General features: G+C 42.7%; 1 protein-coding gene across 1 annotated transcript; it reads left to right on the top strand.

Moving 5' to 3' along the window:
- The first annotated feature begins 48,396 nt into the window (after positions 1–48,396).
- VOPP1 (VOPP1 WW domain binding protein) lies at positions 48,397–134,672 on the top strand. The gene is made up of 5 exons (XM_077810975.1): positions 48,397–48,844; positions 104,978–105,036; positions 121,161–121,238; positions 122,303–122,439; positions 130,054–134,672. Exons 1-5 carry the CDS (start codon positions 48,794–48,796, stop codon positions 130,233–130,235), a joined length of 507 nt encoding a protein of 168 aa, XP_077667101.1. The 5' UTR covers positions 48,397–48,793; the 3' UTR covers positions 130,236–134,672.
- The last annotated feature ends 9,507 nt before the right edge of the window (positions 134,673–144,179 follow it).

The raw sequence follows: 144,179 nt of genomic DNA, 5'->3' as shown, positions 1-144,179 counted from the left end.
TTCAGGGCTCTTGGGTTCCATCTCTCCCACTGATCGCTTGTCTGGTTCTGCAGCCATTCCCTGCATGAAACTCCCATTGAAATCAATGGGAATTCTTGGCACAGCAGGGTTGCAGGACTGGATTGTATATGAACTCGGGCAAATTACTGATTAACCTCTCTCTGCTTTCATTGACCTATTTGTAACATGGATGTGCCAGACTACAATCATCCTGCATATGATTTACTCCCTTAGAGATATGTGAAATTGTCTTCTCATTTAAGACAACTACTTCTCCTCCAAACAAATGTAGTGTTCTAGAATCCAGTTTGTCAGCAGCAATTTTATACCATCTGCCAGCAGCTGGAAACATTTTCATCCTCTGTAACTGAAACATAGCAATACACCACCATCGTGATTCTAGGAGCAGCTCTTAACAGAATTTAACTTAACAAAAAAATGTACTGTGGATTACTTGAAGTTGTCAAAGAGGAAATTCTTCACTTCGCAGGTGAGGCTGATAAATGTTCCCCAAGGAATTTCCCCCCAGCTGTGGATTCCCTCCCATACTAGCTAGTTAACATACTACTACGCACCATGTTTTGGTGAGGTGTCTATCCCAAAGTAATTTCTGTGTCCCCCTGGGTACAGCAGAAGTTATACGGCAGTTCCTTATTTGTCCACCCATTTTGTAATTGAAAAATGTTGCACGAGCAATAAGGATCTAATGCATGAGCAATAAAATCAATTTTCGGCATCACTTATTGCTACTGAAAGAACCTGGCCATATGCCAAAAATGGCTGAGTGCAAATGTGTGTAACCTTTCCAATTTATGTGGCAAGCTCACCATATTTTCAAAGGTTTCAGAGTAACAGCCTTGTTAGTCTGTATTTGCAAAAAGAGAAGGAGTACTTGTGGCACCTTAGAGACTAACCAATTTATTTGAGCATAAGCTTTCGTGAGCTACAGCTCACTTCATCGGATGCATACAAATTCAAAGGATTTCACTGTATTCCATCTCACTGCTCAACCTAATGTTGTCACCCTCACTCCCATGTGTACACCCAAATGAAGACAGCTGCATGATGTAATTATATAACTCTGAATATTCTTGATATCCATATAAATATACAATCCCTTTTTATATTTTGGTAAGTTCTTGGTCTTAATAACTTCCTGCGGTTGGCGTTTCAGAGTTTAATTGCATGTTGTGCGGAAAAATATTTCTTTTATTGATTTTGAATTCTCCATCTCTTAATTTTACAGTATAGGGAGAACAGAAGTTCCTGATCTGCCTTCTTTATACCATTCAGTATTTTATATACTTTTATCACGTCCCCTCTTGTTCATCTCCTTTCTAAGGTAAATGATTACACTCTTTTCACTTTCTGTTCATATAAGAGATTTTTCATGCCCTTGATCATTCTTGTTTGTCTTCACTGAACCTCCTCTAGGTCTACAATATCTTTTTTGAAATGGGGTGACCAGTAGAATACATGTTTCAGAGTAGCAGCCGTGTTGGTCTGTATCCGCAAAAAGAAAAGGTGATTTAGTCTCTAAGGTGCCACAAGTCCTCCTTTTCTTTTTTCAGTAAAATATACATTCTTCCAGATGGGGCCCAAATTCAGCAAATAATTTTTGCACATGCTTAACTTTAAGCATGACTATTCCCATTAGGCAATGGGACACCTTGCATGCTGATATATTCTGCTGGATGGAGGTTTAATAAATTTTGATTACCCAGTTTGCTTATGCTATATTCTCCAAGTGTTTGTCTCCGCACTTCTTTTCAGTTTGTTTTATTATCCACGCTAAAATAGACATAGAGGAGACTCATTATATCAATGACTCAATAGAAGATGATGTTTCAATGGAGTATTTGGCTTACTTTGTGTGAAAGTACCTCTTGTTCTTTTCTCCTCAAAATGGTTTCTTTTCCCCTAGAGGAATCTTTGTCTTGTGAACTAATTCTCTTTCCTCTAGGCAATTCTGAAAGAGAGGATATTTGAGGAGATGAGTGTGGAGGGGGAATTTATCCACTTTATCTATGGAGAACCTAATAATGCAAATATTGTAAGGGATTTTGAAAGGGCTGATACTGTCTCTGCAGCAGCAGGGTGAGCTGCTACAACATTAGGACTCATCAGAGACTAATGAATTGATGGATAGCTCTGTGTCCCTTCCACTTTGTCAAACAGATCACACTGGGGATAGAATGAGAGATAGGAAGACAGACAGGCCCATGAAGCAGCTTCTCTGCTGAGGAAGCTCCTGGGATCTGCCCCTAAGAATGAAAGGCCTGAGAGAGACAGAATCGGCCTAGGTTTGAAGGGAGAGGAGGCAGCTCTGGGGATCCAGGCAAAGGAAGGTGAGGCCTGAGTTAGTCCTGTGTGTAGAACCATTCTTAAAGGGACCAGGAAAAGCAGCCTGAAAAGGGAGCTCTGTGAGGATGTATGTGGGAAACTCAGTCAACAAGCTGAGTTAATCAGGGGGCTGGGTTAGGGCTCATCCAGGATCATTGGCCCAAGGATTAGAAAGCTCTCCCTCAGGACTGTTGCAGGTACAGGTCTAAGTTCCAGCCTGAGGAGAAGAGAGTCTGGGGTCTCTAATTATCATGAGCATTCAAAATTGGGTTCTAGGCTAATAATGGTATCTGCTGTTCTGTACAAGTCCTTTAATTGAACTACCCTGCATTCCCTCTAACCTGTGGCTGATCTTCTCTCTGACAGACTGTGAGTAAAGCTCTCTCTGCTTGTCTGGGTACATTTAATTCCTGCATGAACCTACCTAGTGTTAGCTGCCCAGAACATAACATAAGAACATAAGAATGGCCATACTGGGTCAGACCAAAGGTCCATCCAGTCCAGTATCCTGTCTACCGACAGTGGCCAATGCCAGGTGCCCCAGAGGGAATGAACCTAACAGGTAATGATCAAGTGATCTCTCTCCTGCCATCCAGCTCCACCCTCTGACAAACAGAGGCTAGAGACACCATTCCTTACCCATCCTGGCTAATAGCCGTTAATGGACTTAACCTCCATGAATTTATCCAGTTCTCTTTTAAACCCTTTTATAGTCCTAGCCTTCACAACCTCCTCAGGCAATGAGTTCCACAGGTTGACTGTGCGCTGAGTGAAGAAGAACTTCCTTTTATTTGTTTTAAACCTGCTACTCATTAATTTCATTTGGTGGACCCTAGTTCTTATATTATGGGAACAAGTAAATAACTTTTCCTTATTCACTTTCTCCACCGCACTCATGATTTTATATACCTCTATCATATCCCCCCTTAGTCTCCTCTTTTCCAAGCTGAAAAGTCCTAGCCTCTTTAATCTTTCCTCATATGGGACCCGTTCCAAACCCCTAATCATTTTAGTTGCCCTTTTCTAATGCCAGTATATCTTTTTTGAGATGAGGGGACCACATCTGTACGCCGTATTCAAGATGTGGGTGTACCATGGATTTATATAAGGGCAATAAGATATTCTCCGTCTTATTCTCTATCTCTTTTTAATAATTCCTAACATCCCGTTTGCTTTTTTGACTGCCCCTGCACACTGCGTGGACATCTTCAGAGAACTATCCACGATGACTCCAAGATCTTTCTCCTGATTAGTTGTAGCCAAATTAGCCTCCATCATATTATATGTATAACTGGGGTTATTTTTTCCAATTACTTTACATTTATCCACCTTAAATTTCATTTGCCATTTTGTTGCCCAATCACATAGTTTTGTGAGATCTTTTTGAAGTTCTTCACAGTCTGCTTTGGTCTTGACTATCTTGAGCAGTTTAGTATCGTCTGCAAACTTTCCCACCTCACGGTTTACCCCTTTCTCCAGATCATTTATGAATAGGTTGAATAGGATTGGTCCTAGGACTGACCCTTGGGGAACACCACTAGTCACCCCTCTCCATTCTGAAAATTTACCAATTATTCCTATCCTTTGTTCCCTGTCTTCTAACCAGTTCTCAATCCATGAAAGGATCTTCCCTCTTATCCCTGACAACTTAATTTATGTAAGAGCCTTTGGTGAGGGACCTTGTCAAAGGCTTTCTGGAAATCTAAGTAGACTATGTCCACTGGATCCTCCTTGTCCACACGTTTGTTGAGCCCCTCAAAGAATCTAACAGATTAGTAAAACATGATCTCCCTTTACAGAAACCATGTTGACTTTTGCACAACAATTTATGTTCTTCTATGTGTCTGACAATTTTATTCTTTACTATTGTTTCAACTAATTTGCCCGGTACTGATGTTAGACTTACCAGTCTGTAATTGCCAGGATCACCCTAGACCCCTTCTTAAATATTGGTGTTACATTAGCTATCTTACAGTCATTGGGTACAGTAGCTGATTTAGGACAGGTTACAAACCATAGTTAATAGTTCCGCAATTTCACATTTGAGTTCTTTCAGAACTCTTGGGTGAATGTCATCTGGTCCCGGTGACTTGTTCCTGTTAAGTTTCTCAATTAATTCCAAAACCTCCTCTAGTGTCACTTCAATCTGTGACAATTCCTCAGATTTGTCACCTACAAAAGACGTCTCAGGTTTGGGAATCTCCCTAATATCCTCAGCCATGAAGACTAAAGCAAAGAATTCATTTAGTTTCTCCGTGATGACTTTATTGTCTTTAAGTGCTCCTTGTATCTCGATTGTCCAGGGGCCCCACTGGTTGTTTAGCAGGCTTCCTGCTTCTGATGTACTTAAATAACATTTTGTTATTACCTTTTGAGTTTTTGGCTAGCTGTTCTTCAAACTCCTTTTTGTCTTTTCTTATTACATTTTTACATTTAATTTGGCAGTATTTATGCTCCTTTCTATTTACCTCACTAGGATTTGACTTCCACTTTTTAAAAGATGCTTTTTTATTTCTCACTGCTTCTTTTACATGGTTGTTAAGCCACAGTGGCTCTTTTTTTAGTTCTTTTACTGTGTTTTTTTAATTTGGGGTATACATTTAAGTTGAGCCTTTATTATGGTGTCTTTGAAAAGTCTCCATGCAGCTTGCAAGGATTTCACTCTAGTCACTGTACCTTTTAATTTCTGTTTAACTAACCTCCTCATTTTTGCATAGTTCCTCTTTCTGAAATTAAATGCCACAGTGTTGGGCTATTGAGGTGTTCTTCCCACCACAGGAATGTTAAATGTTATTATATTATGGTCACTATTTCCAAGCGGTCCTGTTATAGTTACCTCTTGGACCAGACCCTGTGCTCCACTCAGGACTAGATCAAGAGTTGCCTCTCCCCTTGTGGGTTCCTGTACCAGCTGCTCCAAGAAGCAGTCATTTAAAGTATCGAGAAATTTTGCCTCTGCATTTCATCCTGAGGTGACATGTACCCAGTCAATAGAAATCCCCCACTATTATTGAGTTTTTTATTTTGATAGCCTCTCTAATCTCCCTTAGCATTTCATCATCACTATCACTGTCCTGGTCAGGTGGTCGATAATAGATCCCTACTATTATATTCTTATTAGAGCATGGAATTACTATCCATAGAGATTATATGGAACATGTGGATTCATTTAAAAATTGTATTTCATTTGATTCTACATTTTGTTTCACATATAGTGCCATTCCCCCCTGACCTGTTCTGTCCTTCCAATATATTTTGTACCCTGAATGATTGTGTCCCATTGATTGCTCTCACTCCACCAGGTTTCTGTGATGCCTGTTATATCAATATCCTCCTTTAACACGAGGCACTCTAGTTCACCCATATTATTTAGACTTCTAGCATTTGTGTACAAGCACTTTAAAAACTTGTCACTGTTTGTCTGCCCTTTTCTGATCTGTCAGATTCTTTATGTGAATGTTTCTCGTCTGATCTGGCCCATACTTTGTCCTCTTCCATCCCCTCCTCCTGCCTAAAACCTAGAGAATCTCTATCAATAGACTGTCCTCAATCCACGTGCGCCTCTGCAGCAATCGGCTTCCCCCCCATCTTTTAGTTTAAAAACTGCTCTGCAGTCTTTTTAATGTTAAATGCCAGCAGTCTGGATCCACTTTGGTTTAGGTGGAGCCCATCCTTCCTGTATAGGCTCCCCCTATCCCAAAAGTTTCCCCAGTTCCTAATAAATCTAAACCCCTCCTCTCTACACCATCGTCTCATCCATACATGGAGACTCTGAAGCTCTGCCTGCTTACCTGGCCCTGCGCGTGGAACTGGAAGCATTTCTGAGAATGCCACCATAGAGGTCCTGGATTTCTGTCTCTTTCCTAGCAGCCTAAATTTGGCATCCAGCACGTCTGTCCTACCCTTCCCTACGTCATTGGTACCTACATGTACCATGACCACTGGCTGTTCCCCAGCACTACACATAAGTCTATCTAGATGCCTGGAGAGATCCGCAACCTTCGCACCAGGCAGGCAAGTCACCATACAGTTCTCCCGGTCATCACAAACCCAGCTATCTATGTTTCTAATGATTGAAACTCCCATTACTAACACCTGCATTTTCCTAATGACTGGAGTTCCCTCCCCTGGAGAGGTAACCTCAGTGCAAGAGGATACACCAACATCATCTGGAAGGAGGGTCCCAACTATGGGAAGGTTTCCCTCTGTTCCCATTGACTGCTCTCCTTCTCTGGGCCTTTCATCCCCCTTAACAGTGCAGGGGCTGTCTGTCCGGAGGTGGGACAAATCTACAGTGTCCCGGAAGGCCTCATCAACATACCTCTCTGCCTCCTTTAGCTCCTCCAGTTCCGCCACCCTGGCCTCCAAAGCCCATACACAGTCTCTGAGGGCCAGGAGCTCCTTGCACGGAATGCACACATAAGCCACCCGCCCACAGGCAGGTGATCATACATGCTACACTGAGTGCAATAAACAGGTTAGCCCACACTCTGCTGCCTGCATTTTCTCCTCCCGTTACCTCGGTTACTAGCTAGCTTGAATAGTTGGAGAGCCTACGGAACTTGCCTCTAGGGACTGTGTTGCATTGTCCCAGCGACTGAGGCTGTGTCTACACTACAACCTATGTGGGCATAACTTTTATGTCACTCGGGGGTGTGAATAAACCGCCCCCTTGAGCAATATAAGTTACACCAACATAAGCACTCACATGCACAGTGCTGTGTCGATGGGAGAGCTTCTCCCACCGACGTAGCTTCTGCCGCTCGTGGAGATATGGGGGGGGTGGGGGGAGGTTATGCCAACAGGAGAGCTCTCTCCCATCAGCATAGGGCAGCTTCACCAGAAACACTGCAGCATTGGTGCAGCTGCAGCTCTGTACGTATAGACGCGGCCTGACTCTATCCAGTTTCTGCGCACCGCTGCTCACATCAGTGCAAGTCTAGGCCTATGAGGGACAAGGGGTTTGTTACAATTTTTCCAAATGATTGCTCTTTAACATAATGTAGCATTGACCTGAACTTCTTTATATGACAAAAATATAGGGAAGTAATTTAGAGAAGCAATGGAAAGGTGTACAGTTTGCCCTTATAGTGTAGGCAGCGTGGTACATGTACTTGTCAAGGTGGCTGGAGTATCTGGGCAATAGAGAGTGCATAAGAAGAGAGTTAGGATCTCTTAGTACATGTGTTGGGAGAGACACACAGGGACTTAGCAGCTGAGGGAGCTGAGAAGATGACAGCTCACTGGACATGCCTCCTTTTAGAGCGAGGCTATGTCTACACTACATCATTTACAGTGGTGCAGCTGCACCGATGCCGTGCTTCTGGTGAAGATGCTCTAAGCCAACAGGAGAAAGCTTTCCCTGCAGCTTAATAACTCCTGCCTCTGTGAGAGGTGATAGCTATGTTGGCGGGAAAAGCTCTCCCACCAACATAACACTGTCTAACACCGGCACCTAGGTCTGTATACCTTAGGGTGGATTATTCATACCCCAGAGCGACATAAATTATACCAAAGTAACGTGTAATGTAGATATAGCCCAAGCCTTCACCTTCACAGGGAAAATCTTAAATCAATTCAGACACTCTGAACTGTTTGTGCTCCAGTCTGTGCAAAAACATCTAATGAAACTAATCAAAGACAAGGCTTTGTTCCCAAAGATGGGCTGGATGATGGAAATTAAATGGAGTACCAGATTTAATCACTACCCTGTGTAACTACACTGTATATGAGTTAAGGAGGGATCGACAACCTTTGGCATGCGGCCTGTCAGGGAAATCTGCTGGCTTGCCGGGACAGTTTGTTTACCTGCAGCACCCGCAGGTTCGGCCGATCAGAGCTCCCACTGGCCGCTGTTTGCCATTTCACAACAATATTTGTGTCCAGGTTCAGTAAAGACACTCCCAGACAACTAGTCAAGGTTTGGACTTGGTGGAGGACTTTATCTCTGCATGTGGAAGAGGCAGACATGGTGGTGCCTTTCATAAGGCATCCTATCAAAGTCCAGAAGTCGACACTCGTCCATAATGATGGAGTGGAAATTGACTGATTCTTCCTCTAAGCCTGAGGAGAAAAGGGTTAAGATAAAGCTGTGTTGTGTGTGGTTTGATATTAGAAGTGGCCTGTTGAATTTATATGTCCTGGTTACTTAAATCATGATTCTGGGGGGCAAAGTATTGCTCGGTGTTGGGTTTGGTTAATTCCAGGGCTTTTCATTTGTACGATGATTCAAGTAGCACTAGGGATTAGTCTATGAAGCTGGTTATAAACTGGTCGTGGAACTGTGAGAGATAAGATCTGACTAAGGTTGTGTGAAGTTATAGGAAAAATAAAGGAGGTCGATAAAGAACTTTACACATGCTGTCCATCTTATCAAGAAATAGTCTGTCAAAGTAATGAGCCAAAAGTCTTCTCACAAAGCGGTAAATGTATTCCTACCCTAATATACAGGGGAGGTCTTTCTTTATATCGGCTTGTTCAAATGTTATGTAATGTTAGACAGGAATCTTTACAGAGGGTGTCTGTGGCTATTTTAAACGTGTGAATTCCTTCTCTGGCTGTGACTCTCACTCATGAGACACTCCTATGGGGTCAGTATAAAATTGCAGTCTGTTACTGAATATGTAGGGTTTTTCCTAGAAGAATGGGTCTATTCTTTCAGTGCGGAGCCAAAGTTGCCCTTTGCATATATATTTAAGTCTGGATTGTTGATGACTTGTTTTTTTGCAGCAATTTGATAGACGATGAACTTACTAATTCTTTGAGGTGTGAGCTGCTACAGTATTGGAGACTAATGAATTGATGGATAGCTGAATCCCTTCCCCTTAGCCAATCAGATCACGTTGGGAGTAGAATTAGAGATGGCAGAGAATTTGGGGGACTGGTGCATGAGGCAGCTTCTCTGATTCTCAAGGGAAAAGGAGAAACTCCTGAAGATCTGGTCCAAGAAATTAAAGGCTCAAGTAATCAGACAATCACCTAGAAGAATCAGTCCTCTGGGCTTGGAGACAGAAAGCAGTATGGGGATCCAGCCTGGGGAAGTTGAGGCCTGAATTGGTCCTGTGTGTAGAGCCATGAAAAAAGTATCCTGAAAAGGGAGCTCTGCAAGGAAGTCTCTGGGAAACCCAATTAACCAGCAGAGCTAACTAGGCAGCTAAGTTAGGGTGCAAGGCACATTAGCCCGAGGGGAGGGAGTAGGAACAACAGCCATAAGACTATAGTAGGTGTTGGCTCAGAGTTCCAGTTTGCAAAGGAGAGAGCCTGGGATCTGTAATTATCATTATCACCCACACCTGTGTTCTACTCTAATAATGGAATCTATTAGATAAGCTTTCTTAGTGCTTAACAGTGATCAGCACATGGCTGAACACCAGCTGGCCACAGCTGAACCCAGACAAAACTGAGACAATGCTGGTGGGAAGAGGGAATCCCCTGTAAACATCTGCAAAGTCATTTCATTGTTCTGTCAAATCCCTCCTTAAAACTCTCCTTTGCAGTGATGCCTACAAAATATCTTAACAGTTAGGGTAGTCTCAGCACACCAGCAGCCTATCATGCTGACCATTATCATCTGATTGTTTCCTTGTACTCCCTTGTCTGTCTCTGACCTTCTACTTAGATTGTAACCTCTTGGCGCTGGGACAGTCCTTTTGTTCTGTGTTAGGTGCTGTATAAAATATAATGGGGTCCTTGTCCAGTGACTAGGGCTCCTGGGTGCTACGCCAATACAAGTGATAATAACCTATAACAACCACAGCCATCAAAATCATTTGATCCCCAGATAGTTGAATTGGTCTGCAGCTTGGCATCCCCCAGGACTACCACTGCACTCAGATACCCAAATAGGCACAGTGACACAAATTGTGTCTGGTCTGAAGAGTATGCCTGATTCTATGAGACTCAGAGCTAGCCATTAAGACCCAAACTCTTGTTATATCCAGACTGGGCTATTGCAATTTTCTCTCTAGCCTAAGAGGCTAATGGAACCAACAATGGATAAACTAATCTCTCTCCAATCTACTCCTTTCTCCTTATTCTTTGATACCCTCCTTGTTACCCATCTCTCTCACTTCTGCCCCTGTTCGTGTCACTTCATTCTTTTCCCTTGTCTCTCTGTCATTATGAATCCCATTTTTCCTCTTCCCATTTCCCGCACCCTTATTTTTTATTCTTGTTTTGTTCACTAAATAAACATCATATGCATGTACTGATCACCCTCCTTCTCCTCCCACTCCACCCACAAAAAAGCAGGAAGAGAAGCATCCCCAGAAGAAGCTCAGAATTCACCTTCTATTTCTCTCTTGCCATATTGGCGTGCTTCCTCTGAAGATCATTAACTGACATATTCTTCAGATAGCCAGAGTCCAATCTCTCTGTTGAGTTTTCAGGGTGGGAGGAGGAAAGGATAGTGGTATTGTGACATCAAGGCTAACCTAATCAATTAGTGTTCTACCACTCTATTTCATTTGCATACTGCAATTCTACTGGCTGAAATGACCCAATCAACAGTACTATAGATGGCTCAGTGAAACATAAGCACAGCAAAGTGGTTTCGGATATATCTATAGCCTCCAATGAAGCTGCTGGTCTGATTCTTGACCTTTTTATAATATAGTTCTATACTGGGTGAAACCTTGCTGAAGCTGGTGTGCCTAGCAGCCCCCCTTCATTCAGGATAAATGTAAGATGCAATTAAGCTCCTTTATGAAATAATATAGTTGAAACAATAGGAGCCACTGACCCAAGTGTAACCCACACGCCTCCTGGGCACCGAGATCCCTTAGAGATTAATGAGTCTGCTACAGCCTTAGCTAAGAGCCACATGGCTTTTAGTTCATGCAGTAGAGGCTCATACATTTAGCTCTCAAGGTCCCTGGTTTGATCCTGCCCACTGTGGTCTGTTGGCATTACACAAGCCCCAGGTCACAAACGAAGAGCTCAGCTATGTGGACAGAGTGCAAATGCAGGGGGCTGGAGGGTGTTGAGAAAAGGGAATAACGTGAAGGAGGGAGTGTGTGTGCCAGAAACTCTAAAGAGGAAGACAAAAAAGGCAGCAAAGAGGTACCAGAGAGTTAGAGAAGCACTTAGAGCATGATCCTGAGAGAACTTGTAAGCAGAGTGCTGGCTTTAATAGGGCTTGGAACTGTGAGCAAAGAAACTGTCTCCTGTTGTCTGATTCCTACTCTGTTCAGGGAAACAGGACTTTATATACAGTCTTTGTCAATAAACAGGATTGCATCAAAGAAATACCTGACTCTACCATCAATTTTCTGTATCTAGTGGAAACAGCCCGCAAGATCCCGAGTGTTGGTTAATCCTTTTGACCTGAGCTGTTAACCAATTGCCCATATACATTTCTCAGGGTTCCTTGGCTAAAGAACAGAATATTAGCAGTTATTTTCAGTTTTATTACTAAAATAGATTAAAAAGTTAAAATTGAAAACAGAAAATAATAAAGATGGTTATATGATGGTGTACTAGGTTAAGAGAATAAAACAAGATTAAAACTTATAAAAATAATCAAGGTTTCAGAGTAACAGCCGTGTTAGTCTGTATTCGCAAAAAGAAAAGGAGTACTTGTGGCACCTTAGAGACTAACCAATTTATTTGAGCATGAGCTTTCGTGAGCTACAGCTCACTTCATCAGATGCATACCGTGGAAACTGCAGCAGACTTTATATATACACAGAGAATATGAAACAATACCTCCTCCCACCCCACTGTCCTGCTGGTAATAGCTTATCTAAAGTAATCTTCAGGTTAGGCCATTTCCAGCACAAATACAGGTTTTCTCACCCTCCACCACCCCACACAAATTCACTCTCCTGCTGGTGATAGCCCATCCAAAGTGACAACTCTTTACACAATGTGCATGATAATGAAGTTAGGCCATTTCCTGCACTAATCAAATCATTGTAAATCACTAAGTTGCTCCTTTGGACTAAAGAAGGACCTATTAGCCTGCAGTCCTCCCTCCACCTTGAATGGTACCAGGCATAGAAGAGCTGGTTCCCCAGATATAGCCTCACAGCTCCTCTGGGAAGTTGGTAATGCACAGGATGTGGGTTCTCATACAGTGGTATGCTACATTATCATTTGGACTATGTCATGACAGCATCCCAGCAGCGCATTATTCTGTTCAATGAGCCCTCTGTCTTGCTCTGTGTCACTTATGCAAAATGAGATTTCTGACCCTTTTCAACAGAGTAATGTTTTTGCTGTAAACTTCAACAGTTAAGTGAAATAATCATGGTTCTGCTGGAGGTAAAGACTAAATGTCACTGTGGAGGCTAATAATCACAGAGGAAAAGAACAATAACTTACATGCTATTCTTTTCTGCCTGGGTCTGACTGTAGTTGCTGGTGACACATTACTTGCTAGGCAATTAATGATAATGCTTCATTATCACATATGTTTGCAGCATCCTGAAACCTAAGGATGCTGATGGCAATTAGCACTCATGTAGAACTAACTGACTCTCCAAAGAGGAAACAATCTTTGTCTTTGCAAAGCAGCCCAGATCTTGTGTGAAAATCTGGCACTCCTCCACCTTTAGCAGGCAGTAAATCTTTTGCAAAAACTTTCACCTCTCTGGGATAGGAATATAAGTAACATTTTTGAGTTCCAGTAATGGTGCAGCCCAACTTCAGTTTTTTTCTTTGTGGCATCCAGATAGAGTGAATGGAGACTCTGCAAGCAAATTCATGGTATAAGTATGTCTGCTAAAGCTCATGCCAGGTGGAACATTGCACTTGATTGATTGCATCTGACTTTCTCCTGATTATATGTTGACAAGAGTGACAGAACAGTGTCTTGTGGTTAGGTGAGCAGCACTTAATAGGACAAGTTTGGGAACACTATGCATGAAACTAGACTCAGCTGGTAGCAACCACACAAACTGATAGTGATCCTTTAACAGTAAGAAACTAGTAAACTGGATTTTTGTCATTTTGTTGTTATGGAAATAACTAATACTATTGACTGCTGTTAAGTTATTTTTGTTGTACCTACAAAAGCCTGAGCACTCAAGCCAATGCCTATTGAAGTCAGAAGCAGGGCCTATATTAAGTAAGTGTGGTGAGGGATTATTTCAGAAGCAGGTGGCCTAGCTAAAACAGATGGATTTCAGCAACAATTTGAGCTAAAAAAAAAATAAAGCCTCAGTGCACAAAACTCCAACATTGAGTCATTATCTCTCTTCAATACAAAAATAGCAACAGTCTGGGAAGTATTTCATTCCCATAAGAGTGAGGATGGCATGCTCATTAACTCAGATATTTGATTATTAGGACGTAGCATTTATGTGCAACATTAAAGCTCTTGTTATTTTTAGCAGATATGAATTACAACATTAAATCACACTTTTAAATTATTTTAAACACATGAGCAGTATGTTACTTTAGAAATACACCAACTGGGCTGGAAATAATAAAACAGAGATAAAACAAACCCACTTATTTGTTTTATAATCTTTTTTTAGTGGAGGAATTCTTTTTAAAAATAAAATTGTGACACACAGTACCCCTATGTTCATCCTTTTTACAAAACCATGATACATTTTGTACAAAGTATGACTTGTGAGGTATCATTTGAAAACTCATAATCTGCTGAACATTATTGTCCTGATAAATGTGTGGCAACATTGTAATATAAATTTATAAGATTCTCCTGTATTACATTGCTGTGACATGTTCCAAACTTAGATAAGCAGCCCAAACCAGTTCCTCAGACAAAAAGCTAGGTAGCACCTCAGCCAGGTGTCAGCATAATCTATTGGACTATCATCTATTTAAATGGCCATTCTTCAGCAGGAAGAAGATTGTAAGCAAGAACTTTACATATTGGAAATAGAACTGGGGGTTCCCATGTAAACAGACTGGTTGTCAGATGAACCGCAAATGGAGATAATCCTCAAAGAGGGGAGAATGGTACAAGAATAGAGAACACACACACACCACAAATGACCTCTCTCTTCCACTGTTCTCTACTCACAGCAGCAGCAATGCCTGAAGAAACACTGAACAGGGGGAGGGTTCCTTGTCTGGAGGCTTCCAGCCAGTAAAGACTAAAGAGCATATAGTGAAAAAAACCTTTGCTTTGAATCCATTTAGCTTGCTAAGTTAAACATCAGTCTGCATTTTATCTTTTATTTTCTTTGTAACCAACTCTAATTTTTATGCCTTATTACTTGTAATCACTTAACATATATCTTTCTGTAGTTAATAAACTTGCTTTACCTAACCCAGTGTATTTGGATTGAAGTGTTTGGGAACCTCCACTTGAGATAACAAGGCTTGTGCATATAATTTTCCATTGATGGAATTTTGGTGAGCTTGTATTGTCCAGGAGGGTGCTGGGCAGTACAAGATGCACATTTCTTGGGGGAGGTCTGGGACTAGGAATTTGCTGTATGGCACCCTGCATGAGTGGCTGGCCAGATCGTTCATGCAATTCAGCTGTGAGTGATTTTTTTGCATGCTGGAGGCTGTGTGAGAACTGGCCAGGAGTGATTGTTCTCAAAGCAAAGCAGTGTAAATGGCACCCTAGACTGAAGAATTGAGTGGACACAGCTGTTCAACAGTCCATATTGTACACTGGGGGAATACACAACAGTCTCTCCTGTTGAAGCTGCTGCACTCTGGATCAATAACAAAAGGGATATCGGAATAAGGGGGGATAGGACCATGGCTCTCCACTTCCCAGGCGAGTGCTCTAATCACCAGACTGAAGAGTCATTCTCATGCTTGGGCCCCTTTGTCTCAAGAGTCATTTGGGCCAGTCCCCCTGTGCCAATTGCTTTAAAGATATTCTGAGGATAGCATGGATAAATTCTGCGATTTCAGGTCACAATTTAGGGACCATTTCAGGCTTTCAAAATGTTCTGAAATCTGCTGGTCCTTTTGATGTCCTTGAAGAGAAATGATGCTCTTTTCAATCTCATTCATTGTGTGTTTTAATCAAAATTTAGAGAGAGATTTTCAGACATCCTTTTTTCTCTGCTGTATGAAAGATAAAGCGCTTAATCTGAACTCAGCTCGCCTTACTAGAAGTCATAAATATGATTTTTAATTTGAGGTTTTTTAGTCAATTATTTTAGCATTATTCGTTTCTGTCCTTCATTTAAACATCATGTAAAAACGTTTGGTATGGAAAATGTCTCGGAGTGCACAGAGTCTGACTTGGATAATTTACTGAAGTCACCATAGCCGGTAACTTGAATTTTCTCTTTGTCTCTGCTTAAACCACTCATATAGTCAAGGCAACAATGGAAGAAGCACCAATGATCTGCAGCCTTGGACTAAACTGCACACAGGTTCTGATTCTGTGTCTGGATTGGCATGGAGTGCTTCCATGAACTTCAGTGTGAGTTATATGTACAGAATGGTTATAGGATTGGGTCTTTGTTTGGATACTTTTTACCCATTTTACTTGCATTCTGCCCGCTAACTTAACTTCATCACATCTACTTTTAACACTGCAACTCCAACAGCAGTTTTCCACCATAAGCCAGTTTTCCCCTCAAAAAATAATGTATTCCAAATATTTACCCTGTTCTCCGAAATGCAACAGGCTGAGCTCCTTCTGAAGAGCTAACACAAATGGGAGAGAGGGACCTAGATTCTGTTTCTGCCTGTGCCTCAAGAGATTGTGCACTACATCTCAGTCATTTACACCTGTGAAAACACAATGGCAGCAATTGTATTCCATCAATGTCATTAAGGACCTGATATATCTTAGAGATTTTTTGTTACTGGTGGTGATGAGTGAGAGGGAAAGACCCCAGTATGCCTCTGAGCCCAGTTTAAGTTTTTAGGGCCGACAGTTAGAAAAGACAGCTTCCAGCTTGTGAACTGAGCACCTTTGATACAGCACTCACTGGGAGACAGTAAACATGAGAAGTCAAAGTACCATTTGTACAGTCACTTTTTAGACTGGAACTGTGCTTTAATCAGGTACTTAATGGGAATGTATTTATAGTAAGTGTTTCTTCCTCTATATTTTGCCCTCCATTTCTTTCCCCTCCTATGTCTCTTTCCTATTCCTCTGCCTTCTCCCCTCTTTTGACCTTTTCCCACAAAATTCTGGTTCCCTCCTTTTCCAGCTGTTCACTGTGTCATATATCCTAATCTCCAGTAGAGGTTTCACCAAAGCTCTGCTCCTGGGTCTCTCTTTTTAATTATCTAAAAAAAAATTAATCACTCATCTTAATGCTCCTGGTTTAGACTTTTAATAAAAAGAAAAAGTGACAATCTACCCAAGCCAGAGGGAAAGCAATGTTCAAAGCCTCTGACTGATGTATGATCTTTAAAGTGCAGCTGTACTCGAGATGTTTATGCAATTGGAGATTTATTTTATGCTATGTACCATTCTGACTTGTTTTTTATTATACTCATTTCAACTTCTTCATTACTGATGTCAATACTACAAAATAGCATGAAAATCTATTTGTTAAGAAGTTATTAAGCTCATCCAAAGATTATAAATAAAGATGTGTGCAAGCCCCAAAGTTTTCATCCAGATCTGAACTGCCCCAATGTTTCCCCCCGCCCCACCAGCTGATTATACAGAAAAAGGCAGTATGGGGATATGTAGACAGCTGAAGTCCCTATAGAATTTAACACAATTCCTCCTATAGAATTTTTAAGCCAATTCTGATGCTGTTGCAGTTAAAACTCCCACTGATTCCAACGGAAGCAGAAACCATCCATTGCTGAGTACTTTTGAAAATCCTGTCCTGCATCACACATTGACATAAGCACTGTGGACAGCTCCAGCTCTAGGCTTTTTCTGCACCAGGCAGATCTTAAAAAATACAAACATATATATCTAACCACAACCCGTCCCCTCCCCCAGCTACCTGCACTATAAGTAGTACTTTAATTTCTCTTCCCCTGCCCCATAGGGCTCAGTCCTGCTACCACTGAAGTTGTTGAAGGTGAGATCTGTTCCAGTAGTGCAGGATGAGGCACTTAACGTTCAACTTTCATTCAGAGCATTTCTTTCCACTTGAATGTTTTTTACTTTGAATATTACTTTACCTGATTTTATTCTCTCTGCCACCATGCAATGGACAGTTTGTATGCAGTTTATCAATACATTCTTAGGCTCTGACTCGCACCATCTTTGACCCTCCAATAGCCCCTGACTTTCCTATCTTTGTGGCCTCTGGTTCCTGTCTTCTGACCCTGTGATGACCTCCAATTCCTCATCTTTTCCCCACAGCTCTGCAGTATCCCCCTGGCTGCCTTTCTCCTCAGAAGCCTCTAGTACACTCTTATTTCTTAACTACTTCCTCCCTCCTACAGCTGATATTGGGATGAAAATCTCTCAGTGAAACTGGAAACTCAGAAAAGGAGCCCAGGTGCATTTGAAATCATAACATTTGTCAGAAAATTCATGACAAAAACAAGTTCTTGCTACTCGGACGTGAAAATAAATCACTTCACAGTAATTTCACCAAAAAATGAATTGGTTGGGTTCTGAAAATGCCTGGATTAATGACTGATGGGGTGTTCGCCCCATACTGGAAAGGGGTTAAAAGCAGCCTAGGGAGGCTGCACAGGGAGTAGCCAATCAGGGTCGAGTAGGCTCACATGAAAGGGAGCTGCATGGCTAGAGACAGTCAGTGCTGCAGGAAGCTCCAGGAGAGAGGACTCTGTTCCTAGCAGGCTGCAGGAAGCTAATACCTTGGACAGAGCAGTTGCTCAAGAGGACTGGGGGAGCAATAAGGAGCTCCTGGTTGGCCGCTAGGACTTGCAGGCTGGAGGCTCTGAGAATAGGGTGAAGAAAATGCTGGGGCCATTGGCAAGTGGTCCAGGGAATTGAAGCAGTATTGGCAAAGAAGTGAAGGAGAGGCAGCAGGAGGCTGATATCTACAGGGTCCCTGAACCAGGACCTGGAGTCATGGTGGGTCCATGTCTCTCTCTTCTCCCCCGGCCCATTCACCACTGGAAAAGTGGCTGGACTATAGAACTGGGAGATTCCTAGTCCCCCTGGAAGGGGGAAAACATGGGTGTTGACACAGCTGGAGGGCTGAGTCATGAAAAGGAAGCTGTAGTTCATGGGTGGAGATGGGTCTGCGGGTGGAGAAGGTGGCAAGAGAAGCCCTACCAGCAGAGGGTGCACCAGCTGAGAGAGCTAATCCCCAAGTCAGCCAGCAGGAGGCGCTGCTCTGGTGAGTGAATTCCATGACAAAAATATTGGTGTGAAATTTCAGGAAAAAACACTTGCTTTTGGACATCTCCTACCTTCAATGCTCCAATAACCCTCCAGTTTTTCTTCTAGTCCTGTGACATGGATTATTGCCCCTTTATTCTTTCTGTTCCTGCACCCTTCCAGTTGGCTCTAAGCACTACATTCTGTCCTTGCAACACTCCAATGACCATCTAGCTATTGTAAAGTTATGCAGTGGTACCTATCCTACCTTAGAGTATCTCATTCTACAGTCCAGTAAGCCTGGCCACAGCCATTATTGAATTTAAAATATTGGTCCACATTCACTAACCTGCCAAGATATGCTTGGCACAGGAAGGGAAAGGTTGATTTCAGTGAATTGATTATGCCTCCCTTATTCACTGGCTGCCCTGGCCTTGGCTAGTTAGATAATTATGGGACCCATTCTAGCTGAGGAGATAATTGGCTAACTCCCAGATCCACAACTACAAAGGCAGAGCAGATAATAGAGAGTGGTGTACCAGATCTACTCATCAACCATGCTAACCTTTGCTGGGATCTCAGTGGAGTTCATGACCTCTGTGGCCAGCCAAAAGCTTCATGCACCTGTAGCAGTCTCCATCCAGACAGACTTAACGAGGTCCACAGAGATCAGTTGTGTGATTGTAACAGCCCATCCCATATCCCATCCAGTTAACTGTATTACATAGGCCCAACCATTCGACATGTGCATCTGCTGAAGAGTGATGATGAAACACATGGGACGTGATCTAAGATGACCATAGTGGGGTGTGCATTCTTTCCAATGCAAGGCAGCCTTAATGGTCTCATTATAGCCTTTGCTGCCATGTGCTGTTGTGTGGGGAGCATATACTACAGTGGTTAGGCCTCTAGCTAAATCTCCTTTCAAGCTACTCTGTACTCCTGGAGCACTGCTGCTAGACAGGTAAGTGCCCATGTCAATGACAATATCTGTGCTCTTGCTTGTCCACTGTGTAGCATAAGGTCCAACAGCTCAGCATCTAACTGATCACCATATTTGGGGTCAGGAAGGAATTTTCCCCCAGGTCAGATTTGTAGCCAGTGTGCCAGGTTATCTCTATTATATTCACTGCTTTGCATTACATTCTGCTTTATTATATTCAGCAGTAATGCAAGGAACCTATAGGCTTGTATCCTGTAAGACATTGGCTTCAGCAGTTAGCATGAGGCTTGAGGCCTATGAACTTTGCCATAGATAAACTTAGGTAACTCATAAGTTTTGGGGAACTGGAAGTAGAGTGTAGGGGGAATTTTGTCCATAATGACATCAGCAAACCATAGAACATGAACTGACACCAGCTTCTGGAACATCCAACCGCAAGAGTGCCATGGCAACGAATTGATGTATATGATAATGGGGTGAATCATAAACACACTAACCTATAGAAGGACACCTTAACATTGGTAAGGGGAGGAAATACAAATAAGGAAGAGGGGACAAACCCCTACTGAATATGTATTAGACATGGTAACATCAGCGTAACATATTATAAAAGTGGCATCCCACTGCAGTAGGAGAGAGAGATGTAGTCTGTGGGAGGGGACAAAATGATGGCCACTGGTGAAGATGAGGAAGGTGACGGTGATGAGGAAGATAATGGCTAACATTTCAGGTTGTTCTGCAAGGGATGGTGTGAGTATGGATGTTCAGATGTACTTTCTGTATTATCTCTACCTACCTTACTGAGTCAGAGTGTGTGTGACTTTGCTAAATGTATTAATAAATTATTTATTTGTAAATATAAGAGTTCCTATAATGTGAGTGTTGAACTTGTGCACATCGGGGTTCCCAACTATATAATAATTTTAATAATACCAGGCCTGATCTTGGGACAAGAACCCGTCAACCCTCAGTGATAATTGGGAATTTATATTCAGTCTATAGATCGGGCTACAGATTGGCAGAGACTCTGGGCAGCAGGCGAGGTTGCTTTCCTCTGCAGCACGGGACACAAATCACTTTCTGGTTTGCACTAGAGTAAACAGAGGATTTTGTATCACTTTAAGTCTTTAAATCAAGATTTGAAGACTTTTAACTCAGCCAGACGTTATGGGTCTATTACAGGCGTGGGTGGGTGAGGTTCTGTGACCTGTGACGTGCAGGAGCTCAGACTTAGATGATCATAATGGTCCCTTCTGGTTTTAAAGTCTATGAGCTGGAATCTGAAGCTGGACAAATCCAGATTAGAAATAAGATGGAAATTTCCAACCATGAAGGTCTAACCATTGGAACAACTTACCCAAGGACATCCTGAATTCTCCATCAATTGAAGTCTGTGAATAAAGATTGAGGTAGAGAATGTCTCTTTAAAATATATATATCCCAACAGAAATTATGGGTTTGAGACATAATTTCTGCATTGCAGGCCAAAGAACCTCATCCAGTAAAGTCAGGCTAGATGATCATAATGGCCCTTAGTGGCCTTAAAATCTATGCATCTATGGCTAGCTGCCAAGGGAAGAATGGGTCCAAAAATTGTTCAGATGGAAAAGTGAAAGGAAATAGGAGATAAAAAGGAGAGAGAGTTTGTAGTATTCTTATAATGAATAATAAGAATGTCCAGTTATTGTTTTATTACAATAGCGCCTATGGGTGTCAACTGAGGTCAGGGTCCCTTTGTGCTAGGTGCTGGACAAAAAATATAGTAACAGATTGCAAACTCATCAACTTACTATCTAAACAACCAGGACAGAAACATGCTGGGATTGGTTTTATTCCCATTGTAAAATGTCAAACTGAGCCACATCTGGGTTCAATTTGCAGTTCTTTTGGGTCCCAATCCAGTGCCCTTCCTCTTTTCTTTCCTTAGTTGTTTTCTTTTGTCTTGTGAGAATACTGGATTTGGAGTCTCTCTCATAATTCCAATGAGCTCTGCCCTCATTATCTCCTGGCATCAGTTAAATAACAGCTAAACTAAAGGAAAAGAGCTAAGTGGGACTAAGAACCCTGGCTGAATATGGTATGTAACTGTCCTTGCTGTCAGATTTTCACAAACCAACCATGAATTTATAAACAGGGCCTTGGCATTAGCAGAGGAAGATGAGAGCAATAGCTGAAAGATGTACTTTGCCCTAGTTCTGCCTGAAGAGCTGTACAGGTTATGTAATTAAGCCAAATTGTCCAGCTCAGTTACTATTTCCTTTCCTGCTCAAAAGGCAGAAGGCTACATTTCTGTCAGGGTATGGTTGTCAATGAGAATTAACTAGAGGGTGGCACATTTAACATAGCCTCTCCTGCAGAGTATGACCATAAAAGAAGTGACAATAGGTCATATCAGTGGGAAAAACAAATCAAAAATATCATTTATTTTGATTTTATATTGGTATTTATATAGTTCCTCTTGAGAACTTTAGCAGGGGATCGGAGCAATTATAAATAAAGTATTTAATTATTTATTATAAGTTGGGCTTTAGCACTGGCTATTAGGAAGTGTCAGGCAACCTTATTATATGTCTGTTTTTGAGGCTGTTTGGGCAGAAATTTTCCATGACAGATTTCTGGAATACTTCAGCCAAAATGACTCAACTGTTTCTGAGAAGAAGGTTTGAGGAAATAGATTGTTTTGTCCATATTAAAACGTTCTGGTGACTTTTCCTTTGAAAAGCTTTGGTGCCCCCATGCTTTGTAATAGGGCCTTGAAATCCGGCAGGTGCTGTCCTTTGTACAAGGGGTGTGATTTTTTTATTATTATTAATTTTTTTTTTTGCTATTGTCATGAAAAATCCACCCAAGTACAAGTTGACTGGGTGGGAGAGAACACTGAGATCAGATGAGGAGCTGGGAGCAAGAGAGACTGGAACTGGCTGGACAAAGAGACTCTGACCAGGAGCCAGGAAGGGAGGTGACAGGATATGGAGCGGGAAACTAATATTAGGTTAGGACCCCAGGGAGGGAGACTGGGATTGGGAGCTAGTTGGGATGCAGGAGAGAGACAGATCAGCTGAGGAGCTGAGCAGGGAAAACTTGAACTGGCTGGGCAAGGAAACTAGGAGTCAGCCAGAGAGTCTGGAGGGGTGATTAGGGTTTGCTGGGCAAGGAGATTGGGACTGATATGAGAAGTTTGAGGAGTGAAGGAGACCAGGGCTGGATAGGTGAGCAGAATGGGACTGGGAAGAGAAACCAGGGGAAGGGAAGAGACTGGATTACGACAAGGACAGGTTGGAGGGGACTGGACAGAAGGGGTCACACTTGAGAATGATCAGAAGAGTCTGTACCCACTAGAGACCATTCCCCTCTGGGATCTGGAATGGAACTGAGTATTCCTGAGCCTCACCATTCCTCTGCTATCAGCAAATATCTGTGAAACCCACTGGCAAAATGTCCCATGCCCTTCTTTTGGCTGGTCTACATAGAGAATAACTGACTACTGCTATCAGTTACTCTGATAACAAAGGTTTCAACCCTGCTGATGAACCATGTGGATGTGAGTATGGTGCCACATGATAGAATTTTGGGATTTTTTCAGGTTGCTCTCTTGAAAACCTAGAAAAGTGTGTGTACATGAGAGAGAGAAACACAGACACTTTGTTAAAACATTATTAAAGTTGAAAAGAGAAGCATTCAAAGTTAGGAAATGCCAGAATTAAGGTTGCCTGTGTAACTTGGCCTGTGTGTGTGTGCACGTGCATTATGATACAATTTCTAATTTATTTATCACATACTAAGTTTTCCACAGGAGCCATGCCTCATTCCGTGCGCAGGCTGGACCTACTTTGGAATGAATCAGGGTTGTGTAGTAACGGAGGTTGTCATCTGCAGAACCTTTGCTTCATTTTTTGCAGACTTTAGAAGGTATGTAAGGAATGAGGCAGGGATTGTGGGAAGAGAAAGGATGGTTTCATGGTTAAGGCAATTGAATGCTGCCCTGGAGAATTGGATTCTCTCCCTGCCTCTGCCACAGAGTTCCTATATGATGCTAGGCAAATTGCTTAAACAAAACTTTTTCACAGCTGGTCAGTAATTGCACGTTCCTCATTTTCCGGGTGCTTGACTTGATACCCTGGGATCTGATTTGAAGAAGTGCCGATTTCAGTCCCAGCTGTAACTGAAGTCAGTGGGAGCTGTGCTATGAACATGTAAAGTACTACATAATGCTAAGTATGCTGAAAAATCAGGTCTTAGGTGTCTCGGATTGAGCACCCAAAATTAGTTGATACTTTTGATATTAATCTTGCTGTGCCTCAGGTTCCTATCTGTAAAATGGGGATAATACTACCGCCTAACATCCTAGGGATGTTCTGAATATATATATTGAATTCAAGTTTGTGAAGTACTTGGATACTATAGTGATGAGCACCATAGAAAAGGCCATAAAGAAACTAATAATTCTGTATTTGGGGCAGGGTTCAAGTAATATGCTGTATATAGGGGTCACTGAGGATAAAAACAAATAGTGAATAGCTGCTCAGTCAGTGCACACTGTCCATTCTGTGTACTGAAAAAGATGGGTCCTGTGGGGAAAAAATGTGATCATGTAATTAAAGGCTGTATCATAATGCATACACACAAGGGGGCTGAATTAAGGATAAACCGGTAACCTTAATTCTGACACTTCCTAACTTTGGAGTGCTTAACTTTGCAACCTACATGTTCTCTTTGTTGTTTTGTGTGTGTAATTATTCTTTAGGTGCCTGGCTGTCACAGTAATATAATCATAAAAGTTAATGATAGAAGAGTCTCATCAAATCATATAATTCTTTGTCCCCCAAATGACAGGGCTTCCACCACTCCCTGGAGAGGCCATTCCATAGCCTAATACATATGACAGGTTTTTATTCTGACATTTCATCCTAAAACTTTCCTTTCCTAATTTCTCTTAGTTATACCTCTGTGCACCATTAAATAATTCCTGTCCATGAGCCAGATCACTCGTATAATATGTCACCAGGCTGTGCTTCTCGCCAGCTCCAAAGTATGCACTGCCATGCCCAGTCTTTTCAAGAAGGTGTCTTTCTTTCACAGAGGTTACCATACAAAACTCTTTTTAACTGAGTTGTTGGCCCCAGGCTTCAGGGCCACCACTCCCACAGGTCTCTGGCACTCGCCTCAGCACAAATTAAACACTGCCCAGAGGTGCCAGGGCTAAGCCCTGGCACAAACTAAGCACTGCTGGCATGCCAGTTCCTGACAGCTTTCCAGCCTCACTCCCTTCCTGGAGCAACAGCCCCAGGACTGCTTCTCTGGCCACGTGCTCCAGGATCCCACCACAGGAGCTAGCTCTGTTCCAGTGTGGCTTTCCCTTCCCACCGCTCAGCCTGTCTTAGCCTTTCTGCCTCCAGCTATCTACCAGCAGCCTTTCATAGGCCCTGGTGTAGCCCAGACCTCTTTAATTAGCTGGATTTGACCTCGTCCAGGGACACTGGGCTTAGTCTATCCACAAGGACTAGCTACCTTGTGACATGGTCTTTCATATGGAGGTGAGGGGGTTGGGGGAGGGGGGAGAAGCTTCGGGGCTGGATGGCCTAAAGATACCTGTGCTTAGGCATAAGGTACAGGATGGGGCTAACTTCTTCATCCTCCAGCAGGCTCTGGGGATATAAATTAGTCAGATACTTTCGTTCCTGCATAACATCACCTGCTGATGTTTTGTTTGCATTGATATTCAGCAAAGACCCTGGTAATCTTACACATTTTGGTTGGTTTGGATCAATTATCCTAGTAATGCTCATAGTCTGTTTTATTTAAATGCCTGTTGAATCCCTATGGAAAAATATTGTCAGTAGTGTTTAATTTTCTTCTACCTTTCCTTTCCCCTTATTCCCATGGTTACTGTTTGATTAAGCTTTCATCAGAGAACATTCAGAAGAGATGATATTGCTAGTCAAATTGACTATTGCTAGTCAAATGGATGACTGCATTTAACCCAATTTTGGGTGGACCCTATTGATGAGGTCAGTTCATACTGACTTTTAGGCCTAATCCTTCAGTCCTCATTCAGGTACAACTCCAAATTGAAGTAGATTTTTAGAAGCATAAAGTAAAGTTTTGGGGTATTAGGATTGCAAGATCTGTCACTTTATTTTCTTGCAAATGTCTTTGGTGTAGGCATATGATACCTTGGTAACCACTGATGGAAAAATTTTGTTACGCAAAAAAAAAGTAAAGAACTTTTAAACTTTGCTAATGATATTAGATTATTAAAATTTAGTTACAAAAAATCAATATAATATCCTTTTAATTTGTGATGTTCAGTTTTTGCATTTTGCACAGCGTAGAAAATGAAAATACAGTAACTGGTTAAAAGATAGGAAACAAATGGTAGGAATAAATGGTCAGTTTTCAGAATGGAGAGAGGTAAATAGTGGTGTCCCACAGGGGTCTGTATTGGGACCATTCATTTTTGCATTGTTCAACATATTCATAAATGATTTGTAAAAAAGGGGTAAACAGTGAGGTGACAAAATTTGCAGGTGATACAAACTACTCAAGATAGTTGCGTCCAAAGCAGACTGCGAAGAGTTAAAGGGATCTCACAAAACTGAATGACTGGGCAGCAAAATGGCAGATTAAATTCAATGTTGATAAATACAAAGTAATGCACATTGGAAAAACATAATCCCAACTATACATACAAAATGATGGGGTCTAAATTAGCTGTTACTAGGAAAATAGATCTTGGAGTCACTGTGGATCGGTCTCTGAAAACGATCCACTCAATATGCAGCGGCAGTCAAAAAAGCTAACAGAATGTTGGGAATCATTAGGAAAGGGATAGATAAAACAGAACATGTCATATTACCTCAATATTAATCCATAGTACGCTCACAGGTTGAATACTGCATGCAGATCTGGTCATCCCATCTCAAAAAGATATATTGGCATTAGAAAAGGGCAACAAAATGATTAAGAGCATGGAACAGCTTCCATATGAGGAAAGATTAATAAGACTGGGATTTTTCAGTTTGGAAAAGAGACAACTAAGGGGGGACATTATAGAGGTCTATAAAATCATGACTGGTTTGAAGAAAGTAAATAAGGAAGTGTCATTTACTCCTTCTCATAACGCAAGAACTAGAAGTCACCCAATGAAATTAATAGGCAGGAAGTTTAAAACAAACAAAATGAAATATTTCTTCACACAATGCACAGTCAACCTGTGGAACTCTTTGCCAGAGGATATTCTGAAGGCTGAGAGTATAAATGGGTTCAAAAAATAACTAGATAAGTTCATGGAGAATAGGTTCATCAACGACTATTAGCCAGGACGGTGTTCCTGGCCTCTGTTTGCCAGAAGCTGGGAATGGGTGATACGGGATGGATCACTTGATTGACTGTTCTGTTCATTCCCTCTGAAGCACCTGGTATTGGCCTCTGTTGGAAGACAGGATACTGGGCTAGATGGACCATTTGTCTGACCCAGTATGGCTGTTCTTATGTTCTTAGTTGCTTTCACTTGTTTCTTAGCACTTTTGCTTTTAGCAAAAAAGCAGGGGGAAAGAAGAGACTTCATGTGAAGTGGCAGAGGATCTAAGGAGACTTGATATCTGGCATATCCAGATACCAACAATATATTTCAGGATAAATTAGTAATAGCTCAATTTATAGATGCTCAGTTGGAGTTGGATTTGCAGATCAAGATCAGTGAAAGGTGGCCAATGTTGTTGGTTGAAACTCAAAAAAGTAGTTGTTTCAAAAAGACGTAACCTTTCTCAGCACAAGGTAAGCTGAGAGGAAGGGGACTTCTACTGACAAAAAAAGAGGCAATGCAAAAATGACCAACTGTCCAGATTGTCTCAGATGTGCAAAGTTTTAGAGGGCTCCACTCCTACTACAGAAGGTTTGCTTGTAGATTTACCAATATTGTGAAACCATTGTATAGGTTGGGTGATGCAAGAAAACTGTTTCAGTCGTCAATAGAGTGGGATTTAGTATTTTCAGAATCGTAACTGTTCCTACTTAGCCTACCCATGTTTCAAAACCTCTTTCATTATTAGACACAGATTAGGGGAAATATTGTGTTTACAGATTGTGGGAATTGTTGATACAAGAACATCTGAGATGGTACCAGAATTTCAACTTGGCTGCCCCCAGAAACAGAATGTAGCTGCCGAAGCTGAGGCTGGAAGATTTTGTGACAATAACAGAATCCCCATTGGAACACAATTGGTGAAGTCTATCCCAACGGGCAGACTCCACAGAAACAATAGATAAGTGGATACACTGACGGAGTCCATTTGAAATCGTCCCTTCCCAGTTGGCTGCAAGTATAACAGACAGGGAGGGAAAAGTTCCAAGGAGATTTGGATGGGAGCAAAATTGATTTGGGATGGTGACATTGTCCTGAAAAATACTATGTAAATAAGAAATTTAAAAATATACAAGCTTAATTCTTTTTTTTCCTGGGACATAAGTAATTGAGGATGTCATTATCTGAAGCTTCACTGAGGATGATGTGCTGTGTTAAGATGGGGGAGGTTGTTATGCTGAAAGGTGCTAATGGTTGCCATGGAGCTTGGTCTTTGGATCAATCTCAGACTTCTTAAAGCCAATGTGTGCTGAGCACCCTTCTTTTGGGCTCAGCAGAAGGAGCAATCAAGCCCATTTACAATCAAACCCATAACAGGTGGAGAAGGGGGACTGCATGGCAGACCAGAGTTGTCATATGAACAAAGGGTATGTCTTCGCTGCAAAAAAACACAACCAACCCAAAAACACAACCCATGGCAGCAAATCTCAGAGCTCATGTCAAATGACTCAGGTTATGGTACTAACACTCTGGGGCTAAAAACAGCAGTGTAGATGCTCCTGATTGGGTTGTATTTAGCCTTGTACTGCAAGCCTAAGACAGTTGATCTAGACTCTGAGACTCACTGCCACGTGTTCGTTTTGTTTGGTTTTTTTGCAGTGTAGATGTACCCTGACGGGCTAGGGGATTATTTTGCAGTCACAAACCTGGAGAAGGAGCTGTAAGTGTGACCTAGAGAGGAAAGTGAGACAGGGATTCTTTGGCTCAGCGCTCACTAGAGAGGCAGACACGTGGATTTCTGAGCAAGGAACTGCCTGCTGTTGCTTCTTTCTATTGTTCGGGGAAAGAACACTTTGTGTACATTTTTTGTAAATGAACAAGATTATACCAAGAATACATATCTAACTTGAATAATCTTTCTCATCCTAATGGAAACCACCCTGCAGGGCCCTGTGTTTTGGCTAGCTGCTTGGGCCAAAAGGGGCAACAGTATTTTTCATTTGTATCTGTCTGTTTCTAAAGGTGGCTTTGTACATTCATAGATTCCAAGGCCAGAAGGGACTATTGTGATCATCTAGTCTGACTTCTTGTATAATGTAGGCTATAGAACTGCCCTAAAATAATTCCTAGAGCATTTCTCTTTAGAAAAACCTTCAATCTTGATTTAAAAATTGCTGTGATGGAGAATTCAACATGACCCTGGCAAATTGTTCCAGTGGTTAACTATCACTGTTAGAAATGTATGCCTTATTTCCAGTCTGTATTTGTCTAGCTTCAACTTCCAGCCATTGGATTGTATTATACCTTTTTCTGCTGGATTCAAGATCATTTATCCCAGATTAAGATTAAAAGAGGTAGAAACTTCAGGGCATAAAATGTTTAGCAGCTGGGTCAGGAAGGAATTTTCCATATGGTATAATATTCCACCCATGGGGTTTTTACACCTTCCCATGAAGCATCTGGCATTCAGTGACAAGATTAGCACTCCTTATATTTTCATGAAGCCCTGCATAATGGGAAATTAAAACAGTTTGAGGGTGAGCTAGATGCCCCAAACTCAATTCCATTTACTCCAGGGAATGCACAGTAATCAAGCCCACCTCCCCACCTTGCTATCCTGTGCCCATTTCCCGTAAATAGATATTCGTCCTAATCCTTTCTTCGTGTCCACAGCCCGTTTTATTTTTGTGGTTTGTCCGCTTCTCCTGCTGTAACTGAAAAAAGTAATCAAACTCTTCTGGGTTACACAGTGTTCTCGGGCACATATCCATTGCTGCTCAGCGAGGGCGGATTTACCAGGAAACACACAGTGCCCGGGCGTGGGGCCCCCAAGGCCTGGCGCTCAGGCGGCTCAGCACCGGTGCACCCCCGGCGGGGGACTGCTCCGCGGGAGGGGGGCTGTGGGGAGCAGGGAGGGAGGCGCACCCACCCACAGCCTCAGGGGAGCGGGCCAGAGGGCTCAGGAGGCGCACTGGGCAGCCGGCCGGAGTAGAAGCGGGGCTTCTAGAAGCTTCTCTCCGGCTGCGCGGCTGCCCCTGCTCCTCCTGAGGCCTCCAGCCCGTGCTCGCAGGGCTGGAGTTAGAAAGGGGCCGGGGCTTGAAGGGCTGCAGCCCAGGGCTAAGTGGGCCCCGACAGCCCCTAAAGCCCTTGCGTTCTGGCCCTGCCTGATGCGGGGGAGGTGGCTCGGGGAATCACGCCCAATGGGAGCTGTGGGGGGCGGCGCCTGAAGCAGGGGGCCACGCGGGGCCACCTGAAGTCCCCGCACCTGCACCCCCGCACCAAATGGGAGCTGCCCCTGGTAAGTGCTCCTCACCCCAATCCCCTCCCAGTCCCGGCACCCAACCCCTGACCCCCCTCTGCACCCTAACTCCCTCCCAGTCCCGGCACCCCACCCCTGACCCCCCTCCTGCACCCTAACTCCCTCCCAGGCCCTCCACCCCTAACCTCCCTCCTGCACCCTAACTCCCTCCCAGTCCCGGCACCCCACCCCTGACCCCCCTCCTGCACCCTAACTCCCTCCCAGGCCCTCCCCACCCAGCCCCCTCCCAGTCCCGGCACCCCACCCCTGACCCCCCTCCTGCACCCTAACTCCCTCCCAGTCCCGGCACCCCACCCCTGACCCCCCTCCTGCACCCTAACTCCCTCCCAGGCCCTCCACCCCTAACCCCCCTCCTGCACCCTAACTCCCTCCCAGGCCCTCCACACCCAGCCCCCTCCCGCACCCTAATTCCCTCCCAGTCCCGGCACCCCAACCCTGACCCCCCTCCTGCACCCTAACTCCCTCCCAGGCCCTGCTGCACCCCAATCCTGAGCCCCAGGAAGAAAATGCAGAAAAAAATGCCCCCCCCCCAGGGTGGGGGTGGTAAAAATGAAGCTGAGCACAGGGCCCCACTAAATCCATCACTCCGCAGCAGTGCTAATCCACTCCTGACAGGGATTCTATCTTGGCTTCCTCAGCCAGAATTAAGAGTGTGTGGGGAAGAGGGGAAGGAAATGTTGTAATACAGATTACTGGCTGTGTGTCCTTTATTTAAAAATGGAGGAACTTCCTTTCTATTATCACCACAAATGGAAAATGATTCTGGACAAAATTTTGTTAGAATCTAGTACAATTTATGTAAATTTACATTAAATAATTATTTCACTAAAGTGAAGGGTCAATTTACAACTTCACTAAAACAGAAATTATAGAAATGAACATAATTCAATTGATATTTGATTTCATTTTAAAATCAAGATTTTAGGAACATTACAAAGTGTAATAAGTTTCTCAGTTACCTGAAGGCCATATGCCCCCAATGTTCTGTAATTTGTTACATAATGTTCTTCAGATAACTGTATGGCGGTGAACCTTTGTGAAAAATCTTAGCATCCTGGTCAGCTAAGCAAATAATAAAAGATCAGTTACAATAACTCAGTTTGCTGGAATAAAATTATTTGAACTAGTAGGGGATGGAGTGGCACTGAGTGAACAAGCATGATTCTCTGAAGTCAGTCTTGGGAGAATCAAAGAGTAAAAACCATGTCCTGAACTGTAAGGAATAATGGGCTTCATCTAAAACCCACTGAAATAAACAGACCCATCAACTTCAATGGGTTTTGGATCAGACCCAATGTGAGTAAAGTACTTCTCCCATCCCCAAAGTGATTTCTCTCCTTCCTAATGCAATCTTATACAATCTTTTCCATTGAGACGGCTGTCCTTTTGTACAACAGAGTTTTTCATATATCTGCACTCCTGTAGTACCAAATGCTTTATTATCTTGACTTGTCAGGATGGCTTTGTGTGTGGTTTCATAAAGTAAATTGACCTTATTAAACATAAACGTCACCACCTTAAATTAGATCCACATTGTCTAAGTTATCTGAACATTCACTGTAGCATGCTGTGTATTTGTTTGATTCTATGTGTAAGGATGTTTGGGTGAATGAGCAGTTCTTAGAGCAACTCAGTTTACTCCCTTATAATTATGGGTCTGAGAGTTCCCTATTATCCAATCCTTTAGTCAGTTCAGGACCAAAAAAAGTCTAAATGACCAGTTATTTCAATAAGAGGTGTGATAACTCCATTTTTTAATTTATTGGATACCAAATAAAAGGCCTTAAATACTATTGAATACAGATCCAGGTATTAAGGAAGCAACACCATTTGTTGACAATAAGCATCTGATTTGTATGTCTACACTACGAAATTAGGTCGAATTTATAGAAGTCGGTTTTGTAGAAAGCGTTTTTATACAGTCGATTGTGTGTGTCCCCACACAAATGATCTAAGTGCATGTAGTCGGCGGAGTGTGTCCACAGTACCGAGGCAACCGTCGACTTGCGGAGCATTGCACTGTGGGTAGCTATCCCACAGTTCCCACAGTCTCTGCTGCCCATTTGAGTTCTGGAAATGCCTGATGGGGCCTGATGGGAATGCCTGATGGGGCTAGAACATTGTCGCGGGTGGTTCTGGGTACATATCGTCAGGCCCCCATTCCCTCCCTCCTTCCATGAAAGCATTTTGCGCCTTTTTTCTTGTGTTACCTGTGCAGACTCCATACCATGGCAAGCATGGAGCCTGCTCAGCTAACCGTCACTGTATGTCTCCTGTGTGTTGGCGGTACTGCATTGCTACACAGCAGCAGTTTATTGCCTTTTGGCAGCAGACAGTGCAGTATGACTGGTAGCCATTGTCGACGTAGTCCTGGGTGCTCTTTTAACCGACCTTGATGAGGTCAGGGGCACCTCGGCAAACATGGGAGTGACTCAGCCTGGTCATTTCCCTTTTAAGTTTCGTCTCATGGCAATTGAGTCCTACCCGCAGTACACTGTCTTTTAATCAGCAGCCAGCAGAAGATGATAGCCAGCAGTCATACTGCACCGTCTTCTGCCGAGCACCCAGGAGATGACGATGGCTAGCGGTCATACTGCACAGTCTGCTGCCAGCAAGATGTATAAAGATAGATGAAGTGGCTCAAAACAAGAAATAGACCAGATTTGTTTTGTATTCATTTTCTCCTCCCTCCCTCCGTGAAATCAACGGCCTGCTAAACCCAGTTTTGAGTTCTATCCTTGAGGTTTTGAGTTCTATCCTTGAGGGGGCCATTCTTTTTCTCGCAAAGCCACCCCCTTTGTTGATTTAATTCCCTGTAAGCCATGTCGTCAGTCGCCCCTCCCTCAATCAGGGCAACGGCAGACAATCGTTCTGCACCTTTTTTCTGTGCAGACGCCATACCACAGCAAGCATGGAGCCTGCTCAGATCACTTTGGCAATTAGGAGCACGTTAAACACCACACGCATTATCCAGCAGTATATGCAGTACCAGAACCTGGCAAAGCGAAACCGGGTGAGTAGGCGACGTCAGCATGGTGACGAGAGTGATGAGGACGTTGACACAGACTTCTCTCAAAGCACGGGCCCTGGCAATGTGGGCATCATGGTGCTAATGGGGCAGGTTCATGCAGTGGAACACCGATTCTGGGCTCGGGAAACAAGCACAGACTGGTGGGACCACATAGTGTTGCAGGTCTGAGACAATTCCCAGTGGCTGCGAAACTTTCGCATGCATAAGGGCACTTTCATGGAACTTTGTGACTTGCTTTCCCCTGCCCTGAGGCGCAATAATACCAAGATGAGAGCAGCCCTCACAGTTGAGAAGCGAGTGGCAATAGCCCTGTGGAAGCTTGCAATGCCAGAGAGCTACCAGTCAGTCGGGAATCAATTTGGAGTGGGCAAATCTACTGTGGGGGCTGCTGTGATGCAAGTAGCCAACGCAATCAAAGATCTGCTGATATCCAGGGTAGTGACCGTGGGACATGTGCAGGTCATAGTGGATGGCTTTGCTGCAATGGGATTCCCTAACTGTGGTGAGGCCATAGATGGAACCCATATCCCTATCTTGGCACCGGAGCACCAAGTCGGCGAGTACATAAACCGCAAGGGGTACTTTTCAATAGTGCTGCAAGCTCTGGTGGATCACAAGGGACGTTTCACCAACATCAACGTGGGATGTCCGGGAAAGGTACATGACGCTCGCATCTTCAGGAACTCTGGTTTGTTTCAAAAGCTGCAGGAAGGGACTTTATTCCCAGACCAGAAAATAACCGTTGGGGATGTTGAAATGCCTGTAGTTATCCTTGGGGACCCAGCCTACCCCTTAATGCCATGGCTCATGAAGCCATACACAGGCAGCCTGGACAGTAGTCAGGAGCTGTTCAACTACAGCTGAGCAAGTGCAGAATGGTGGTAGAATGTGCATTTGGATGTTTAAAAGCGCGCTGGCGCAGTTTACTGACTCGCTTAGACCTCAGCGAAACCAATATTCCCAGTGTTATTACTGCTTGCTGTGCGCTCCACAATATCTGTGAGAGTAAGGGGGAGACATATATGGCGGGGTGGGAGGTTGAGGCAAATCGTCTGGCTGCTGGTTACGCACAGCCAGACACCAGGGCGGTTAGAAGAGCACAGGAGGGCACAGTAAGCATCAGAGAAGCTTTGAAAACCAGTTTCATGACTGGCCAGGCTATGGTGTGAAAGTTCTGTTTGTTTCTCCTTGATGGAAACCCCCCGCCCCTTGGTTCACTCTACTTCCCTGTAAGCTAACCACCCTCCCCTCCTCCCTTCGATCACCACTTGCAGAGGCAATAAAGTCATTGTTGCTTCATATTCATGCATTCTTTATTCATTCATCACACAAATAGGGGGATAACTACCAAGGTAGCCCAGGAGGGGTGGTGGAGAAGAGAAGCACCAGGAGGGGTGGTGGAGGACGGAAGGACAAGGCCACACAGCACTTTAAAAGTTTAAAACTTATTGAATGCCAGCCTTCTGTTGCTTGGGCAGTCCTCTGGGGTGGAGTGGCTGGAGGCCCCCCCACCGCATTCTTGGGCATCTGGGTGAGGAGGCTATGGAACTTGGGGAGGAGGGCGGTTTGTTACACAGAGGCTGTAGTGGCGGTCTGTGCTCCTGCTGCCTTTCCTGCAGCTCAACCATATGTTGGAGCATATTAGTTTGATCCTCCAGCCTCAGCATTGAATCCTGCCTCCTCTCATCATGCTGCTGCCACCTTTCAGCTTCAGCCCTCTCTTCAGCCCGCCACTTACTCTCTTCACCCCGCCACCTCTCCTCCCGGTCATTTTGTGCTTTCCTGCACTCTGACATTGTCTGCCTCCACACATTCGTCTGTGCTCTGTCAGCATGGGAGGAAGTATGATCTCAGAGAACATTTCATCGCAAGTGCGTTTTTTTCGCCTTCTAATCTTCGATAGTCTCTGGGAAGGAGAAGATCCTGTGATCCTTGAAACACATGCAGCTGGTGGAGAAAAAAAAAGGGACAGTGGTATTTAAAAAGACACATTTTATAGAACAATGGGTACACTCTTTCACGGTAAACCTTGCTGTTAACATTGCATACATAGCACACGTGCTTTTGTTCCAAGGTCGCATTTTGTCTCCCCCCAGCGCATGGCTAGCCCCTCCCCCCTCCCTGTGGCTAATAGCAGGGAACATTTCTGTTCAGCAACAGGCAAACAGCCCAGCAGGAACAGGCACCTCTGAATGTCCCCTTAAGAAAAGCACCCTATTTCAACCAGGTGACCATGAATGATATCACTCTCCTGAGAATAACACAGAGCGATAAAGAACGGATGTTGTTTGAATGCCAGCAAACATACACTGCAATGCTTTGTTCTACAATCATTCCCGAGTACGTGCTACTGGCCTGGAGTGGTAAAGTGTCCTACCATGGTGAATGGAATAAGGCTGCCCTCCCCAGAAACCTCTTGCAAAGGCTTTGAGAGTACATCCAGGAGAGCCGCAAATGCCAGGGCAAATTAATCATTAAACATGCTTGCTTTTAAACCATGTATAGTATTTTAAAAGGTATACTCACCAGAGGTCCCTTCTCCACCTGGCGGGTCCAGGAGGCAGCCTTGGGTGGGTTCGGGAGGTACTGATTCAGGTCCAGGGTGAGAAACAGTTCCTGGCTGTCGGGAAAACCGGTTTCTCCGCTTGCTTGCTGTGAGCTATATACAACCTCATAATCATCATCTTCCTCGTCCCCAAAACCTGCTTCCATATTGCTTCCATCTCCATTGAAGGAGTCAAACAACACGGCTGGGGTAGTGGTGGCTGAACCCCCTAAAATGGCATGTAGCTCATCATAGAAGCGGCATGTTTTGGGCTCTGACTTGGAGCAGCCGTTCGCCTTTCTGGTTTTCTAGTAGGCTTGCCTCAGCTCCTTAAGTTTCATGCGGCACTGCTTTGGGTCCCTGTTATGGCCTCTGTCCTTCATGCCCTGGGAGATTTTGACAAATGTTTTGGCATTTTGAAAACTGGAACGTAGTTCTGGTAGCACGGATTCCTCTTCCATACAGCGATCAGATCCCGTACCTCCCGTTCGGTCCATGCTCGAGCTCTTTTGCAATTCTGGGACTCCATCATGGTCACCTCTGCTGATGAGCTCTGCATGGTCACCTGCAGCTTGCCATGCTGGCCAAACAGGAAATTGAAATTCAAAAGTTTGCCGGCCTTTTCCTGTCTACCTGGCCAGTGCATCTGAGTTGAGAGTGCTGTCCAGAGCTGTCACAATGGAGCACTCTGGGATAGCTCATGGAGGCCAATACCGCCTAATTGTGTCCACAGTACCCCAAATTCGACCCAGCAAGGCCGATTTCAGCGCTAATCCCCTTGTTGGGGGTGGAGTAAGGAAATCGATTTTAAGAGCCTTTTAAGTCGAAAAAAAGGGCTTCGTCGTGTGGGTAGGTGCAGGGTTAAATCGATTTTAACGCTGCTAAATTCGACCTCAACTCCTAGTGTAGACCAGGGCTTACAAAGCTTACTTTGATCTACCTTATTATATATGTAGTTTCTATCCAGGGCCACTAGAAGAGGCTAAGGGGGTAAGAACATCTCAAAAGGACTCTAAAAGCTCCTTCACTATAGAACTATCCCTGCACACTTTAGGCAGACAGAACTGCCTCTGGTATCAGTGGGTTTGGCCTGAGGAAAGACTGCGGGATGTCTCCCCTCTCTGTTCAGGAGTTACTTCACTCAGCACTTACATGTAGTCACGTACTGGTGTGGAACCCAACAGCCCTTTTACAGTGGACAACACCACAATGCAACAGTTTAGAACAGGAAATATAGTACCCTCTCCAATCAAATCTGTAGTGGGAATTTGTGTATGGTATTTGTTTGTACTCTACATGCCCAAAGACCCTGTCAATGCCTAACAAATACTACATGGCTTATTTCAGCAGTTTACTGTTTACAAAGTTCCTAAATATGTATTTACACAGTGAGGTGAAGAAATAACTACATCTTAATAGTCAATGAATGGATATTCATCCTGCAGGCTCTGAGGGAGTGGTCATAGTTATTCTGGTTAATGATGCTCATTTTTTAAAGGTGCTCAAAACGGTTTTTTCACAGTGGACCCCAAAAGGCTTTTAAAAAGCCATGACAATCAACAAAATAAATGTCATTCTAAAGCTCAGTGAACAATTCCTTGTTTTACAACTCAGACCTGTATTAGAGATGTGACTTCTGTGGTGACATGAGTTATATTTCCTCTGTCCATTCCTGAGGGATAGCCAGTATTTATTTTTCAGTTCAATGACAGCTTGGTTCTCTTTCCTTGCTCATTACAACAGGGGAAGAAGGAGTTTGCTGGTGGGCATTAGCTAATAAACATGTGGCCAGTAATTCCTGGTGAATTGATGATGTATGCCTAGAGAATTTTCCAGCTGTATTTAATGAGCTCTCATTTCTCAAACTGAAAGGTCCAGCTGGGATAGGAGGGAGCCTTGGATTGTTAGGAAGAGAGAGAGATTCACAATAGTAAAAACACCAGCAAATTAATACTACTTTAAATGGTGAAGGAAAGGACCAGTTTTAAGCAGCTTACTTGATTTCTTTCTATTTTTGATTAATAGCAGACCTCTAACGCCAGATTCTCTTCTTGCACCAGTTTTACGGTGGTATAACACCATTGATTTCATTGGATTAATTCTTATTTACTTGGATGAAAGGAAAATCAAGCCCCCAGAATGTAATTGATGACCTGGAAAGTCTTTCCAATCTCTGCTTACAAGATGAATTCACAGCCCAGACAAGAAAGCAAGCTGAGATTATGTAAATAGACTGTTCTGGGGATTTTTTTCCCAGAAGGTTTGTCTTATCGGGCCTCAGGAGAATAGCTTTACATTTCCATTATACCATCATGTGCGTGGGCTTGCGTTCTCTAGTCACTTCCGCTGGACTGCTAGGACAGCTCTTTTGGGTTGGTGGGATATACATCACATTGTTTTTCATTCCATCATATTTTCAGTTCTTAGACTCACCCCACAGCCCCTTTTCCTCCTTTTTCTCCAAGAATTTTCTACCAGAGAGAGGGACTTTAAAATGTTTTTAATCAAGCTACTGCTGTACGTAAGGATTCAGCAGCTGGCAAAGATAAGAGGACTGGACAGATTATGGCAGGATATGCTTTCTCTTTTTGTAGTTTGCTGTATCTGCCGAACATGAACTTTTGCCCGAAAGGAATTTTTGGCATTATATTTTTTTATATAAAAATGATGTCTTTGACACTGCTTCCATATCAATTGATAGGTATACACTGTATAACAGATCGTTTGTGCTCACTAGGCTTTGTTCTACTGTACCTTCCACTTCAAAGTCTCACTCCCCTCCTACTCCCTCTTCCTTCCTAATAATGCAAGGCTCTCATGATGGACTCCCCACTTGTTTTCTGCTTCCACTTCACTTCCCCTAAAACCATCTGGCCACTGCTAGAATCATTCATCTGTTCTTGAACCTGCTGTCATAGTTTAGGACAACAGTGGATGTATTTTCCCTCAGGGGTCCAGCAAGTGGTCCCACTCTCAGGTTTGCAGCTTCTCAGCCATTGTCTTCCTTGGTGGAGACCTGCATCTCTCTTGATTCTGACGGGGATATTTCCAGGCTTTGCAGTTCCCTGCCTATACTGTGTTCGTCTCACCACAGACACTTGCCCAAGGATACTTGCTTGCTTTCTCTTCAGAGATGGTTAACAGCTGTAACTGTTATAATTATAAGGTACCACACAGCACTTCCTATGCAAGCCTACTTTATTCTTAAGGAGAAAAACTATTAAAAAAACTAAAAGAACCTACATGCATGCTAACAAGGTTACCGAAGTTCACCCTAAGATGGATTCTGGCAGAAGTAGTCCTTCAACTCCCCACCCAAAGCACTTCCTTGTGGTTACAAGTTCATAACTGCTTCAGCTCACAACAAGCGCACAGTTGTATGAGATCTCAGTAGGTCCAGTCCTTCCAAACCTACCCTAAGGATTAAGGTCCTCCATGGACCAGAAGTCTTGTCTGCTTGCTGGATCAGGAAGAAGGCCCTCAGTCAGTTTAAAACCAGGCTATTTACCCAACACACCCTTTCTTTGTTTGTTGGTCCCTGGAGAATCCAGTTTGAATTAATATATGCGTACCTCTGCAGGGGGTGGCCTCAAAGGGTTGATAATGGAGGAAGTGCATTAACATCCCCTTCTCCAGTAGAGAAGGCATGTACAATGTCACTATAACACATACACAGTTTCATTTTTAATACAGTGTATCCCAAAGGTAATAGCCCTAATTCAAAACATTCAATGAAGTAATAATTTTTAATTCTATAAGGGTTGTTCAGGGTATTACAGGATATAGTCAGTCTGTCACATCATTCCACAGCTGAACTCCACCCCTTTCCTGATGCCACCTCTCTCGCTGACAGACATCCAAATGACCTTCTCTCAATCCTGCCCACTGGTAAGTCCCCGTTCCCTCATTAAGGCTATGTCTCATTTTGAGAGACCTCCAGACAATCAGTCTCACTAGTAGGCCCGCCCCTCTCTTAGTGAGATTTGTCTCTTTTTGATAGACTTTTGATTCTCTCCTTAAAGTCATCTTTCATAGTAATACACTTCTAGGTCCTGATTCTCCACTGCCTTCCACTTATGCACTCATTTACAACTGGTCAAAGTCAGTGCATAATGTTACCATTCTGATTTGGAAGCATTTTACATGACAAAATAAGGAGCAAGGCAGTGGAGAATCAGTCCCCTAGCAATACCATGATGGTGGCTAGCTCCTGATCCTCCCGAAATCCTTCTGCCATGCAAATGCTTGACCTCGCAACTGGGACTGCAAAAAATGAGCCTGTATTTGCAAAGAGCCCATCTTTTGTAAACAGCTTGGAGAGCTCTGGGTCTATAAATGCTAAGTTTGGGTATATTTACTATTTGAGAGAAAAAACTTCATCTTGAATTGGAGAAAAATGAATATAATGGCATCTGATATTAATATGAATATTTGGGTTGTATTGTGGAGTATGATTAATCAGAATGCTTCATCATTCTGTATGTTGAATAGTGTTATACTGTACTTACACTGCTCCTTAAAATATTGTTTGCTCCATTTTTTTTAAGATGATGGCCAAGCAACCAACACTGCTAAGAGACTGAAAGGCACAATGAGTATGCAGCACTATGAAGAGTTTAACACAGCCATGTTCTTCAGGAACATCCAAGAGGTTTGCCAATTAACACATAATCCTTCATCCTTAACTTCATTTCAGATAGGTTGGGTATTTAATTTCAGCAATTATAACAAACTGTAGGTGTCTCAATCTTCTATTGTGCCCTGCAATTTTAATAAAGAGGCTGGCATTGTATGAAATATTAATATCTGCACACACTGTTGCTAAAATACATTCAGGATAAATTTATTTGTGCTGATTGGTGCAACTGGGCTCAATAGTATCTTTTCCTATCAAAATTAAATTGAATGGAATCTAAATAGTGACATTGCAGTTTCACACTGGACTAACATGTGGATCAACTCCTCAAACCTCCATGTACTGTGTTTCAGGTATAAGTGTATACTGCTTAAAGATGTAAAACAGCTTGCTTTGGGGTGGGGTTTTCCTAACCATCTAAGTAAGTTAGAAGCATAAGTTCCATTGAAAGTCAATCATACTGATGATGGTAAGTTATTACCCAGTTACAGTGATCAAGATAAGAAATTAGTCGTCATTATTTGAGCAGTCTGGTGGTAATTTAGGCCCTAATCCTGCAAATGGGACTACTGTTGTGTGCAAAGCTGTTTATATCTGCAAGTGTCTGCAGAATCCAGGCTGTAGGTAAAAAGGAAGTGTGGGGGGGTGGGGAGTGGAAAAGTTCCACAACCTAGGATTGAACAATGGGACTTTTACTATATCTCTTTAGCCTAATACACTCCCATCCAAGCTATTTCAGCAAGTGTCTTGTATGTGTTTTAAAGATGAGAGGTTATTTATATTTTTTTTGTTATAATCAACATTACCCAAAGAAGAGTTACGTTTACATCTTTCTGAAACAAAAGCTTAAAAATGTACTTGTACAGGAATGTTACAATTTTTAACAACAAATCTCGAACTAATGACTGGTTTTTCTTCGACAAAATTAAGAAGCAGTTTTACTCATATAATTAGGACCATCTTTTTTATTCTGTTCACAGCACCTAGCAAAATGGGATTCTGGTCCATAACACAGACACCTAGGTGCTATGCTAATACAAATAATTCACAATATATAATACAACACAAATAGGGAAATGAAAGATAATATAGTATCAGCTGTTTTCATAGTAGTGGTTACCATATTTATTTTACACACAGCCCCTGTGAGACCATATATTTCATAATGGCTTTAGGAACAACTATTTCAGCATTAATAAGAGTACTAATATTCAATAAAAACATTTTTGTGATAAGTGTTAACTTTTATTCTGTGGGTTTTTTAAACTTGTTTTTATGCCCAGATATTGGCAGAGGGTGGCTGTTCTTTGAAGTGCCAAACCATTTAAACATTGTCTTAAGAGACAGGGAAATCAGAATGTGAATTACGGATTAAATTTTATTTAGAGAACTTGCCCAGAAGAAAAGGCTTGTCCAAGTCAGCTGTTCTATTTGGTTGGTGCAACTTGTGCCTCCCAGATGCTTTGCTGATGCATTGTACTGTGGTAGAAGGAAAGTGTTCATTTATCTGATAGACAAGTTGAAAATGTTTTTTCTGAAACGCATGCTTTCACAGACGACAAAAATGCTACGTGCTGGGCTAAGTGAATTTCTATTAAATGTAGCTGACTTGCACCAGGGATGAATCTGGCCCCTCGAGTCCAAACAAAGATGATGGAAGAGCACTAATACCACTTGATGGAGCCTAGGTAGGGTTTATATGAAATCTGAAACTTTTTATTCCTGTGCCCTGAGCTACTTTTGTTCTTTCAGTTTAGCATTTGCTTGGGAGAGAATATTATGATTTTGGATATCAATATCCTTCTCTACAAAGATAATTTCCATCAAGTGTAATAGATACCCTACCTCACTCATAGTGTATGTCACTATGTAACTAGGCTCTATTTGCTTCCTTTCAAGCCCAGAATTTTCTCCCCCTCAGGAACTATATCTCCTGTTGACAAAGTATTGTCCATCTCTTTTCTTTTCATGAGAACATAAGAATGGCCACACTGGTCAGACCAATGGTCTTTCTACCCCAGTATCCTGTCTTCCAACAGTGGCCAATGCCAGGTGCTTCAGAGGGAATGAACAGAACAGGTAATCATCAAGTGATCCATCCCCTGTCGCCCATTCCCAACTTCTGGCAAACAGAGGCTAGGGACACATCGAAGTATGGTTTTGCATCCCTGCCCATCCTGGCTAATAGGTCCATCAATGGCTATCTTCTGTGAGCTTATCTAGTTCTTTTTTGAATCCTGTTATAGTCTTTGCCTTCAAAACATTCTCTGGCAAATAGTTCCATGGGTTGACTGTACTTTGTATGAAGAAATACTTTCTTTTGTTTTTTTTAAACCTGCTGCCTATTAATTTCATTTGGTGACCCCTAGCTCTTGGGTCATGAGGAGTAAATAACACTTCCTTATTTACTTTCTCTACACCAATCATGATTTTATAGACCTCTATCATATCCCCCCTTAGTTGTCTCTTTTCCAAGCTGAAAAGCCCCACTCTTATTAATCTCTCTTCATATGGAAGCTGTTCCATACCCCTAACAATTTTTGCTGCCCTTTTCTGTACCTTTTCCAGCTCTAATATATCGTTTTTGAGATGGGGTGACCAGATCTGCATGCAGTATTCAACCTGTGGGCATACCACAGATTTATATAGAGGCATTATGATATTTTCTGTCTCATTATCTATCCTTTCTTAATGATGCCCAACATTCTTAGGGTTTTTTACTGCCACCGCACATTGAATGGACGTTTTCATAGAACTATCTCTTTCTTGAGTGGTAACAGCTAATTTAGACCCCATCATTTTATATGTATAGTTGGGATTATGTTTTCCAATGTGCATTACTTTGCGTTGATCAACATTGAATGTCATCTGCCATTTTCTTGCCCAGTCACCCAGTGAGATCCCTTTAACTCTTTGCAGTCTACTTTGGACTTAACTATCTTGAGTAGTTTTGTATCATCTGCAAATGTTGTCACTTCACTGTTTACCCCTTTTTCCAGATCATTTATGAATATGTTGAACAGCACTGGTCCCAGTAAGGACCCCTGGGGGACACCACTATTTACCTTTCTCCATTCTGAAAACTGACCATTTATTCCTACCCTTTGTTTCCTATCCTTTGACCAGTTACTGATCCATGAGAGGACCTTCCCTTTTATCCCATGACCGCTTACTTTGCTTAAGAGCCTTTGATGAGGGACCTTGTCAAAGACTTTCTGAAAATCTAAGTACATTATATCCACTGGACCCCCCTTATTTTACCAAGATAAAACGCCTGACACCTGATTGATCCTCACTCTAACTTTGGTGTCAGTAGTGTGTATTCGGTTATTTAGAGAATGAAGAATATCTAACAGCTGGCTGTCAGCCACTCAGGGCAATGTACATGGCCAGTGGACTATCAGCTGGAAGTGCATGCAGAATTAGCCTGTGAGGCCAGCAAAAAACCTTAGGTCATAGGCCCCTAATATCCTTCTCCAAGCCTTTCCCTGTGCGTGCTTTCTCTCTCCGCTGGCTTTTCCCAGTCCCTTCTCTTCTTTCCAGTTCCTTCCCAACTGCCAATTCTGCAGCCAGAATTCTCTCCGTATCTCTCTCTTGCCACAGAGCTCCCATCAATGTATGCAGGAGCACCCATCTTCCACTGAGGAATGTAAAGAATATTGTGTTAAGGAATATGTCATCTGCAGATGCATTTGCACCTCTAATAACTAAATTGCAATATGAGTCACAAACATGTTTGGTGTCTCTCCAAACCATATCTTGTATGTTACATGAGATTATAGAAATTTGAGAGCTACTCCTTGGGAAACTCTACGCCACTGCATGTGTGCAGAATTCATGTCCCCTGCAGATTTCTTTGCTTCCCTGCAGAAAAATGACTTGCTGGAAGAGCAGCTGGAAGAGCAGTCATGTGCCCTCCCCAACAGCATGGGTGTGTCACTTTTGGACATCCAAAGCAGCCGGCAGAGAGGTAAATCACAGTGAGTAGAGCCCCTGGCCGGTGGCTCCTACCCTGCACCAGGTTCAGTTGCTAGTCCGGACTAGGGGCGGGAGAAGATGAGATTTCCTCTTCTCCTGCATGGAGCAGTTGGGGCCAGGGCTAGGTCAGACACCCACCCCCCCCAACCTGCAGGAAGCTCTGCACAAGCCCCTCCACTTCCTGTTCCCCATCTGCCCAACCTCCTTGCATCTAATACCCCGATACCCTGCTGGTGAGCCTCCCCCCAGAAACCGCCCACCCTGCTGCGCCTCGCCCCCTGCACTCAGAACCCCCCTGCACCCAGACCCCCACACACTTGAATTCTCACCTTGATGAGCCCCATCCCCCTGCACCTCGACCACCCCCAACCACAAGCCCCCACCAGCTGCAGCTGGACCCCCATCCCACCAAGCCTCACTCCCAATGCACCTAGACCCCCGCTGAGTTCCCCCATACCCAGACTCCTCCAGCAGAGCCCCAACCACGTTTACTTAGACTCCCCTGCAGAGTCCCATTGCCTCTGCACCCAGAATACAGAATATCTTTGAAAACTCGTGGCAAACGGGGGAAGTCCCGGATGACTGGAAAAAGGCTAATGTAGTGCCGATCTTTAAAAAAGGGAAGAAGGAGGATCCTGGGAACTACAGGCCAGTCAGCCTCACCTCAGTCCCCGGAAAAATCATGGAGCAGGTCCTCAAAGAATCAATCCTGAAGCACTTACATGAGAGGAAAGTGATCAGGAACAGTCAGCATGGATTCACCAAGGGAAGGTCATGCCTGACTAATCTAATCGCCTTCTATGATGAGATTACTGGTTCTGTGGATGAAGGGAAAGCAGTGGATGTATTGTTTCTTGACTTTAGCAAAGCTTTTGACACGGTCTCCCACAGTATTCTTGTCAGCAAGTTAAAGAAGTATGGGCTGGATGAATGCACTATAAGGTGGGTAGAAAGTTGGCTAGATTGTCGGGCTCAACGGGTAGTGATCAATGGCTCCATGTCTAGTTGGCAGCCGGTGTCAAGTGGCGTGCCCCAGGGGTTGGTCCTGGGACCGGTTTTGTTCAATATCTTCATAAATGATCTGGAGGATGGTGTGGTTTGCACTCTCAGCAAATTTGCGGATGATACTAAACTGGGAGGAGTGGTAGATATGCTGAAGGGCAGGGATAGGATACAGAGGGACCTAGACAAATTGGAGGATTGGGCCAAAAGAAATCTGATGGGGTTCAATAAGGATAAGTGCAGGGTCCTGCACTTAAGACGGAAGAACCCAATGCACAGCTACAGACTAGGGACCGAATGGCTAGGCAGCAGTTCTGCGGAAAAGGACCTAGGGGTGACAGTGGACGAGAAGCTGGATATGAGTCAGCAGTGTGCCCTTGTTGCCAAGAAGGCCAATGGCATTTTGGGATGTATAAGTAGCGGCATAGCGAGCAGATCGAGGGACGTGATCGTCCCCCTCTATTCGACATTGGTGAGGCCTCATCTGGAGTACTGTGTCCAGTTTTGGGCCCCACACTACAAGAAGGATGTGGATAAATTGGAGAGAGTCCAGCGAAGGGCAACAAAAATGATTAGGGGTCTGGAACACATGACTTATGAGGAGAGGCTGAGGGAACTGGGATTGTTTAGTCTGCAGAAGAGAAGAATGACGGGGGGGATTTGATAGCTGCTTTCAACTACCTGAGAGGTGGTTCCAGAGAGGATGGTTCTAGACTATTCTCAGTGGTAGAAGAGGACAGGACAAGGAGTAATGGTCTCAACTTGCAGTGGGGGAGGTTTAGGTTGGATATTAGGAAAAACTTTTTCAGTAGGAGGGTGGTGAAACACTGGAATGCGTTACCTAGGGAAGTGGTAGAATCTCCTTCCTTAGAAGTTTTTAAGGTCAGGCTTGACAAAGCCCTGGCTGGGATGATTTAATTGGGGATTGGTCCTGCTTTGAGCAGGGGGTTGGACTAGATGACCTCCTGAGGTCCCTTCCAACTCTGATATTCTATGATTCTATGACTACCACAGCGAGCCCCTGTGCATCCAGATCCCCCGCCTCATCGAGACCCCCCCCACTGATTTGCCCCCACCCAGACTGTCCCACCCAGAACCCTCTCATCTCACACCTGGATCCCCCCCCCACAAAACCCTTCCACACTTGGATCCTGCTGGGCTGAGCCTGCGTGCCCACACCTGGCGCACTCATGGCCCACTCTCACTCCATCTCTTCCTCGAGGCTCCCCCACTCGCTCCTCTCTGCCTGTTTCCCCCAAGGCCTCCCTGCCCACCTGCTGCTTGCTCCTCTTCTCCTAAGACCGCCCTCACCCCTCTCTGCCTCTTCTCCAGATGCCCCCCTCCCAACTTCTCTCCGCCCCTTGCCCTGAGGCCTGGCCGGCTGCTCCTCTCCGTGGTGCACGGGAGGCGCCTAGGGGGAAGAGGTGGAGTGAGTGCAGGTCCCTAGGGGAAGACGCAGAGTGAGGGTGGAGCCTGGGAGTGATCAGGGCCACAGTCTGGGCGCTGGTTGCTCCCACAGCTAGAATAAAATCAATAAAATTAATTTATTGACAAATAAAATGTGCAGAATTTTGCAGAGCTTTAAAATATTGTGTGCAGAATATTTAATTTTTTGATGCAGAATTCCTTTAGGAGTATAGAGGGAAAGTGAGTTTAAATTCTAATGCAAGTGCAGGACAGAGCCCTGTTATTGAAGACTATTGAGCCTATATTTGATTTTAGACAGTTATGTATATGCATTGCTTCTCATTTCATGTTAAGGATTATGGCCAAATTTTCAAAAGTGGCCTCTCAAATAACTTGGATCTGATTTTCCTAGCTTGTGTGTGTAACCCACCAGTCAGTATGTTAGATGTCCTCTTCTATGTCCAAGTCACAAAGGCTGCCAATCTGTTACAGCTCTTTGCTAACTTTTTAATTTAAATGGCACAGACTCTTGCTTTTAGGTCAGAGACCCCTGGTTCAGTCCTTGATGTTGGCCAAAATGGTGGCCATCACTTTGCAGTTACTATTGACTTCTGACAAATCCAGGCCAGGGTATCTCACGTTGGCCAATGAGTAAGGTTACGTTTTAATCACGGGTATTTTTAGTAAAAGTTATGGACAGGTCACAGGCAATACACAAAAATTCATGGCCCCCTGACCTGTCCATGACTTGTACTATAAATACCCCTGACTAAATCTTAGATACCGTCGGGGGCCCCCAGGGCACCACGGCCGGTCCGAGACCTCTGCTCCAGGACAGCGCCGAGGTCCCCTGCTGCTCCGATATCTCCTCTGGTCAAGCTGCTTGGGGCCACCGGAGCTGGGGCAGGTGCGGCGGGCCCCGGGACTTCCCCAGCTGGACAGCCCTAGGGTCAGCTGCACCACTGCTGCAGACATCAGGGAGATCCCAGAAACTCACGGAAACCCCAACCTCCGTGACAGACTGGCAGCCTTACCAATGAGAAATGGAAGATCCAAAATCAGTGGTTCCTTTTGAAAAGTTGTTCCTAAATTCTTCTACAAGGTACCTGAATCCTCTGAGGATCTGCAGGAACATCCAACACAATAGGGGGTTCTCAAGTGTACTCATTACTCCCACCTACAGAGCATGGCCCCTGAACCCCAGAGGCTGCCTGATGGAAGCTTTCCACTAAGGCTTTTGTAATCTCCCATCCATAACCCTTCCAGGCCTGGCACGGGGCTAGCCGCTGCCATTTGGCTGAGCGTTTCTAGTCTAGCCTTGGAAAGTCTGCGGCGTTTTGGACACCAGGAAGCTGGGCAGCAGGACGCTAGGCCCGAGGGCTGGTAACTCTCCAGCCCCCAGCGCGGGGGAGGCTGCAGCGCCAGCTCAGCGGGAAGCAGAGGGGGGCTCGGGTCTCCTTGCCCCCCAGGGCTGCTCTGCCATCCAGGTGCCTAGCAGTTCCCGCCCCCTGCGGCCCGGGCACGGCCCCAGCGCCCTTCTCCGCCCGGGCAGCCTTGGCCCGGGGCTGCTCCCGGCCCAAGACTGCGGCGGCTCCCTGGCCAGGCAGCGCCGCGGGGCGGTCCCGGGGGGCGGGTCCCCGCCGCTCCTCTCTCCCCGCCCCGCGGCTCTGGGCCTCTTTGTGCCGCTCCAGCCGCCCTCGCCCGGATCCGCTCCCTGCTGCCGCCGCCGCCGCTGCTGCTGCTCCCGCGGCTCCGAGCCAGGCGCCCCGCACGGGACCGTCCCCCCGCAGCTGCTGGCCGGGAAGGCGAAGGGCAGCCTGCCTGAGGACTGACCGGCCCTGACCTCCTCCCCCTCGCTAGGGGATCGGGGTGGGCGTGGCTCCCCCAATCTCTCCTGGTCTCCACCTTGCCAGGGGATCCCTCTGTGCGCCGCCTCCCCCCAAACCCGGGGGAGCTGTGCCAGCCTACCGACCCCGACCCCCACAAGGCATCACCTCTGGGTGTCGCCCCCCACCGTGCTCACCCCCTGATGCTCTTCTTACACCTCCCCCAGTGACAGTGATGGGGCTCGCTCTGCTGACAGCTTTCATGTACATCTGAGAAAATAAGGCTACAGAAAGAAGAGGCGAAATGAACCATTTCCAGCAGTGGGTCATATTCCTGCTCTCCTTGTTTCTGGAGGTAAGATTGAAGATAGAAATATATATTTTTTAAATTTAATAAATATTCTTCTGTTATTTGCAAATAGATTTTCTGGTGATATATATTAAAAAATCTTTATTAATGATGGCATTTATGTATTCAGAGATTGGTCTGATGACTTTTAAAATGATGGCAAATCACTTTGTGCAGAAAGTGGATCTGTGTGGTCATGTCTCCCCCCACATCTGGCCTTGTTTTCACCCCCCACCCCCCGCACCAGGGGATTCCTCCTTTGTGTGTATGTTACACCTCTTCCCTTTTTCCCCTCTAAAGATCAAAACTATAATGTATTTTGTGCTGTCAGCCTTGGAGACCTTGAATACATTTTCATTTTTGATTCTTGAGTGAGTAGTTTGAGATTCCAGATTTATTTTTCTCACTCTGGGTCTCCTGTCCCGCATCTTTCTTGTGCAGTTGTGTATTTTTTTTTCCACCCAGTAGAGGGGAACACTAACCTTTTGAGAGAGAAATCTGTCTGTAGTCAAATATTAATGATGCTCACAAGCTGCAACTGTACATATTGGGAAAGAAAAAGCTTTTACTCCCCTAGGAGCCATGGAAAACTCCCACAGGCACCTGAAAAACTTAAAAAGCAACACTGTAGTTGGACTGTTGTGAAATTATTCTCTGTGCTGAAATTGACTTGATTTTGTAGGACTGAGTTTGCTAGTTCTTCGTGAGGTGCAGCAAGGGTGGTGGTGGAAGGAGTGTATACAGGGAATACTGGTATGGTTATAGTTATGGGCCAATAAAACTATTCTTGGCTATACAAAATCTACAACTGGCAATTTAGAAGCTCTAAGAACTAAAGTTGTTATAATTATTAATATTCAGCTGTATGCTGAGGGAGGGCAAATTTCATTTGTACATTATTCTTGTGTTGGAATTAGTTCAGTAACAGACATATTCTGGAACACTAACTGCTGAACGCTACCTTGTCTTAAAGCACTTTGGGTTGGTTAGCTTCTTAGCTAGGTGTTAAATGCTGCACAGATTCACTCTTGTGGAAATGAGCAGATTTCAGCTAGCATTGGACTGGAAAATGTATCCAGTTTTTGGACTGGTGCCCTTTTGTTGGTGAAATGCATTATATAAAATGGACAGTTGCCAATATTGTATCAGAATGAACAGGCCAGAGAGAGTGAAGAATACACTATTTTAGACTTCCTGGATGACTTTGGTAATTTCGCATTTAGCTTTAGCAGTTATAACAAAAAGGGGAAAAAAGTGCAGCTTATGTTAATTTTAAAAAGTTATTTTAGGCCTTGTACTTATATCACAGAGCTGGAAGGGTGGCTTTGTAAGAGTGAGATCCACATGCTTTTGATAAAAAGATCAGCTGTACTCATTTCTTGTTTTGACTTTTGGGGTTGAATTCAGTGCACCTAAAAGCATAGCATTACACTGATGTGAACCAGGCTTGGTGCAGGCATATTGCCATGTGTAAGCTCCCCTTTCACAGCTTTGCCAATGCACTTCAGTCTCTTCCTTATCAAATACTTCCCTGTTCAGTGTATTTCATTGATTTCCCGAAGACCCAAGTGGTTTACTTAAATGTGCTTTTTGAACACTTGACCCTTTGGATGCTGTCTGGTAGTTTAAAGCTTTGGAAATGTAGAAATGATGTAGTTCTCTATGCTTGATAGTTTAGAGAAGGAGTATGTTTGTTGCAAAAAGAGAAAACTGATTGGAAAACTACTAGTATCTACCTAATGATGCAGTGTTTCAGGAAATGGATATTTTTAGAATCCGTGTTCTTTCTTTTTAGGTTTATGCCACCCACTTAGATGAACTATTCTTGGTATATTGGTCATTATGCCATCCATAATTGTCACACTTAAGGGGAAAAAACGGGACAGGGGTTGGACAAAATCACATTTGGTATAAGTGGATTTAATTCTATTAAAATTAACTGGGTTGTGCCTTTTTCACCAGCTGTGAATCTGGTTCAGTGTCTTCCATCATAACTCTTGGACTCTGCAAAAACTCACCATAAAGTACAAGAGGCAAAATGTGAATAAGAGGAAACAGACTTGAAGACCAGCAATAAAATAAACCAGAAAGAGAATTGGTCTTCAGAAAATGTGGGATGTTTTGCACATGCAAGATCTATTTGATTAGATGTCTTTGGGCCATCATACATGTTATGCTAGGAAAGATTTGGTGTGCTTGGAAAAGTAATTTGCCTAAATCCTCTTTGGATATACCCCCATGTTGATTTTATTTAAGGTTTTATATTGGTTTTAATTGTTCTTCTTTTAATCTGGTATGTTTGTTTTGACATCTGGATTTGTTGTTTTGTAAAGCTCACGATATTTTTATAGCTTAGGTGCTGTATAAATAAAATGTATTGTAAATTGTTATCAGTAATAGCATGTAGGAAAAATGCTCAAGCTTAAGAACTGTTGAGCATAAACCACTGGATCAAAGAAATGTGACTTTTTTTGAGTGAAACTTTTGAAATCTATGGTAATGTGCACTGACTGCCTTATGACTGGTGCATGAGATTGATTTGCTATATGATTCTTTTACCCAGGTTGCAGCTTCCACATGAGCTAATATAATATTTAAAGTAGTGTGAGCTGTGTCATGCTTTTTTTCATTCAGCCTTTTTTGGGATTCCCAGGCCATTACCACAATAGAAATAATTGTAGTAATAATAATACATACTTAGAATTGATTACTGTCAAAGCACTTTACAACCATTAACTTATAAAATATTTTTATTTATTTGCTTAAATAGCACAAAATACACCCTCTAAAACATTTATATATCTAAATAATAAAACAATATTTATATTTAGGCAATCCAAAAAACACAATGTGATTACAAATGAATATATATTCAATCTCAGATACTAGTCCCATATCTTCTTAAATGTCTCTAGATGTTCTTCAAAGTTAACGTTAGCTAATTCATTAACCTCACAACACTCCAGTGAGACAGATGTTGTTATTTCAATTTTAAAGGGAGAAATTGAGAATGAGAGCTTAAATGACTTGCCCGAGGCTAGTGACAGGGATCAGCATCAGAACAGAGATTAGAACACTGGAAATTCCTGGCTCTCTGTGCTGTTTGCAGGACCAAGCTGCTCTGTAAAGCAGGGCTTGAAATGTATTTGTCATGGAAATTTATTGCAAGTAGAAATGGCGGGGATGGACAATTAATTCAGAGGTTTTCCTATTTGACAAAGGGTTCCCACCATAACTAGAGAGACATTTACAGCATCAATCACTGACTCCTTTCTCCTGAAAAAAATATAAAAAATAAAACAAACAAGCAGCTCTTCCCCCAAGCAGAGATTTCTAGAACCCCAAATGGGGGAAGAGCCAGAGATTTCAAGAAGTCTTCTAGGCCTGGATCCACAAAGGTATTTAGACTTCTAAATTCCATTGAAATCAGTGAATCTGGGCTCGAATGACTTCATTATTGTCTGTCTATTTAACGGGGAAGGCACTTGAATACTACAGTGGTGGACGGAAGTTCAAAACCTAAGGCAGATAGCTACACAAGTAATTTAAAGGAGTACTTGTGGCACCTTAGAGACTAACAAATTTATTTGAGCATAAGCTTTCATATGCTCTAATACATTTGTTAGTCTCTAAGGTGCCACAAGTACTCCTTTTCTTTTTACAGATACAGACTAATATGGCTGCTACTCTGAAACAAGTAATTTAGGATTCCACAAGAAGTGAATGAACATTGCTAAATGTACATTTATCTTTCTTTTAAAAACGAACCAAGTTAGTTAAAAGTCAGTTTTATGCCACAACAGCAGTGTGTACTATGCAGAGGTCCTTGTGTCTCAAAAATCTTATTTTTCCAAAGAGCGCAGATGCACTCTTGAAATCCATGAGCTGTTGGGGCATTTATATAGCCAATCGTATTATCTATTGCTACAGCTGTGGCCCCTGTAACAGTCCTGTGCTTTGTTTGTTTTAGTTTTATGTGGGTCATCTTTATAGAGGGATGAAAAGTGGGTCTAATGGGAATATTTGTTTGACAGTTCTGGAATGTATCATGTTACCCTGCCTTTATTTCTTTAGACACCCAGTGGCTTTTGGGCATGGGTGCTCTATATATTTAAAATATTATTTTAATATTGAGTCACTGCCTTTAGGACATTGTTGAAAACCCCCTTGATTAAATTAGGCCTTCTGCCAGCAAGAGCAAAAGTACAACATCATCTACTTGTGGGTTATTTCTCAGGACGGGTGTTCATGTCAACCTCTGTAGCAGGCTCAGGTCATTGTATTTATGAACCTTGAATTCATTGGTGGGGAAGACTGAATTGAACATTTTAGGATCTACTTTTGCTAAAGGGTATTATGTTAGTTACAACACTATGTAGAGGAGATGTTCTATAGGTGGCTCACAGGATCTAGGTATACTATTCCCAGTTCTGCTGGTAGGCTGCTGTGTAGTTTACATTTTCAAAAGTGTCCTCTAATTTTAGATGCTTCAGTTGGATGGTCAACACGAGATCTCCTAGAGCCTTATTTTCAGAGCGGCTGAGCACCCGCAGGTCCCACTGTTGACAGTTGAAAGTGTGAGTGGAAAGCAAGCCGTAAATGTCTCAAGTTCGCCATCCAAAAATGGAGGCAGTCAGAATGTGTGAGCTCTTCTGAAAATGTAAGCGCTGGCATCCGTGTACATTAGGGTATCCCTCTGTAAAATATGTATGATGATTGATACACACTATGTCTACTTGATAGGTGTATGGTGAGGTTAAATTAATCAATCTTTGTCAAATACGTAGAGATCATCAGATGAAAGGTAGAGTAAAAGAAGAATGAAGTATTATTTTTTTGAGTACAAGGGAAAGTCATAATTTGTTGATCAAATTGCTTTAACTGTAAATAAAAAAGCACAAATTGCAAGCTTCTTTCCATTTGTGTAATTGCTGTCTCATTTTTTGCATAGACTGAAATGGGATTCCAGGATGTAAGGAAAACTTAATAGTTCAGGCTGTTCATAAAACTTCTGTACCTCCCTTTATGTGAACAAAAATGTTAGCAAAGGCAGACAAACCAGACTAAAAAGCCCTTTGCTCCGTTTAGATACAGGCAGAGTTCTTAAGGTTGATGGTTTTTTAAACCACAAAGTTCTCGTTGTTTGTACTCATTAAATGGTGTGTGTGTGATCTCCATGACAAATGATTGTCAATAAAAGACTACTAATATTGACCATGTGCTATTAAAATCACGTGGATAAGAAGCTTTACCTGTGGTTGACCGCGTACGGGGAGGGAAATGGGGGGAATGCTTTACATGCAGAATCCACTAAAAAGGACTGCAAAGAGCATTTTTCTGTCCATTTGTCCTGCATGACATGGTAACACCTATACCATGTGATTGAGAATGTTACTGCAGATGGGTCCACTGACTCTTTCCCATCTGTTTGTTTCAAGATGCTCAGGGACCCAGCAGCGTGAAAATGGTTTTCTGTGTCTCCTTTCTCTCTTACTGTTGATTGGAAAGTAGCTGTTGCATCACAGAGTGAAGGAAGAGAGCCGCTTAGTATGAGTTATTGTTTTGTGATACAACTAGTGCTGGCAGGAGCCAAGTCTCCCCTGTCTCTGAACAGCAGTGAGATCTGCAGTGACTTACAGGCAGGCTGCTTCAGGCTGCACACTGAGCCCCTTTATTATTGTCAGTGAGAACATTTCCATGTTAATTGCAATAGTGGTACAGCAAGAGAGAGGTTCTTGAGACCCATTTGCCTGCTGTACAGAGAGGTTGGAGAATTAGTCCCAGGGTGGATATGCCTGCTGTGAGTTTTCTTTACTGTGTGGGTTTTTTTGTTTTGTTTTATTTTGGTTATATCACTGAGTTGTTTTCTTTTTATAGAGAGCTGTCACAAATGCTTAGCACTTGTCATCATGCTTTCTATAAAGGGAAGTCGCACTTTCTCTCTCTGACCCCCCCACCCCTTTGCTCTCCTTACTTCCCACTTAGCTGATGGAGATTCCCATAGTTTGCATGCACTCATCAGTTTAATATTGTCTTTTGTGTCTATGGCAATACAGCATGTCCCCTCCATTCTTCCAGCATGCAGTAGCCTTTTTGTGAAGTTGTAGTTTATTATGGTGACTTCAAAGATCTTTAGCAAAGGTTTCAAAACCTCAGGATTTTTTTTTATAATTAATGTACCTCTACGTTTCAAAATTGTCTTTTTTTGGGGACAAATTTTTGATTGGTTTTAAAAAATAGTACTCCAAGGCCAGGGTTTTCCAGGCCTTGACCTTTGAAAGGTGTCCTGCAAACAAGTGGCAAGGGGAAATAATGGAGGTCTGAATAGTGAGGAGTTTAATATTTTTTTCCTGCCAGTGTTATCTTGGGACAATCAGGAATGTCAAATTTGGGCTTCTCTAGTTTTATTGGATCTGTTTTTGAATAACTCCATACACACAGATGGCTTTCTCACACCTTAACTGAAGGGGCAGAGATGCTGAATCTTTAACAAAGATGTCTTTCCTCCCAATTGTGTATTAAGCATTAACTTTAAATAGCTGTTAACAAAATACAACATTTTAAACAGTCTGATTAATAATATCTTTCTCTTAATGGCCCAGCTTTCACTCTCTTTAGGTCTCATAATTTCCCTACTTTCCAAGTCATCTACCTAGTTATAAAACAGACAAGACCTATGATTGTAATAGAAAAAAATCCTACTTTTTGCAGTAAATGGGAAGAAGGCAGATGGGAATCCATAAAGCAGTGGAAAACAAGAATTGGATTTGTGCCCCTTTTCGCTTCAAGTCACCTTTAAATAAGATTAACTTTTCCAGAGTGGTGGTTATTTTTCCCACATCGCTCACTCCATGTGCTTCAGTACTTATAGCAGGGGTTCTAGTGACCTCTCTGGCCCTCCCTTCCTGCATAATGAGAGAGGGGTCCCAGCTAAACAGGAAGGGGCTCTGCTAGTGATTGCAGAATGGAAAGGATTTAGAATCACAGTTCTGGACTACAGCTGATTCTGGTCCTAGCATTCCTGTGGCATAGCTCTTCATTAGTCCCATGGGCTTCTTTTTGAGTCTCAGTAAGGACATGACATTTGAATGGGGGAAACTTGCATTGATTCTTTTTCTTAAGCAACCCTGTAAGGCTGCCTAAGAAACCAAAAGCCCAGCACTGGTGGTGTAGCATTGTGGAGAGGTCAGGATTGTCAGCCTGTGAGGCTTCAGGGCAGCATGAGGCATAGGTGCTACCACAATACGGACACACATACTATTTCTACTAATAAAATAACCTTATGCCTGTGTGAAGGTGGTCCAGACTCTGTTTGAGATCTGCAAGGTTTCTTTGGATCATTCTTACAATTTTGCTGATCACTTTGGTTAATAATGAGAACACTTTTCCATCTATAGATCTCAAAGGCTGGGTAGGAGTTATTCTGTCCATTTTACAGAAGAGGAAACAGAGGCACAGACTGGCTAAATGGTTTGCCTACCTTCACACACAAAGTCAGTGACAGAGTCAGGAATAGAACCCAGGTCTCTTGACCCCGGCCCTGTCCACTGAGCCACACTGCTGTTTTACAGCCAGGGAGACTGATTACAGGGAAGAAACAATCAGGCACTCAATTCCCAGGCTTTCGGACAATGAAGGCAGACATTGTTCATCAGTGCTGAAAAGCAGCAACAAAAACATACATTTACCAATACACATTCTGACCACCATCCTCCGCTATACTGTAGCTCTCTCTAAGCATCTCTTTTCTTCATTTAGAAAAATAATGGATGTTATGGATCGCTGTAGAAAATATGCTTGCTGAATTTGACCGCTTAAGTGTTCTCAGAAACAATCCCAGTTTATAACATTTTAATTTTTTAATTATTTCCAGAAAGGAAAAACATCTCTGAATCCATGGAAGTGAGTTTTCAAAGTGCTGTGCAATGATTTGCCTGCCCTCCTGCTTCTGGTGTTAATGGACATCTTGCAGCTAAATCGTTGCCCACCACTTTGAAAATGGCTCACTCTCCCTCAAGTTTCACGTAGGAAGAAACAAAGGTAGAAGCACTGGCTCTGATCCTACATTTCTTGCCCACCCCAAACTCCCACTGAAGCAGAATGATTTTACCTACCTTAAAGTAATATGTTTTGTGCCTATGTGGATATATTCATTTCCAGCCTATTAAAATTTTGAGATGATGAGCAGAACCCTCCAGAACAAGGATAGGCCTACTGTCTCAGGGGAAGGTGAAGCTGCAGAACTCAGTATTTAAGTGACTGGGAGACAAAACATGAACAAACAGTGATGGGTGCGGAGATCATAATGAAGTGTTCGGCTCTGGAGCCTGAAGACTGTCCCCATCAAAATTATGGCATGATTATCCACATCACAAGCTTCTCCATGTTGCCCTGCCAACATGCTTCCACTCTGACCTACAAGAACTGCCTCTAGGAAGGGAGGGTATTTTATTATACATGATTCTTTTTCTTCTTAGGCTGTCTCTCTGTGTGAATTGCTAATAGGTGTCACCTATGCTGGGGTTTCTGTGAGCTGCACATTGTCTGGTGGTGGTTGGACTGAAACTGACAAAACTCATTTCAGATACAGAAAGTAATATAATTGGAAGTTTTTTCTTGCAAATGTAGAAAGTCAGTTCAGATTCCTGTTTCTTTGCAGTTTCATTGTGCCTGGTAGCTTTAAGAAAGCATTAGCTGTTGATGCAAGATCAGAGCAGGATGACTCAAGCAGGAGTTTTCTTTCATGCCCCTGGGGGAATCTGACTTTCCCATCACTCAAGGTAATCAGCCCCATCCCAGTGAAATGAGATCCAGAAACTCTCTGTTGGCCTTCCCTGAGCTTGAGTTCCCGGCTAGGGGCCGTACCGCACTCAGGACAGCACGGAGCCTGGGGACCAAAACACTGAAGGAGATGGAGTATCAGGTTTCAAATTCTACCTGGAGATGCAACTGTACAACACCATTGACTTTGACTGGGTTGCATGGAAGTTACTGAGAGTAGGTTCTGACCATTAGCATGCTACTCTGATATTTTTTATTAGTTAATCTGGGGTTTAAAAATCTATTTTTTAAAAGTCTAACACAACCTCTAGCTATACTGAGTGCTCAGTTAACTGACAGGTGACAGTTTGGACGAGCTATTACCAGCAGGAGAGTGAGTCTGTGTGTGTATGGGGGTGGGTTTTTGGAGGGGGGTGAGGGAGTGAGAGAACCTGGATTTGTGCAGGAAATGGCCTAACTTCATTATCATGCACATTGTGTAAAGAGTTGTCACTTTGGATGGGCTATCACCAGCAGGAGAGTGAATTTGTGTGGGGGGGTGGAGGGTGAGCAAACCTGGATTTGTGCTGGAAATGGCCTAACCTGACGATTACTTTGGATAAGCTATTACCAGCAGGACAGTGGGGTGGGAGGAGGTACTGTTTCATATTCTCTGTGTATATATAAAGTCTGCTGCAGTTTCCACGGTATGCATCTGATGAAGTGAGCTGTAGCTCACGAAAGCTCATGCTCAAATAAATTGGTTAGTCTCTAAGGTGCCACAAGTACTCCTTTTCTTTTTGCGAATACAGACTAACACGGCTGTTACTCTGAAACCTATCTTTTTGGGATCGATAGAGATCACAAATTGCAACAGGTTGGGTGCTAATGGTGCAGAGGGTACCTGTTACTGTCAGTCCCAGGCTTTCAATAGTTGCTTTATGATTCATGCTCCTAGGCAAGCAGCATGATTCAGTGAATAGGGCACTGGATTCTAGCCTTGGCTCTGCCACTGACCTACTGGAAGACTTGGGCAAGTCACATCATCATTTGCTTCAGTTTCCCCATCTGTTAACGTGGATGAAGGGATTTTTTTCTTTGTACAGTGCTTTGAGATCTGTACATGAAAAGTACTAAGCATTATTGCATATCATGATCCCACAGACCTTCAGCACTCAAAGCTCTTATTGATACAGTGATTCTGGCCCACTGCAGACAGCATCTTTCATGCCAGGATCTCAATGTGTTGGACAAATGTTAATTCATTAAGCCTAGCAATATTCAGTGAGTAGGCAGTTATTATTATGCAGATTGTTTACAGATGCGTACACTTTTACCAGAAGACTGTAGAGGAGATTTTAAAATCTCAATAAGGGACATATAATGTGTACAATATGAGGCCTATTGTAAAATGCGCTAAACCTTCTGACAGATTAAATTTACTGATCAAATATGATGCATATATTTCCCCTCTTACTATGAGCTTTTAACTTTGAACAAAGGCTACAGGAGCCCTCAACCTATATCCTTTACAGTTTTATATGGTGATTCCTAAACATAGACTCCACAAGGGTGCCTACAGTATCAAGGGCATTTGGATTAAGTTTAATTCCACAGTAATCTTGACCTCCTGATTTTATTGGTGCCCTAATCCTGGGTCTCATCCAAACTCCAATAAGATCAGTGGAGAGACTCCCATTGACTCTGCTGATCTTGGAACAAGCCACCTGAGAGGGGCTGAGCACCTGCAAAACCTATTGACTTTGCTAAGAATTGTGAGTGCTCAGCAAGGCCTCAGCACCTCTCAGGATTTGACCTGTTGCAAAGTGAACTGTGCACCATGTGTATTGTGCAGAGTCATGTATGTTTTTCAGTGTGCTGGTTGGTGTTTGCCAAATAATCAAACAAACTCCATTAATTTATTTATAGCACCACGGCTAGAACGCCGAGGCATTAGTGAATCAGTTCTTCTTTTCTGCACCTGTTGCCTGCCAAATCTGGAGAGCAGTTAAAACAGTTCGCTTGAGTGAGAGAGGGTTATTTTAAACAGTTACATGGTCCCTGGTTGTGATTAACGTTACATAATCACTATGACACAATTCTCCTTATGCAAAAAAGATTATGTAACAAAGTGATTCTGTAAGCAAGTTCCTGGTAAATGCTAAGAATAATTTGTGAATGTGCATTTATTTCTTTTATATACACAATGCTTAATTTCTGTAAACTTTGGGTGGTAGGCCAAAGCACAGGACAAAATTCATAGTGTCAGATTATTGGGGCATATTTACTCCAGTGCATTGTAGTGTGGGTAGCATTCTAACAGGACAAGTGTGTTGTTCACTTATTGTATCTTAGTCTGGTGGGGTCCTATCTGGCTCAAATCTTATACAATAAAGTTTAAAATCGTATGGCTCATTAGTTTCTACTGGTTTTCTCAATTAGCTCTTAGACTCTTGTCATTTCCCAGGCTGTCAGCCACATGAAAGTTTAGGAGGATGTGTAGTTTAAATCCCTGGAAGGACAAGAAAACCTGCTTTGCTGTACAGAGAGTTGGGGAGCTTTCCTCTTTCTCTTGCAAATTTGCCTAGGTATCCATTCTGTTTTACATGGTGTGACACAGGGACTCTTTGGCAAAGAGGGCCCCCTGTTCTTGCAAACAACTCTATCTCAGACTTGACCAAGTCACTACACCAAACACATGTCTTGCAGGGTATTTATCCATGAGGGGTAACATGTATGGTATCTACAGAAGGCTCATGACTTACCAAGGCTCATAATCATTGCAAGATGTTTGTATTGGTAATATTTAAGGAATAATGTGACTGTACTGAAAGTATGCTTTAGGAGCTAGATATAAAAGTTAGTCACCAGGGGATAGTGTGTCTCATGACGGCCCACACATGCAAGAGGGAGTTGTCACCCCTTCCCTGGTGAGCTGGTGAGTAATGTAAGGCTTAATTGTCTAGTCTTGCTCCATCCCCAGATTATCAGTTGGAAACCATCAAAGACAACTGCAAACAATCAAAACCATTTGCAGTAAAAAAGGAATATTACAACAGACAGGTTTGCCCTGTCTGTGAACAGAGACAAAAGACTATATCAGTATAACAGAGGAGGGGGAAAGACCCCGTGCATCGTTTCACTGAGGAGACCTCTTGGGGAGCAGGGGCATTCTCATGAAAAATTGGATCCTCATTCCTATGAAGCCAGCCATCCCTGCAATAGACTGAACTTTGTGTGTGTGTGTTTGGGGGGGGGAGGGGGAACCTATTCCATTAGATAGGAATGGTAACTATTGGTAAGTGCAGCCCCAGGTTCATGTTTCATGATTTTGTTTTGTATTGTAACCATTTGCTTCCACTGCTGTCTCGTTTTGAGTAGAATCTCTATTTTCCCTCTGAAATAAACCTTCTTTTGGTTTATTATAAGTATTCACAAGTGCTATGCATTATACAGGAGTTGTGATTTAAGGTCAAACTAGTAAACTGGAGTGCACTGTTCCTTTGGGGGCACAGGATCTGGGATTTCTGAGAGTGGTCAGGGGCACTCAAGGATTAGGGTGCACCTATTGTTAACCTGCAAGGCAAAGTCAGGGTTGGCATAGCTTGGAGGGGAGTGCTTGAATGGCTGACAGGCTGGTGGTGTGAGGGAGCTGGCAAATAGTCATCACAGGAAAGACTCCCTCTTACTGGAAGCAGGGAATAATAAGGTGACTCACAGTCCTGGCTGCCCCGAGCACCATCATAATTGGCAGGATCTGTTACCTTGTTTGCTAGCTAACCACACACCATGCACTTATAAACCGGTTAGTGAGAGATCAAAGAGAGGGAAAGTTAGAAATGGAAAGAAAGGTTACAGTTTGTTTTATTTTGGAAAAGGAAACAGAGCAGCCGAAAAGGGAGGATGAGCAGATAACTATACACTAAGCCCACGAAGAAGCAGCTGGAACAGTTGTGTGCAGAGCACTGCTTATTTGTCACAGGAAGATATATGCATGGGTTGAAAACCCTCCTCATGGAATAAGACAAGCATCACGAAGGGCAGCCAAACTCCCTGAGTATGCTTAAAGACTTGGGGAATCTGCCTAATACCGCCACCAGTGTGACACCCATGGAGCTGGACAAGGCCAGGATAGAGCTTCGTAAGCTGGAACTAGCAGAAACAGTGAGAGAGTGTGAACACCAGTAGAGGATAGCAGAAGTTGAAGCCCAAGAAAAAGCGAGGCATCATACCCTGAGCATACTGGCCTTACAAAAGCTGAGTCCTCAGCCCATGGGTAATACTCCCCAAGGATCAGTCAGCTGGGACAAACTCTGCCCTGCATAAAGAGAGACAGATTGTATTGAGAAGTATCTCATCACTTTTGAAAGAAGATGTGAGCTGCACAAGGTTCCAGAGGAAAAGAGAGTTCCCAAGCCAATCTCCATGTTGTCTGGTAAAGCGCTGCAGGAGTTTAATGAGATGGACATGGGGAAGGCATTGAAATGTGACAAGCTTAAAACAGCTGTGTTGCAAAGATCACCCCCAAAGTGTACTGTTTAACATTTTGAAACCTCAAGAAAGCGCATGAGAAGTTGAGTCATTGAGAATGTGTGATTTAATGAAAAAGTAGACAAAGGGGAAAGGGGTAGAGGATTCTGACCAGTTGTATGATCTCTTTGCACAGGAACGTTTCCTAAGTATATATACTGAAGAAGTCAGTGGCAGTCAGGGATAAAATCCCTGTCACTGTACAGAAAGCAGCTGATATTGCTGACTCCTATGTCCAGGCCAGACCATTCAGTGAGCACAAATCCCAGAGAGAGAAGCAGAAGCCTGGTGTAAAGAGAGCCCCCCATTTATCCTCAGGAAAAGGGGAAGGCAGCGTGATTCCAAGTATGCCCCACCCCAGAACTGATCCCCTTTTGGGATTCATAATTACAGGGCCCTAGTGCAGGCATGTGCCCAATAAGGAAAGCAGTGGTGAGTTCTTTGTGCAGGAGAATGAGACCAGGTTCATTGGAGAACTCTACAGGCAGCTTGTGGTGCCCAAAAGGTGCACAGCTATTAAGTTTGGCACATGATTGTCCATTTGCTGGTCACTGGGGGAAGGAAAGAACTTTTGAGAGGCTTAAGGAAAATGTTTGTTTTTATAATCCATATTCAGGATTTGGTGAAGGACTACCGTAAGGCACGTGGCTTACGTCAGAAGCAGGAGAAACCTACCAGTATCAGCAAGGCTCTGTTGCAGCCTTTATGTGTGATTAAAGAAGCATTCATGAATATCATAGGGAAAAGATACATACTAGTGGTGGTTGATTTGCTGCTAGATATCCAGAGGCAGTCGTCAAGTCAAAAGTGGAAGCTGGGACAGTTACAGATGCACAGTTCACTATATTAATCAGTGTGTGTTTTCCAGAAGAAATCCTGTTGGATAGAGGGTCAGATATAATGTCCCTGATATTGAGAGAATTGTGGAAGAAGTGTGTGGTAAAATAGTTAAAATGTGCCCCTTACTACTCAGCGGCAAATAGTCAAGTTCATGCTAAGAATGCATGTGGACAGAAAGTGGGAGATTGGAATGTATCATTGCTGTATCTATTATTTGCTTGCAAGTGAGTACCCGGAGAGTCCACAAGCTTTGCCTCGTTTGACCTCCTATATGGGAGAAAGATCAGAGGGTCCCCTATATCTTATTAGGGACTCCTGGGAGGTGGGTCCTGAATGAACGGGAGAGCCCATAACTGAATATGTAACCAGGTTTAGAGGGGATTTAAAATGCAGGATTGATTCAGTGCAACAAATTCTCTTAAAGTGCCAGGCTATACAAGAAGAGTGGTCCAGCAGGAATAATTTTAAAAAGACATTTATTAGGGGAGAACACATTTGTCCCGAGCTCCAAAGGGTGGAGTCTGTTGTTGACTGGCCTGTACCTCAAACCAAGGGCTGGGTCCAGGCCTTCATAGGCTTGGCAGGTTGTTGTTGCAGGTTTGTGGAGGGCTTCAGATAACGTTGTTCCCAGTCTCACCTCCCACCTGCCTCTCTCCACTGCCACGTTTATCCATCTCAGTCCTAGGGCTTGTCTACATTTGAAACAGTACAGCGACCCAGCTGCACTGCTTCCATGTAGACCCTACCTATGCCTACAGGAGGGGTTCTCTTGTTGGTGTAGCTAATCCACCTCCCTGAGAGGCAGTAGCTAATCTTCTGTCAACCTAGCGTTTACACTGGGGGCTAGGTCGGCATAGCTATGTCTCTCAGGGGTGTGAGAGGGTGCTTGGAAAATTAGGGATGTACAAAGGGCTTCAGGAAAGGGAGAGGAAGGCTCCAGCGAGAGAGGAAGCAAGTGAAAGGAGCTGAGTTTCCTTAGCTCCTGACTCTCATCTTAGAACCTGAGTTCCAAGTGCTGCAATCCTTGGTACAATTCTTGCCTGGAATCTGCTCTTTTCTCACCGCCCCTCTTCTGACCTTCCCTCCTCCCCCCTTTTTTATTTCTTTTTAAACTATCTTAAACACTGCTGCTAAAGGTGTAATTTTCTCCATCACTTCAGGCATGTTCCCCTCGCTGCCTTTAATCCTCTTATTGGCTCCTCATTTTACTGCCTCAAATTCAAGTTGTTTATCTTCACCTTCAAGCTACAACATAATCCTACCTCCGCCTACAGCTCTGATCTCATTTCCTTCTCCTCCCCCACTTGCTCCTGTTGCTCCTTCCAGTCATCTTGTCTTACAGCTGCTTTCTTCTCTCTCATTTAATATGTGACGCCACAAATGCAGAGCATGTGGCTTGGAATAATCTCTTGTTTCCTGACCGTCAGGCCCCCTCTCTCCTACTTCAAATTTCTCTCATGAAACTTCTTCCAGAGATCTTTTCTTCTGCCTCTCTCCACTGATTCACTTTTGTGTCTTTCCATGCACCCTTTCCCGCCACACACCAAGGCACTAGTGATGCAGACCTTGACACATCCTCTTTTCCCACAGACCCCTCTGTTCTTCTCCCCCGCTTCATAGAATGCTCTCTGTCTGCTGATGCCCAAGACTATACTCTTTTTGCATTCAAATCCCTCCTGAAGGACCACTTCTACCTGACACCTGTAATAAACTAGATGATTGATACCAGGGAGGTTGATAGGTAAATGGAAATAGTCTGTATATGCAACAGAAAAAATATATATAATAAAACCTACATCATCCTATCATTGTATGATCTTGTCCCTCTCCATGTGACATCTTTACTTCTGTGTTCTATTTCCCCTGTCCTCTTTCTTTGTTTCGTCTCTTATGTATCAGGGCAGAGACTGTGCCTTTTTTTATGTGTCAAAGTGCCAACTTACACAGGGGTTCTCAAACTTTTTCATTATGTGGATTATATGTTACTAGGGAGAGACTGACTTGTAGGCCAACACTGCTTCCTTTTGTGATTACCCTTCCCATTTGTGATCGCAATTGCTTCCATGGGAAAGTAATATTAGGAAAGTATTTTGATGTACATTTAGCTGTTGGTTAATGCAGCGTAGTCGCTGGAAATAAGGAGGAGGAGCTGTCACCACGTGACCAGCTTTCTGTGAACCACTACCAAGTGCACCATGAACCTTCAGCCTTCTGCATTGTGGCTACCGCTGGTAGAAAAAATTGCAATTGTATTATTATCTACTTATATGGTTTCCATCACCAGAGTATGTGAGTCTCTCACAAATATTAGTGGATTTATCTTCATAGTGCCCCCTGTGAGGTAGGGAAGTGTTGCTGTTCCCTTTTCACATATGGGAAACTGAGACACAGAGAGAAGTGACTTGTCCAAGATCTGTTGCAGAGGTAGGAACTAAACCTAGATCTCTAGAGTCCCAGTTGAGTGTCTTAAGCACAACATCTTCTTACATGACTGCTTTCCAGGATGTCCAATTACACAAATTTTGTAGCTATACATCTAAACAAAGTTCACCCTTCTCAGAAGCATTTGCTCGGAAGAGGTTTAAGATGAGCAAGGGAAATGGGCGGCGGCACCTGTGTAAATGTGAAATCCATTCTACTCTTTGTGGACACGTGAAATTTTGTTAACATCAACGGGAATTATGTTTATATATGCAGAAGAGAGCAGAGGCAAAGAACCAAATTTATCCATGGTGTAAATCCATTAAAACCAATAGATTTATACCAGGCATGGATTTTGTGTTTGATTCTCATTATTGTTAATATGAGTTATGCCTGAGTGTTGAGATGAGAATTATATCCCTAAATTACTTTTTGTCTTCTTGTGGGACTGTCTAACATCAAAGCAAAAGAGAGAGAATTACCTACTCTTTGTATTATCTGTTGTTCTCTTGTTCATAAGGGGCTCAAAGCTATATGAATGCACATATTAGTGCAATGTTAAGACTGAAAATTTAACCTCACATCACAAATGTCAGGAAATTCAGGGAAGCCCGCCCTGCTTGCACATACGTAGTACATTACAGACTTTAACTATATATCACATAATCCTCGGTGATGGTAAATATAATATGTACAATTTATAATAAATGGAACTGCACGTTTTTCTACAATGTTGGATGTACCTGTGTAGCCTTTTATAATGAAAATTCCCAATAATTAGAGTCTTCTATTCAAACATAAGGCCGATCCTGCTATCACTGTAGTCAGTGGCAGCACTCAAATGGACTCATCAGGAGCATAACTAGATCCGTATTCTGAAGTTTAACCCAAGTCCTAATCTGTGATTTACTCTATTTCAAGAAAGTGGGGCCCCTTGAAGGATATAAAACTTCTGAAGGGAATATGGTTCAGATGAATAGCTCTCTAAAGGTTAACCACAGAGTAGTGGCGTCTGAGCAAGCCCTACATATGAGGAAAATTACATGCTTTTACAAAAATCCCACCATCTGGAAGTGCCTTTTGGCGACAAATTAATAACTCATAAAAGTTCCCTTTTGAAATTTTCCCACAGTGAGTTTTTAAAATAACATCTTGAAAAGAGTGGGAACAGGGGCCCTTTGTAACAGTGCTTTCCTTCAAACTCTAATGTTTACATACAACGAGGTATTGAAGATGCAATTAATATTGGGTTTCATAATATTGCTTAGTCAATGCTTGCAAGCCTCATTCAAAGCAGTAAGAATGGCAGTTATAATTATGTTGTCAGCATTTGCAGTTCCTCTAGCAACAGTAATGAAACTGAGACAAAAGAACTTGAACCTCCTGTGTTTGACCCGATGACTGGTGGCCTGATCCTGCCTTGAGGACTGTGTGGATGTAAGGATATATCCACATAGTCCTTGAGGCAGGAATGGGGCCTAGATGTATAAAGTTCTTCATAAAAATGAATGACTTTTCTAAGTTCTTTGATCTCCCTAGACACATCCCTAGTAACCTGTTCCCGAGTTGCAGACCACAAAACATGTCATGTTGATTCCAGAGTTAATTTCCAGATGACCCTTGCAAGGCTTTTATATGCTTTTCCTCAGGACCGAGTCTTTTTAAATAATTTTTTTTGGCTCAGGTGCCTTCCTTATTCATGGCTGCCATTTCTCCTCTGAATCGATTTTTCTAAAGTATGTGAAACCAGCTTGTAGATCTAGCATATTTCTTCCTGGTGTATTCAAACCTAGCAATGAAGCAAAGAGCTGATCAGGCCGTTATGCTGTAGAGCTTGGTGACCACTAACAGTTAGATTTTTATGTGACACAGAGTTTTTAAATTAATAATTGTACTTCAATAGTATCTTTCATACCAGGATCTCTTGGCACTTTTAAAGCATGAATTAAGCCTCATTGCATGCCAGACACATAAGTGAGCAGAATTATTGTTCTCAGTGGGCAGATGGAGACACTGCATCCCAGAGCAGTGAAGTGACTTGCACAGTATATCAGTGACAGAACTAGGGATAGGACTCTTAGGATTCTTCACTCTAGTCCTTTGCTCTAATGATTAGGAATGATTCTGTCTTCTAAGGCTTAATCCTGCAAGGCACATTACTTTACTGGTCAGGGGCCAGTGTGCTCAGCACTCTGCAGGATGGAGCCTAAAGAGAGAGACCTCTCCATGTAATTCTGGAGGTCGATAATAAAAATCCCAAGCCAGAGTTTTCCGAGGCAGGGAGCATCCATCCAAATAACCTTGAGTGTGGTCCCAGGTTTCTCAGCATGGGGCTCCTTTCTTTGTCTAATTGTCAAAGTGGCACCACCACAGAGTTGCAAAATGTTTACGCAGTTATTTTGTGAGTGGGGAATTTGATATTAATAGAGAGAGAGTATGATTGTTACATTGTCTACTTACCCAAATCCTTTAGTTTACTCGCCCTTTCAGATACTTACTCCTCCTCCCACCCCCCTTCCCCCCGAATATCATGAAAGTTCCAAAGTGACATGTAGGACTATTATTGTTTGAGCTAATCTAGTCTCTGATTATTAGGGATGGAAAAATGAGTTCAGATAGAATAAGAACTGTCTTAAACCTTGACCTCAAACCTACCTTATTGGAGTTCTGAATAAATGTGGAGAACTTGTTGCCTCAGTATATCTGGCTTGTATCCAGTGCTGGAAGCAGGCGTCCTGAAATACTGCAAGAACAGCTTCTGTGAGATTTCTAGCCCAATTTGTAAGAAACAAAAGGCTGGGAATGACCTCTTGAACTTTTAGGTGCTTAGCCAAAGTATTACCATTTGGAAATCACCTGTCATTATTAACTATGTTGTCACTTCATAGACTCACTGAAATATATATTTAATAATTTATAGGTCACAGAAAACATCAGTTTAAAAAACCACAAACTGACAAGGTTACATAGTATTGAATGCTGCGTGGTGTGGTCCACTCAGCCAACCAATGGGGCTAACCTGGAGTAATTTATTTCAGTAATTTTTGCTCCTACTAATTTACCATTGTGTCTTTTGTGTGTGCGCGCACATGTGTGCACAATGAAAACTGCAGAGATCACTGTGACACTTCTGGGGGTACCCAGGGTTGTGAGGCACTTCATTACCACCTCCCCTTAGTGTGAGGAATTCTAGTCTGTGCCTGCCGTGGGTCAGCTCGACCAGCTACGGGCAACGCAAGCACTCATCTCTGGGCCTGCCCACAGGCCCTGCTGGCACTCTACAGTTTAGTGATTGGTGCACTCCAACCCTCGAGCCCTACGTGCGTCTCCCTGGAGTGTCCAGCCCCTGTGCCACTGGACACTCGCGGTATTCATGCGTTCACTGCTTCCAAAGAAACAGTACAGCTGAGCTTACCAATTTTACCTCAGATCCCTGCTCCACTTAACTCATAACACTTGGGTTTGTTTCTAGTAAAATCAAGAATGAGTTTATTTAACAAAGCATGGAGATTCAAGAAGTAGCAAGTAGAAGTAATGGAAACAAATGATTACATATAAAATAAAATCATAACAGCTATTCTGGAGCCTAGACTTAATCAGCAAGATACTCAAAATCCATGAAGCACTTTAGAGCTAGGCTGGCTGTGACCCTCCTTTCATGAGACATGCACGCTGTCAGTTTTCTGCTTAGGTGAAGAACTAGATGTGTCCCCTTGCACTCCAAGATGTACCAGAACAAGCCTTTGTCTTTGTTCATAAACAGAACATCCCCTGCTGCTTGATTCTGCCTCTAGATTTTCTCCCTTGTAGATTTCACAGTCTCTTAATTTGCACCTGGATATGTATACACCTAGGCATACAATACATAATACACAATCAGCCAGACAGGGAAATAGGTGTCTGCCTGAAAGGCACATCTCTGATGTATGTTACCTCCTTAATCTGCCTTAACTCCAAGACCTTCAGAACATAATTTTCAGTATAGATACGTAACTACTTAAATATTATCAGTATATACATTTTGCAATGATTATCATGACCAGTGGGCTACTGGCTCTTGGTAGAGACCGCACATGCCACCCTTTGGTGAAAGATTATGAAGATAGCTCACCCAGGGATCCTTCTACAACATTATACACCCCCTATGCCCTCTGCCAGTTGTCACCCAGGAGTGGTCACAAGGACAATGTCCAGTAGATGTTTCCCTTTCTTAATCTTCAAGAATCCTTCGACTCTGGATTGTGACTTGATGTAGTATGCTTGTTGGTAGATCCCTGCAAATCCGTGGATATCCACATCTACGGATGCAGCTGTGGTTGTATTGTTTACCATCTTTGTGGATTGGATGTGGATATAATTATTCAGATTCAACAAATACCGGTGAAAGTTCACTTTGGCTTTGTCTTGCGTTGTCAGTTTGTCAGCGCGAATTGAAATTATCATTGCATCACCCCTCTGCACTTCCTTGCCGATTGACTCCAGAAAAGATTCCAAACTCTGTATTTGAAGAGCCAATGGAGAAAGAAATTCAAAAGAAATTAAGTGCTCGTGCATATAGTCTGCAGGGAAATGAGAGAGGCAAATCACCAATTTTCACATTTCTTGTTGATGAAAACGGAGATACTATGGCTAGATGTGATGCATGCAAAAAAGCTTTTACTAGTCATAAAACCGGTATGTCAAACTTACATAAACATAAATGCAGACTGGAATCGAGATCCAGTTTGCTGAAGAAATTCACCAAGAAATGGGTCGCTATCACACAAGACGTGAAGACAGCTGTGTCTCAGGAATTAGTGAAGTCGTAGCATCAGACATAAGAACTTTCGAGGCAGTCTGCGGCGAGGGATTCCTAGTGTGTTCGCAATGTTTGATTAACGTGGGTGCCAAATATGGTGAAATGGATGCTGGTTTGCTAATACCACATTCCACAACATTAGCCCAGCATGCCACACTGATGGCAGAAGAAAAAAGAAAACAAATCTCCATGGAGCTGAAAAACATTATTGGCACAGTGGGTGGAGGAGTTACCCTCGATCTGTGGATGGATGATTACAGAAAGGTTGCCTATTTGGGAGTAACTGTTAACTATATAGAGCCTCAACAGTTCAGAATAGTGGAGTGGGTGCTTTGTGTGACTCAGTTTGACAGCAGGAAACCAAAAACTACAGAGAACATTCATTTGGCTGTTATTCGGGCACTCAGAAGACTTGATATACACAGCATTACCAACCAGATGGTTTTCGTTACAGACTGGGGAGTGAACATGGTTGCAGCCCTCAAATCCTATGTGCGAATAAGCTGCTCAGCGCACATTATAAATACCATACTTCAGCATGCTACCAAACTGGGAAACTGGAAAGAGGAAGCAGTGGCCAAACTGATCCACGCAAGCCAAAATCTTATTACTTCAGGAGATCTGGATTTCAAAGCAGACTGCAAACGTCTCTGAAAGGAGGTATAGAAACACGATGGAACAGCAAACTACTCACATTTAAGACAATCGAGGAGCAGTGTGGGACTGAATATATGAAATTTTGCAACAAAAGGGGGATACTCAACTCATTGCTAGCTTTGTCCTCAACACCCTGAGCATCTTAATAGAGTTCCTGGAGCCCTTCAAGGAAGCTTCAGATGCACTAGAGCAGTCATCACAGGCCACTTTCCACTTTGTGCCCATTTAGAGCAAAACACTGAAAAAACATCTCCATGCTTCTACCACTGATGTAAATAGTCATGTAAAAAGTCAACTCAAATCCAAAGCCTGGCAATGTCTCATCGAAATGTTTGAAATCAAGCCTATGCACAGAGTCATGGTTTTTCTGCATCTACAAATGAAGGGATGAACGTTTTTTCACTGAAGAAGAGAGACAGGCAGTTTATCGTGAGATCAAGAAGCTTGTCTCATTGCGGAAGAAAAATATTCATGCAATGAATCTTATGCTTCTTTTGTCAGCTACACAGACACCATCACCAAAGAAGACAAAAATGGTCACATACAGAGTATGCGGATTTGCATAGTGAATGGGGAAGTGAAGATGAAGTGTCAAAGTATGTCACCCTGAAGCTGGCAAATAATTGCTGCAAAGCAATTGCTGGAGTGGCGGAGACAACACAAGCACAACTTTCTCCTTCTCAGCTGAGTTGCGCTGTTTGTGCGTTCCATTCCCGCATCCAGTGCACACTCTGAGAGAGTCTTCTCAGTCTCTGGTTACACAATTAATGAGAATCGTACTTCACTTAAGCCAGAAACCGTGGATGATTTCATGATTTTACACAGTAATTTTTCAAAGAAAATCAGCTGTCCCAAGAAAGACATCTAAGACAGAGTCCCACAGTTCAGGGCTGGTAGAAGTCACAAGGTAAATAGGCAGTTGACTTTTTTATTTTGTAGTTCAGTTTGTGATTTTGAACATTATTGACTTGAGATGTATGTTGTTACTTTTATGTAAAAGGCTATTTGTAGCCTATTGTATAATAAGGTTGATGTTTAAAATAATAATAACAACAATAATAATAGCGTGTGCATGTATTAAGCCATATAGCTTTCTTATACAGCACACACTCGCTCCTCCTGAGAGGCACAGTGTGATAGGATGTGGATGCAGATACATATAAAGGTGGAGTGTGGAAGTTAGTGATCACGGATGCAGAGCTACATTTTTGTATCTGTACAGGGCTCTGCTTGTTGAAATCGCAAAGTGTAAAGTTCTGTCCAAGGGAAAAAATGCTGAATTTCTCCTGACTGTTGTGAATAAATGAAAGTGATGAGTATAAGTTTCTAAATAAGTCTCACTTGTATGCTGTCACTGTGCCTCAGTAGGTCACGGTTCAGAATGCCAGATATAGGACAAACTGCTGTGAAATGGGGGAGATTCACCCCAAACTGTTGGTTATTCTATCATTAGCTATACCAAGTCAGTAACAAAAATAAACTTCTGTCTCACCACATTGGCTAACAAGAAGTTAAAAATCCAGTCTACTTCCTGTCCCAAACAAAGCTCATATCCCAGTCTGTGGAAAGATACGGGTACAAGATGGAGTCCAGGGTCACATGAGCATATCACATATCCTTACATGACTTGCTGACTCACAGGGGGTAGCCGTTGGTTATATCCCCGCTAAGGCATCCACAGGAAGACTTACTGGGTGGGATGAATTTAATAGGTTACACAGTTACTGTTTTTACATGTTGTTTTGCATCCCTAGTCTCCATGCCCGTTTGGTGCTTTTCCCCTCTGCTGAGACTGCCAGCAAGGTTGCTAACTAATCAGCAATGCTGATTGTTTTTGTGATGTGGATAAGATCCCAGTGTGGGATTATCACAGCGTTTTCTATTTGGATCTCCAATCTATTTGGAGGTTTCATAGGGTTTTCAATGTTGATTTTTAAGATGTTTTCCACCTGTTCTTCATCTGCTACTTATTGTGTTTGTGAAGCATGTGGCCCAGTGGCTAGGGCACTGGACAGGGACTCAGGAGACTTGGGTTCTGTTCTTGGATCTACCCCTGGCCTGTGGAGTGAAATTGGGCAAATCTTTGTGCCTCTGTTTCCCCATTTGTAAAATTGGAGTGATACTTATCTCCCTTGTAAATTGCTTTGAGGGTCCTATGTAAGAGCTAGCTAATAGTGTTATGTAAATAAAACTTTCCCATCGATGGACTATATATCATTTATTACATAGATTTCCGCCATTACCAGAAACCAAACAAAATTTTACCCCGTCTTGTAGTTAATACTAATGCCCGATAGGGTAATGGTGATGTCACCTTTGTGTAGTACTGGCTCTGACTAAGCTGTAGTGTTCTGACTTGTCTGGAGGGTACCTTTCTCTCATGTAGTCCATTTCAGAAATAATTTTGTTAATGCATGTAAGGAGCTTTTATATTTAATCAGATTTGTCTATTTAAAACTCTGGGTATAAATTAGCATGATTTTTTTTGTCACCATTTGAGGGTTCATTATAATCCCTTTTATATCCCTGAGAATCCTTCAGTTTCCCTCTTCTTTAACCATCTTCACCCCACTCTCAAGGCCTCAGGTCACAACATCCATCTTCTCAGCCAGAAATGACCCAGATAGAGATTGGCTTTGATCCTGTCAATGCTGTGCTTTAATGAGCGAGAGGCATTACATCTAAGCAATCTAGAGTAATCTACCCCCCATCCCCCCATCACAGCTGAGTATGCTGCCTCTGTCACTCCTGACCATAGAATTTGGTGCTTCAATTTGCAGAATTTTTGTGGACCTTGTTCCTGTCCAGATTCATGTAATTTTGCTTTAAGGTTTAGATTCAAGTGAATCCAGAAGTTCAAAGCAAAATTCAGCCTAAATTACAACTCAAAATCATGTCGTCCCAGGTGTGACTTCCACTCACCCAAGTTTGTCAAAAGGTTTGTGAACCAAAGCACACCTGGCCAAAGGTTCTGATTTGTAATGAGTCCTAAAGTCAAGTGAGTGTCATCTGGCTTTGGGCTTTGTTGTGAAAGTTTCATAAGAAGCATTGTCACTGAGCCACCAAACGGCCCAAATTTAGGTCATCGGCTCATCATCATTGGGAGTCTTTAAATCAAGATTGAATGTCTTTTTAAAAGTTATGCCCTAGTTGATCCACAAGTTATTAGTCTTGATAACATTCACCTCTGAAATAGGGAAGAACAAGTTCCTCCATTATAGGAATGACTGGGTGAAATTTTGTGGCCTGTGTTTTGCAGGAGGTCAGACCAACCTTAATCAGTGAAACAATGATTTTTTTTTTAATACTCTTCTTTCACTAAATCTAGATGGCAAAACCCTGAATATCTAACACTGTAATATACTCTGCATATCTTTTCAATTTAAAGGCTCGACTCAATAAAAAATACATCCCTGCAGGGTCAAAGATGAGACCAGTATGGAATACCTTTTGTAATTGATGTATAAAGCATTATTTAATTAATGCTTCATCCCTGCCACTAAGATATGTGGCAGGAGTAAAGTTTCATTTAAGCAATAATTATGCAGTGATTATACTGAATGATATTTCATTTACTCAGTGCAGAATAGGAAATATAGCATTTTACTGTCAAATTGGTTGTTTTCAGTTATTTACTTATGGCAAGGTCAGCAGACTGAAAATAAGACCTGTCTTTTTTATTTTTCTTAAGTCTGTTAGAATTGTTTCAATGCTCTTTTCCACCCTTAAACCAAGCCAAATTCTCCCTCCCTTATTACAATATTCATGAATGCAACACTTGGTAATCGTACAACAATCCAGCAAGCATGTGTTTGCAAGATTCTATCTGCCAACATTCAAAAGCTATAAATAGGGACCTTTGGGGAGAAAAAATAGCTCTTTTGGGCTAAGAGTGCATTAGGAGGGACAAATAGGTCAGTATTTTGCTGAAAAGTAGGGTTTGTCCCTCCTATAAAGGAAGAGCTGGAACATATTGCAAAATGGAAGCATAAAAATAATCTTTTTAAAAGAAAACTGATTTACTTTCAAACTCCCAAGTAGCTGTAATAAACAATGATAAGAAAATAATTGCTTTGGGCCAATTTTTAACAGCCTCACTTATGGCTTGTCTGCTCCGGAAAAAGGTCCAGAATAGCTACTATGGAATAGCTATTGCTACTGGAAATGAATTAATCTAGCCTGCACAAAGGCAGAATGTGCCCACATGGGGAGTTAGTTTGGGATAACTATTTTGCTTTAAATTCATATCCTAGCTATTTTTCACTAACTTCCATGTGAATGTCCCATGTAGAACAGCCTTTACTCTTAACAGCACCTTACTCTGTGTGATCCCATTGACCTTAGCAGAGATACTCATGGAGTAATGTGTTATTCAATGGGAGTAAAGGCTGAAGATTATGAAAGCTATCTTGACAAGTGTGCTTATTTACACCTCAGGTAGTTCCACGGATTTCCAGGAGATTGCACAAAATGTAGATGAATGTAGAATTCTTGTCTTTTTAAACTAGTGGGGACAGTGATGAGAGAGAGAGGGCCAATACACCTGAAAAGCCAGTTTTCAAGGATTTCCTTGAGTATGCTTTGGGGAGGAGGTAGGTAAATCATTAGACTGAAGGACTCATTCATGTTCAGCTGGCAAATGCTCGGTGCTCTCATGTGGTATGAGTACAGTACTGGTACCATGAAGCAGATTGTGATGTTTAGTCATGACAATATTTGTCACAAAAATCTCATCACATGACATGTAGGTGTTTTGTTGTGTGACTTTTAGTAATACTGAACTATTGTCTTTGAGCATATTCTATATAGCTTCTTATATTATGCTTATCACTGTAGTATCTGAGCTCCTTGCAATAGTGCACTGAGCAGTGTGCTAATATCCGTCATGCATTGTTTGTTTTCTTATCCTCTCTGCTGGGGAGAGAAGTGTATGCTGTGTTTATGTTAGTGAAGAAAAGGTCAAAGATATGTGCCTTGCACTTGGAGTTGAAGGTAGTGAAGTTTGTAATTGGCGTTACTTCCTGGTGGAGTTCATTCCATGGTCTTGAACTGCCTCCCAGAGAAGGTTCTGTGTCCTTGTTTGTAGAGGTGTGGTCATATGCTGTGAAGAATAGGTAGAGCTGTGGGTTATCTGCATATTGCTGGCACTTAAGGTCTGTTCACCTAGTGGCTGCATATAGGTGTTGAAAATGACCGGAAAGAGATTTAATCCTTATGAGCATAAGATATGCTTTAGTCAAACACAAATTATTGGGCTCAATACTAACTGGATGAAATTCTATGGCCTGTGTTATACAGAAAGTCAGAATAAATGATCATAATGGACTGTATTAGCCTTAAAATCAAATATGCCTAGCATTAAATATTATAAATCAGGGTTCTAACTGCTGGGGCCAAAATATCAACCACAAAATGTCCCATAATGATATGTTTGGGGCCAAATGTGATGCAACAGAAATGTGTTTAATAACAATACGTTTGCCATGTCAACCTGCAGCTAGATCTGTCAGAACCATATGTCCAGGTCTTAAAAGCCTTGGTGTGAAGGCTTGGATCCAGGAGTAACTTGGTCACTGAGATGCCTACTTTTCCTGTTTCCTCAAAAGAAATCCAATACATGCACTCTGGGTCACCTAGCCCTTTTGAATTTTGATTTACACAGCATTCTGCTGATGAATTCATGACCATGCTCATTGATATGAGAGAGGCTGTTTGTTTGAGCATCTCAGTTGCATAAATGACCAAGAAAACCTCTGATATGTTATGTGGTGCATAAATGAAAGCAAGATTGGAGTCTTAGTTTAGAAGTGAGATAACTGAGAGAGGAGATGTGGTCTGGAGGCCTGAGCCCAGGAATTTGAGTTCTAATTCCAGCGCTAAATTCTTCTGTGGCCTTAGGCCTCAAGCACTGCAACTCTTTGCCTCCGTTTCTTCAACAATATAATGGAGATAATAATATTTTACCTGACTCCAAGGAATGGCGTGAGGATTGTTCAATTAATGTTTATGCAGTGCTTTGACTAGTAAAAGTGCTAAATAAGTGCTAGGTATCACTCTACAAGCCTCATATCAGTGGAAGGATGAGCAAAAGTTTAACTAGGTTTTAAAAAATCAGATTAATTGAGAACCAAATGAGAAAATAAGCTCTTGTTTGATTACATGTGGCCCAGAAAATCAAGTAGTGAACTTATCAGAGCAGACAGGATGGAAAACCACCGCTTCTATTACAATGCGACAAGTGGTAATGCACTCAGGTTTAAATCCCAAATGAAAATATTTGTAGACTCTCTGGACTAACGCACTCCCGGATTGCTGTTCAATATTTGTTGGCAGTCCATTTCAGGGGAAGGTTGCAGAAGCATAATGCCATGTCATTCTGGGCTGTGTTAACATCATTTTGTTGTAGGTCAGACATGGGAGTTAAGTATCGCACTCTGCTTGGCAATGGCGAAGCCTCAGCTGGAAAATTGCATCCGATTTTGAGCACCACACTTAAGAAAGATGTGAACAAACTGGAAACAGTCCAGAACAGTCCACAAAAATGAGCAGAGGTTTAGAAAATGTAATCTGTGATGAAAGGTTGAAAGAATTTGGCATATTTAGTCTAGAGAAGAGAAGGTTGAGGGGAAGCATAACAGTCTTAAAATATGCAAAAGGTTTGTTATAAACAGGATGGTGATCAATTGTTCTCCATGTTCACCGGGGGTAGGACAAGAATTATTGGGCTTAGTTTGCAGCCAGGAAAGTTTAGGTTGGATATTAGGAAAGCCTTTCTAACTACAAGGATATTAAGCACTGGAACTGTTTACTTAGGGAGTTTGTGGGAACCCCGTCATAGGAGGTTATTGGACAGGTTAGACCAACAGCCGTCAGGAATGGCCCAGGTATACTTAACCCTGCCTCAGCACAGAGGGCTGGACTAGATGAGCTCTTGAGCCCTTCTAGCCCTACATTTTTATAGTGAAGATTCATTTAGATACAATGTTAGAAAAGGAACCAGGAAAAGGTCCTTTTGATGTTCATTATTCCATCACTGAATCTCTGCTCCCTCAGTTGGAAAGGTAGACAGGGTAGTAAGGAACTAGGAAGGTTTTGGTTAGACTCTATCTAACTCCTTGAGCTCATGTGATCCTAGTTTTTCCCTCCTAAATCCCCTGCAGTGTTTGAATAAACCATGAAAACTCTTCAGTAATGAGTCCAGTCAGTTGAAGGGAGTAGCAGTGCTGCATCCCTATTTATATTTTCTAACAAACCCTACTTCTAATGAATCCACTTCCATTTTATTTCATTCTGTGTGCGCTATACACCACACACAGCTTCCTCTTCCAGCAAAAACTGAAGACAACTGATTTTACAACCTCTGAGCTTCCTGCTGTTCATTTTATCTCACATCAGTCTATGTGAATTTCTTCTTATCAGGGACAGATGTACAGTTTCTGTGTTATATACCACACAATTGCTTGCTTTCCCCTCTCAACACCTAAGGAAATAACCTAGATGATTATAAAAGCTTTTGTACCAGGTTCATTTTATTTTAATTGACCGGTAAAAGCAACTGGTATATAAGCTGCTTGCTTCAGTATCCCTGCCTAAGCCACTGGCCAAACAAAATTACTGGCTCCAGACAAAGAGAAACAATAGTGACAACAGGAAGAATTGGCTCTGAGAAGACATCAAATGAGTGTCAGCAAATGCTGTGATCCCCAGTGTCTATTTGCTGGTTGTTCTGAACTCTTTGTTTGACATTTAGAAATGTCAGCATTTTTTAAAAAATTTGTTTTACAATATTTTCTGTTACGCTGAAAACATTTTTGCAACATCTTTGGCAACTCTGGAAACTTGCCAAGAGCATCAAGGGCCACTCTGCTTAATTTGCATGCCTATTTACATCAGGGTGTTTGTTTTTCAAATTGACAGTATGTCTATTGTAGCCTCTATGCACATATAAAAAAAAAACCTCTATAAAATCACCTACTTACATTTATCATATATGAACTAATGTCAACAAATGACGTTAAAAATCCTCTTCTGTGTTTATCTGCGTAACAATTTTGCCTTTTTCTGTTTTATGCATTTTTAAATTTCTGCTGGCTATAGAGACAGCCAGCCATTATGTGTTCAGTGTAGTCTGCCTAGGAGTCACACAACATGTGCTCTCTCATGTAAGGTGAAATTCGCCACTATGCATAAAACAAAGCCTATACAGCACATATGCTCTAATTTGAAGGCATATGTGGTCTGTAGGCCTTTCTGGGCCCTCTGAGTAGGGGTGATTTTCACTTGGGGACTTTACAGTTGTTCTTTTTTCTTCTGTTGCTCTCTTAATCTAAAATAAAAGTAATTCTGATTGAATGTATTTGTTTGCTCTTTGAGTGTAGAGAAACGGATAACAACAACCACAAAATTAAGATATCAAAACCTTCCTTAAACCACTTTAAACTTGAGAACATCTACATGAATTAGTAGGTCATACAACGTGTCCCCAAAATCAATTAATTTATCCATTGGCTCAACACAGACCAAAGTGAATTCTAGCCTCTTGGGTCTTCTGTTGAAAGTTCTATACACCCAGCCCCCAGATGTATAATTCTGCCACTAGCTAATTTCAGCTGGCAAGTTGGAGTGTGAAGAAATAGCCTCTTAAAAACACAGGAACCAAACCATAAAGGGCTTAAATACAGCCGGGGGAGAAGAGGGGGGAAATACGGGCACATGACCGTAAAATTGGCTTATGCTTGTATCTCTCTAGATAGATGAACAGATTTTTTTTTTTTTTTACCTATAGTTCACCAGAATGAAAACCCAGCAATTTGACCAGCTATTTTTATTCATAGTTACAGGCTGACACACACTGAATTTGGCCTCGGGGCTGCCTCCTTAGTAACCCTGCCTCCTTAGTAACACCAGGCTGGAGCCTAATTTATGGTTCTAGAGAGTCCCCTCTCCCTTTCCATTTTGGAAACAGTAAAATGAGCTTTTCAATTCTGCATGTGAAATTAAAAGATATTGCGATCACTCTCTTCCAGAAAAAGCTTTCAGCCAGTAAAATATTCCTGAAACACTGTCATAGTATGAGCGTTCCGAAAAATGGCTAACCAAATGTAGTGATGTAAAATATCAGTAGTATTCAGAGCAAGATGGATAGTAGGGGAAACGACGTAAGCGGTCTTTAGGGAAAAAAACCCCAGCTCAGAACAGAGCTTACTCTTTTTTTTTAATCACTCATAAACATGATCCATTTTAGTTTAGTTACTTGTGTACTTTATTTAAAAGACAAATAGCTTTCCTTTCTCTTATGTCCTGTTGAACCCTTTAATAAATTATTAGGAAATAGGTGAAGAGTTTTCAAAATGTGGCTGTGGACTATAGATAAGGCTGCATGTCAATCACAGACGTCACGGATTCCATGACTTTCTGTGACCTCTGTGACTTTTGCAGCAGCCAGTGCGGCTGGTTGAGGGGCTGCCCGAACAGTCGGGCAGCCCCTGGGCCAGCAGCAGTTTGGGCGTGGGAGGGAGCTCAAGGCACGGGCAGAGGGTTGGGGTGCAGGGTGGTGCTTACCTGGCCGGGGGAGGCTCCCTGGAAGTGGCCAGCATGACCTTGCAACTCCTGACCTACGTGGAGGGCCCAGGGAGTTCTGTGCGCTGTCCCTGCTTGCAGGCACTGCCCCCGCAGCTACCACTGGCTGTGATTCCTGGCTGTGAAACTGGAGCTTGGCAGGGGCAGTGCATGGAGCCACCCGACCTTCCCTCCCCCTAGGAGCTGCAGGGACATGTGGAGCCGGGTAGGGAGCCTACCAGCCCTGCCAACCTCCCTGGTTGGTCCTGGGCCACCCCCACCCCTCCCAGCACCCACGATGCCCCAAGACCGCCCCTCCCCCCACAGAGCACCCGGCCCTAATTTTAGTTATGGGTAAATAGTACAAGTCATGGTCAATGAATTTTTGTTTACAGCCCGTGACCTGTTCAGGACTTTTACTAAAAATACCCGTGACTAAAACATAGCCTTAACTATAGGTGTCCTGTTAAGTACTCAGTGTTACCAACTCGCACAATTTTATTGAGAGTCTGGTGATTTTCTTAAAGACCCAGCTGTTTGAGTCATGTGATTATGGGAGCTTTTCCTTAAAAACAAAGAGGGTGCTAGCCACTGTGGTTGCAGAGAAAAGTTTAACATTTAAATTATGTTTGGTGGACAGGACTTAAGTCAAAATGCAAATATACTCTCTGAAGACTTCCAATTAAGATGCAATCAAGCTGTAAAGTGCTTCTAATTCAGCCACTGTTCCTTTCAAGTATGAAATGCTACCTTCTGTGCTGGGTTGCCTTTTTTTGAACAATGTGCTGTCCCAAGTGCAGGCTTCTGGGAGTGGCTGTGATAATTAGCCGGCCGGTCACCTGTCCAAAAATATTCTGACTTTGGCTTCTTTTGTGAAGGACCAATGAAAACTAGTCTGTGAGCACACAGCCCTCCAGGAAATACATTATTAAAATGAAAATGCAACACACCATTTCCCTGAGACAAATCTTGTCCTGGGACACTCTCTCAAGGCAGCTCTTACCATTTTTAAGGTTGCTAGAGGGAGGAAATTAGGCCAGGCTTTTCCACAACCACCGTCACCCAACTGTTGCATGCTAGTGCCTGGTGGTGGTTCTTACTGTTAGAGGGGGAAAACGGTGTTGGTCCCTGAGTTGCATAGCGTATGTGGAACTGCAGGGCTCTTAACTTTGCAGAGCCTCAAGAAGCTGCTTGCTTTGTTTGTCAGCTTCAAGGCTACCTGAAATCTTATTTATGCATAAGCTAAAAGAGGTTTCCCCTGCATTTAGAGCTTCCATTCTTCTTCGTTATGATGGCTTCCCTCATTTTAGTTAGGCCTGCAGTTCAATTATCATCTGCAGCACTTGCCTTATGACCCATTGACAGGTATTTAAATAATTAATATTTGAAATATTAAAGAAGAAAGGTTAGAGGTGCACAGTTGGCAAGAGTGATTGATTGTTGCTGCTTTTAATTTATCATCATGTCACTGTATCTTCGTAGTAGAAAAAACATTACCAGTTATGCTCTCTCATTGAGAGGAAAGTTTTAGGGCCGAAGCCAAAACCCAGTGAAGTTAGTGGAACGACTCCAGTAGATTTGAGTGGGTTTGGGATCAGGCTGTTTCTGCACTGAGGCAGTGTCCACAATAGTAGATTGAAAACATTTCTCATTTCTACCCATGTTGCTTTTTCATTTTGTTACACTGCTTTGAAACTTTCCAGTTGCATTAGTAAAAATGTGCAGAGCCCTGTAAATCTGCGAATCGTTTTTGCAGATTGCGGATCGGATGCGGATACAAATTGTGTATCCATGCTGGGCTCTAAAAATGTGTCCTATGTGGGGGTATGAGGAAGATTGTCTCACCTAAAGCTCTGCCCACCGTCTAAGATGAAATCATGTTTGAAATTATTTTCACATATGGTTGCAGCCTGGGGTGGTTGCACCCCCATCTAGTACAGTCAAAAATCATATTACAATCTTGTTCAAAAACCATGCTACAGACTGCCCCAGGGAGAGTACGGTACCATTTCAGCTAGTTCTGTTGTTTGGGAAAATAAACAAGGACCAAAGTGATCCTGTCCATGCTGGACAGGAAAGCTGTGCTAGGAACAATCAGTTTTGTTGAGTCTTTCATAGTTCAAGCTGTAGTTTAAACAGAGCCTACCCTGTGTCAACACAAGATGTGGGGCCATGTTTGACAACATGTGTTACATATGATTATCCTGCTGAATCCCCATGACCTTCAACTGTAGTTAAATGTAATTTAACTACTGGTATAGGCAGAGCCAAGCCCCATTCAACACTCAATAGAGAATGCGTGATTGCCTCCTCTTGCATTGGGTAATGAATGTGTCTATAAATCGGTGGCCCATTTGCTAGCAGAGACTGGGCCTAGGTCAGAGTAATTTAGTGTCGTCTTTGTGCAGCACAACTTACCATGCTGCAGCACTATGTTCAAACACGGCAGTGTCCTGTCTGTGCTCTAATGCTGTTTTTGTCTTGGCAGTGGGAATGGAATCAAATTGTTTGAAACATAATGTAGATGGGCTCTTAGAAAGAAGAGGTTGGAATTTTTGTACTAAATATTACATACTGTGTAGTTTGGATCCTGCAAACCCATACTCAGGCAAGTAGTCTTTACTCATGTGAATAGTACCATTGAAGTGCTTGCCTTAGTTAGGGTTTGCAGAGTGGGCCCTACAGTTCCTTATTAAAGTTATTTATTTCTTGATTCTGTTTCATTTCTGTATCATTTAATTTTCCATGCATAAATGAAGCTACAATTTTTCACTTAATTGCTGCTTTCGGATACCTGCGCGCGCTCTCTCTCTCTCGTTCTCTGTGTGTGTGTGTGTGTGTGTAAGCATTGGCTATCCAGTATTAATTCTGCATTGCCTAATCTGTAATCAGTTAAGTATAAGGCAATCCCTGGTGGTTGGTGATGGTGCTGGAAATGTCACAAGTACAGGCCCCCAACTAAAGGCAGGGGGGAAATGTGTACACTTTATCAGGGCCCACCCATTGCCATGGGGCCCAGCCAGAGCGCCACAAGCCCATCACCGTGTGAAAAAAAAATCAGGCTAAATTGTGGATGTTTGAGTTTGACTAAATGTTATTTGTATAATCTCGGTAAGTATCTTTGTACCTTATGCAACTATGCAGTGTCCAGATCTCTCAAGATTTACCTGGGCCAGTCAGAAGCAGTTTTAGAACTGAAGCAACATCAAGAATCTCTCTTGATTCAGAGTCCGCTCTCAGTGCTGATATTATTGAAGAATTAAAGCAACTTTGACACCGGTGGCCATCAGAGAGGATTAAAAAAGATTTAATGGCGAGACACTCTGAGGATTCATATTCTGTCACCTCTGAAGATGAAAGAGAGTATTAAGAAGGAATATGTTCTATGCAGATTTGGACAATGTTTCTAAGAATTGGAATGCTGATTCAAAGAATCAATGACATTTGTTTTATGTTCCATTTAGTCCTAAAATATGTCTCACTGGAGCCTGAGGAACTGAAGGAACTATTCAAATATCTGGTTCTCAAATATCTTCAGGCTCTTTTGGAAAACTTTTCATGTGAAATGCTGTATCTGAAAAAAATCTTCAAGACTACTTTTGGAAAAGAACTTGAACTGCCACCACCAGTTAATGAAATTTACAAAAAAAATGCAACTAATTTTCAGTGAAGTGTGTATAGCCCTATGAATTTTTTTCACGTTGCCAGTGACTGTGGCAGACGCCAAAAGAAATTTCAGCAAGCTGGCACTCATCAAAAACTACAGATGATCTTCTATGGCACAGGAATGCTTAAGTCATCTTGCTGTTATGTCTATTGAGTGTGAACTCACAAGAAATATTGACTTTAGTGAGGTCATGCATGACTTTTCAATGACAAAGGCCAGAAACATAAAGTGATAAGGCTTATCTGTGCCATTTCAGAAATAAAATATTTTCTTTCTTTAAGTAGGTGGGTGAATTGGGATGGGGGCCCATGTTATGGGTTTGTCCTGGGTCCAGTGAAATGTTGCTTGGGGCCTGCACAGGTAAGTACTTTCAGTGTCACATCCTTCTTAGCTAATCCTAAAGCATTTTGCCTCTTTGGCTATTATTTACAAAGTTTGACTGGGACGCTTTTTGTTCATTAGAAATAACTACTGAAATTTACAGTTACCTTGTTCTTTATTCAGGTAGGAGAACAAAATACACACCAATGACAAATTTGAAACTGAACTTTATTTAGGGGGAAAAATTGTGTTAGACATTTCAGCACTTAAAATAGAAGGAAAAATCTGTTCTTTAGCTGTAAAAATGTGTTTCCAGTTTGTGAGCTCTCATTAAACATATTTTTCTGCTTTACTTGCTAAGAAGTCTGCGAGCCTGATACAATCAACTGGTGTTTGACTGTTTAAATGGGAATGAAAAGGCAGGCAGAAAAGTTTAAGTGGACATTCAGTGGTCTTGATCATGCCAATCTGTCCTCTTCTCCTTCTCCTTGAAACTCAGATTCATTGCTTGCCTTTGGCATTCACTCTGGCTGAAATATCTTCCTCCTGGAAGTACGATATCTTGCCAGGACTGAAATCAAATCATATTGTTTTGTCATTAAATGGGCAAGGTTGAGTACTTTTGGAAATCAACAACAGCTGTAGGTTCTCTAGCTATTTTTATTTGTACTGTAGCTATAATTTTTCTTGTGTGTGCGCGCCAAGGTTACAGGAGGAAAAGAAAATAGGTCCCCTGGGAAGATTCTTTTCCTCTGGAAAAAAAAATCTTCGGCCCCAAACAAAAATCCATGAAAGGCATAGCAGACAAAGCACTGTAGCAATTTGTTTAGCATTACATGTGCCCCTTGAGTTGGTTGTTAAAGTGACTTTCTAGAATGTTTGCCACATAAGTACCCCATTGAGGCTTGGTACCTCATTACCTTGGTATCTGAGCTGTAACATAACTAGCAGAATCCACAGACATTCCTAGTGACACCCGTGTCAGCCTTTCGTAAAGTACCAGATCTAGTGATCTCTAGATTAGTGGCAGCAGAAAAATTTTATTTTAATTTGACTGTTTTATTTAGGTTTAACGTTCCCAGCTATGGGCCTGGGCCAAAATTCATAGAAGCCAATGGAAGATAGTGACTTCAGCAGGCTTTGGATCAAGCCCTAAAATCCAGCAAAGAATGCACAAGAAAATTAGAAATCAGATGCCCTTTTAGAGTCCAACCACAGGGATTTTCTCTTAGAAGCATCTGAAAACAGGATAGTCATTCACCGAGAATGACAAGTCAGAGCCAACATTTTAAAGTTAAAGGTCAGCCCGAAGTGTATGTATTAAGTTATTGCATTAGCTGAAATGATTAATTTTTTCCATATTCACTTCTGTAACCCCACCTAATGATAGGCCTGTGTATTCTGGAGGCAGAGCTTCTTGTCTATAGAAGTGTTGTGATGTGAGGTGTTGTTGCTGAGGGTCTGGAACATGGGGATGGTTAGGATTTCCTGGAGTTCAGTGGAAGCACTTACTGGAGGAATTACCACCCCTCATGAAGAATGAAGATGTTATCCTTAGGTCTGGGGGATAGCAAAAAGCAGCAGTTGGAAGGTGCAAAGGGAGAACAAAACTTTTTTCCAAACTGGAGCTTTATCCGAGTATGTCTACATTACAAAAAAAAAAAAAAAAAAGCACCCCACGGCAGTGAGTCTCAGAGCCTGGGTCAACTGACTCAGGCTTGAGGCTGAAAATACTTGCATAAATGTTCCTGCTTGGGCTGGAGTCCTGATTCTGAAAGCCAGTGAGAGGGGAGGGTCTTGGAGCCTAAGCTCCAGCTCGAATGGAAACATCTACACTTCTGTTTTTAGCCCCATGAGCCAAGTCAGTTGACCCAGATTCTGAGCTCACTGCTGTGTTTTTTTGTTTTTGCAGCATAGATGTTAGTGACTAGGATGTCCTTTCCTAATGAAACAACTCAGCAAATGTAGACATGGGTGGCTAGAAGCTGACCTGTTCTGTTACAGAAGCAGGAACCCTCACTGATGAGGTTGCATTGCGGTTATCTTTCCCAGGCAGCCATGAAAACATCTACTTAAAGTCAGTTGGAATTTTGCCATTGAGTTCAATGGGAACAACGTAAGGCCATACGTGTGTACTGCATGCAGGTGTACTGCGTTTAATTAATTGGAAGAAATTTATTTGGGGAGAAATATTACTTTCATTTCATTTATTTTAGGTTGGTTGCTTGGGGGGAGAGGGGAGAGATCAGGTCCAATCCTGCAGCCTTTAGCCAAAACACCCAACATCTTGAGTGGATCTTTTGTAAGGAATTTGTGTGAATTATTACACATTATTTTATGAATCTTGGAATGCATTAGTATAGATCTGTTTTACTTTTATGGAAGGTGAACGAGAACAGAGCAAGGCATCAGTTGTTCTTACTCAGTAACCTAAAACTTCAAGATCTAAGTGCTGAGTCTGCCAGCATTTATGCACATGCTTAATTTTACTACTTTGTGTAGCCCTATTGAGTTCACTGTAATTTTATATTTCTTTTTTTTTTTAAAAAATAGCAAGTTAAGTGACTTAGGGAGTCAGTGAACTGAGGGGTGAGTTCTCTGATGCTATAAAATGGCATAGCTCCATTGACTTCAGTGCAGCTGAGCCAACTTACACTACCAGAAAATTTGGCCCTGTGTCTGAAAACAATGATTTCCTGGTTGTGTGAGCAATTAACTTGAGAACTGAAGAGAAGGAGCCTCAACTGAAGCTTGGAATTTGTGAAGTCCACTCCAGAGCCATCCATGGTCAAAGGGGTGGGATTAGCCTCTTCTCTCTTGCTAATGGTCTTAATTCTGTCAGGGAAGAAAACTGATTGGGACCTGGAGGTAACATTTAAAGACCATTGGTTTGTGTGTTCTACGTTCTTAAATAAATCCCCAAAGTTCTGGGGCTGCTGGAGATTTTGGAGCATGATTTTAATCTGATTTACACTAGTTATACAGCTCTGCAGCTCCACTGACTTTAATGGGTTTACACCAGGGGTAGAGCAGAATCTGCCCCAAATGTACTGGGTAATTTTTTTCTTGCTGTTTTATATGTTCTTTTTTAAAATCATTTATTATTTATATTACACTCAGGATTGGGGCCCCATTCACAGTACAACAACACACAAAGACACAATCCCTGTCCCAAAGACTTGGAAACTATTATCTCTAATCTCTTTTCTTCTGCTGTCCCCTACCCATTTATAAATCTTCCCCCCACTTTTCTTAGTCCCTTAATATCCTTTGTCATCTTCCTCTTCTGCCATTCTCCCCTTTGCCGTTTCATCCTGCCTCATTCTTCTCTCCCATAAGTGTTATTACCATCCACAAATTCAGCAGTTCCAATTTGCTATGTTATCTACCTGCAAGATGCTGTCTTTCAGAGATTGAAGCATCATATTGTTGGTTCAGTGTTGCCATAATATAGTCTTATAGTCTGAAGCGAACCATGCAGAAGACTAATATTTTGGAGAGCAGTGTACTCTGCGTCAACAAACAGAGCCCTGAAGAGAGAGGCAGCAAGCACAATTCATGTCTACTGTAAGAACATAAGAATGGCCATAGTGGTGCAATGACCAGGCCATGGGTGGTAAGGCCTAGTGTTCCAAGCATGAGTCATGCCTTGTGGTTGGAGCCAAAGGTCAAAAACAAAGACAGTGCTGGGTACCAAGCTGAAGGTCAGACCCGGAGGCAGCGTCAGAGGTCAGGCAGAGGAATAAGGCCCTGGAGTAGGGCAGGAAAGCAGGATCTGGGACAGGAGGACAGGAACCAGGAGCAGATGGAGGCAGGAACTGGGAGTAGGCAGTAGTAGGAGGGGTCTGTAGTAGCAGCCACCCAGAGATTCCTCTAGTTCAGTGATTTTTTCGACCTGTGATTTGCGGACCCCTGGGGTTCCACAGACTATGTCTAAAATTTCCAGAGGGTCCGCACCTCTATTCGAAATGTTTGAGGTCTTCAAATGAAAAAGGTTGAAAACCACTGTTCTAGGTGCTCACACAACTTCCTGTTGTTCCTGGTTTATATAGCACTCCTCAGCCAGTTGGGGAGCAGGGTGTTTCCACCAATTGGGAGTTTTGGGGGCAGGGCCCTCTGAGAGCTAACCGTTTGCTGGACCCTTCCCTGGTTACTCAGGTGAGCTGCTGGATGGCAGTTGAGGCCTGAGCACTGCCTAGGGACCAATAGGCCCGGATTCAAGGCCCAGGATCCCTCACAATTGGATCAGACCAGTGGTCCATCTAGCCCAGTGGTGGGCACCTGCGGCCCGTCAGGGTAATTCACTGGCAGGCTGCCAGATCGTTTGTTTACATTTGCACGGCTGACTGCAGCTCCTAGTGGCCACAGCTTGCTGTTCCCAGCCAATGGGAGCTACGGGAAGCGGCATCCAGCACGTCCCTGCGGATTACCCTGACAGATGTAGCCCTCTCTTCCGACAGTGGCCAGTGCCAGATGCTTCAGAGAGAATGCACAGAACAGGGCAATTTATCGAGTAATAAATCTTGTGTTGTCCAGTCCCAGCTTTTGGCAGTCAGAGGTTTAGTGAGACCCGGAGCATCCCTGGCCATCTTGGCTATTAGCCGATGATGGACCTATCCTCCATGAACTTTTTTAGAACCCAGTTATATTTTTGGTTTTTACAACATCCCGTGGCAGTGAGTTCAACCGGTTGACTGTGTGTTGTGTGAAGAAGTACTTTTGTGTTTATTTTTATCCTGCTGCCTATTAATTTGTTTTAGTGACCACTAATCCTTGTGTTACATGAAGGAGTAAATAATACTTCCTTGTTCACTTTCTCCACACCATTCATGATCTTATAGACCTCTGTTATAACCCCACTTAGTTGTGTCTCTTCTAAGATGAAAAGTCCCAGTCTTTTTAATCTCTCTTATGGAAGCTGTTCCATACCTCCAATAATTTTTGTAGCCTTCTCTGTATTTTTTTCCAATTCTAATACATCTTTTTTTTGAGATGGGGCAACTAGAACTGCTCTCAGTATTCAAGATGTGGGTGTACCATGGATTTATATAGTGGCAATATCGTATTTTCTGTCTTTTTACCTATCCCTTTCCTCATGGTTCCTAATATTCTGTTACCTTTTTTGATTGCCACTACACATTGAGCAGATGTTTTGAGAGAACTATCCACAATGATGCCAAGATCTCTTGGAACTAATTGAGACCTCATAATTTTGTATGTATAGTTGGGATTATGTTATCAAATGTGCATTTCTTTGCACCTATTAACACTGAATTTCATCTACCATTTTGTCACCCAGTTTTGTGAGATCTTTTTGAAACTCTTCTCAGTCAGCTTTGGACTTAACCATTTTGAGGAATTTTGTATAGTCTGCAAACTCTGCCACCTCACTGTTTACTCCTTTTCCCAGATCATTTATGAATTAGTTGATCGGCACTGGTCCCAGTAAAGATCATTCAGGGACCCTGCTATTTACCTCTCTCCAGTGTGGAAACTGACCATTTATTCCTACCCTTTGTTTTCTATCTTTTAACCAGTTACTGATCCATGAGAGGACATCGGTCTTATCCCATGACAACTTGCTTTGCTCAAGAGGTTTTGGTGAGGGACCTTGTCAAAGGCTTTCTGAAAATCCAAGTACACTATATCACTCTTGTCCACCTGTTTGTTGACCCCTCCTCAAAGAATTCTAATAGATTGGTGAGACATGATTTCCCTTTACAAAAGTCATATTGGACTCTTCCCCAACATATATGTGTGTGATAATACTGTTCTTTACTACAGTTGCAACCAGTTTGCCTGGTACTGAAGTTAGACTTACTGGCCTGTAATTGCCAGATCACCTCTGGACCATTTTTAAAAAATGGGTGTCACATTAGCTATCTGCCAGTCATCTACAGATGCTGATTTAACTAATATGTTACCTACCACATTTAGTAGTTCTGCAATTTCATATTTGAGTTCCTTCAGAACTCTTGGGTGAATACCATCTGGTCCTGGTGACTTATTACAGTTTAATTGCTCAATTTATTCCAAAACTTTCTCTATTGACATTTCAATCTGGGACAGTTCCTCAGATTTGTCACCTTAAAAGAATGGCACAAGTGTGGGAATCTCCCTCACATTCCCTGCAGTGAAGACTGATGCAAAGAATTCATTTCACTTCTCTGCAACAGCCTTGTCTTCCTTGAGTGCTCCTTTAGCATCTTGATCCTCCAGTGGCCCCACTGATTATTTGGCAGGCTTCCTGCTTCTGATGTACTTTAAAAAAATTGCTGTTATTTTTTGTGTCTTTTTCTAGTTGTTCTTCAAACTCTTTTTTGGCCTGCCTGATTATGCTTTTACACTTGACTTGCCAGAGTTTATGCTCCTTTCTATTTTCTTCAATAGGATTTGACTTCCCATTTTTAAAGGCTGTCTTTTTGTCTCTAACCATCTGTTTTACTCTGTTGTTTAGCCATGCTGTCATTTTTTGGGGGATGTTCATTTAGTTCGAGCCTCTGTTATGATGTATTCAAAAAGTTTTCATGCCGCTTGCAGGCATTTCGCGCTTGAGACTATTCCTTTTAATTTCCTTTTAACTAGCCTCTTTTTCTGTAGTTCCCCTTTTTGAAGTTAAATGTTACTGTGGTGGGTTTCTCTGGTATTTTCCCCCCTACAAGGATAAATTTAATTACATTATGGTTGCTATTACCAAGCAGTTCAGCTATATTCACCTCTTAGGCCAGATCTTGTGCACACTTAAGACTAAATCAGGAATTGCCTCTCTCCTCGTGGATTTCAGGACTAGCTGCTCCAAGAAGCAGTCATTAATGGTGTCTAGAAATTTTATGTCTGCATCACATCCTGAGGTGACATGTTTCCAGTCCATTGGGAACACAGATGACCTAAATTATTCCTATGGAGTTGCCCCCTGCTTATCCCAGGGTTGAATTGTATCCAGGGTCCATAAATTCTACCCAGCTGTCATCCTAATTAGAGCCGGGCAACTATGTCAGGTATTTTTTCTGTTTGTGTTTGTTTCTAAGCTATCACTGCTATTTCCATCTGTTAATGTGGACAATGCACTGATGAAATCCTTGATACTTTCATTCCAAATAAATAATTGTCTAGCAATTATAGGTTTATAAATTAAACATTGCTGGCTTTATTTCATGCTTTTATCCATCCATAGCAATACCCCAAGGCAGAGCTCTCAATCTTTCTCAGGGGTGGACCACATCTTAATGGAGAGAGTGTCTCATGCACACTTCCCCTTCCCTTCACAGTTGTCTAACATCCCTCTGGGAACTACAGCAATTGCTTGCCCTGGAAAGATAATCCAGTGGAGAGCTCTTAGCTGTGTTCATTGAAAAATCTTTGTTCTTTCTGAAAAAAGTTAATCACACCATCCCATCCATTTTTCCTCACCACTTCATCTCCCAATCCATTGCATTCTGTTTCTCAGAAATTGAAACAAGAAGGAGATCTAACACCATGTGACCAACCATATCTCCACAGACCTCAAACAAGGGCTTTGTAGACAACTTGCAGTTTACAGATCACAGCTTGGAAATCTGTGACCTAAGCTTCCAGTGGCATTCCTTGGTAAATGCGCTTTGTAATTCGTAGGTTGGCTGTGGAGCCCTAACCCTCAACGGGACTGCTTCCAGTAGCCCATAAGATCCATTTATTGTGAGGGTAGGGAGTAGGGAAGGGGCTTAATTTTCTAATGAACTGATTAGTTGGCATTTGGATTTGTGGCATTACATAAACTGAACAACATGGGAGATGTGTAAATGGTTATCTCCATTTAGAATGCCATGTTTCGTACCTGCAAGATGAATGGACTGAGTTTAGAGGAGCAAAAAGCAGGTCAGGTAAAGGCATGAGTGCCATACCAATGGCATGAGTGCCATACCATGACTGGTACTTTAAATCAGATGGATCTGTTCGCAGTGGCTATGACTCCAGCATTTCTACATTGGTTTGGAACCTGTGGTAGATGTTTACTCTTCAGATTATGTTATGAGATGATTTCCAAAAGTGTTGAGAACCCATGAAAAGGAATGTTGAGATTCTTGTGTAATCATTTGACTCTAGTTGCGAAGGCTCTAAGAAAAACACCAATTTGCTAGACTTGTGAATTATGGCAAGAGTTGGCAACACTCGTTAGTGGGTATTTATATTTGTGGATTACATCACAATTGGTGTGTATAACACCAGATATTTGAGACATTGAAGACGTTGCATTCAAAGTGTTGAAAGAAAGACCGTTAAAGTTGTGATCTTGCATAGGACCCTATTTCCTTGTTGTGAAAAATGTCTCACCATTACTAGGCATTGTTACCTGTCAGAACTGATTTTTGTTATTGAATTGCCTGTATTCCTTTCATTGGAAATATGCCAAGGATACTCCCCCCACACACACACCCAAAGAAGGAAAACTCACTCCTAGGCAGGGCCTTCAGGTCGTGCTTCCACTATTTTTGCTATGGTGCTGCTGCTGATTATCCAAATATGGGTAGGATCAGGTTCCCATTTTGAACAAATATTTTTGTTCAACCTTATGTTGGCACACCTGGTCCCATGGCAGGTAAATGCCCAAATGCCATAGTCACTTAACCTGAGAACTTGAACTGACATGTTAACCAAATACAAATCACATCAGATCAAACTATTTGCTTCTTTTTAATTGCTTGATGAATACAGTAGACTGAGCAGGGTGAATTAATTTAAATCAAATCAATTTAAATCACTGATGTTAATGATGAATTAAATCAGCAGGCAGGAAACTTTTATTTAAATTGTTGATTTTAATAGTGTTTTGCATTTGTACTCTTTAGTTTCCTAAAAAAAATTTGATTCTGATTGGTTGGTGACCGTTAAACATGTAGATTTGCAACTAAATTTAGTCTTTACCCCAAATTTGGTGCTTCTTTTTGCTAACCAGAAAATATGCTCTATGTATGTGTATTTATTTAAGCAATTATATAGCTTAACTTACATTTATTCAGAATCTTCATTTTTATATTTTTATTATGTTAAAAATGGTGAGTGATGTATTCCTTATTTACTCGATGATTAAATTATTACTGGCAATTTGTATCAAGTTCTGTTTGGATGGACATTCAAATTCAGTTAAAAATGCACAAAAAACCAGCATTTTTTATTAAATAAAACTACCTTAAATCAGACTAGATGATCCAGTAGTCCCTTCTGGCTTTAAACCCTATGCATAAATGTGCTGGATAAATAAGAAAAAGTTGATCAAAAATATATTTTACATTTAAAACTAACTGTTTTTATTAAACAAATGAAGTATTATCTGTAGTTTAGTGAAATTAAGTGATTGTTTCTGGTCGCTATGCCCTTCAAGATTTTAGAACTAACCAGTCTTATCCTCTCACCTCATTTTTATTCATAGACTGGAAGAGGAAGACAAGCTTCCCTGCTTTTTCCATTCCCAGTAGGTTTCTTAACTTTGAATGAATTAGTCGTTTAACTGAACTAATTGAATAAACTGAAATGTAGAAATAGTTGCTCTGCACCTGCTGTCAAAAGCTGGTTTAGCACTTTAGCCAACTCTGGTTCCAGATGCTTAGCCAGTGACTTCCACCAGTTCAGTGGTTTGACTTCCTTTTAAACATGGCAGAAAGCATGTACAGCTTAATATTCTTTTTTTACATTTAATGTAAATGATTTAACTAAGTTATAATAAATTTAGGCCTTACTTAGATTGTCAAATTTAATTTTAAATAGGCACACTGTGGTAACGTGGAGGGCACAATACTAATGACAGTTAATGCCATTCTCCCTGCAGGGGACAGATGATAGTCAGAATGCAGCTGGGCTTACTATTCAGTGTAAGGCTGGTAAAATCTGACCATTATAAAAGCTCTACCCTTGGATACCTTATAGAGGCGGGTAGAATAAATATCAGGCTCATAGTGCTGAAGTATCTAAACTCTCCATGAACTGACTTTCACACATCAAAATGGCTTCCATGAAATCTATTTGACCTCTCTTCAGTGTTCATATGTTCACTTGCTTAATACACATGGGGCCCACGCAATCTGATTTACAGTGAACAGACACTCATAACCATGCATAATGGGATTCAAAAATAAACTCCTTGCAAGTTCAGAAGTGGGCCTGGCACACATACCTCTTAATGAACCATATTAGGTTGTCTGTCTTTTCTATCAAAATTAATTTACTTAAAATAGTTTGCATGCTCTGATCTTTGTACTGGATGTATGTGATTGATGATACAATCTTTATTTTGTACTGTGAGATTATGAAGCCCATGGAGTTTTGATCCTATAACTGAAATTTTGGAATAAATATGTCAGAAACAATAGGAAAAAAGCTTCACTGGGGTAAAAGAAATCTTTTGACTTTTGATGATTATTCATGAAGAAAGACATGGGGAAAGAGTACATCATCGGATGAAGTGTCAGGAATGATAAATAATGTTGGTAGGAAGAGGACAGAGAAGAGCTGTGATTATATAGCAGCGCACAATCATGTCAGCGTCCTCTCTCCTGGGCAAATGAGAGAGAAAGAGCACATAACGTGAACAGAACAAAGCCTCTTAGTTCATGGGACCATCAAATAAATTCTCCTTCCTTTAGCCTAGGGATCAGGAACCTTTGGCACACAGCCCGTCAGGGTAAGCCCCCTGGCAGGCCAGGCTGGTTTGTTTACTTGCCGCGTCCGCAAGTTTGGCTGATCGTGGCTCCCTGTGGCTGCGGTTCGTTGTCCCAGGCCAAGGGGGGAGCGGTGAACCGCGGCCAGTGGGGGCCGCAATCAGCCAAACCTGCGGACTTGGCAAGTAAACAAACCGGCCCAGCCCCCCAGGGGGCTTACTCTGGCAGGATGTGTGCCAAAGGTTGCCGATCCCTGCTTTAGCCTTTGGTGGGTTGTCATAGTTTAACTAACCGATGTCTGGCACACTAGCCATTGTCGTTGGCTTGTTCTCTTCCTCTGTGAATGCGTGAGATAGAAAATCAGGCATTGAATCCATCTAGTTGTACTTGACCTTTCCTGAGCTTTGGTTTAATTATTATGGAAGATGGAAAGTAGCTCCTGAAGACTTAAATGCTTAGTGGTAAAAAGGAAAAAAAAAGGGGGGGGTCCATTTTTATTCTCAAGGTGGGAAAATGTAGGCTCAAAATCTGCCTCGGAAACATGTAGCCAAACATTCCAGTTTAAACCTTTTTAACAAAGGAACTGAATGTTGGAGTTGTTCAGATAAGAATGGGAAGAACTTGAATTTAAACTCTGATCTGAATGATGCAACCTTCAATATGTGAGTACCTCACACCTCAGGGTCATTCAGGAGGTGGAACAAGTCTCAGGCAAATACATTCAGTGCAGTTCCTGGAGGACAGCGAGCGAGGTTTGTATTCTCTGTACTTGAAAGTGACACTGGCCACACTGGACCATGTTTATTATTTTTCTTTTCATCACAATGGTGATGGCAGTGATGTAGACAATGCTGCCTCACTTCATTACCTGCAGGGAGGTAAAATGAGTTCAGCATCATACAAAGCAAGGAATCTTGTTCCTGAAAGGGATAATATTCATTTTAAAGAGACTGTGGTAGGGATTCGTGAATAGCCTAAATTTTCGTATGTTTTTACTTTTTCCCTTACATTGCTGTTGAACGATTCTCCCAGCTTTATCCTCCCTTTTTATGGTTTGTTTTATAAGGTGGGCCCTGAATTACTTGAATTACTGAATTACCCTGCCATAATTCTTCCATGCACATGTGAAAGGAAGTGGAATAATCATGGAGGTTACACTCAATATTATTGGGTAAAGCACCTGTTTACACATCAGCATTCCGCTTTTAGGTCTCTGCACCTTTGTTTTCAGTGGAGGCAACTAGGATCTCTGGTGCTGTCAGTGTGTAGCATGTTGCTCCTATAAAAGGAAGCCCTGTGCTTTTCTTATAGCTCTGCCATGTTGGGATGATGCAGCAGGTGACAGTTAAAAAGAGCATAGAGATGGCTGCTAGGGTGAGTCCAACACTCACCTGAACTCCCAAAGGCACTGTGAAAGATGAGTCCCCCCGTACCTTGACCTACTTACTCTGTGTGTGTGTACACATGTGTTTTGCTTAACCCCTAACGAGACTGTTAGTAAGCTCTGTCTAATGAATGAACCCAGTATACGGTGAACCTGCAAACCAACTACCTGTTTGCATTGGTCTAGCAGAGAAATTTCCACTTGTTCATCACAGTCTGTCCAGTGTTTCTCATTTCCTTCTCCCTCAGTACACCCAATGGCCACACACAATGGTTACCTTCCCTCTGGCAAGGATATTTGGCTGTGGCTCTGTTGAGAGACTATCTGTGCTGCTGTGTATTTTAGCCAGAACTAGACTCTGGAGTAACATGATGTGCTCCCTTCTTCTCCAGCAGTTGGGCCCCTGCTAGCCAACGAGACTGGGACCTAAATTGGATCCTCCAATGTGCACAGTGTTGTGTTGTCATTATTAGACCATCTGTGTGGATCTTGTTCAGCTTTACTACACAACAAAGTAAAACATCAGGCAAGAGGATGGTGCAATTATTTTGTTGTCCTTGAAACCCATTAATATCTTGTTTAATCTTCCACACTTTGGCCATGAAAGCCTGTGTATAAACACCATTTGATATGGTTTGTGCATTGAGAAACCACGGACAGGATTTACCTCATAAAATGGATTTTTCAAGTGCCTTTTTCAGCTCGCAAGGTTATAAGGTCTTTGTATGTATGGTCAGTCCTATCAACAAGGTCAGAAAAAAGAGATGCACTGATATCCACGCAAAGTGCTGCCAAGTTCAGTGGACCATAGCAAATTATATTTGATGAATAAGATGAAAACCAAGGTCCGGGCCATTTCTACTCACTAAGGATCCTATGGCACTTTCACAACTAGTTGGTTCAATGTCCTCATGTCCTGACTAGATTCTAAGTAGGCTGATTATATTCACATACCTAAAATTTCCCCTGTAGCTTCAGTGAGATACAGTATAATCATTCTGGTTTCAAACAGATCAAACATTATTATTCTGTTCCTGTCCTAAAATGGTTTGTGGTATTGCTATGCCCTGGTAAACCGCTTTCATGTTGCTCCCAGAGTTGGCTGCCTTTGAGAACAGAATGAAGCAATTACTATAAATATGTGGTTTATAAAATGCTTTGAGACCTTTCAAAAAGTTGTTTGTAAATATAACTTTCCTGCCTGGATGAAACATGTGCAATACTAAGCCAATTTCACCAACATTAGAATGGAGAGAGACAGTTTTCTTTGTCAAATTCTAACTCACAAATATTATCCATGTTTTATTTTTCTGCTTTATGTTTTAACCAATGGTTCTGTTGATACTTACAGAATGTTCATACTTTCTGAAGCTTGGCCAAATTCAGATAATACCTGTTTGTTATCTCTGAGGTGCTGGGTTTCTATAAACATAGAAATTCAGTCACTATAGGACTATTGATTTAAAATTCAAGAATAGGTAACAAATAAATGGCCTTTCCCATTCACTGTTGAACATACACACTCCTTAATGCATTTCTCTGTCAACCCATTCATAATACCAACCTATTGGCTGAAAAGGCTTTTTGTGTCCTTGTGCCACTGTCCAGGGTTCTGAGACCGCAATTCACTTCTATCTGGAGGGTCTTTGCTTCAGTTGAAAGAAAGGCACTGCATTTAATTAGGTTGAAACTGAAAATTGACTAAGATCACATTGCAGCATGTGTCAGGTTCTACTTTTGACAGATATGAAGGCAACAGCCTGGCACGATGGGGTGCTGCTCATCCCTCTGAGAAATAGCAGAGGCAGTCACTGATCTCTCTCAAGTCTTCTGTCCGCTTGCGGGCTAATAGTGGATAGTCTTCCCTGTGGCAGACATGTTTGATGTAAACCAAAGCAGCAGTAAAAAAGCAATCTGAGCCTCTTCAGTACTCCTACTATCAGCGTCTGTTCGTTAGGTTTGGTGATCCCTGTGTGAGACAATTGTACTCTTGCTTAGTCATACATTTTGGAAAATGTGAATATCTTTTTCTGAAACAATGAAGAGAAGATTATATTCAATTAAAATTATATTGCTCTAGGATTGAAATGTATTCACAATTAGTGCATAATGGCAAAGAAATCAGTGATGCATCCTCTTTAAATGAAATTGCATTTAAAGACTGTTGTATCCTTTATATAGGAAAAGCTAATAGATTTAAATGTAATGTAATGCTTTCCCATGCTATCTAATGCTAATTCACATTAATTCCAAATACAAATATGATGATTAATGTCACTACTGTGAGCACCAAAGGAATTACTAAGTACTAGCTGCTTGTGGTAAAATTGTATTGTTGCCAAACATGGATTAATGATGTTAAGGTAGGGAATCTGCTTCGGTTGTGAATCTTGTGTGAATAATATCCCCATCTGTCTGAGAGAAGATCCAAAGAGAATGGCAAGAAACAGACAGGTCTGTAATATAAAGTGTAAAAAGACCTGAGTCATGTGATTGGCTAATGTTGGGGCTTGGCGGATTCAGCTGTATCTAAGGGACAGTGTCTCTTCAGAGAGCTATTATTCCTACTAGAATGAGAGGAAGAGACTAATCAGAAGATCAGAGTGTCTGACCTGGAATAGAGCTGGTATTCAAGGTTTTTTAGTATCTTCATCCACTTGTTAAAAAGTGAGTATAAAAAAACCCAGAGGTGTTTTAGTGTACCCGTACCATTGTGGTACATGACCAAAACACCTGCTGCAGTCACCAATCACTTGTTTGATGAGCTCAGTCGCTGGGAAGCTTGAAGTTTGGTCACCTTTGCCCTCATTTGTTAGAGTCACTAGCTAGGAAATAAGGATGAATTTCACCAATTCAAACAAAGCTAAATGAAACCACACTTCCTAGCAGGTGGTTTCCCCCCATACTGACACTGAACAGTGCAGCCCTGATATCGGGAAATCCATTAATCTGGCCGGTGAGATTCAGCTTCTCTCCTGGCCTGTGGAAGAGCAATATTTTCTAGTCTACATACCTGATCCTTCCAGCTGTCTGCATGCAGAATTCCCACTGATTCCAACAATCCATTTTTAAGAAACAGCTTGTGCTTCGGAATGCTTTCAGCTCTTGTTTAGGGTTCTGAGTTAAGGGCGTTCTGGTCACTGATTTGATTTAAAGCTCAGATTCCTGGAGTACAGTGATTCCCAACCACTGGCATGTCTGCAGTATTGGTTCTTTAGCCTGTAGCGACTGGCTGTCACCACTTGGGCCACATTCTAGAGTGCAGGTAACAGATGTGGAAGAAATTTCTGCTGCCCTAACAGACAAAAGTGCAGCAAACCCATGAAAGTGACTTCTGTGAAAGGTCTCCTTATGGGACATGTATAACGGGGGCAGGAGGAGTTGATCCTTGGATCAAGTATGGAACCACTTGGTTGGTACACAGCATGTGGAAAAGCAGCACGCCTTCTCTGCTGTGCCTTCTGTCCCCACCTCCTCCACCTCCAGCAAACATGCACACTCAGCAGTAGCCAGTCATGGCCTGACTGCATGGGTGTCCTTGTCCTGAACATATGCTGGACTGAGGATTCCTTCCCTAAGCCACGCTGGGCATTGCTCAATTATTCAGGCCTTCAATGAGAAGATTCTGTTCTGGGCTTCTAATGTGCTTTTATTGCCCACTTCCCATTCAGCTGTGGAAGCTTTAATCTTCAGCAGAGCCTGCGGTGGCCATGAGAATGGGCTTTGGAACAGCCCAGATTCTATTGCAGTTTCGCGTGTTCCCAGCTGAATGGGAGGTGGTGGGCACTGACTGATGCAGTCGCTACAAAATGCTAGGAACCGTTTCTGGAATTGTTAATGTGGCAGGTCACGTGGCTAAATTCCCACTTGTGCTCAGTATTCACCCTGCTAAGTCCTCATGATCGTGTGTGTAGAGAAGAATTATACTGCTGCTCCCTGCACTTTGTCTGGCTAAAAAGAAGGAGCCAGATCCTCTGCTGATGACAATCAGTGTAGGTCCACTCATTTAGCAATCAGTCGAGGATGAGGATCTGGACTGGAACAGATTTCACAAACTAAATGTACCTTCAAATAAAAAACCAATCTCTTGCTTCCACCCACAAAAGATTTCTTTGTTCACCGGTTCCCTCAAAAAAAAAAAATTACTTGCATCTTTATTTGAAAGTGTTTTAATACCTCTGGAGAACTTCTTAGTAGTCCTCTTCTTTTTCCCTCCAGTCCCAGTAAACGCACTATGAGTGAACGTGTTGCATTATCCTTTGTGCCCAATGGAGCATTGTTCAGACTGACCTGGTATCTTTGAATTCACTGGTGAATCTGAAGATAATGATGTGTGGGGTGGAGGAGGATCCTGCTGTAGTATTTCTGTAAATCTTGCACATTGTAAGTAATGATCCACAGAATAGCTTCCGACATTTAACAAGCAGACTGCCTGCTCTCGGGTGGCATTAAAAAGAGTTAGTATTTTAGCAACTTCTTTTCTCCCTGTTGTTCTTAATCTCGGAGTCATATGAAGAAAACTGCTTCGGTCTGTGATAGAAAGCACGTTTCCTTTCTTAGAGGAAACCTAAATGAGTTCAGTGATTTTAGGAAAGCAGAGCTTGCAGTTCATGTCATTACCCCCTGTTAAAGAAACCAGTCAGTAGCAATGTGTCAGAGAAGCAGATATATGTCGTCTCCTCATCTATGATTTTTCAGTTTCTCTAAATACCACAGTGTTGAGAAATGGTTCATGCAATCTGGCTAATATACAGGCCATTAATTCTTTGGAATTGACCTATGCTCACCAATTAAGCCTGCATCATTCATTAAAAAAATGAACACACTTCTATATTTATTTACATTTCATAATAGTGTGGCCAAATTGATAAAGGACATAGAATAAACTATTTTACAGCCAAAATGGAGAGAAATCTTGTATCATAAAAGTTAAAACACCAGCAGGGTCGTAAGCAAGATTGGTTTTAAATCACAGGTCTCATTGTCTGTCTCGCCATTGGCGAGTGGGCGAGTAGCTTTTTCAAGACCTAAACGAAACACAAGTTCTTTGGGACAAAGACTTTGTCAGTGCCTAGTGCAATGGAGCACCAGTCTTGTTTTTGGTATCTCTTGGTACTGTGGTAATATCCATATTTAATAATAATAATAATTAATAATAATAATACAATTACAATGACTTTCCTTGACTGAATTCATCCTGAGGAGAGGGGTGCTGTTATCTACCAGTTGCTGAGGGCTGTTTTATTACTGGTTTATTTGTTGTTTGTAATACCATAGTGCCTAAGAGCCCTAATCAGGGACCAGGATTCCATTGTGCTAGGTGCTGTACAGACCCAGGACAAAGAGACAGTTCCTGCCCAAAAGAGCTTGTGTGGGCATTCCATACACCATTGTTCTTCCCCTTTTCCCCTGTTGCAGTGCAGCCGAGCGGTAGTCATGACATGCAGCAGGGAGACATTGAATGGTTAAAAGGGAGTAGTTGTCAAGTTGTCCCCGCCCCCCGCCCTTTACATTTCAGAGAAGCTTCATGTCCAGCAGGGAATAACCTACTTCTCCAGCTCCCTTGAACCACATGGCTACCTAGCTGGCAAGTTTTGTGCCATCCGTGTGACATGATTAGAGTCTGGAGCACATGACTTAAAAGGAGAGGCTGAGGAAACTGGGATTGTTTAGTCTGCAGAAGAGAAGAATGAGGGGGGATTTGATAGCTGCTTTCAACCACCGAAAGGGGGTTCCAAAGAGGATGCATCTAGACTGTTCTCAGTGGTAGCTGATGACAGAACAAGGAGTAATAGTCTCAAGTTTCAGTGGGGGAGGTTTAGGTTGGACATTAGGAAAAACGTTTTGACTAGGAGGGTGGTGAAGCACTGGAATGGGTTACCTCGGGAGGAGGTTGTGGAATCTCCTTCCTTAGAGGTTTTTAAGGTCAGGCTTGACAAAGCCCTGGCTGGGATGATTTAGTTGGGGATTGGCCCTGCTTTGAGCAGGGAGTTGGACTAGATGACCTCCTGAGGTCCCTTCTAATCCTGATGTTCTATGATTCTATGACAATTTTATTTGTTTAACGAAATAATTTGCATAGTTGCATATAACCATAAACATAAGCTTACAGTCAACAGGCCCTGTCCTGAGCAGTGGTGAGGATCGGGCAGGGCATGGAGCTGAACAGAATTTGACAGCTGTGGTTGGAGTTGGGTAGGTGTGCGGGTGTTCAAGGGTATCGGAGGCCATAATTGTATGGGGTAGAAAGCTGGAGGTAGCTGGGTGGAAGGCTGTTGGGATTTTTAGCGCTGAAGGGCACATGGGTGTTGGGGCTCCTGGAAATGATAATGGTTTCACAGAGTTCCTGGGAGTAAAGGGTGCTGGGTGGCAGGGGCCTTCTAAGTGGCAGGGGCTTGGTGTGCTCCAGGGGGCGAGGGAGCTGATGGGAGCAGGGCATTAGGGATGAGACTGCGGGTTTGTGCTTGTGAAGCCTGGAGCAGGTGGCTGCAGGGGGAAGAGGCATGGGCATCTGAGGCCAGACTGAGGCCGCCCTCACCTTTTATTGCTGCCCCTGCCAGCTTCCCATCCCTGGCCCTGATCCACTGATCCTCAAGTGGCCAGAAAAGGAGAAACTGAAATTGAAGACCTGCTGCCTTCCCTGCTACTGAGCCAGGTGTGTGAGGGTTAGGCTGGGCTGCAGGAAGGCATGACGGGGCTGCAATGTAGCTCGTGCTCACAAACTGATCACGAGTCACAGGGTTTTGGAGCCTGCAGGGAGAGCTCGGGCGATGATATAAGAAGCTTCTTTTTGCAATTTTTTTCAAGGCTGGGCAGGAGGGCAGAGCTGTGTGGGAGCCTTGGGGCTAAGGACACCACACCTGCTCGGCCGCTGAGCCCTGCCTGCCTCTATGCATTGGCCTTAGCACAGGGTAGGTTGGGGTAGTAGGAGGCAGAGGTAGGGGGAATTGGGGAAAACGTTGCTGCTGGGCCTGTGTTCGGGCCTGCGTTCGGGCCTGCTGCCTCCTGTTGTCCCAGAGCTGCTCCTATGCCTGGTACCAGCTGCAGCACTTCCCCCACGCTGCTGGCAGTGGGGGAAGCCCCTGGGCAACAGGCAGGAAGAAAAATTCAAATACAAAATAATTTATTTTGGCTATTTGATTTGGACAATTAATTATGAGGTTTATTTTATTTAAATAATGTATTGTAATCGCTGGATAATTGATACGGTTATGTCATTATTGAAATGATAGGAAGAAAGGAGAATGATTTAAAATTATTTTTATTTGCTTTGAATGTGAGTGAAGATGATTTTTTAAATAATAACACTTAAGGGTTATAAATATCATTGCAACACTGAGCTATCGAATGCTCTGCTAGGGCTGGGGGGTTTCCACAATGAGCAAGGTGGATGATACTACAGGATGGCTGGGATCAGGGAGGAAGGGTGAGGTGGAGAAGATGGTAAACTAGGAAGGGAGAGAGTCAAGATAGTCATAGGAAATGGATGGCCCTTCCCCTCTCTCAGGGATGAGAAGAGGGTCAGTGGAGTCTGACCTGGGAAGGGTTAGTTAGAGGATTTTTTGAATGCACCCCAAACTTAACTGACTCATTTTACACAAAGTGTATGTGTGTGTGGGCAGGTGGATCTTTAGTTCTCCTGCTGCAGGAATGGAGTGCAGCTGCATGTTGTTTTCAGTCTTCGCATCATTCTGAGGCGGAAAATGGGGTCAGTTTCAGAAGGAAAGAGGCTTAATTTGTTCTTAAGTTGAAAGCTGTGGTCCTCCTTACAGGGCCCAAAGCTTGTCTCTGTTAATAGGTGACTGGCATGAGCCCTACCACCTTATCAGTGATCATGTGAGACAAGGGTCTTTTCTTCCAGTCTTAATTGTTTAATCTATAGTAAATGGTCTTCTTGGGCAAAAATTCCTCTAAGAGGGATATACTAAGTGCACATGAAAGAGAATAATGTTGCTAGATTGCAGAGAGCAGTCTCCTTTCCTAGATACTTTACTATGCACCTTGAAACATTTTCAGATTTTATTTTTGTTGTTGAGAAATAAGAAAATATCCCAACCCTGTTTGTTGACTTTACTCCTTTCCTAGCTGTATTCCATCTGCATAGAGATTACGTAAAGATTATCACTTCACTTCTATAAACTAATGTCTAATTAAATGTATGGTCATATGAATGAGGTAGTCAATTTCAATTGAGGATGCTTTAGAATTGTTTCATAAGTGACCTGTGATGCTGACTGGCTCTTAACTTCCCTTTATCTTTGGGGTTTTTGTAAAGCCCTAAAACCCTGCATGGAGATAAGATCAGACAGACAGATCCCCGTCTCTGTCTGGAGCTCCACTGACCTCCATGGACATCTCCATTCAGAGTTCAGGGCCTAAAGGTGTATATTACAGTTCAAGATGTCTGAGTTCACAATAGTAGTATTTATTAAGATTGTGAAATCTTTGGGATCAGAGACCTTTTTCTTGTCTGACTACATCATATTTATTTGATGCCTGTATTTATAATAAATTATGATTGCCCTACATAAACTATAACACCAAGATGATGATGGTTTTTCTTTCTTTCCAGTGTACAGAGGCCAAAAAGCATTGCTGGTACTTTGAAGGGTTGTATCCTACATATTATATGTAAGTAGTCATCATTTTCTTCTATATGTGTTCAGTTGCTCAGATTTCACTCTCTTGATCTTGTGATAGCATCGTTTCACTAGTTCTCCAGTAATCCTAGAGTCTTCCAGAGCGGAGAAGAAGGTTCTCAAGTAAAAAAGAAAGTGGGGGCAGGGGGAAATGATTAAAACAAAACAAATCTAAACTTCCACATCTTTTTTTATAGCAGACAGAAGCAAAAAAATAAAATAATAAAGCACAAGTACATTTTCCTTACTTTTCAGACCACCTTTAAGCTGAGAGAAGAATAAAGGAGTTTATAAACAAGTCTGTCATCAGAATGTTACAAGGAAAGGTGGACAGTGCTTTATGAGGCAATGATCATATCTTTTTTGTTTTGAACAAGGAGCAAGTAACTGGGCAGGATACCAAGCAGGCTTTGAAAATAAATTTGTCTCTGTGGTATTACTGTTTGTTTAGTCAAGGGAACTGAGGTTATTTGTTACCCAGAGTGTAGCTGCGTTATCGGTGGATGGCATCCAAGTTTACATCAAGTTCAGTCGTAAACTAGTCCTGAGAAGTTCACTGTTTTCTAGATTGGAAAGTGCCTGTGAAGCTGGCCACCTGCATTACCAGCCAGTTTGTTTCAGGAGAGATTTGTTTTTAGGATTGAATGTTTCATGTCTTTTGTGACAGGGTCAGGCCAGATGGCTACAGGAGAGTAATAGAAGGCAGATATATTAGCCCCAGGTTAAGTAGGTCCCTTTTCCCTTGGTAAGGTAACAGGGAAGGTTCCAGAACAATCAGGAACCTTCTGGAAACAAGACAGACAGGCTGATTAGAACACCTGCAGCCAATAAAGAAGCTGCTAGAATCAATTAAGGTAGGCTAATCAGGGCACCTGGGTTTAAAAAGGAGCTCACTTCAGTTTGTGGTGCGTGTGTGAGGAGCTGGGAACAAGAGGCACTAGGAGCTGAGAGTGAGAACGCGTACTGTTGGAGGACTGAGGAGTACGAGCATTATCAGACACCAGGAGGAAGGTCCTATGGTGAGAATAAAGAAGGTGTTGGGAGGAGGCCATGGGGAAGTAGCCCAGGAAGTTGTAGCTGTCGCACAGCTGTTCCAGGAGGCACTCTAGACAGCTCCATTCCACAGGGCCTTGGGCTGGAACCCGGAGTAGAGGGCGGGCCCGGGTTCCCCCCAAATCCTCCCAACTCCTGGTCAGACACAGGAGGAGTTGACTTGGACTGTGGGTTCACGAAAACGGCTAAACTGAGGGCTGCCGTGAAGTTCCGAGGCGAGCAAATCCGCCAATAAGCGCAAGACCCACCAAGGTAGAGGAGGAACTTTGTCACACTTTGTATAGGGTTTTTGCTATTCATGTACCAGGTGAAATTATCAGAGAGATGAATGGGTACTTGCATCCTGGATATGGTGTAGATAGTAACATGGGGAGCAAAGATGTAAGTACCTAGATTATTATTGTTATTATTTGTGTTACAGTATTGAGTACAGATCCAGCTGAGACCAGGGCCCATTGTACTAGGCACTGCAGAGAAACATAGTAAGAGACGGTCCCAACCCTGGATGATGATGGTGATGACACCTAGCTCTTAGCTAGTGCTTTTCATCCAGAGATCTCGAAGCACTTTACTCTATCATTATCCACATTTTACATATGGGGAAACTGAAAGAAGTGAAGTGACTTGTCCAAAGTCATACAGCAGCTCAGTGGCAGAGCTGGGAACAGAATCTAGGGTCCTACTCATAGAATCACGCTGCATCTTCAGAACCTTCCTTTTCATAAGTCTAAAATTTTGAAGGTTAAAGCTTCCACAGCTGAATGGGAAGTGGGCAATAAAAGCATATCAGAAGCCCAGAACAGAATCTTCTCATTGAAGGCCTGAATAACTGAGCAATGCCCAATGTGGCTTAGGGAAGGAATCCTCAGTCCAACATATGTTCAGGACAAGGACACCCATGCAGTCAGGCCATGACTGGCTACTGCTGAGTGTGCGTGTTTGCTGGAGACGGAGGAGGTGGGGACAGAAGGCACAGCAGAGAAGGTACAACAGGTACAAGCTGTGTACCAACCAGGTGGTTCCATACTTGATCCAAGGATCAACTCCTCCCTCCCCCGTTATACATGATCCCAAAAGGAGACCTTTCACAGAAGTCACTTTCATGGGTTTGCTGCAGTTTTGACTGTTAGGGCAGCAGAAACGCATAATTTCTTCTGCATCAGGGACTGCATTCTAGAATGTGGCCCAAGTGGTGAGAGCCAATTGCTTCAGGCTAAAGAATCAATACTGGTAGACATACCAGTGGCTGAGAATCACTGTACTGCAGGAATCAACTTAGTTCCACCTGCTTCCACCCCATGAGTGGTTGGATTGCCTGTTTTGCCTCTGTCGGTCTGTGCCTTTAGGTAGGTGAACACAGGCTGCTCGCAGCAGTGGAGAAGAAGATGAGAGTGCTACAGCAAACTATGGCATCCCTGAACAGAAAGGGAGCTTAAACAAATGCTTATCGTTCAGGACCATTGAAGTCAATGGGATGTAGGCACATGCTTAAGCGCTTTCTTGAATTGCAGCCTATACTTGCAAAACTCAGTTCTTTGACTTAGCACCAAGTGGGTGGGAAGGATGGGTGGGTGCGGGGAACATTCCTAAAGATTTGGGGGAAGGAAGGAGATGATCAGCTGGATTCTATCATTTGGATTTTATAACTTTGTTGGGCACTTGCATACTATCGTAATGAATGTGGGATAGATGGATAGGTAGAAGCAATAGGTGAAACGTTCCCTAAGCAAACTCATCCTTGCTTATTATGAGGGACTTGGGATAAAAACAGTCATTATGTTGCATAAGAACAAGCCTCCCTTCTATTCTCCACCCCCATTTCATCTGCCCGAAACAGAAGAAAAACACTACAGACAAGAGCAGCCAGGAAGGTAGGCAAGAAGCAAAGCTCTCTGAAGTGACACACAGTATTTTACATGCATGTTAATCATCCGTGATCTAAAATACTAACTTGTATATGATGTTTGTTGGGATCTGACTGTCTTTTTAGGTGACAAAATGTTCAGAATTACTCATAAGCTGTTGGCCAGAATAGATGGGTTAATTTAAATAATTTAATTTTCTTTCCATCCTCATAATAACAGGAGTTTAGTTCCACCTACATTTAATTTTTTTGCAGCAATACAGGAAAGAATCTGAGATGTTATAAAAATTCCACTGTACCTTAACATTCAGGAGCACATTATTCACTATCACACCAGGGTTCCACGTATGTTTCTGCTCACGCACAATCATAGCAGACTGCCATTTTCCTTGTTAACATGAGGTTCTATTTGCTCTCATGTTTGGTGTTGGCTCAGTCTGCTTATACTCCAGGTAAATTCAATGTGAACTGGTGAAAGCCTCGGTTACATACACAGACCAAACAAGAGACTGACTATTTGCAATAACGAAACTGACAGATCTCCCAAGTACAAGGATGCTTCCTAATGATTTTTCTTGAGGCAACCAGCATACCACCACCTTTGTGTGCTAAAATTGATTATTCTGTGGGGAGAAAATGCATTTATTTTCTAATCCATCAGTGACATTAATTGGACTTGTAAGCAACTCACCACCCCCAACGCTGAAATGGAGACAGCTCATACATTATGCTGAGAATTGTAAGAGAGACTGTTCCATTTGTAGGTGGTGGTGGTTGGGTTTTTTTTAATTGTTAATAGACCTACTCAATTGTTGGGATTCTTCACATGTCCCTGTGGTGGGAGACTGGTGGGCACCGTGCCATTTAACCAGATGATGATGGATCATGTTGATCGTGGTAGTGCCCAAGGGCTAGCCAAGCGTGGGACCCTCACTGTGGAAAGCACTGTACAAACACAGAGTAGCAGACAGTCCCTGCTCTGAAGAATTTCTAATCTGACTAGACAAGATAGAGACAGCGTAAGGCCAAGGGATAAAACACCGCAGCAGAACAAATAATATGATGGCAGCAAGCATCATCTTAGTTCTTTTTTTTGGGGGCAGGAGGGTGGGGGGCATGATTCAAGCGGGAGGTTGTGGGGGTGGGGGGATTACCTAACTAAACGGAGAGGGACAGGTGGAAGGAGAGGAAAGGTTGAAGGGAAGTGGGTGATGGGGACGGGGCAGGTTGAAAGGAAGTGGGTGATGGGGACAGAGCAGGTACGAAGTGAAGCTGAGATGAAGAAACGGAGAGTTGGAGCAAACAGCCAATCAGCACAGGGCAGAGAGCATATAGTCAAAACTGCAGAAAATTATGTGATAGCATTGGGATCTGAAGGTCACTGCTTTGGCTGCTTCTATAACTGTTCCTCCTGGCTGGGATCCGTGGCTGACTCCTTGCTGCAGTTTTTCCCCAAGACCACTTGACTAGAGGAGTGGAGGCACCATATAAGTCCTAGTGCCCCCTGAAGGGGGTCTCCTCTACACAGTTTTAGGTCACAGGACTGTTGGGGAATGGGGATTGGCTACAGCTGGGCTCCATTTTACTCCCTCGCCCCCAGTGCAGCAGTCCTTAAGAAGAGAACTTGATAGGCAAGCTCAGGTTCATAATGAATTTAATTGCATTTTATTCCAAATGATCTAATAGGACTGGCTTTTCCCGCCGACATAATTACCACCTCTCGCAGAGGCAGGAGTTATTAAGCTGATGGGAAAGCTCTCTCCTGTCAGCATAGAGCGTCTCCACCAAAGTGCTGTAGTGTAGATGTAGCCTTAGGAACTGGAATGAAGTCATCATTTCATTTCAGATGAGCCAGCAAACACTTATGAGACAGGAACAACTTTCAGTCCCTAATGAGGGGTGCGGGATTGGAACTGGTGGCCCAAAGGTGAAATGTGCTGCACCCTAAGAGTACTGCACATCTGAAGGACATTGCCGTTGGAAAAAATGGCATGGGAAGAGATCTCACACAAGAGTCAGTAGTTGTTTGGCAAGATACATAAAAGACTTGTAGTATATATCCATTGTGTGCAGGAAGATTTGTAGATTACACTACAGAAAGGAAGATGCTCAGATTGCCCTGTCCATACAGGTGTCCTTTGCCATTGCCAGCTGGGATCATAAAGAGGTTTCCTTCCTTAGTGAGAAAGGCCTTCATATTGTTACAGCTTGCAGAACAGTTAATGGTAAAGTGTAGCTAACAATACAGCAAGCTTCAACCGCTGTAGGGGAATCTGGATTATGTTTTGATTATGGCTATTGAAAAGGAAAACAAGGATTTGGCTTGTGGGGAGCTTTCAATAGATTGAGACAGAGCAGCTGGTCGTTAAGCAGACATTATTTGCCATAACGGGAGACGCAAAGGAGCAAGTTAACAATGACCTGCAAAAGAAAAAAATTGGGTTTGTTCCCTATTTTGTTGCTTTATGATGTCTAGATATGGCCTTTGTTAAAATTGTTGAATTTGCTGCTGGTTTTTTACATTAGAAATTCATCTTTTGTCTATTGTTTCAAAGCTGTTGGTGGCTGGAGACCGGGCAGAATGATGACATGGAAGGATGAAAACCTGATTAATTGAGAGAGGAAGTGATTTTTATTCAGATTAAATGCTTTTAATCTGATCTCAGATGCCTGAGAAACATTTTGAGGGTGTGGGAGCGAAAGTGTTGTTAAAGATTTCAATTCAGAGATGAGAAGAATCACAGCCAAACATCTCTGAGACCTCCAACAAGTTGTTCAGCCAAATCAGGGAAAAGCAGATATATTTTTATTGTGTAATAAGCAAGAAATAAAAATACTTCTTACCCGCACTCTGAAAAGAAATTCCCAGTTAAAGAAACCCGAAAGCAACAACTCTTTTCTTTTAAAAACTCCAATAAAAACAAAAAACAATTTTCAGGGCTTCTTTGTGCACCATGAAGAGGATGGCTGTCCTACTGCTGACCTAAAAAATAAAAAAACACTCAGTATTTTAGCCCTCCATTCAAACCATTAGCCTCGCTGCTACTTATCTTCCTGAGTCATATGCCAGGAAGGCCAATCTATTATTTTGCTCTCACTTGAGTAAGGGTCTTATGTGGCTCACTGGTAATCAAAAATGCATTGACCTTTGGATTCCAATTCTGCCCCTTTGGAGATATGCATAAGTGTCCCTGACTCTGTTTAAGAGCTAGATTGTGACTGTGTCCATAGGAATGCACAGAAAAGTGGGGATGGTGGGGGGGAGGGGAGACTGTACAAGGAACCTTAGCCCAGCCTTAACCCAGACATACCTACAGCATAGACAGAGAGATGTGTTATTCTGAACATTTCTCTTATCTGAACAGAAAGTGAGATCTGGACACAGAACATTTTTGTAATATGCCAGTTAATATTATAGATCACAAAAGACTGACTCACATGTCAAATGTTCTGTGTCAAATGGTGCTTGTATCTGTCCTGTTTTTTCTCCTGTTTCTGACAAATGAAGTGGGGGTGGAGGGTAGGCAGAAGGGTGTTTGCTTTTTACCTACTTAGAACAGTATGATGGTGATGATCCCAGGTCTGTCTTTCATTACAAGCAAGAGTATGTTGTAGGTAGGTCAGACATATATCTTTTCCCTCTTACAATCACTGCCATCATATCAGAGCACCTAGTAAAATGATCTAATCCCAGTGACTGAATTCAGCAGATCCTTTCTGAGCATCTCATGTCTTCTCCAGAGTTGATAGTATGTTCTGTAGAGCAGCGCAATCTTTTTGCGTAGGAAATGGCATAGGGTGTGATCCTACACTTGTTGAAGTAAATGAAGGGACTGCCACTGATGTCAGTAGCCACTGGATCAGGCCCATGGTTGGTGAAATGTTTGGATGGGAGGAAGGAAAGAAGCAAAGAGTAGTGGGACATCAAATCTATCCTCTATCCTTCTATCCCGCAGTGGGATCCAGTAGTGCATATTTCTGTGCCTTTCCAGAATCCCAGTGAGGTAAAAATTACTGCTTTCTTTCAATTTTCTTTTTACCAGCGGCTTGCTAAATTTCCCCAGAATTACACAGTAAAACACTGAAGGTAGCATATGAAACATTATCTAATCCTACACAGGTTATGAAGAAGTACTACAAAGACTGGCCTTGATCCTACAATCAGATCTGTTTGTGCTGACCTCTGCTCCCATGTGTAGTCAATGAACTCAGTGGGCCTCTGCCCAGGTGCAGGAGTTGTCTAGCCCATCCAAGTGCAGGGTTGGGACCACAGTTTGCTTGATACAAGCCATTAATTTGTCCCTTATTGTAATCAATAAATTGCTTATGTAAAAAAGGCAAATCAGGAGGCAAAAGTTGCAAAATCTTCAGTGATTTAAGGTACGTTCAGTTTTCTAACTTTGGTGATATCCAAATTTGCTTAATCAGACACTGTTTCAGATCAGCCTGTTGGGTTACAGCTTTTTGAGCTTGAACCAATCAGAAGCTACAAAGGGTGGTAGCGTGACAGGTGCGTGTAAACTTGATGGCTAATAACGTGTTTAGTAGCCAATCTGTTCCTGTATGAAAGACCCACTCAAAAGAACAGAAAATTACTTACATAGTGAAATCAAAACTGACTATTGATGAAGTGGTGTCCAATCTGCAAAGAAAATAAACAAGAATAGAAAAAATATTTTTTCTTGAATTTCTTTCAGTTGTGGTAATCATAGGAGTGTCACTTGTAGGACTGACTTGTATCGTTAGTAGATAAAACACTTTCCTACAGAAAGAAGTGTATTTATTTTAGAGTTGGATGCCCCTTTAATATTTGTTTCTCCCACATAGGTTAGTTTAGTGCATATGTAAAATAAATTATTGCATATGTACATAGATCATTTTTCAGATTGTACATGTCAACTTAATTTCCTGGTTTTTACCTGTTTAGATTCTAAGAATTTGTCTACACTGGCAAGTGAAAGACAAAACTTTTGTCGTTCAGAGATGTTAAACACACACACACCCAAAAGACAGAAGTTTTGTTCACGACAAGTGCCGGTATGAACAGCGCTTTGTCGGCAGGAGCGCTCTCCTGCCAACAACACTAATGCTGCTCGTTGGGGGTGGAAGTTTTTGGCGGCAGGAGAGCTCTTTCCTGCCGACAAACAGCGGCTACACTACTGCACCTCTTAGCAGCACAGCCGTGTCACTAAAAGCTGCATAATGTAGACCTAGTCTCAGCATCAGATTCCTTCCAAAAATAAAAAAGCAGTGTTGTGAACAACATGGAAAAATAAGCAAAACGATGTTCCTGCAATATGTGTACAATAATCCATGTACTGAAGCTTTTTTTGTTTTGAAGTACATTTACTACTGATTGCATTTATTTCTGTGCATATTTAATTGCATAATCAATTTCACATTTTTGCACACATTTTCTCCATTTTTGCCTGCAAAGATGTCTAATTACTGATTACATAGGAATGTAATTTAGTTCTATTACGTTGTGATTCATTTGGTTTCCATGTTTGCTTAGCTCTGGAATGTAAGCCTGTAATTAGGTATTCTGCAGGTGGAGTCAATCAAGAATATTTATTTCGTGCTACCAAGTGCCTGAAAATGAATACCAAAAACAATATAAAATCAATTATTTTCTATCTCTAATCTCTTGCTGTTATTACTAGAGCACTTCAGAAAGTAGATACATTCTCAAAGATACATACAATAACACTGTGTCAGACTTAGAGCAAATCACTATCTAAACATCGTCTGTTGTATTATGGGGATTACTTAATATGCTCTGCATCCCGTGACTGTTTACTGCTTTTAATTGTTGGGCTCTTTGATTTTACACTTAGCTTTCCAATGACAATTACAGCTGCATGAAATGTCAGCAGGTGTGTGTTTAGCGAAGTGATCTAGCTTCAGATTTCTCCTTCATTTGAATTGAAAAGAGCCTGCGGGGGTAAAGAGACGCTGTGCAACAGCTAGCATAATTTCAGATTTTTTGAATGGCTGGCACAGTGCACAAACATAGACCTGGATTTGGGCCAAAGACACTGATTTAGCCATAAATGATTACATCAAGGTCTCGGATGCATTTTCAGTTCAATTCAAGAGCATAAGGAGAGAGCTTCCCTTCTTCTAGATAAAGTGAAAGTTATCAGGCGGTTTTTATTTAGAAAACCCCCCAACCTCCTACACTCTTTCACACAGTAATGATCCAAGACACTGTGATGGTTCTATTGTAAGATTTAGTGTTCTGGACCATTAAAGTTGAATATTGTCTTTTTTTTTTTTCATAAGGGACTTGGTGGCTTGGTGTAGAGTGAATTTCTGTGCATTCATATCTTAAACCAGGGGAGTAGATTGCAATTTGAAATGTGTACACCCATTACTCCCCCATCCCCCGCAGTATGTTCATAATCTCTGAAGGCAGACATACCATTAGACTCAATATGATTGCTAACCCAGCGGGTGCAGTTTAAGACAGAGAGAGCTAGTGATGTGACCGTGAGAGGCCTAATGATTAAGAAAAAGTCCTTATTCCAGTCATCATTAAAAATTTACATTCCTACCTCTTGGAAATTAAAAACTTGTCATGGTATAGAGAATATAAACCTGCCCAAACCCAAGCCTTAAATTAGCTAGCTTCTCTGCTTTGTTCTACTAAGTACAGGCCTGCAACCTGTGCAAAGAGACACCTATAAATATGTTTCATGAGCCAAATGCTGCATCCCCCTCCAAGGATGGTCAAGGTCCAAAACACAACAGAACTTGCTCTGTTCTATTGCATGGTGGTATTCCACACCTTTTACAGACAAGGAGAAGCTACTGTGGCTGTCTTCACGAGCATGGGAAGAGGTAGTTGGGGCCAGCATAGACTGTGGTGTAACCATGGATTCATAGACCCACTGGTTTAGAGTAGCAACCACTGAAGAAGATGTGCAAATCCCTCCCCCCAAAAAAAGTTTGTTTAAGCCCCCTCTGGAAGGCCAGTTAATTTGGGCTGTTCATGAAAAACGATCAGCTCTTGCCTACCATCATTTTTCGTGCTTGCATGAAGGACAAGAGCCAAATCTTTTGTCACTGGAGGGATTTTAGTCATGTCAGAAGTAGGGAGAAGACTGAAATGAACAATACTGTTTTTGCCACACCATAGGCTAATTCACTGAAAATTCCCCTCCTTCCTTTTATGTCCTTGTAATTACCTAGTAAAGAACCGGCTGACTTATCAAGTACAGTAGGTGGACAGAATGTATCTCCCTTGCTGTCACGTGTACTGTACCTCGTATTTTACCTTTGAAGTACTGCTTTTCCACAGAAGTTACGCATACATTCAGCTGTGAAGCAATTACGGTATATTCATTATGTATATTTCAGCAGCTGAGATCAGGGCCCCATTGTCCTAGTGAGTGACAGCCCCTGCCCCAACTAACTTGAAAACAAAATATACAAGACAAACTAGGGGTGAGAGGGGAAATGGAGGCATAGAGAACTGAAATGAGTTGCCTGTGGTTGCACAGAAGACCTGTGGCAGAGGTGGGAATAGAATCCAGGTCTTCTGATGCCCAGCTCACTGACTTATCTAGACCATTCAAAGGTGTCTGGTTTGGGGTGTCTCTATTCTTGAGTACCCAACTTGGACACCTAAGGCTTGATTTTTAAAGGGGCTGAGCAACCATTTCTCCGATTGACTCAGTTGGAGTTGTGGATGTTCAGTTCCTCTGAAAACCAGGTCATGTATATGTACTCCACCACTGAAACGCAGCCAACAGTAGGGTTGAGAGCAGAAATCAACTGGTGCCCAGATGCAGCACAACTGTCTAGAGAGGGTACGCTTTGCCAATGGCACCAGGGTCTTAGGGCTACGAAGTGTGCTATAGAGGCAGACAGGGCCTTGATGTTAAAGACTCATCCCAAAAGATATAAAACAATTTTGGGCCCAGTCTTGAAGTCCATTCTCAGGCAAAATTCCCAGTGACATCAAGATTGGGCTCTTTGTTTCTATTTTGGGAAGCAGCCCCACAATGTACCTTTTCAGCAGAGTGCTCTAGCAGCATGGAGTCCTTGGGATAACCTCTCCTCCGTGTTTGTACAGCTTTCCCTTCCACTTGACTTGGTTCCTTCCCTATGTCTTTGATACACTGGGACTGTACATTCTTATCAGTTCAAGCAATGCTTTGTTTCAAAGAACACTTTTTACTGTGAGCCCAAAACACAGAATAATATACAGAGCCACCCGATAGTAGAATAAATTCAGAAAAATACTCACTCTTTTACATATTTCAGCTATTCACCAGTCTGTCTGTGGGGAAAAAAAATATTTTATTAACCCCTGACCCTTCATATCCTTAGGGTATGATTCTGGTTTGATGACAATTTTACATAGGACTTACTCCTAATTTACAGGAGTCAGATCAGAACCAGGCCACTATTCTCTGTCACTGTTGTCTTTGCTTATCGGTCACATTTGTTGTTTTGCAATCTGTAACATTCATCATTTTCTCATTTCATTAACTCACTTGGTTTTTTCCACTCAACATGGCTACCGCCTGGCAGGGTGAGTTCCAGACAGACTAGATCCTCTTGGGATTTATTTAAGTAAATGCATTTTCTGACTTCTTTTCATTACACAAACATACACGTTTTTGCTACCTGTCTCCATCTCTCAGCGGCAGACCAGAGCCTTCTGTCTGAGCTGCAGTAAGTGTGATCATTGAATCACCCAGTGTAAAGATGGAAAAGCCCTTGTAGTTTATCCAGTCCATCTCCCTGCCAATACTAGTGTCTTGTCCAGTCTACTTCTAAATTTCCTCAGTGATGGGACTTTCTCTACTTCCCTTGGGAGACTGTTCCACAGCCTCATCGATGCCACTTTCCAAAAATCTTTCCCTGATTTCTCCCTTTCGTAATTTCATTCCATTACTCCTAGTTAAATTCCCTTTCCTATCCTAAATAATTTCTCTCATTTCCTTGATGTTTTTCACCCATCTGTAGACTGTTATCATGATCCCTTGTATTAAAAAGAATCCCAGTGAGCTTTACAGACCTTACCCATGATAGGCACAGAAATCATTTACATCTAACGCTGGAGTGCAGCAATCTCTGGGGTGAATTTTGGGCCTTGTCTACTTTAGAAAGGGTTTGCCAGTGTCATGGAGACACAGCTTTTGCTGGTATAGCTTATACCAGTTTCCTGAATGGAATAAGCAAAATAAACAAAAGGACTTTTTCGCCATTGTAACTATGTCTATGCTAGGGTTTTTGCTGGCATAGCTATGTCAGCTAGGGGTGGGATTTTTTTCACACTCCTAACCAACATTGCTATGCCGGGCAAACTTTTTAAGTGTAGACTCCTACACGTAAGTGTAGACCAAGCGTCAGAAACTGTTTAGCAACACATTACCCAATAACTTAGAGAGAAGTGAAGGAGAATGCTATCCTCATTTGAAATCAGTGTTGAAAGAGGCTTGCAGTGAGAAATATTGGTGGGGGAGGAGCTCTTTTATAACCTTTAATCTAGTGACTAGAGTACTAACCCAGCATGTGAGACCCTTGGATCAAGTCTTCCTTTCTCTTGAAGGGGAGAAGGGATTTAAATGGGGATCAGCCACCTCTCAGCCCTAACTACCAGACTGTGGGATATTCTAATGTGAGTCTCCCTCAGTCTCTCCTATTGAAGTTATTCCACTTTAATTCAATAATTAAATATTCATTGGGCCAGTGAAAGCGTTAGAATGACGCTATAGCTGAGTTCCAAACACTAATAGCAAAGGATTAGCTAGACTTCTGGAGGACCTTAAGAGCAAATAAAACATTGATTTTTCAATATTTTGGCACTGCTGTCAAGTGGTGGGAAATGTTAACAATTGCACATACACTACCCTGTTGATTTAAGAACATTCTGTATATATTCTTTTTTTAATCAATATTAAATATATCCCTTTTTTTTTTTTTCATGAGGAAAAAGTGAATGTTCTTGTGGTGCCAGGTGTTTTAGAGATTCTTTCCTGAATCAATATATTAGCTCATATTCAGAGAACCAAGCAGAAAGTACAATAATTGTCCTCAGAGAAGCTGCCTCAGAAAGCTTAATGGCTATTTTGAAATGGAGATCGACGTACAGGGCCTGAGTCACAGAAGGCCCTCAACCTGGCCTCCTTTAGTGCACATGCAACTTCGCGCAATAAGCATATGTGCATTTTTAAAATATTATCACCTACACACACTGTGCATGCAGGGGACTGAGTGGATCTGGGCAGACCCGTGGAACATTCCATCTAAGGAGCTCAACTGCTTTATAAACATTCTAAATTAAGCCTCACTTCCTCCCTCTTTTTCTCCCTGGTTTACAGGTAGGGGAGCTGAGGCACAGAGAAGTAAAAGAGACACTGCCAACTTGCAACCCTGTCAGTTTAAAAAGAAAAGAATTAAAAGTTGTTTTGGGCATTACAGCTACCCTAGAGACCCCCATCAATTCTTGTGGTTTTAATAACCATAGTTTCCTGTTTTAAAAATGTGTGTCTGTCCCCGTTTGCTGTGTGGAAAAACCCATCCAAACGAAAACGGAAAATGACTAGCTAATGACTATACCAGGGGAACAATGACACTGACTGTACACAAAGGGCTGTCTCATACTAAAAGTAAGCAAGCTGAAAGAATAAAGAAAAAATATTTTTATCTATTCTTGATAGGTTCTTTACATTTTAGTGGCAGCACCTAAAGATGCAGATAGGCACCTAGTAGGATTTTCCAAAACAGCCTAGGTGCCTGACTCTCATTGGACTTGGCATCTTGGGATGTTTGAAAATCCCATCTAAACACCCAGTTCCAATAGGAGTTTGGCACCTAGGCTCTTTTAAAAATCCTACTAGGCACTATCAGCTGGTTGATGTTTCAGACACCCGGGCTTGCCCAAGAAACTTTTGCAGAGTCATTGGAAGACCGTTCTACCACCTTCTCTTGCATAACAGCTGCTCTTTGTGTATTTGAAATTCTCTAACATCAAATAGCATCCTCCTCTTCTCCTTAGCCGTAGCATGTCATCTGCTCAGAAATAATCCCTAAGGACAAGGGAGCCAATTTTCAAACAGCAGAGCCTGAAGCCTATGTGCATTCACCTGCATTTGTGAATGCAGATTTGTTAATTGAGCATGTAAATGGGTAATTGTGCATGCAGTTAACCAATTGATTTTTTACATGCAAACGTGAGTGCACAAGCACACACCTAGCTTCTACTTTTTGAAAATTTGGCTCAAATTAAATTCATACATTGGGCATATTAAAGCAGTTCAATGCAGTTGCTGATTATTCTTCTCTTGTCTTATCTGGATATGGCAATCTGAATCATATTCCCATCCAAGGGCAAATTTTGTCAGCCAACCCCGTAGGCTGTCCATGTATCACTGCTTCCAAGTTATCTCTGTCCATTTTTTTTTCATCTTAGCATCTGGCTACTTTTCTTGCTGCTGCTGGAAGTAGCACCTGTGAACACATGTGCTGGCTTTAGCATTTGTGACCTTTTCCTTACCCTTTCAATGGATAGTGCTAAAATATTTTCAAAACTGTTTTTTCCATATAAAATGCTAGATTGACATGTGTTTATAGGAGAAAGTCTGCTAGTTAAATGCATGGCATGGGACTCTTGGCTTTTTGAAATCCACTATTGAAAAATCTTGGCTGGGAGTTCAAGTGTATCACTTTTTTTTTCATTTAATAAAACTGTATAAACTAAATGATGATTTTTCCTGAGTCTTTAATGGGTTTTTCTTCCAAGTTTCATCGGAGAAAAAGCTGCATGGAATGAACTCTGTGGGTTTTGGGATCCCCCCCCCTCCATTTTTCTCCTAACAGCTTTGCACTCTAAGAAGCCAAAATAATGTTGCGAGTTTTTTTTCATTTGCAGATATGGTAATAATACAAGGAGGCTTACTCTGCCAGTTGCAAAGGATCAGTAATCTCACTGCTGTGATCTCATACTTCTGGTCTGTTGGCAGTGAACAAAATCCAAACTGCTTGACATTCAGTGTCTGCATTGTTCATGTGCTGGAATGAAATGCAGCGATGCTGCTTTCCTCTACAGCAGTGGTTTTCAACCTTTTTTCATTTGCTGACCCCTAAAAAATTTCCAATGGAGGTGCTGACCCCTTTGGAAATCTTAGACCTAGTCTGCAGACCACAGGTTGAGAACCGCTGTTCTATGGTAATGATAACCTTTCGTGGACCCCTTAGGCATAGTCTGCAGACCCCAGGGGTCCAAAGACCACAGGTTGAAAACCACTGCTCTTCAACAAGCTCCACTGTATAAAATTAAGTGCTCCAACCAGTCATCTTAGGAGGCTTAAAAGGGGGCATAGAAGAAGGCTGTTTGAATAATGTACGGTAATGTTATGAATGGCAAAAAAACCCAAAACCCTATACAACAGGTTTGAACATATGAACCAGTAACTGAATAATGCAATCCTTAGCAAGTACTTACTCAAGTCAGTTGGACTGTTGCCTAGGTCTGACTGTAGGAGTCGGATATGGATTACTATTCACAGAATGTGTGTGTGTGTGTGTGTGTGTGTGTGTGTGTGTGTGAATCTTTGTATTAAAGTGACAGTGATGCCATGGGTCTGATTTTTATACTGGTGTAAGTCAGGAGCAACTCCAGCGACATCCGTGGTGTAAGCCCAGGATCAGTTGAGAGGACAATCAGGCCCTCTGTTACTATCTATGGTGATACTGATGCTGGTCCTTTACAGCCCCAAATTAGCAGTGTTTCCACTCTCCAGAGCAGTGGTTCTCAACCTGCGGGTTGCTTGCGGTCCAATCAGCACACAGCTGCAGCCAATGTGTCATCCTCAGGGTCATACAGGTAGTATATGTGTTGTGTGGATGCAGCCCACAATGGTAAATAGGTTGAGAACCACTCACTGCTTTGAGAGAACCCCAGCTGTGCTTTGTAGCACCAGGGCAACAATGTAACATGTATCCTTCCAGATTTGTGAGGTCAAAAATGATACCACTGGCCGTGAATCTAATTACATCTGAGTCATTGACTTCTCTGTCTTTGTGTTTAGATGCTGTACTGTCAGTTTGCAATAACTGGATTTGATAGAGATTTTACTGTTGAGTTTATATTCCCCCCTTGGCGCCAGATTTTGATATGATGCATTTCTACTTTAAGTGACAAAACCCTCCCTAAATGTCCTTTTCTCTTTATTCCTATGTAGATGTCGCTCCTATGAAGATTGCTGTGGGTCAAGATGCTGCGTAAGAGCCCTCTCTATCCAGCGACTCTGGTATTTTTGGTAGGTTAGGACTTTTTTTCTGAACATGGATCCCATACTTGCCTCATTTTAAGCAAGCCCTATAAACCACCACATTTCCTGCCTGGGTATTTTATATAGTTAACATTTAAAAATATATATATATATATATAGGCTGAGATTTTCAAAGCTGCATAGGAGATTTAGATGCACTGTTCACATTTAACTGAATGTGATGTCTGCATCTGAATCCCCAAGGCAGTTTTGCAAATCTCAGCCATTATGTTCAGGATAAACACTTTCTAAATAACAGAGCCAAAAGGGAATTTATGAATGTTGGCTTGGTGATGTGGGACCAAATTCTGCTCTCCTTTACACCAGTTTAGAATTTGGCCCATCACATCCAGTGGTCTATGCTGCCACGCAACTTTTGTACCTTCAGCCCTTCTCTCCATCAGCCAGAAGGGAGCCCTGCAGAGCAAACCTACTTCGCATTTGGGGCGGAGAGAGCAGCATTTGGGTTGTTCAACAGTGACCCCTCTGGTCAGTTTAAGGAATGGCATGGCTATGCTCCAAAGAAATCCCCTCTGGTACACCTTATTCTAAAGAAGGGGCACATGGACCTAAGTCATTTATTTCCATCAATATTATTTGCAATTCTGATTCAAGGAAATCTTAGGTGAGGTAAAGAGGTGGCAGAAGGGGACATATGAGCCCATAACCCCAGAGTTACGGGAAGAAGACAGGTTTCAGAGTAAGACAGCTCTGCTGGCATAATCACTATTGTTCCTGAAAGCTAATAAGAGAAAATACACTGGAAAACCACTGTATGAATAAAAACACTCCTAAGAACAAAATCTCCTCAGTCACTTTAGAAATAGCAACTACGTGCTGCCATACAGAGGTGTCTCAGTGTGTGCGGTCCTGCTTTCAAGGAATAATATTTTCAGAAAATCCTGATAACAGCATATGGTAGCTGATAGTTAGAGGGTAACGATCTTGGTTTCTCTTATCTATGAATCTTTCAACAACCCCAGCTCCCTGGGACCCTGCACTTTAGATGGATGCCATCTCCAAGTTTGACTTTTCCTCCTCCTTTGGCTCAGGTTCCTTCTGATGATGGGCGTCCTGTTCTGCTGCGGAGCTGGTTTCTTCATCCGAAGGCGGATGTACCCGCCGCCACTTGGAGAAGAACCTACTTTTAATGTATCCTACACCAGACAACCAGCCAACACCGCAGCAGGTTAGAGACTACTTATCTGCTAGCCTAATTTCTTCTGTGTGCACAGGAAACATTTTAAAAAGGTGTGATTTTAGCTAGGAGTAGCTGTTGCACTAGTTTAATTCACCACAGGTGATGTGGGTTCCAATTCCACTTCAAGTATGTTGCGCCGGTTTTGAATGTACACCAGTACTACCGAGATCCAGTAGGAGATAAGAATGGGTCAGACCAATGGTCCATCTAGCCTAGTATCCTGTATTCTGAATGCATCCGATGAAGTGAGCTGAATGCATCCGATGAAGTAGCTCACGAAAGCTTATGCTCAAATAAACTGGTTAGTCTCTAAGGTGCCACAAGTCCTCCTGTTCTTTTTGTATTCTGACCGTGGCCAGGTGCTTCAGAAGAATGAACAGAAAGGCAATCACAGTGCTCACAATTCTCTTTCAAAAGAATTTTTGCATTTCTTTTACTAATCCCTTCTAGAGAATTCTTCCCCCACTGGTTTTGTAACTTATCTCCATGAATGCAAACAAGATAGGAAAACAGTTAATCCCATTGCAACATACGCAGAGCAGTAGTCAATGCCACATTAGCAATGATGTCCCTCTTTTATATGAATAATAAGGAACGGTTTCCCATAGTTGGTACAATATACTAGAAAATACCTTTGCCAGAATGAAACAACCAAATATTTTCCTTCTGCAGTATAACCTAACTGTGGTTTTTCCATTTTTGCTGTGCCCTCCATGTTACGGAATACTGCTTTAGAAGTGGAAAACGCTACTTCTTCCTTATCAGTCTCAGCATTTTTCAATTGTCAAACTGTGATTTTGAGGAAGTCTGAAGGATCTGTACAGTAATGGATCAACTAGCTCCTCCATTCCCCCCAGCCTACCCCTATCCTGTCCCCTAAACAGTCCCACCCAGAGAGCCCTTCAGAGGGCATGCATGCTCTGTGGGACTTCTTGAACCCGGTCCCCTCCAGTTACGAGACCCTCTCTAGCTGCAGATGATGGGTCTGCAGCTGTACCTAAATTCACACCCACACGTACCTGTCACACTCTGGCAGCCACAACGGAGACACTTTTATATACACCTTGCTCACTGCCCATACCACTCCATATCCATGAGCATCAACATACCTGGTGAAGAGATTTTGACTCCTCTCCCCCTCCCTAAAGGTACATCTACACTGCAGCTACGGGTGTGAATGGCTGCTCATGTAGTCATACCCATGCTAGCTGGACTCTAGCTAGCTCAAAATAGCAGTGAGGATATGGTGGTGTGGGCTTCACGTCAGCTGCACAAGCGAGTCTGTACCCACGAAGGTCAGACGGACTTGTGGACTCCATGCTAAAGCTCACACTGATACGTCCTCACTGCTATTTTTAGCTAGCTAGAGTACAGCTAGCACAGGTACGTGAATGCGAGCTGCAAATCACACGCCCAGCTGCAGTGTAGACATACCCTAAGGCATCCCTCTGCTCCCAACCTGGAGTACATTGCCTCACAGATAGAGCTGGCTGCAGGATTATTATTCCATTTCTTGACAGCTTTCTAGGTTTCAAAATTTGTCGTTCTGCATTGGAATGGAACCAAAATGTTTCCAACGTTTTCACAAAACAGATATTGTGTCAAAATATCTGTCTTCCAATTGGAAAGGTCAGGGTTTCATTTGGGGTCTCTCTTTCTCTGAAAGTGACTGGAGAGTCCACTCTGAACCTCAGAAACTTTCCTGATGAAAACTTTGTCAAAATGTATACATCTTCGCAAAACATTTCAGCTTCAACAAAGCAGCATATTTCAATGAAAAAAGGTTAATTGAAAATGTTCCAACCAGTCACATAATCACAAACAGCAGGTCACACAGAGAGTTTAAGTTCAGACTTTCCAACCTCTACCATATCCTACTCTACACAGATACACTGCATAAGTTCTGGAAATACCCCTGCTCAGTGTTATCCACATCCTTATGCATATGCATACATACTCTCTTTCAGTCAGAGAGCTAACTGTGTCATAAAAAAGGATTCCCCCTCACTCATACTCCCAGACACTCCCTTTTATTTTTATTTTTCTCTTTAAGGTATTTCTTTCTTTCATTTGTTAAATGTGTTAAATGCATAGAACATTCCATTCAGTGTGAAAAAACACACACATATTTTGTTTACCAATCACACTTTTTCCTAATGAGATAGTTTAGGTAGTTCTTTCCTGAGATGATAGGAAAAAATTTTAAAAAAATATTATAAGTCTTGGAAATAACCCAGAGGTTGGATCACATGGCTGGATTGGCAAGTATGTTTAATGATTCTTAATGATCCACACATGGCAGAAGTCATGTGGAAATAGAAAATAGCTATCTAGTTAAGTCTTTTAATGTCCTACTTATGCCACATGATTTTAATTTTTTTTAAAAATCTTAAGGTCTGATCAAAAGCCCATTGAAATCAATGGGAGTCTTTCCCATTGGCTTTGGTGCGCTTTAGATTAGGTACTTACAAATTAAGTGCTTTCTCAGTCTCTCTCATATGAGTCTCAGTCCCAGCTACTTTGAATTCTTCTGCGTTTCTGATCATGCTTGTCCTTTAAAATAAAGCACAGCTCGGGCCTGAGAGGTGCTGAGCACCTACGACTCGCATCAAGTCCAATGGATTTGTGGCTGCTTAGCACTCCATTTTTGAAGGTCTAATGGGCTTGAATAGTTCTGATATACTAAACAATAAAAGTAAACACCTGGGATTTGATCCTGCAAGAAGGTCAGGATCCAGCCCTTATTTTGCTATTGGGTTGATTGAAAGTATCACTGATCTGAATACCAGTGTGGAAATAAATTGGTTACTATGATGTAGTTATGCAAGACATTTTAACAATAATAATTGCAAAATGCAAGGAGTTCCCCCACTCCTCGCCCGAGTTTCCTTTGTGGAAGGAAAAGTGAGCAAAAATGCTGAAATGTGCAAGCACCAGCTTTGTGGCAAAATACTTAAGAAAAATAACACTGCTGTAATCGTAGACATAGGCCCAAACACCCCTGCACTTTAGGGAAGTTTGGGTTTGGATCCAGTTCCCAATCCAATCTCTAGGGCTCGACTCCATTTCTATAATGGGACCAGTGGTTACATTGGATAGAAAATGGGCAGGAGCTTTCATTGCCCAGCAAAGGAAGAGAGGAAGCTGTCTGGGAAGTGCTACTCACCCAAGGCAGGATGGAGAAGAAGCGCTCCTATCTGTTTGCAGGGAAGGAGTTGTGCTCCCAACTTGCTTCCCCTAACCTTAACCCCTGAATGGGCCAAATGCAAGATCCAGACACCACAAGCTCCATGGATGTTTGGATCAGCAGTTTATGGCTTAGGCCCATCTCGCTTTGATACTTAGGGAATAAAAACTCACTCTGAAAAAGCATTAAGTAGCGTGTAATGCTTCAAGGTATCTCTGGGTTCCATCCTGTTGTCATACTGAATCCCCAGGCCACTGAGGCATGGAAATTGGTGATCAAATGGAAAATCCATGGGGGCTGCTTTCCTTACAAAGTAGGAAGCAAGGCACCAAGGAGAAATTGCTGCTCCTTGACTACTTCGTTCTGTTAACTCAGCTTTGCCATGAAAAAAGAGAGAGAGGAGAAAAGAACTTGATGTATTCCCACAGACAAACCCTGCAAAGTTCCTAGAGGGCATAACTTTTTAATTGCTGAGACTATATTCAGTAGATTTTTATTGATCAGAAATTTTGGAGTCATCATGGATAGTTCCCTGAAAAGATCTGCTCAATGTGCAGCGTCAGTCAAAAATGAAAATGGAATGCTTGGAACCATTAGGAAAGGGGTAGATAATAAAACAGAAAATATCATAATGCCACTGTATAAATCCATGGTAGGCCCACATCTTGAATACTGCATGCAGTTCTGGTCGCCCCATCTCAAAAACAAAAAACATTTAGAATTGGAAAAGGTGTAAAGAATGGCAACAAAAATGACTAGGGGTATGGAACAGCTTCCATATAAGGAGAGATTAAAAAGACGGGGACTGTTCAACTTAGAAAAGAAACAGTTAAAGAGATTTATGATGGAGGTCTATAAAATCATGAATGGGATGGAGAAAGTGAATAGGGAAGTGTTGTTTACTCCTTCACATAACACAAGAAGCAAGGGCCACCCAATGAAATTAATAGGCAGCTAGTTTAAAATAAACACAAGGAAGTACTTCTTCACACAATGGACAGTCAACCTATGGAACTCATTACAGGGAATTTTGTGAAGGCTAAAAGTATAACTGGATTTAAAAAAGAATTAGATAAGTTCGTGGAGGATAGAACCATCAATGGCTATTAGCCAACATGGTCAGGAACGTAATTGCATGTTCCATGTGTCCCTAAAACTCCAACTGCCAGAAGCTGGGACTGGACGACAAGGGATGGATCACTCGAAATTGCCCTGTTTTGTTCCTTCTCTCTGAAACTTCTGGCATTGGCCACTATCAGAGATAGGAAACTAGTCTGACCCAGTATGGCCATTCTTATCCTATTATGATCATTATGATATCTAGAGTTTGAAGCCTATCTCCAGTCATTCTTAATGGGAGTATAATGTCTCTGATTCTCTGGGTACCACATAGTTTTTCATTTGATCATAAATTTCCATGTTGTTCTGGGCCCAGATTTCATTATTGGCATGTGATGAATGAAGTGCCTTGTGAATTCGACATTTCTTAATCTTACTCTGTGCTAAGAAATCCTGTCCCGTAATATTAATGAGACTTGTATTGACTTCAGCTGGAGCTGGATTGGGCTTCACACTTGTCTGTCTTAAAGGGGGCTTGTGAGCTTGAGATGCAGTCCAAGAGGCAACACCATTCAGTACATTGTAAAATACCAGGTGCATTTTTCTGTATCTTGGAAGATTTTAGACAAAGATCTTGGTTTAAAAATAAAGTAATAAGAAAAGCAAACCCCCAAAGCTATTTATTTGTAATTGTAGCATATCTGACGGGGGCAAACAAAATCAATGTCGGCAAATTAGTACCAAAACCTCTCCCAAGAGCAATTTACAAAACACAAAATGGAAGTTGGATCAGGCCCTGAGAGGAGATAGTTAACCAGCAGCAGGTCTGGGCTGTTCAGCTTTTCTGGGTGTAATGGCTTAGATCTCTTGGGGCCAGTCTGCCCAAGGAAGAATCACAGATGCACCTGAAACAGTGTGTGTATTCTCTCATAGAACCCCACCCTGGCATGCACAAATGCCAACTGACGTGCTCATACAGCATTTGGCAGGCTCAGCTGATGGGTAGATACATCCAGTGGTCCCTTCTTTGAAAATGTGGCCCTTGCTGTTCTTGTCATGCTGCATGGATCCAGACAGAAGGAAGTTTGATATTGTAGCTCTAAACTGCCTGTGATCCGTTGCAGTGTGAATTCTTGCACCACTGTAAGGAGGCTCCATCTTAAAGAGGTATTTTTACTCAGATTTGGCTATAATATCATCTTTGGTTAAACTTGCTAATTTTCAGGTAGCTATCACCAGGAATCTAATTTATTCCCTTAGGAATGAAGGTTTGCTAGTGGGCATTGTGCCAGGGGAGGGGAGGAAGGGCTTGTGGCAGTGAAGTAAATGGAAAGATGGATGAAGCCTTAGAACGTTTGCCTAGAATCAGTACTATCTAATCCCATCTTTCTATTTGCCATGCAGAAAACTACCGACCCCCAGCTCTCCATCCTGTCTAGTGATGGTGGTGGTGTTATTTGTTACCATAGTGCTGAGGAGCTTCAGTACCCCATAGTGCTAGGCACTCTACAAACATAACAAAAAGACAGCCCCTGCCTTAACATGCTTACGATCTAAGTATGCGACAAGAGACAACAGATGGATATAGACAGATCAGTGGGGGAGTACAAAGAACAAGGAGACAAAGGTACATGGATACATGTCTGTCTGGCAGACTGCCTGGGAGCCCCAGGCCCTGGAAGCCCTGGGTTCCCCCAGTTCTGAGGCATGCGGACTACTGCAGAGCCAGGTGGACACGCCGGCAGGTATCCAAAAAGGTTTCCAATAGGACTTGGGTGAAATCGAACCAGCTCTGCAAAGCAATTTGATTTTACTGAATCTTCAAATTTCAATGGAAAAAAATATGTCATTGGAATTTTTACTACCAGTTCTAATTACTGCAATTGAGAGGCGTTGTGGGTGGGGCGCTGGATTGGGACGTGGACATCCTAGGTTCTGTTCCTGGCTCTGCCACTGGCTTTCTGTTTGAGCTCAGACAGATCACTTCTCGTCTCTGTGCCTCTGCCTTCCACCTCCAAGCCATCGTCTGTTTAGATTTAAACACTTTGAGGCACGGACTGTGTAGGGGTGCTGGAACAATCTGTATAGTGGGGGTGCTGAGAACCATTGAACCAAACTGTAAACCCTGCATATAATGGAAACCACTTCAAGCCAGTGGGTGCTGCAGCACCCGTGCACCCTTAGTTCCAGCACCTATTGGACTGTGTATTACGAAGTCTTTGTATAGCACCTGACACAGTGGGCTCCTGATCTCAGCTGGGGCCTCTAGACACTACTGTAATATAATACTAATCATCATACTTTCCAGGCAGTAGCTTGGTGTTTGACTAATGCTTCTTTTTCATCATATTCAAAATGCTGCTTTTAGTGACTTACTCTCCTTTGTCATTAGGTGTAATGATTTATTAATATGTTCTTTGATATTACTTTGGTTGTGTGTTTACGTTTTTTTCCCTTTGAGCTAGTTGAAGTTTTGTGCCTAAATGAACTGACAGCATGTCAATGGAATCAAAGTTTTCTTGGGCCTAGAGCAACCATGTTTGTTCTGTTCTCTCTGGCCTACGCTAATTGCTCATGTCAAAGATGTTGCAATTAGGTTAGTGAAGAATCACAGAACAGCCTTATTAGCAAGCATGTTGGTATTAATTGGGCCCTTAATGTTTGCTGATCGGAATGTTGTTTCTTGCTGACACAGCTAAGTACATTAATACATGTTCTAGGGTTTCCATCTCATTTTTCTTGGGGATCTTGGGGATTTATCCTTGGGGATATGTCCTTACTGTATTCAAACAGTATCCGCAGGCAACTGAATATAGAGTACATGCATTAAAGGCTCTGAGTGTAGGCTGAGATCCTATGGTGTATTTTCTCTACAAAGTGAATTTAGTGCTCCTAAATTTGGTGCAGGTTCAACAGCCCTGGAAAGTGAACACTTCTATCCACAGAAGAAGCAGTGACTGGGCAAGCATCCCCAGTGCGTGTGATCTGGAGAAAGCACCTTTAGGGGGTGAAAGGTAGTTCCGTCTCTGGGTCCATTCAATCCTTCAGTTGTCTTCTGAGACTCCCAGCCAGGATGCTAGTAAGTGTGAGGGTGATTTGTTATGGTGTCAACTGCTGCCCACTGGACTGAGACCACCAACCTCACGTGACTGGGCAGCCGTCAGATGGAAACAACTTTTGTGCATTGTCTTGGCCATGTGTCACATACTTCAGTTAAAACCTACTATATATCATTTGCCTTTAGAGAAGAGCATATCTGTGCTTTCCCCAGCATTGGAGCAGCATCATACTAGCCTGTCTTTTGTAAATTTACTGTTGCCTTGTAAATTAATGTATTTTTGCTCCATTTCTTTTAGGATCACAGCAACCAGGGATGCCATACTACACGGATCCAGGAGGACCTGTGATGAACCCCATGGCTATGGCTTTCCATGTCCAGCCCAACTCCCCACCAGGGAATCCAGTGTACCCACCTCCACCCTCTTACTGCAACGCACCCCCACCCCCATATGAGCAGGTGGTGAAATCCTCCACGTAACAACTCGGCAGCTCTGTTACCTGACTCTGTGAGAAGCAGGTGCCATTGCAAAGTGACTGGAGTAGAGGGCCTCTGCCCATCCGAACACTTGCTAGTTCTCTAACTCTCCCTACACACACTCCCCATTAACATTACTTGCAAGGGATGATTTTTTTTGTAGTAGGGGGTGAATTTTCATTTTGATGTATTCAAAACTAAAGCAAGGTCTTTTAAATGCTTTTAATGGAAACCTATATTTAAATCCAGTACGTTTTCCCTTTATTTATTGTTTCAAAGGTGTATATTAATGCATTGTGGCAAAATACGGTAGCAGCTTTATGCAACCACAAAGTGATGCACACTCTCCTAAAACCCGGTAGATGAATGTGGTATTCTACTAGAGTAGAAAGGAGAGAAGGAGTGAGTTGGAGGAAAGAGTCAGGGTTAGATATTTATGAGAAGTGTGACCACCAACCTCATGGTCTGTGGTTTTCTAGGAAAGCTCTGTTCTGAGACACAGAAAAGGGACAGGATGTTATGGAAGCCATTGAGTGAGCGAGGAAGTCAAGTCATGGCAGTGGGTTCTGTTTGGAACGAGTCCTACTTGAGAGCTTCACTTCTATAAAAGATGTGGGTCCAAGAAATCATGAATGAGCAGGTCTGCAATGTCTCCACCTGCACCTGGACTCTGAACTTGCCACCTTAAGCCTGGCTCCTCTTCTCCTTTTGACACTTTCTGGAGAGGGTTTTTTTTGTTGTTGTTGCCAAGGATGAGATTGTAAAATATAGTTGATGATCTAAATGTTACACAGACCTGTGTGTGGCAGGGAAAATGTTATCAGCTCCCAGCTACATATCTACACTTGTAGAGAAACTACTTAGAAATATTTCAATACACAAGAGTTTTCTGGCCTAAAGTTAAAATGGAAAAAATGGGAACTTAGGCCCAGATCCTCAAGGTATTTAGGCACTGAACTTCCATCTGGGCCTTGGGTCGCAATCTTGCTCCCTTTGAAGTCCCTGGGAGTTTTGTCATCGACTTCACTGGGTGATGACTGGGTCCTTGTTCCATACAGCACATTAGCTTGCTGGTTTTGGTTAGTGTCTTATAGCCACAGAGAGAGCATGAAAGGGTGCTGTCTTCTCCAATCAAGAGATTTGAAAATCTTCTCTTAACAATGGTTTAAGCGCAGTAGCTTACTGGGACATATGTTTAAGGGTTGCTTCTGAGCCTAATGCACGGACACTTTGGCCAGGCAACTACCACTTGCAGACAAGTCCCTATTCATCATGCTGAAAATGTCCCCATTTGTATTTGCCTCATACTCCTCAGAGGTTGTTTGAGTGGCAGTGGCCACTACCCAATATCTTCAAACAAACAAAACCTTTTCTCCTGAGGTGTTTATGAATGGTTGTTTTTGCAGATATTTTCCCACTTATTTTGATTGTTTCCAATTAAAGTATGGTGCTTTTTATTGCTGTTAGAACTGAAGAACCACCTCAACTATGAGCTTCTGGCACAAGACCTATAGAAATGTTTATTTAACTTCCAGTTAGTTACAGGGGCCCATCCCATTGGATGCCTGAGGGTGCCCATGTGTAACTGAGCACATACTCCCAAGACATCTGCATTGCACAGAAGTAGTTGAGGGCCTTATTTAGCCTACAGAGCCTTTATCACTGGGGATAATTTGTGAGAATTTGGTTCTCAGAGTTTGCAGGGCTAACAATCAGAGAACAACGTCTTTTTGCTTGGAAACTGCACACCTGAAGTACAGAAAATACCGAGCACCGATAAACCCGGGAACCCCCCCGTCCTCTTTTTAGTCCCTTTTCCGAGTGGAACTACCCTTCGAAGGATCAAATCCAGCAGTCCTAACTCAGCCGCAATTTCTGTTGAGAATAAACACTTGTGTGACATCTGGAAGAAAATACTTTCTGGGCCCATTCCAGTACAACCCTGACAAACTGGAAGGAATTGGCCTGCTATAAATACACTGAAATTGCATCCATTTGAATTGTGTTACATTCACCAAAGCCCATTGTGTGTAATTTACCAGTCTGGGATTGGAGCTAGAATTCTTAGTCACAGAAACACATTTCATAGACTCCAGTGGATGATTTGCAGGAAGTCATAAGGGGCCAAATCTCAGTTCCACTGGAGTCAAGGGGAGATTTGCCATTGATTTAAACTGGATCAAGATTTTGCCCAAAGGAAAGGATTAAACTTGTTTAGCAAATAAAATATAAGCAGAAGATTCCTGCCAGTGGTAGCATTTCTGTTACCCTTCGCACTGGGTTTCATCTCAGCATATAACTATTAGTCTTGATTTCAAGAAGAAATAAATGAAGGGATAAAGATGACAGGTTAAAAATGCTAACCTGTTAGGCTGGACTGTTTTTGCATTTTCTAAATACAGTCTTTAAAAGGGCTTGTGTACACAAACATTTAGTTTGTGGCAAGCGGCATTAGCCTGCTGCGTCATAAGTGTCTGCATGGACACTGCTGATGCACAGTAACAGTTCCATAGAACACTTTGATCTGCCGGCTTTGAAACGGGCATAGGTCAAAGGTCATTAAGGAGTTGTTAATGTGGATCAGTGCGGGGTAGATTCACACCCCCAGTTTGCTATGAATTAAATGATCAAATAGGCAAACCCAAAGAGCCTGGCTATGTTTCTAAGCCTGCTTACACTGGTGTAAACCAAGAGGAACTCCAGAAAAGTCAGTTCTGTTCGTCTGGTTTGAGATTAGAACCAAGCCTTGTGTTTGTACTTGCACTTATAGTAAAGTCCATAGGAAGTTAAATCAGATCATATCCGACCATATTGGCTCACGTTCAACATGTGTTTTAGAAGTGGTGAATGTGACATTCAAATCCCTTTATCTTTTTAGGATAAAAAGAGATACTCGTACTTACTGAGACTGTAAGATTTCACAATACATGGCAAAGCTCATTCCTTTCTGTAGTGCTGTGTTTAGTGCTATATTCCAACATGAAGTTTGACCTGATCTCTTGCTTATCCCTAAAGTCTACTTTGCAGATTAAAAATCAGCGAATCAAATTCTGATATTTTCAGTTGTTCTTTTTCGCAAATTTAAAAGGGAGTTGGCTTTAAATAACAAACCAAACCTTCTGTGTGATATTTTTGATTGTCTTAGTGTGTCATATTGGGGTGATGATATAAACAAGAAAGGCAAAATTCCTCTCTGCTCTACCCAACTGATCTTGACTAAGCTAACCTATCTGAATCTAAATTTACTGTAATCTCGTTATCATTGCACATCTCTTGCTAGCACCGATCACTATGGTGTCCAAGGTGCCAGATCCTGCAAACACTTACATGCTTAACTTTAAGCAAGGAGGCTTCAGTGTGAGTACTTGGGGCTGAAAATTAATATTGCACATAAATGTTTGCAGGATTGAGACCTAATCACCCACTGTTGAGATCTCCTTGTTGCCCATATGGTTTTTCCACAGAGACTTATGTGCCTACACGGAATATTGGAGAGGAAACCTGCAGTGCAGACCTGAGAGAAGACTCTTGCCCTTAGTGAACTCTCCTATTGCAGTCTTACTCATGGGCTTAATAGATCTAAAGCCTGAAGGACTCATTAGATAAGCTAGTTGGAATTGTATAACACAGGCCAGAGGCTTCCACCCAATTACCCTTGCACTGATACCAACATTGAGAAACACTGAAGAAAAAAATACATTTCAAAAGTATTGCAGCAACAGTATGGTGTTCTGAGGATATTACTGTTAAAATATTCTTCCTGGCCGGGGCTCGTGGTAAGGATACAGCAGCTACTCGTGGGTTTGCGATGCAGGCCCTATGAATATTTCAGATATATGTATTACATGGTCAAAAGGCCCAATTACTTGCAGTGCTCAATTGTATGTATTTTCTAAACTAGTGTGCACACTAACTGTAATGCTGCCGCCAATCACATAATATGGCTCTGTATACACTGTATTTTTTTTTAACTGAATCCAGGGATTCTTTTTCCTTTAATGGACTAGGCCCTATGATGTGAGCAGATAGGTGTCGTTAAACCCTTTTAGATTATTAAATGTGTCTAAGAGAACTGATGTTTTTCCGATAACATTGGGTAGAACCCTTTTCCAGTGGACTCTTATGCTGTGTATTGAAATTCAACTTCTGGTGAAGTTTTTCTGTGATCCAATTGTTTCCTTTATTAATGTTAGGGGATTATAACCACCTCTTACAATGAAGTCAAACTCCTGTTCTAGTGAAGTTGTTTGGTACTTAATTGAAAACACAGCAGCACTGTAGGTAAATCTAGGACTTGTTTACAGATTGCGTGCATGCTTTTCCTCTGATATTTCTCTTCTTTTGGTTTCTAGGTTTTTATTTTGTTTCCCTTTATTTTCATTTTTAAAAAAAGAAAAAAGGGGAGAAAAAAGAAACCCTATAACTTTTGATAGGGTCATGTTTCATATATATTCCAAATAAAACTGATCTGGGTGCGTCTATTGCTTCTTTTGCCCACGGTGATTTGGGAATGGAGGCGGGGGGGAAATTAGCCCTTTTACTGCATGCGGCTTCTGCTGTTAGCTTAGAATGGGTCCAATAGAAAGTTCAATTTAAGTTGCATTCTGTTAAAGCAACAGAGCACAGAAAAGGGCAATAAAAGTGATTAGGTAGCGAGAGGGAGGGATGCATTTAAAGGATTTATTTATTACTAATGGAGAACTGAACCCGTGCTCAGTTCTGTACAAAACAAGAACATAGATGCCGAGATACGCCATAGAGGCCCAGATACTTCGGGAGCTTTGTGATCCTATTTCCAACCTCTCCCCCTCTGCTTAAGACTCTGCATATTGGTTAAATAGAAATAAAGGGCTGTGAGCCTCGTTCTCCTTTGCCTTGGACATTCTGCAGTTGCTTATCCCACATTAAAGGGAGAGAGCGTTTTACTTCCATTTTGCATCAACATAATTGACAGTGAGAAGTAGTGAAGAATCAGGGCCTCCAGGGAGTTACATGATAAAAGCCAAAGGGCCTGAGTAGCTGCTCTGCTACATGAATTCTGTGCTTCTGTAATTCCACTGCAGTGAAAGACATCCGGCCCGTCAGGCCCTACAGCTTTGTGAAAGGATGTAAAGAAGTGACGAAGGTTGCTCCAAGGAGGTATAATAAGGACCGCAGGGATGAAATTAAGGTAAATAATGAGGTAATGCTGAATAGGGAATGCTCCCTGATAGGGAGCAGCTGTAGACTAGTTTCCTAGGTGAAGAGGTGAATACTCCATCTATGCACAGAACCTTGAAAGCACGGGCCAGTGCTGGCCGAGAAATAAACCTACATTTGCCTGGAAGATCTTTTCCATGTCTGGCTCCTGTGATTCACTGAAATGACCACAGTTCAATGCAAGTGTGAAAGCCAAAGCTTACTGCTGACCAATAATAAAACCAATATGCTCTGGTTTTAGGCCTCTAACTGAAAAATGAGCAGGAGCGGGGCTGTGCTTTGATGGTGGGAGCAGCAGCTCCTCCTGCATCACAGGAAAAGAAACGTTATGAGTCGACACTTAGGGCTAGATGCACAAGGGCCATTTGGGCATAGCACTGCTCAGGCATGAGGTGTGGGCCCGGTGTCTGGACTTAGGTATCTTGGTTCATGCCCACAATGAGAAATGGAGGAGCCATAGAATACTTATGGGTTGGGCAAGGCAGCACCGAAACCCCAGTGTGACTGTAACCTGCAGTGGGATTTACAAAAACTGCTTAATGTGGTCATTGAAATCAATGGGAATTAAGCACCTAACTGGATTAGCAGATTGTTTGCATCTTTAGGAGCGTCAGTACCTTTGAAAAATGCGTCCCTTACATGTGTAGCTTGGCACGGGGGGGGACGGACCATACATGTGCTTATAGTCTAACAAACAGCTGAAGAGTGTAAACAGCAATGACAAAGTGGACTTGATCAGGGAATAACTAGAAATAGCAGGCTGAACATTAAATTTTAGATTGAAAAGAAGAGGGATCTAGCCTTCCCTAAGGAAAACAAAAGTGATAGAAATGAGGCAAACCTACGGCACTCCTTCCCAGTCAGCTACCCCGCCTAAACACATTTGTCAAACTTGCATTTTTCTACAAAGCAAGGCCTCTGCCTTCAGCCACCCAACCAATGGTGCAGCTACATCAGAGCTCGGAGATGTGCTCCCCAGCTAGGAGTGGCAATTTGGGTGGGCAACGACAGACTGTGCTAGCTCATCACGTGAGTGGGGGCAGATGCTATGGGCTGGAGTTGGCGGGGGCAGACCAAGGGAAGCGCAGGACATGGGTGAAGCAACAGAACTGGGGAGCAGAGCCTGAAGCTGGGGTTCAGGGCAGGACTGGGGCCCAGTTGGAGCTGGGACCCTGGGGTAGGGGGGGCACCAACCCTTACCAGATGACAAAGCTCAATGGGCACACAGGCTGGGGAACCCTGACAGGGCTCGTGAGCTGCCTGGCCTGCCCAACCCTCTCTTGGTGTCCATCTGCCCAGCGGGCTGTGACCCGCTGTGTCCATCCTGCACCGCGTGCTGTTGCCCAGGTCGTGGAGGTGGGGTCTGGGTGGGGTGAGCCTGGGGCCAGAGTAGGGCCAGGCACCTAGGCATATGACTGGGCAACACTACCCCCCACACCGCCCCCAAAAGTTGGGTAGGTCTAGGTGCAAGGTGAGTGCTGCCCAGCTTGACATAGTTGAGCTAGCATGTAAATATAGCAGTGTGAGCATGAATGCATGGCTAGCAGCCAGGGCGAGCCACCCAAGAGAGGCAGACGGGTCTGTAGTCCGGCATATAGCCTGTGCTATCACAGCCATACTGCTATTTTTAGGCAGTAGGTGCGCAGTCCTACCACCTGTAGGTCTACCCAAGCTGAGCGGCCCACCAGCTGTGCAGTGCCCTGTTACCCCACAATCCAGCTCAGCTAATGCGCCAAGTGAAGCAATAGTGGCTCAGTCCCAAGAGCTTATCACATTCTGAGGGCGCAAGGCAGATTCCTTCACCACAGCAAGAATGGCAGGACTGGGGCTGACAAGCCCAAACTGGGTTATGGGAGTGGGTGAGCACACAGCCAACGTGTGGTACCTGCCTCATGAGAAAGCCTTGGCTCTCTGGTTCCTCTCCTCTAGTCCTGGATTTGAAGCATTCAGCTGGGGGAGTCAGTGCCAGGAAGGAGAGGGCTTTGGGAAGGCAGCGATGGGAATCTGAAGTTTGGGTGTGAGGCCAACTTGGGGAGCGGCAGAATTTGACAAGAGGTTGTGAGGGAAATTAGAACTTGGGGGGGGGGTGCAGGGGGTTATTCGAGGTGGGTAACAATGGGTGTGACAGAGCCGTTTTTGACAAGCTAAAGCCTGTAGAGGTGGGGAACCGAGCCACCCCCTTTTTGTTGGTCATGCACAGCCCACCCACCCACCCCTTTTTTTTTAATGTGACAGCCTTACCAGATCTCATAGTCAGGCACAAAGGCATCTTTAAGAATGGCAGCTCAGCGGTATTGACCACATTTGGCTACAGTTCAGGTGATGGAGAGGGGGTGTGTGTGTATTTTATATAGATAGATATAAAAGCATATGTGTGCAAATGAAAGGGGGGGGGAAATGATGACAGGAGCAACGGCGTTGTAGCTCTTCCCTCTCCCCTGCTAGCCACTGGTGGAAGCACTGTCAGGGGTTTTTTTAGCCAAAGGACACATTGGGCATCTCTGTCCAGCCTCTCTGCTCTTTGTAAAACATGCTTATTTAGAAGATTAAAATGTCTTCATAGTTGGGCTCAAGGCAAGTGCTACTCAGACTACAAATCCCCAGGGTCACCCCACTGAGGTGGAAATAGCCCCCTCTGGCTTTAAAGGCTTCACCCAGTCATTTTTTTTTAGACCTGTGACCTTTGACTGAGCCACGCTAGGCCTTCATGTTCTAGCTGCAAACCCAGGAGGCAAATGACATATGTAGGAATCGTCAGAAAACCAGTAGGGAACAGCTTGTCAAAGGCACTGTAAGCTTTGAACTGCATAAAAACTCTTGCTCCTGTTTTGGACAGAAAATCCATTTCAACCCCTTAGCCCCGCCATCTCCTACTTTCCCACATTCTATGACTGGAAGGAAAGAAGCTTTGGGCTCACTGAAGCACAAAAGCAATCACCATAAGGCATGTTCATCGTTAATGGTCCTGACTTCTCATTACAAGTGGGAACATCTGATGCCTTGGCCTCGTTTCTTCTCTTTGGGTCTCAGAGTTTGGTAGTTGAATTGCAGGGGGGGGCTGGGAGGGGAAGGGGTGACCTAACTGCAGTTCACCAGTATGAATGACCTTGATTCTAGCACCAAGGAAATAAACTTGTGTAACCCTAACATTCCCCACTGTGATCAGAGACAGTAGGTAAAGTTCTACGTGTGTGGCTGAGTGTAAAGTGATATGTAAGTGTGCTATTCTGCTGTAGCCTACAGGCACTGTTTGCCAAACTGGACTGGTATGTCGTCTCGACAACTAGAGAAGAGAAAGTTCTTTAATCACACTTTTCAGAGTAACAGCCCTGTTAGTCTGTATTCACAAAAAGAAAAGGATGTGAAGGGGTGAGGACAAAGAGGGAGTAGGAATCCAACACAGGCCCAAGAAAGTTTGTCCCAGATGTATAGTGTGATTAAAGAAAGAAAAGGAAGACTTGTGGCACCTTAGGAGACTAACCAATTTATTTGTAGCTCATGAAAGCTTATGCTGTAATAAATACATCTGGGACAAACTTTCTTGGGCCTGTGTTGGATTCCTACTCCCTCTTTGTCCTCACCCCTTCACATTCCCAACTGGGCCCTGTGGCTCTCTACCACCCCGCGCTTCCCCCCCGCCCTTCTGTTGCTCTTTGGTCCACACCACACTTTCATAACCTGGAGCAGGGCCACTAACCATCCCGGTGAAGTACACTCCTTATCTTAATGTCCCCAAACACTATGGCCAGGCCTTATGCAGCAGAAGAGGTGAATAAGCTCTGGAGCACATTGTGCGAGCTCATTCCATATGCTGCTTGCACACTAAGCCCATCATCTTCAGGGCACCATAATAGGAGAAATAGTTTTAGTCCTTGTTGCAATAACCTTCCCCTTTCCCTCTCACAGGTAGACTGCAATTTAGGAGGTCAGCAAGAATGTGTGTGTGTGCACACACATACGAACACCCCCCCCCGCACACACACAAAGTTGGAAGGAGGGGGAAATGGGTGCAAGAGCTAAGCACTCTTCCAGCGCTAAGTGAAAATAAAAATGGTGCTTCTGTCACACCTTCTATCCGAAGTTCTCAAAGCTCCTTGCATGTTAATTAGGAAAGCTATGGAGAGGGTAGTCAAGTTCATCAGAGATGGGAGCTTTATAATGTTTTGCTTTGTTTTCTGCTTGTGCTGACCAGCATCTTCGCGCTTGAATGCACAGTTAACATACCTTGGCCAAGGAGGAGAAGAGGAAAGCCCTTTCAGGGCCCTGCTGCTAATGGGATTGTGAGTGCCAGCTGGCAGGAATGCCCCTATGACTACCAATGAGACTTGCCTGAGCTCACCCTTCCCTCACTTCCCTCCTCTGAACTATGATCTCCAACTTTTAGGATTGATTTCAATTGAATTATTGCTAATTCACATCAGTGCGAGTGAAAGGAGAATCAGAACAGGTGTTCATCTGGCTCCTGCTTTAGGAAGGGAAGGCAGGATTTTCTTGCCAAGGTCAAAGGAAAAGAACCCTGTGCTCAATTGCTTTGTATAGTCCGTTTACCACCTACAGGGACATATGTTACACCTCCCCCTCATATTTTTAATTATATATCTCGTGCACAGTACACTGAGCCCTTGAAGACATCATCTTCTTACCTGGCAGGATGATACTGATCTTACACACACTTGCCTTTTCACTCTCCCATCCGCTCTACCCCAAAGTCTAGAACAGGCATGGCCAAATTTAACCGTGGTGTAACTCCACTGACTTCAGTCATCTTTTATCAGGGCTCCATTTGTCCTGTTAAGAAGTAGATCTAACATTACTTACTTATTCTTCTAATTAAAATTCCTATTTAAGTCCATGACAGGGAAAAGACAGTGACAGCCATGCCTGTTCTCTTTGGAATTCCCCCAGTAGCAGGCTCACCAACTCTACCATTTCATTATCACTTGAGGAACAAACAGTGCAGGGACAGGTGAATTTTCAAGCCCCACTGCTTGTTATGCTAGTGTCGAAAAACTTTGGAGGTGGAACTATATATTGTTCAGAAAGCAAATAAAAAAATATGAAACACAAAAAAAACCTTGTGGTGCTGTTTTAACTAGAACCTCCTTTACAGAGCATGGACTGCTGGGGTTGGGCCTGGCAAAAGAGCTTTAAAAATTGTTTGCTAATCTCGTCCTTGCAAACAAACAGTCTATAAACTAAGGGCTGGTCTTCACTGCAAACTTACACTGGCATAGCAACTGCTCTCAAAGATGTGAAAAATCCACACCCCAAAAGACATAGCTATACTGCTCTACCTGCTGGTGTAGACAGTGCTGCCCTGCCTCCTGCCTCTCGGGGAGGTTGATTTCTTACACTGACAGGAGAACCCCTCCTGCTGTAGCATTTCAAGTGTAGACGAGCCCAAATGGGTCCATTTTCAAAACACTATATATGGATTTAACTTTGTGATTCCAGTTATAAACAATGGAATTTGTGCAGCTGAAACTCCACATAATACACTGAAAAACTATCAGTAGGCTTAGTAGTTATTTCTAGTCAGGGCTTCAGCTACAGTGGGAAAAAAGACCATGCATAGTCAACCTGTGGATCTTCACACAGCACACAGTCAACTTGTGGAACTCCTTGGCAGAGGATGTTGTGAAGGCCAAGACTATAACAGGGTTCAAAAAAGAACTAGATAAGTTCATGGAGGATAGATCCATCACTGGCTATTAGCCAGGATGGACAGGGATGGTGTCCCTAGCCTCTGTTTGCCAAAGGCTGGGAGTGGGCCACAGGAAATGGATCACTTGATGATTACCTGTTCTGTTCATTCCCTCTTGGGCACCTGGCATTGTCCTCTGTCGGAAGACAGGATACTGGACGAGATGGACCTTTGGTCTGATTCAGTATGGCCGTTCTTATTTTGTGAGGCTTACGTTGGAGTATTTGTATACTGGCAGGGAACATACGCTGCCCTTGATCCAAGCATGCACCTCTTATTGATTCCAACAAGAGTTTTTCACACCGCCTGAAGGTAGTATATGGAATACAATAATACCTGGCTCTTACATAGCTAGCGCTTTTCATCAGTAAGCCTCAAAGCATTTTATAAAGGAACTAAGTATCATCAGGGCCCTTGAGAACAGTTCTTTGGCTATGGCAGTTATTGTTCCACCCACATAAGCATGATTTTATACCCTAGCCTCAAATCAGGCTACGGTGAACGGCATTTCGGATTAGAGAGTTTTGTTAAAAAAACAACAACGTGATTTTTACAATTAATCTTTCCCTGAAGAATCTATAGATTTGACATACAGAACAAGGAGATATGGAAAGTAGGTTAAGGCAAAAGTGCTCTGGGATGATTTACAGTCGATAAAGGTTTATACTGCTTAGGACTCTAAACAGACTCAGCAATGCTGAGATCTCCCATGTCATTATGGGGCAGGTTATGAAAGTCAGTCACAGCCTTATCACTCTTGGGGAGTTCCTATTCCATTCAATAGGGTTACAACCCCCTGGAGCAGTTCAGCTAACTGATTAGCTGGTATGGATAGTAAACCACTCCCATAGACTGAACAGCGTGTGCGTGCAGGAGAGAGGTTTTTACAAGTTAAACACCAGACTAATGGGCTTTTACTACCACCGACGAACAAAACAACTAGCCCTTCCTCCCGCCCTGTCTACACAATGACCTTCTCGGATTTTAACATCACTGCTGTTCCTTTGCAACAAATGGATCATTAAATGTGGACAAAACAAACTAAATAATGTAAAGACATTTTAAAGTTTTAGCTCCACGTGGTTTCTGGAAACACAAGTCTAGAATTTGCTGTTTGAAAAAAAAAAGCACCCCTACGCACCATATGCTCCTTCCTATTGGCCCACTGCATTCCCTGGAGCTCGCATGAACGATGACAAGGGTCCATGATAAACGACTTGGGGGGCAGAAGAGGCAAGCCCAGCATTCAGTAGTGTGTTTCCTACTTTACCCAGCATGTTGCCAGTTTAGCTAGTGTGCAAGAAGCCAAGGCCGCAAAACATGCTGTTGACTTCACTCAGCAGCATCGGGCCAACCAAGCCACAGGCTGGCTGCTCTCTTGTTCGTTTTTTGACTAGTGAATTGGAGGTTTGGCAATCAGCTGTTATTAAACAGCTCTAAGGTGTATTTTTTAAACTATCCAGTGACTATTTTGTTATACAGTAACTCCTCACTTAACGTTGTAGTTATGTTCCTGAAAAATGCAACTTTAAGCTAAACAATGTTCAACGAATCCAATTTTCCCATAAGGACATCTTTGGGGGGGGCAGACAAAAGGCATTATATACTGTACAGTACTGTACTGTACTGTGGTTGGGAAGTGCTCCTGGCTTACCCCTCACAGGCACAGCCCGCTGCAGGCAAGGACGCTAGGAAGCGCCTTTGCAGCGGCAGTGGCAGCTTACCCAGAGAAGAACGGGCGCCGACTTTGCTGGGGGATGCTCCAGGCCCGCATCTTCCTGTCCCTGCTCCACTCCAGGCCCACCTCTTCCCACCCCTACTCCACCTCCTCTCCGGAGCATGCCACATCGCGGCTCCTTCCTCCCTCTCCCCCAGCACCACCAAACAGCTGTTTGGCAGCGGGGGAAGAGGCGGAGAAGAGGAACTTGTGCAGTGCTCCCTGGTAAAGTCGCTGCTCTTCCACAAAATCTTACAAGCAGTGGACAGAGCAGGCAGCCAAATGACGTTTTTCGGGAGCATTGCACAACTTTAAACGAGCCTGTTCCCTAATTGAGCAGCATCGTTTTAACTTTGAAACAACGTGAAGTGACGAGTTACTGTAATGCACATTAGGCTCCATCCAGCCAAAGTTATCTCCCAGAACCGCCAAACCGTACATAGTAGCCAATGAGGCCTACAATCAAAGTGAAAATCCCTTGTGGAACACCTCATTATCTGTTCCACGCCACCCTAGTCTGAGGACGATGTTTGCTCCGCCGTCATAATGGGCGTGAGATGAAAGAACTAAGCAGCACGACCCATAAGAGGTGCCGGGCTCGTCAGGCAGCTTTGCATCCTGCATCCGCAGACCTGTTTGCTGTGATTATTCTGATGGGCTTCCATTTCCACATTGGACATGGCCTCCAGTGGTACACTTTGCAGACACTATCCCTTCCTCTGCTCTCCGATTTCCTCACTGCCCCCTCTTCCCCTTCTCTCCTCTACGCTCACACTTATGCCCTTCTGCCTCTTCCCTTCCATTCTTTACTTACTCTGCCGCCTGCCTGGATCCCTGTTGTGCCCAAAATCCTTCCTCACGTTCTTCCTCTCTACCCATACAGCCAGCCAGCCAGCCACATGAGCCTCCTGACACTTACAAAAAAAACTGAATCGGGGGCATAATCCCCCCAATGATTCAGCAACAGATGGCGTAATGGGCCATACTGGTCACTGTTCTGACATTTGCACAGGATGGAAAGCCAGTGTTTTTCAGTTGTGAAGATAGTCCTAGGATCTTATTGTGGGGTGCACTGATCATTCGTATTTATGTCAACATATGCCCGGAAGGCCAGTCGAGTCTGGACAAGATCACAGTTACACCACGCTGATATTAAATGTGAACTAAATTATTGTTAGCAAGAAAAGTGGAGGGTGGAGAGAGGCTGGAGGAGAGAGAGAAAAGATGATGACAAATCTGCAGCACCTTCTCTTTTGAAGGATTTCAATGCTCTCTTTAAACTAGGGGCCGCAAGTTTGTCCTCAGTACTGAATTACCCCTGGGCTCA

The sequence above is a fragment of the Eretmochelys imbricata genome, chromosome 2, assembly GCF_965152235.1.
Source record: "Eretmochelys imbricata isolate rEreImb1 chromosome 2, rEreImb1.hap1, whole genome shotgun sequence".
Lineage (NCBI taxonomy): Eukaryota > Metazoa > Chordata > Testudines > Cheloniidae > Eretmochelys > Eretmochelys imbricata.
This window is presented reverse-complemented; position numbering and strand designations above follow the sequence as displayed.

Bases quoted from the DNA above. Each gene is read 5' to 3' on its own strand.
- VOPP1 (XM_077810975.1), top strand. From the start codon at position 48,794: ATGAACCATTTCCAGCAGTGGGTCATATTCCTGCTCTCCTTGTTTCTG. The intron at 48,845-104,977 runs GTAAGATTGAAG...CTTTCTTTCCAG, and splicing joins TGCTCTCCTTGTTTCTGGAG to TGTACAGAGGCCAAAAAGCA. The intron at 105,037-121,160 runs GTAAGTAGTCAT...ATTCCTATGTAG, and splicing joins TTGTATCCTACATATTATAT to ATGTCGCTCCTATGAAGATT.